General features: G+C 42.0%; 3 protein-coding genes and 1 non-coding gene across 19 annotated transcripts; 3 read left to right on the top strand and 1 right to left on the bottom strand.

Moving 5' to 3' along the window:
* The first annotated feature begins 11,021 nt into the window (after positions 1 to 11,021).
* On the top strand, positions 11,022 to 39,773 carry IL1RL1 (interleukin 1 receptor like 1). 12 transcript variants are annotated; one of them, XM_067007045.1, is made up of 12 exons: positions 11,022 to 11,161; positions 11,213 to 11,371; positions 23,804 to 23,975; positions 24,731 to 24,941; positions 25,923 to 26,097; positions 26,194 to 26,356; positions 27,939 to 28,010; positions 29,546 to 29,687; positions 29,786 to 29,931; positions 33,324 to 33,470; positions 34,481 to 34,648; positions 37,479 to 39,773. In XM_067007045.1, exons 3-12 carry the CDS (start codon positions 23,915 to 23,917, stop codon positions 37,880 to 37,882), a joined length of 1,689 nt encoding a protein of 562 aa, XP_066863146.1. In that variant the 5' UTR covers positions 11,022 to 11,161; positions 11,213 to 11,371; positions 23,804 to 23,914; the 3' UTR covers positions 37,883 to 39,773. The 12 variants fall into 12 exon arrangements, with proteins under 12 accessions (XP_066863146.1, XP_066863148.1, XP_066863144.1 ...); XM_067007047.1 differs by having other exon boundaries at positions 11,041 to 11,110; XM_067007049.1 differs by having other exon boundaries at positions 11,056 to 11,161; positions 11,213 to 11,591.
* Positions 39,774 to 45,195: 5,422 nt separating this feature from the next.
* On the top strand, positions 45,196 to 85,293 carry IL18R1 (interleukin 18 receptor 1). 5 transcript variants are annotated; one of them, XM_067007040.1, is made up of 13 exons: positions 45,246 to 45,963; positions 51,679 to 51,764; positions 55,513 to 55,756; positions 58,923 to 59,088; positions 60,894 to 60,941; positions 61,787 to 61,937; positions 68,181 to 68,243; positions 72,249 to 72,369; positions 75,309 to 75,448; positions 77,519 to 77,680; positions 80,473 to 80,631; positions 82,672 to 82,759; positions 84,283 to 85,159. In XM_067007040.1, the coding sequence occupies exons 2-13, from the start codon at positions 51,707 to 51,709 to the stop codon at positions 84,290 to 84,292; spliced, it is 1,410 nt and encodes a 469-aa protein (XP_066863141.1). In that variant the 5' UTR covers positions 45,246 to 45,963; positions 51,679 to 51,706; the 3' UTR covers positions 84,293 to 85,159. The 5 variants fall into 5 exon arrangements, with proteins under 5 accessions (XP_058935103.1, XP_066863138.1, XP_058935105.1 ...); XM_067007037.1 differs by having other exon boundaries at positions 45,207 to 45,963; positions 82,672 to 85,293; XM_059079122.2 differs by lacking the exon at positions 60,894 to 60,941 and having other exon boundaries at positions 45,220 to 45,963.
* On the bottom strand, positions 64,604 to 64,730 carry LOC131766077 (small nucleolar RNA SNORA61). Its single transcript, XR_009338379.1, has one exon. It is a non-coding gene; the product is annotated as a small nucleolar RNA SNORA61 (small nucleolar RNA).
* On the top strand, positions 84,373 to 135,981 carry IL18RAP (interleukin 18 receptor accessory protein). The gene is made up of 12 exons (XM_059079123.2): positions 84,373 to 84,460; positions 102,699 to 102,830; positions 110,645 to 110,814; positions 111,280 to 111,601; positions 111,698 to 111,881; positions 119,327 to 119,477; positions 124,367 to 124,432; positions 126,005 to 126,128; positions 128,841 to 128,992; positions 130,360 to 130,497; positions 133,329 to 133,502; positions 135,191 to 135,981. Exons 3-12 carry the CDS (start codon positions 110,745 to 110,747, stop codon positions 135,553 to 135,555), a joined length of 1,746 nt encoding a protein of 581 aa, XP_058935106.1. The 5' UTR covers positions 84,373 to 84,460; positions 102,699 to 102,830; positions 110,645 to 110,744; the 3' UTR covers positions 135,556 to 135,981.
* Positions 135,982 to 144,179: the final 8,198 nt, after the last annotated feature.

The raw sequence follows: 144,179 nt of genomic DNA, 5'->3' as shown, positions 1-144,179 counted from the left end.
CCTGCTGTATGAAAAGTAAATAAAATAAAATTCAAAAAAAATTTACACAACACACTTGAGTAGATACTTCATAAAGGAAGATGGATTATCCTCCTCCTCCCCCTCCCCCTCCCCCTCCCCCTCCTCTTCCTTATGACAGACCCTGAGCCAGAGCCACCAAGCTATGCCACTTCAGATTCTTGACCCTCAGGAACCATGTGAAAAAAATCAAACAAAATCTTGTTGTTTTAAGTTGCTAAGTTTTGGGGGTCATCTGTTATTTAGCAAGATATAACATCCAGGTGAGCAGAAGGGAGTTTTCAGGGGTGATAGTAACATCTTGATCAAGGCATTGGCCATCGGGGTTGATGTATTTGTCAAAAATCATAGTACTGAGCACTTGAGGTCTGTGAATTTATGTAAACTGTAACTCAAGACAATATATTCTGTGCATAAAAATAGTTAGGTTTAGGAACCTTCTTCCAGTGAAAGAGTACATGGAGAGGTGAACATTGGAACCAGCAGATGTCTGGTTTCATATTGAGAAGGAAGGTTTCTATTGGGAAAACATACCTTGATTGGGAGCCGTGACGGCAGTTTTTGAGTGAGACTGGAACTTGTAAACATTCCCTGGCAGGCTACACTTAACGTTAGTCACCATCAGCAGCACATAGTCACTCGGTATACAGGATGTCTTCTACATTAGTCAGGGTGGAAGAAAAGAGACCAAAAATAGAGTGGCTCACACAAGACACACATTTATTCCTCTCTCGTGTAGGAGTGCGTGGGTGGAGAAGGTGCCCTGGGGATTGTGGACGGACGGGCTTCCCGAAGCCATTCAGAATCCCGGGATCCTTCTAACTGGCTGCTCCATCATTCTCTGGGGTGTGGTGCTCAGCCTCACGACTGGAACTGGCTCCCTGCTGATTCCACGTTGCAGCCCATCTAGTGGAGAATATATACTTTTTCCACCGAACTTGTGATATAGGTATTATTAATAGGTGCTTCTTACATGGAGGTCAGCCTAGAACCTCAGTATTTCTTTTACAGATAATGTAATGCTTCTCTCTACAGAAATGGTTATTTTAAAATGTTATTCTGCTACTGTTTAAGCATCAGGACAAAGGCTTAGCTTGTAAAAGCAGGAATTATAGTATATTTAGGCAAAGCATGCTACGATTGGAGAGGACACCAAGAAGTGATTTCTTCCTTAAAATAGCCTCTCCATATGAATTTCTACCATTAACTGTGTGTTCAACTTTCTCAATTTTCCTTATTGCTTCTGTGAGGGGAGTACATGCAATTACTAACTTAACTAGTATAATCTATGCTCCAAAGTGGTTAGTCTACAATCATTTGGGAATAATGCCTTTGGGTTGGAAAGGAAAGCACAGTTACTAAAGATCTACTATTGCCAGATACTGTGCTAGCTTTTTTTTTTTCACAATATTATCTTATTTATACCATTCAACAACTTGGTACTATCCCTTTTTTACAGATGGAGTGTCTGTGACTTATATTAGAATTTGGGCGACTTCCTCCAGATTAGACAATTAGAAGATTCCTGGGTGGAGCAGTTGTCCTCTGGAGAAAAGGAGGGTCAAGACATTTGTCACCTACTTTGAGTGAAGGACTCTGGCTCAGCAGTGCCATTGGGTCTGTCCTTGAATTTGCCACCGATTAGCTGTCTTGAACATATCTCATCACATCACCAGGCTTCACTGTAAAATGAGGGAGTCAGGTGTAGACATTCTTCAAATTATCTTTTGTTGGAGATTTCTATTCAGTTTTCTTGATGTTGACTTCTACTGAGTATTTTGAGTGAGTGCTAACTGATACAGTCCATTACCAAGAAGGTTATCTGATGGCACTTTAGGTGAGTTTCTAAAAGTGCAATATTGGCTTTTTGGCAGGCTAAATGAAACAGTATTCAAAAATCTCCTGTTTCATTTTCACAGTTGACCTTTCAGTGTCAGCTGTAAGAGGAGTGGCGTTGAGAAACTCAGATGCTCTTTTACCTAATGTCCCCAGGCTAATGGGGGCTTCCGTGCAGGAAACACATGACTTCCTCTCTGATTAAGCTCTCCAACCAACTGTGGGTTCTGGAAAGTTAATTCTTTTACAACAGAATTGTCCTATTTGCACATTTGTCTCATGGGTCATCTTAGCACTTATTGAGAAACTAGGATTTATGTTCATCCCTGGTCTCGGCCAAAGTGGGCTTAGACACCGGGAATGGCAATCAGGTTAAAATGCATGAGAAAACCTCAGAACAGAGAGTAAAAATGGTTATAATAGATTACAGAAGATACTGGAGTGAGAATTTCCCACGAGAAACAATAGACCACATTTGTCATTACTGATGCATACATTATGTCATAACTTCCTTTGCATGTTCAAAATAGGGAGAGTCTTTGTCTGAATTAGGTTAGTTGTAATTTTGCCTGGAATTACAAGGGTTGAATAACCTCTGGTATTTATCTGGGACACATTCTTCTCTGGACCTTACATGTCTCAGAGTCTAAATTCAGAACCTTGCCAATGCCCCCTTGTGGAGAATATCTTTAAAATATGTGTGTACTTGTGTGCATGTGTATGTGAATTCAGGAAAGAAGAAAACTCCTGAGGTAAATAGGGATATATGAGGGTTAGCTTTTGCTTTTGAGTATTTGTTCTTGAATCACCTTTTAACTCTTGTGGAATCCTTGACCTAGGGCTATATCCTTGACTTTTGAACAGCATAACTTTGGGATTTGTATATGTTCTTGGGTCTCTGCCTTGACAGTAATACAGGTCTGTTTTCCCAGGCTGGAGATAAGCGTGTTCATCATCACCGTCATGTAGGCATAATATATAGAAGTATAAGTGTGATAAAACAAATATTCACAAACTAAAGTCAGAAACGTATTTGTTATAATATGCGTTCATAAACAATACATATCATTGTAGAAAAATAGAAAATCCAGAGGGACAAAAAAAGGAAAACGAAAATCATTTGCACCCCTACTCATGCAGATAACCATTGCCAAGGCTTAGGACGTATTGTTTCCTAGAAATTTTACTCTGTGTGTGTGTGTGTGTGTGTGTGTGTGTGTGTATGTCTTTGTATATGTGTACACCTATGTATTTGCAGGTGTGCATGTTATTATAAATTGAGATCCTAATTTATATTCCATTTGAAACCTCCTTTTTTCCCAGGTTTATTGAGGTATAATTGATGTAATAAATTGCACATATTTAGATTGTACTAGCTGATAAGTTTTGACATATGTATAAACCTATAAAACCATCACTACAATCAAAACAACGAAAATATTCATTACTTCCCAAATGTCCACTCATCCTTTTGAAATTACTGGCTCTTGCCTCTCCTACCCCATCCCCAGGTATCCACTATCTTCTTTCTGTTACCATCAATTTGTTTGCATTTTCTAAAATTTTATATAAATGGAATCATACAGCATGTACTCTCTTCTGCCTAGCTTCTTACATTCAACATAATTATTTTGAAATTCATCAATGTTGTTGCATGTATCAATAGGTCATTTCTTCTTCTTTTTTCTTTTAAAATTATTTTAGTATTTTTACTGTTCATATTATCTTTTTAATATTTGTAGAAACTTAGTGGTGTCAACTCTCTCATGCCTAATACTAGTAATTTGCATGCCCTTTCTTTTTTGCCCCCAATCAGTGTGTGTAGAGATTTATCAACTTTATTTACCTTTTCAACAAATCAGCTTTGAGTTGCATTGATTTTTCTCTATTGCCTTTCTGTGCTCTATTGCATTGTTTTCTGCATTGATTTGCAACCATATGTCAGAGATATTTTTGGTTCAGTTCGAGACCACCGCAGTAAAGCAAATATCGCAATAAAGTGAGCCCCATGATTTTGTTTTTGGTTTACTAATGTGTATAAAAGTTATGTTCACAGTATACCATAATCTATTAAATGTGCAAAAGAATTATGTCTAAAAAAGAACATGCCTTAATTAAAAAATAATGCTGTTGGAAAACGGTGCTGGTAGACTTGCTGACTCCGAGTTACCGTAAAACTTCAATTTGTAAAAAAAGCAATATTCACAGAGCACAATAAAATGAGGCATGCTTATATATTATTTCCTTTCTTCTGCTTACTTTGTGTTTCCTTTGCTCTTTTTTCCTATTATATTAAGGTGGTAGCCAAGAATATTGGTTTGTGTCCTTCATTCTAAATACAGGCATTTAGTGTTGTAAATATTCTGCTATATAAGACTGTAGCTGCACTTCCCAAATTTTGATATATTGTTTTCGCTTTCATTCAGTCAAAATAGTTTTTAATTTCTCATTTGACTTATTTGATCTGTGGGTTATTTAGAAGTGTGTCATTTAATTTCCAAACATTTGAGGATTTTCTACATACCATTCTGTTGCTGATTTCTGATTCAGTTCCATTGTTGTCCATTAACATACTTTCTTTGTATGCCTTGAACCCTTTTAAATTTATTGAGTCTTGTTTTAGGGACCAGAATATGATCTATCATAGCAAATGATTCGTATGTGTTTGAGAAGAGTGAATGTTCTGCTGCTGTTGGGTGGGGTTCTGTAAATGTCAATTAGGTCAAGTAGGTTGATAAATTCTTTCAAGTTTTCTATATCCTTACCAGTATGTTATTTATTCCATAAATTACTGAAATTGGGATATTGACATCTCTGATTCTCATTCAGGATTTCTTTATTTCTCCTTGCAGTTTTATCAGTTTTTCTTCACATATTTTGAGGCTCCATTATCAGAAGCATAAATATCTAGGGCTATTATCTTTTCTTGATGAATTGACTTCTTTATCATGAAATAACATTTTTGATAATTAGTATTCCTGGTAATATGTATATTTTTTGCTCTAAAATCTACTTTGTCTGATATTGATATAGCCATCCTAGCTATGTTTTGATTGGTATTAATATGGTATATCTTTTTTCTTCCTTTTACTTTTAACCTATTTATTGAAAGTTGAATTCCCTTAGGCAGCATAATGTTTGGCTTTCCTGTTTTAATCCAATCTGATAATCTCTGCCTTTGAGTTGGTGTGTTCAGATCATTTACATTTAATGTGATTATTGATATGGTTGGGTTTAAAACTCTCTTCTTGCTTTGTGTGTATTTGTTATTTGAGTCAAATGTTCTTTGTTCCTCTTTTCTCCTTTTTCTGATTTCCTTTGAATACTTGCATATTCTTTGATACCAGTTTCCTCCTTTGTAAACTCATTCACTGTAACTGTTGTGTTGTTTTAGTGGTTTCTTTAGCTTCATACTATACATGTTTAAATAGCACAGGTTACCTTGAAGCGATTATTTTACCAGTTCACTTATAGAACGAGAGATTTACAGTAGTATACTTCCAATTCTCTTCTGACTTTTGTGCTATTGTTGTCATATATTTTACTTCTACTTATAAACTGCACATGCATAGTAATCATTTTTGATTTAAACAATAAATTATCTTTTAAGTGATTTAAATGATAAGAAATAAAAATCTTTATATTGACCTACATAGTTAACTTTTCTGGTGCTCTGCATTCTTTCATGCAGTTTCACATTTCTGTTTGGTATCTTTCTGTTTGAAGGGCTTTCCTCTAAAATTTCTCATAGCACTTTTCTGTTGATGAATTTTTTCAATTGTTATATGTCTGAAAAAGTCTTTATTTCACATTCATTTCTGAAAAATATTTTAACTGGGTAAAGAATTCTGAGGTGACTTTTTTTTGTGTGTGGTACTTTAAAGATCTTGTTCCACTATTTTCTTGCTTGTTTCTGATGAGAAATCTGATATAATCTCTGTCTTTGTTGTTCTGTAGTAACATGATTTTCCCCCCTATGACTTTTAAAAGTTTCTCTTTATCACTTGATTATGGTGTGCCTTTTGGGGTACTTTTCTTCATGCTCTTCATTCTTGAGTTTCACTGAGCTTCCTGGACTTGAGGGTTTTATAATTTTCATCAGATTTGCAACATTGTGGGGCCATTATTTTTTCAAATAACGTTTTTCTGTCCCGTTTCTAGCTCCTCTCCTTCAGAGACTCAAATTACATTTGTATGAGATCCCTTGAAAATTTCCCACACCTCCCTGATGCTCTATTTTTTCTGATTTTTTTTACTTCTGTGTTTCATTTTGTGTAGCCTCGATTAACATACCTTGCATTTTTTTTCATCTGAAATATTTTAGTTTTTAACTGTAGGAGTTCTCTTTGGGTCTTTTTTTGTATCTACCATGTCTCTGCTTAACACTTTCAGTCTTTCATGAAATTCAGATATAATAGCTGATTTAATGTTTTCTACTAATTCTACCTTGTATGTCAATTCTGGGTCAGTTTTAATTGTTTGTCTTTTCATTAAGAGTAGTATTTTTCAGCTCTTTTGTATGCTTGATAATCTTTGGATGTCAGGCAATGTTCATTTTGACTGCTAGATACTGAATATTTTTGTATCCCTATAACTGTTCTTTATCTATGCTCTGAATCAGTGTTAAGTTGCACTGAAACAGTTGGATTTATGGGGTCTTTTAAATTTTTTTAGTAACCAGAGCAGCATTTAGTCTAAGGTTAATTTATACTACTACTGAGACAAAATCTTTCTAAACAGCCTATATGACAACTCATGAATTACATCATTTTCTATTCTGAATAGTGGGACTAGGTACTTACTATTCCTGGCCCTATATGAACTGTGATGATTATTCCCTCTAATCTTTTGGGGTGTTTCTTTCCTTGGCTTCAGATAATTTCCTCATAAGCATGAGCTGATTGGTACTCAGTTGAGAAACTGAAGGGACCTTCTGCAGATCTCTCTATGCAGTGCTCTCCTTGTTGGTACTCTGATTTCTGGACTCTAGTTACCTTGGCTTTCCAGACTGTCAGTTCTGACCCTCAACTCAGAGCCACTGCTGGGCTCCATCTCTCTCTCCCTCCCAGTGCCGTAGCCTAGAAACACTCCAGGCAGTAAACTGGGGCAATCTCAGGCTCTCTCCCATCTCTCAGAGTTCATTACCATTTATTGCCTTACATCAGTATCTTGAGAGCTATTGGTTCATATATCTTGTGCAGTTTTTAATTGTTTTAGAAAAGAGGGTAAATCTAGTCCCTGTTACACCACTTTGGCTGGAAGTGAAAATCAGAAAACCTGTTCTTCAAACACTTAAAATATGTCAAAAACATTTCCTGTTTCTTAAATATGATTAGCCTACATCATTTCTGATGACTGCAAAGTATTTTATTATTCAGAAGTACCATAGATTATTTAATCAGTTGTTCAATTTGTATGTTTAGATTTTTCCCATTATTGTCCACAACACTGCCAATGAGAGGCTAAATATTTTTGAACATCCATGATTTTTTCAAATATATTAATAGAAGACAAACTTCCAAGTTAAAGTATTTTGATATAAATTTCCAAATTATCCTCTGGAAAACTTGTACCAGTTTATACATCCATAATCTCCCCAACACTTTTTGTCAGTATTGGATATTTTAATTTTGTAATGTTTTTACAAATTTGATGAGTGAAAATGGTATTTATTGATTTTAATTTGAATTTCTCAATTACTTTTTGATGCATTATATTCTATTGAAGCTTATTGAAAACTCCTATACCCTCGTTTTTGAACTGCCTGTTCATAATGTTTGCCTATCTTAAAAATTAAGTTGTTTTCTTTCCTGTTAGTGATTTATAAAATATACTTGTATAGAATGTATATATTTGAGTGTGTATATATGTATATATACTATATATATAAGTTATATATAAATTTTCAAATATTTTCCCAGCCTTTTGCTTGCTGTCTATTTGTAATATATTCAGATGTAATGAAATTGATTTGATCTCTGCTGTTATGGTTTCTATATGTATTATTATGCTTAGAAAGCCAATATTACTCTCACTTCATAATCAAATAAATATTATATTCTATTTGTTTACAGCTTTAAATTTTTACTGTGTAATCTCTAATCCAGCTGGAATTTAATTCTTTCATCAGTTGAACTTGATTTTTCTGTTGCTTGTAATATATTTTATAATGCTTATATTAAAACATTTACAATGCTTAAATGAATCTAAAATTGTCTTAACACCATTTATTTAGAATCTATTCTTTTCCCCAGATTTGACATGCTGTGGTTTTTTTTATCATCTTATGATAAATTCTTAGGAATATTTAGATCTGTTTCTAGATTTTCCATTCTGTTCTATTAAACTGTCTCCTCCTGTAGCTGTTCCATATTATTTTATTTTGTTTTGTTTTGAATTTGTTTTTCTTTTTTGTTCCATATTATTCCAATTACTGAAACTTAACTGGACAACAGTAGGCCCAAGAGAAAACATGTGGAAGGATAAATCACCCATTCCCTTAACTTTTTACTGCTTTTTAACATTTCAGTGGCTGCTCTCAAACATTCCTGTTAAGTTGAGAAGCCATGCAGACATCAGGTAGAGAGCAGGCTTCACTTTCATAGCATTCAGGTTCAAATCCCAGGTCCCCAGCTGACTAGCAGGTGGCCCAGCAAATACACTCCCTTCTCTGTGGCACAGTTTCCTTACCTTGAGACTGTGGGTAATAATAGTCCTTACCTTATTAGTTTATTATGATGATTATTATTACGGTGGATGGAACCAGTGCCTAGCACAATGAGCATTGCATAAAAAGTTAGTTTTGCTATTTTTATTTCTTTTCAATTTTAATTTTAGAATTATTTAGTCAAAATCCAAAATAATTATGATTTTTATGATTGAGTCTTCTCTAGAAACATCATAGGATTCTCCTTTTACTTGTTTTGTGTCTCTTTTATATCTTTTTGTTGTATGTGTATATATATATATATAAAATATTTATTCATGATTATATATACCTTGCACAATTGTATTCACATACACATTCTTAGAAATAGGGCCGACAGGAAATATGTGAGCATGTTTAAAATGATTATCCTAAGTATTATGGATAATACTCAGATATACTCAAAATTTCTTCACTGAATATTACTCATAAGAGTCAGAAATACATGATTTTTAAATTAGTCTAGCACCGCAATATTCTATTGCTTTGTGCTTCAGACAAAAATGCAGTACCTGTTACATATTATGTGCTATGTAATGCACAAGTATATTGACAAATTGTTTTTTTAAATGTGTTATCAATTAGGGAAGTTTATTTCATGAGAATTGTATAGGACATTGAGAAAACAATTTTAAGCAGATGATTAAAGTGACGTCCTGAAAATGCATGACTGTGGTTTCTGTGAAGTTACCTTCTTTTTCCTCCATAATCCTAATCCTCTTTCCTTCCTAAATCTAAATTTTCTTGGAATGCTTCAGAATATCTGGACTTGATCTCAGAAGATAATCTGAGAACAAGTATTTACAGGATTGGAGAATTTCAGCAAATGATAAACACATTTAAATTTTTACCAACCCCAGATAGAAGCTTCTAGATTTCTAGGTTTTAGAAGACATAGGGCCATGAAAGAAAATGTCGACATTTATTTTAACAGGAGGAATGAATGAGAACAGGACCTACAGTTGGGCCTTTCCTCTTAGGTTCTTACAGAGTTAGAAGGCAGTGGCTGTAACCAAGACACCAGAGAAGAAAGGCCAGCACACAGGGGAGTATGAGACCATAACCTACCCATCAGATGTCCTCTCACACTCTCACCGTGTTAGAAGCTAAAGCATTTGTGTGAGATTCCAGGGAGCAAAGGCTGCTAGAGGAGACATCACATCAAGATGAGAACATTTCTGATCAAGGCAAAAACTGTCTGCCCAAAGCCATGGACTCCCTGCCGGAGCCACAGACCCTGACCTCTGCTCTTCTGAACCCTTGGCTTCCCTCCTGAGACATCTGCTGCCTGTTTGCTGTGTTACTGATACCCACATGTGGGTCATCTCCCTGCCCACAGAGACCTGTCCTCATGAGTCCTCTCAGATGCCCCTGCTGACCAGTATTTCAAGGGCAGCAGGATGAAATGTTGCTTCCTGTGATAAAACACTGTGTGCTTCCTTCTGATACACAGGCAATGATCTGTTGAACATACAGAGTGAGCCTGTAGCAGAGAAGAAACTTTATCTGATTAGACTAGGGAAGGATTGTTTTTAAGAGCAGCGGAACAATCTCTAACATAGGAAGTTGCCTCTGATAAGGGAAACCCAAGAGATACAGTGGAGCAGCTTCCTGACAACACAGATAGCAAAAGGCCTCTTAAGTAGGACTAGAAGTTGTATTTTTTAATGAAAGCCATTTCATGCTAACAAGGACCCCTGACTTCTACCTCCTGTCAATAGATTCACAAGGAAAGTGGTGATAGACACATTATTATCAACTATTAGTAACCTATTGCCGTACAAAAAATGACTAAAATTTGGTAGCCTAAACTATAAACACTTCTTTTTTTTTTTTTTTTTTTTTTGTGGTACGCGGGCCTCTCACTGTTGTGGCCCCTCCCGTTGCGGAGCACAGGCTCCGGACGCGCAGGCTCAGCGGCCATGGCTCACGGGCCCAGCCACTCCGCGGCATGCGGGATCCTCCGGGACCCGGGCACGAACCCGTGTCCCTTGCATCGGCAGGCGGACTCTCAACCACTGCGTCACCAGGGAAGCCCTATAAACACTTCTTATCTCACACATTTTGTTTGATGGTCAGGGATCTGAGAGTGAATTACCTGGGTGGTTCTACTTCAGGGGGGGAAGGATACGAAGCTGTGAGATACTCCAGGTGATGTACACATCGTTAGCTTGGTGCCCCACATTTGAGAACTGTTGGTATACATGGATTTCTTTTTTTCCTTTTCTTTTTTTTTTTTTTTTTTTTTTTTTTTGCGGTACGCGGCCCTCTCACTGTCGCGGCCTCTCCCGTTGCGGAGCACAGGCTCCGGACGCGCAGGCGCAGCGGCCACGGCTCACGGGCCCAGCCGCTCCGGACGCGCAGGCGCAGCGGCCACGGCTCACGGGCGCAGCCGCTCCGGACGCGCAGGCGCAGCGGCCACGGCTCACGGGCGCAGCCGCTCCGGACGCGCAGGCGCAGCGGCCGCGGCTCACGGGCCCAGCCGCTCCGGACGCGCAGGCGCAGCGGCCGCGGCCGCGGCTCACGGGCCCAGCCGCTCCGGACGCGCAGGCTCAGCGGCCGCGGCCACGGCTCACGGGCCCAGCCGCTCCGGACGCGCAGGCGCAGCGGCCGCGGACACGGCTCACGGGCCCAGCCGCTCCGGACGCGCAGGCTCAGCGGCCATGGCTCACGGGCCCAGCCGCTCCGCGGAATGTGGGATCCTCCCGGACCGGGGCACGAACCCGCGTCCCCTGCATCGGCAGGCTGACTCGCAACGGCTGCGCCACCAGGGAAGCCCGACATGGATTTCTTGTGCAAGTTGGAGAAAGGGTGAGTCCCGGGCTGATGCTGAGCGAAACAGAGACGGGACTCCTGGGCACAGAAGCCTGAGGCAGAGACACCTCGAGATCAGGAACACCCCGGAATTAGTGGACCTCATAGGGAGGACTCTGGATTGTTATATGGTTGTGGAAGTGGAAGTGGGTCTGAACTAATTATTCCTACGTCTCCAAGGCGCAAGGAAGCCCAGCTAACTTTTCTGTTTTGGCAGGTCAGTGAGGTTTTTGACATTTAAAAGATGTCCTCTTTTGTCCTCTCCACATGGACAAAACCCACATGCAAACACAAATAAGCTCTTGTACACGTGCGCGCGCGCACATACACACGGCAAACACGCTTCCTCTCTTCCAGCTGCACTGATCTGTTCTCATTTCAGACAAACAAGTTTGGCCAATTTTGATCTTTCCTTTCATGTCATTGAATGGTGAGTTGTCACAGATGTTCTGTACCCTCGTAGAGAAGTATTGCCTTCCATCGGCTCTGGGTCACTTTTGTTTAGGAGAGTCACCTCCAAGGGTTACAGTCATTTTTAGTGGGTGTGGCCTGAGAGCAATTTATACGTGGGGTGCAATGTCAGATCTTCGGGCCTGGAGAGAGATCCTCAAGGGAGCAGGCTGTGTCCCCTCCCAGGCTCACCCAGCCTCTCCCTGCCAGTTGGATGCATCAGCAAGACGCTCTGGGTTCTACATTTTGCAGAGCCCTTGAAGACAGAAGGATAAAGAGGAACTTCCTGAAGCAGCCCATGGCTACTGAGGCCCTCTGTCTTACATCAGATATTCCCTTCTCTATTACAAAACCTCATAGGCCTTGATAGATGCTGGCCTCCCTGCACTTCACGAAATGTCTTGAACAGTCAGTGGAAACATTGAAGATGCTGTTAGTCATCTTGGTAACAGGCAATTATGTAAGGACCAGTGCTGACAAACTCTTTGAAAGGCAGGTTCCACAGCAGAGTTGGGCCAAGTTTCTAAACACTGCCCTGCTGTCTTAATATGTACATCAAGAGATCTAGGTTTAGGGTAGAACCATAATTCAACCATGCCAGAAAGATTTGAAAAATTCCACTCTTGAACAAAGACTACTTTATAGTTTCTTGATAACCTACTCTACTTTTAAAAAATATTCAGATTGTTGCAGATTTCTAATTTAAACTCAAAATATTCAGATTTGTAAAATGTTACATTCCCCTCCCACCCTTTTTGGGGTAAAGCTTAAGTTCCTTGAGATCAGTAATGAGTCTCAAACTTACTTTACATCTCTCGTAACGCCCAACACAACGTTGGATACATCAATAAATATTGCTTGGTTTATTGTTCAAGTGCATTTTCTTTAATTCTCTAGCTGTGGAGAAGAAGTGATAGATGACCCCATGTAAAAGTAGGCTCCATAAAAAGATCCTGTAGTAAATAATTGGATTGTGCTGTATATTTTCATCTTTTATGTACAGTGACCATAGGTAAGGAGAAAAGGAGATTTGGTTCCCTTGGTGAGACTGGGGTCTGGAAGCAAATATGAAAGAAAATAAATTTTGAAGGTTTTTTTAGCACAATTTTGGTGGATTGAGTATATGATAGGACAGAAAGCCACCGGTGTTCATTAATATGGCTGATCCCTTACACAGATTATTCATTTAATATTGATAACCATACCCTTTGCACAAGAGATTTAGAGAGGATGGAGAATTTGACCCAGGCTACACTGTCAGTGAGAGGAAAACCAGCTGTATCTAAAGCTCCTGCTCTTTCTACTGTATTAGAGAGTTCTTTGGCAGCTGACACATCCTGATCATTTGCAAGTCACCAACAGTCTGAAAAAGAAAATCACATAGATGATTAAAGTTGGTTTATTCAAAATTCTAACAGGTGCAAAATGAGTCCACAAATCTGTATTACAACCATCCAAGACAGGCCATCTGGAGACACATGGAAAGAGTCCAGCTATGGAGGCTTTGGATTCTGGTTTTACCTTGTACTGGCTCGTGCCTTGAGTAAGGTAGTTAATCTGCCTCTGTGAGCCTCCGGTAAGCCTCTGAGGAATGGAAGTGTCAGCGTGTGCAAAAGTGTCTGCACACAGAGCCTGGTGTACACTTAACGCACCCAATCGTATCAGATGTTTTCAAAACATTGACGTTGAAGCATCAACAGTAAAACTTCCTACAGAAAAGTGCACTGCTGTTCTTAGAGCTGCAGCTTTTGGAAAGTTATAGCTGCCAACTCACACTGTAAGGGCACTGAGTGACCTGCCACCAAGGTGGAGTCGGGAGGTTTTGCTGAGGAAGTCACCCACGAGGGAGGTAAAATAGAATTAAGAGGAAATGTGACCATCTATGGAGATAATGTTACAGCTGGAAGTGCAGCTTCATCAGAGACCTTTCGAATAGAGAATGTGATGCAAACTGAAGTTGGTCTTTGTTAACAGCACAGCAAATCAGTTTGAGCTTATCAGTAATCTGGTTCCTGTGTCTTAACTGATAAGGTAAATGGGAGTTTTTAAGAGATAGGTGGCTGTTGTATTTAGCACAGAGCTGTTAGAGAAATTGGTTTTTAGAGCTAACAAACTCCTTTGGTAGGAAGTTGAGGAAGACAGAGCTCATCAGACTGATGGTAAGTGTCTTTCCTTGGGGTGTTTTTCAAAAATGCATTTATCTCAAAGGGAGTGGAATTTTAAAACAAAAATGTGGGTTAAACTTAACCATTGCTCTCAATTTTCTGTTTATGAAAAGGGTAGTATTACCCATGGGAAACCCAAGTTATAGACTGATGAAGTCCCGTGAAGTCTTGTTTGTATGATATGGAACTTTGGCCTCGTGTAATGGAAAATAAATGGGGGGGGGGTGGACTTGGGAGGGGGCCTTGCGGTATAAAGTACATACAAAGTGCTCATATGCCAGAATTATTCTTGCTGGAATACACTAAAGTCCAGAAGTGGAATCTACTCAGACAGTGGAGAAGGGAAAAGTGCTGTGGGGCAAAGGGTATGTGGTATGGGGAAGAGAAGTCAGACCCTCAGGGAGAAGGAGGTACAGGATGAAAAAGGAGAGCGCTGGGTATATGAGGAGCAGGGCTGCCGAGGGCCCATCTTTCTGGGGGAGTGGTGGGTAGGGAGGAATAACTGATTTAAGTTCATGCTTGGCATTGGCACCTCCAGTTGACAGCTCCATTTCTTTCCTCTCAGAAGTCTCCCAACAAAGCGTGTAGGGTCAGATGTGGCAGAGCTGACCCCCAAAGCCATACCCCTGGGCGTCAGGGACAGAGAAGTGGGAGGTGTGCTTCCTCTGGCTGCAACAGTTCTCTCTCTCTCTCTCTCTCTCTCTCTTTTTTTTTTTTTTGGCCACCCCATGTGGCATGCGGGATCTTAGTTTCCCAACCAGGGATCGAACCTGCGACCCCTGCAGTGGAAGCATGGCTTCTTAACCACTGGACCGCCAGGGAAGACCCCTTCTTTTTTCTATTTTTGCAGCAGTTCTTGAGGCCAAAAACATTCATGTGTCATTGCCCCCCCAAATCTCAATACGGACCTTGTTATCCCCTTTTTCTGCTAGTCTATGTACAGTATGTGAGAGAAAGCTCTGACTTACACAGAACTGCATTTAATCCCTGCCGGTGACTTACCGATGACTCTAGGTCACTCATCTGACCTCTTTAATTCGTGTATTCTTTACCTATAAAACCAGCCTCTTAGTACTAATACCAAGCTCAGAGGGGGCTTCTAAAGATCAAATGGATGTAAAGTAACAGCACCGCACCTAGCTGTCAGCAAATGCTTAATAATGTCAGCCATCGCTTAATAATGTCAGCCATCGTCATTATTTTTTTTACCTTTCCTGCTCTGGGAACCTTCGTCTCTGTGCCCTGCTGGCAGCCTGCCGTGGCTGCTGATTTGAATTATAGAATCCCCAGCAGGACGCTGGGTTGTCTCTGCTCTTGAACAGGTTATATAGATCAGGACATTGCTCCCTCTATGTTTGAAGATGTGAACTCATAGCTCCAACAGATCTGGGATGTCTTTGGTTTTCAGATTCCTGCTTTTCCAGCAGGAGAACTCTTCATACATGTCCTTCAAAATGTTTGTCCTGTGATCACGAGGGTCCACAGTTCTCTGCTCGCCCCTCCACGCTTCCCAGTTTTCTGTGAATGCAGAGACAGAAAAGTGCAAAGGAGAGGATCTCCAGAGATTTGGGTAACATTGATATCCAAGGGGTATCCAAGGGATACCAATGCCAGCACTGAGGTAGGGGCAAGCTTGGGGTGTTGGGGGAAGAGGAAGGAGAAAAGTGTGGAATGAGGGTGGGGCACAGAGAAGACCCGAATCAGAGAAGTATGAAGGGCAGCAGACCATCGAGGGCCTTTTAGTCCATTACGGAGACTTTGGTTTTCACTGAATAAAAGGAGGGGTTTGAGGAGAGGAGTGGTTAAAAGGATCGTGCTGGTTTCTGCTTTGAAAATAGATTCTAAGGGGGCAAGGGAAGGCCCAAAGAGACTAATTCAGAGGCTATTGCAGTAATCCAGGCAAGAGATGGTGGCAGCCTGGACCACCAGTGAGCGTCATGAGTGGTGGTCACGTGGTTGAGTTCTGAATATACTTGGAAAGTAGACTCAGTGGGACTTGCCGATGGGTAGGATGAGATGTGTTGGTGACAGAGGCATAAAGAAACCACCATGGATTTTGACCTGAGCAGCTGTAAAGATGGAGCTGTCATCAACCAAGGCGACAAGGGCTGTTGGAAGGGCAGATTTTGGTGTGAAGAACAGGAATAAGTCTTGACAGGTTGACGTTGAGACGTCTAGGATACAGGTAAGTGGAGGGTCAAGTCAGCAGGTGCATATCTGAGTCTGAAGCTCAGGGGGATAGTCTGGACGGCAGGTTTAACTCCGAGAGTATAATCCGCATATAGGTGAAGTCTACGACCAGGAAAGTGGATGACATCACATGAGGAATGAGTGTAGACAGAGAAGGAAAGAGATTCAAGGACTGAGCCAGGCAGTGGTGGGGAAAAGAGATGTGAAGTGGTGGCCAGTGGTGGCCCGAAGAAAGACGGGGAGAAACGGTTCCACTGGGACAGAGACTGCTCAGAGCTCAAAGCACGATGAAGGTTAAGGACGCACAGTGGTTTTAGCAGTTACGTAGAGGTAATTGGTGGCATTGACAACAGCAGGATGCCATTACAATCCTAACTGGTTATTAACAGAATTGAAATTTAAAGAAAGAAGCACTGCAGTGTTTCCAAAGTGGGTTCAGATTCTATAAGGTTATTTGCAAAGCAAGCAAACAAACAAAACAAAATGAGAAACAGAAACGAAGAAAGAAAGGATGCTAATAGAAACTTATTTTAACTTATGCTAAATTCTCAGCACTTCCGCAGTGATTTGCACACAGAGATGCAAATTTATCTGTTTGGGAAAGCTGAATATCTCTCCCCAGGGAAGGTTTCCAGTGAAAATAAGCAGTTGCTCTTTTGTAACCTCAGGATCTATCTATATACTTTCACTCTTGAAGATCTCATCTAGTCTGGTGGGTTTAATTTTATCTATATACACTGACATATTCCAAATTTATATATATCTGGATCATATATCTCTAGCCCAAATGTGTCTCCTGAGCTTCAGAAGCAAACAGCCCACTGGTGACTTGACATCTCCAGTTGTATGTCTAAGAGATATGCCAAGCTGAATATGTCCCCAACTGCTTGACTCTCCTTCCAAAACCTGTTCCACGGCCAGTCCCCCATCTCAGTAAATAGCAACTCCCTATGCCCAGTTGCTCAGGCAAAAGTCTTGAAGTCGTCTTTGCCCACTGTCTTTCTCTCCTACCCTATATCTTGTTCATCAAGAAATTCTGTCAGCAAACCTCAAAGTACAGCCAAAATCCAACCTTGTCTCACAACCTACACTTCCACAGCCCGGTGCAAGCCCCCATCTCTCTCATCCGGGCCATCACAAAGCCTCCTAACTTGCTTTCTTCCTCATCCCTTGCCCTCCTGAAGGCTATTCTCAGCACCCAGAGCCTTCTTGCTGAAGGCCACGTCAGGTCCTGCCATTCCTCGGCTTGTGCCCTGCTGTGGTTCCCGTCTCACTGAGCAAGAACCAAAGTTTGCTTAAGCTGTCTCACGAGGCCCTGTGGGATTTGGTCACCGGACCTCTCCTACCTGCTCTTACTTCCCTGCCGTCTGTCTCCACTCGAGTCACAGGGCTCCTTCGTGCTCCTCAGACGCACCAGGCGTGCTTCTGCCTGGGCTGTACTTGAACTGTTTATCAAATGCCACCTTCCTAGTTGGCCTTCCAGGTCACCCTCCCTAAAACTGCACACTTCTCCAGTCCTCCTGACTTCCCGCCTCTGCTTTCTTTTTCTCCCTGAATGTATCACCATGGAAAACCTTTTATAAATACTTTTACTTATTTATATAAATATTGTCCTCCTTCTCCACTAGGCTGAAAATTCCACATGGGCAGGTATTTCTGTCTTCCTTTGTTCTGCGTGGTATTTGGGGTTATGAGATTGTTTAGAACTAGATAGAGGTGTTGGTTGTACAACAGTCAGTGTACAGAATGTCACTGAATTGTCACTTTAAAATGATTCATTTTTGTTATGTGAATTTAACATCCACACACAAAAATTATTCAGCAGCAAAAAAAGAAAAGAAAATTGAATAGTCAGGCTAAGTCTTATTGAGAAGGTGCTGTAGGAGCAACGACTTGAGGAGGTGAGAAAGTTATCCTGGTAGGTAATTGGAAGGAGGCGTTCAGACAGAAGGAGAGTGAGTACAGAGTACTGGCTGTACATTCAAGGAGCACCCAGGAGCCAGGATTGGAAAGGAGGACCCAGGTGGCCTCCGATAATGTGGGCGCCATAGTTGCTGTAAGGGTGCTGGCATTTCCTCTGGGTGAAGTGGAGGCGCATATGATTTGACTTAGGTTTTTTTTTTTTTTTTTTTTTTTTGCGGTATGCGGGCCTCTCACTGCTGTGGCCTCTCCCGTTGCGGAGCACAGGCTCCGGACGCGCAGGCCCAGCGGCCATGGCTCACGGGCTTAGTTGCTCCGCGGCATGTGGGATCTTCCCGGACCAGGGCACGAACCCGTGTCCCCTGCATCGTCAGGCGGATTCTCAACCACTGCGCCACCAGGGAAGCCCCTTGACTTAGGTTTTAACAGGATCTCTGGAGCCTCTGTATCAGGAATAGTCTGAAAAGGGGCACTTGTGGAAGCAGAGAGAACAGTTCGAAGCTATTTTGAAAATCCAGATGAGAGATAATGGTGGCTCAGATGAGGAGGTGACTGTGGAGGTGGGGCCGGGGGGATGGGGGGATGTCACTGTAGGTAGGATGTACTTTGAAGATGAAACTATTAGGATGTCCTGACACATGAGGAAGAGGAGAGCCAATCATACATGGAGAGTTTTGGCCTGAGCAGCCCTCAAGGGGGAAGATGGAGTTGCCATCACTGAGACAAGGAAGATTGTGGGAGAAGTTTTTCTTAGGGGCGAGGGAGCAGAGGAGGGTTGGAGGGTTATATCTCCAGTTTAGTGCTGGAGATATAAAGTCTCTGTTAATTCCAATTCGTCCTTGAATATATACCAGTTGCTTCTAGTTTTTGAAGGGGAGAATTGGCTGAGGCCAAAAGAAGCATGGAGGGAAGGAGATAAATGCTGAGTGTCCCAAGAGTTTGGAGTGTGGCAAAGAAGCAGCAAAGAGATAAAAGTGTAACCAAAGGAGACACAGTGGGTAGACTGCGCCCAGAGCCTTTTTTGGAGATTCAGGGCAGACCACCTAACACTACACAGGATCTGCCCCCATCTGTCACAGGCTTTATGCACTTTTCATCAGGAAAGACAGAAGGAAAATGGTGTCTAAAATGCTCCCTAATGAAATGAGGGGAAAAAATGCATTTGCTTACCGTCAGAATTATTGAGTCTGAACCTGACGCACTTAAATTCACGAAAGTTTAATAGGGGAAATATTTCCTCGATTTCACATGTTTACAGTAAGACCAGGCTAACGACGACCAAGCTCTGCAGTATATTGACATCAGATCTCCATTTAGCTATGACACCAGCCAAAACAAATGAATAAGCCTCACAGGATATCTTCCAAGTTACGAAATACTTGGGTGCCATGTTGCGAATGCAGCTAGATGTTCCTCTGGCAAATAAAGGTTTTGTTTCTGTTTGTTAGTGGAAATGCCAGAGAATTAGATTATATGTGGGGACATGCAAGATTTCAAAACTGTAACCCCAAAACCAGAAAAAAATTTATGGCCAAATTAGGTTAGATTAATTTTGAAAATGAACAGTAATTTTGAGGAGTCTTAAAACGACGATATCTGCCAATGAAACCAGCAGGCACTGGAAGATTTCTGCTTAACTTGGCAGAATTCGTGGCTGCTCAACATCTTGGATTTAGTTATTTATTAGAAGCCCTTGTCTTGCTAAGTTATTATAAACTATTATACTTTTACACTGGATGGTGTCATAGTGGTTAGAAGCCAGAATTGTCTGGTTCTTTACAGAAAAGAGGCTTAAAGGAAATTAGAGCTGCTTATTTTGTTTAATCTCCCAGTCACAATCATAAGAAGGAAAGCTTTACCACTCTAATCTCTCTCTCTGTTTTTAGTTGATATTAGGGGGGAAAAAAAGCCTTGTCTTTGAGGTTCAGCAAGTCTGGTTTCAAACCCAGCCACAACTGGGTGAGCTTGCTCAAATTATTTAACCAGTCTCGTCCTTGGGTTTTTATCTTAATCTGTAAACTTTGAATGATGCTGATTATAAGTACCATGCAGTATTTTACTTTGAGTGAAGGGACTTCATTGTTGAATAATGGACTGAGTTAAAACAATAGCTTGACTTTATTAAATACTTCTGCAAGATGTCATGAACATGATATTAAAACTCTAACTGAAACCTTATTTAAAACTAAGAAATCGGGCTTCCCTGGTGGCGCAGTGGTTGAGAATCCGCCTGCTGATGCAGGGGACACGGGTTCGTGCCCTGGTCCGGGAAGATCCCACATGCCGCGGAGCGGCTGGGCCCGTGAGCCATGGCCGCTGAGCCTGAGCGTCCGGAGCCTGTGCTCCACAACGGGAGAGGCCACAACAGTGAGGCCCGCATACCACACACACACAAAAAAAAACCTAAGAAATCAAGGTAACTATGGCCTCATCTAAATGAATAAATGTCTAGATTTAATTTAAAAATTTTAAGATGGGGCTTCCCTGGTGGCGCAGTGGTTGAGAGTCCGCCTGCCGATGCAGGGGACACGGGTTCGTGCCCCGGTCTGGGAAGATCCCACGTGCCGTGGAGCGGCTGGGCCCGTGAGCCGTGGCCGCTGAGCCCGCGCGTCTGGAGCCTGTGCTCCGCAACGGGAGAGGCCACAGCAGTGAGAGGCCCGCGTACCGCAAAAAAAAAAAAAAAGATGTTTTAGGTTATAAAATATAAGTTCGTATTCAAGTGTAAGAATGTTCAAGTTGGTATGATTTTATTTAGAAAGAGAAAAACAAATATCATATATTAACGCATATATGTGGAATCTAGAAAAATGGTACAGATGATCTTATTTGCAAAGCAGAAATAGAGACACAGACATAGAGAAAAAAGCACATGGATACCAAAGGGGAAAGGGCCAGGGGGGATGAACTGGGAGATGGGGATTGACGTATAGACACTATTAATACTACGTATTAAATAGGTAACTAACGAGAACCTATTGCATAGCACAGGGAACTTTACTCAATGCTCTGTGGTGACCTAAATGGGAAGGAAATCCAAAACAGAGGGGATATATGTATACGTGTAGCTGGTTCACTTTGCTGTATAGTAGAAATTAACAGAACATTGTAAAGAAACTGTACTCCAAAAAAATTAATTAAAAAATGTTATCTAGAGCTTACAGTGTCCTGGGCACCGTTCCAATCTTGCCTGCTCCTGACTCTCTGGTCCCAGTGCCAAAACTCATGATCTTAACAAATAAGTCAAGAATAGCAATGAACAGATCTAATTCCTTGAAGTGACACCAAACTTGGTGGTGAATCTCCCAGCAGTGACGCGACTCTGCATCTCTTCCTGTGAGAGCGCACGACTGGTGTCCCTGCAGATAGGGATGCCTGTTCACGAACATTGCCAGCCACAGGGGAGTGCAGAGGGGGGGATGGTACGGTCAACTGGTTCCAAAAACCTCCTAGAATTATGCTTTGGCTGTTCCTCCTCTCTTGACCTTCTTCACCTGGTGGCAGGATGATTTAAATAGTGGTTAGGAATCTAGCCTTTGGAGCCAACCTGCTTGGGTTCAAATTCTGGTTCCTCCTCTTAGCGTGACATGACTCGGACGGTTTGCTTACCCTCTCGGTGTCTCTGTGTCCTTGTCTGTAAAACGGCCATAATAAAGGTAGCGCCTGCTTCATTGGGTGGTTATGGGAATGAAGGAGTTAATACATGTCAGTCATTAAGAACTGTATCTGGCATAGAGTGAGTTCCAGAGAAGGCTTAGCTTTTGTTGTTATATTATTGTAAGGGTCTGGAATTAGTCCCTGAATCCTTCTGGGATGTGGTGAGTTTTAAAAGCAAGTAGAATTTACCCATCATTGAGTCATACCAGCTATTCATAGCTAAAAGCAAATCTTGCGGTTAGCATTTGTTTAACATGGAGCCCAGGAGTTGAGGGTTATGATTTTCCTTGTCATTACCCTTAAGGCAGCCTTCGTACTCGAAACTTCCCTCTATTTCTCTGAACTCCTTAGAAAAACTTCTTTTTCCCATCCAAGAGCCCTGTAGGGACTTAAATCTGAGGACCTGGAATCTGTTTTTGGATGAGACAGTGTCAATTCTGGACCCTAAACAGAACAGTTGCAAAATCCCATAAAGTCTTGTTTACTTCTCATTGTTTGACCCCATTTTGCTTTTGAAACTCTCTGCACCAAAGCTGCTGTAACTGGCCGCGCCTTCCTAACTAGTGGCTGCCAAATGAAGTGTCAAGGCGTGACTGGAAGAGCAGTCCCAGCGCCCCAGATTCCCAGATCGTGTGGAACTCGGTGTAATAATATCAGCGCGATAAATAACAAGCATTAGCTTGAGTAACTGATGCTAAAACAGGGAGATGATCTGATCACTTTTTCTAAAGGATTATTCACCGTTGTTCCTTACATTTAAATATTTACGTACCAAGGTCAGAGTTCTTGGTACATGATGCACCAGAACTTTTGAACAAGTCATGAACTTTGGCTAGAAATCAAATTTCAGGGTGGGTGGAGTGGTGAGTTGAAGGATGTCTTTGAGTATCTCCCCTTTAAAATAAAAGAGAGAGTGCATATGTGAGTAGTCTGCAAGGAAGGCGCTACAAGAGCTGCAAACTATTCACAGCTCATTCACTTGAAATTCCTTCTTCCTGCTATTCAGTTTGGGTAAGCATCACTTACTTATCTAAAATTTGTAGTAAAAACTTTTCCAGACAATAGGGAAAGTATCAACAATTCATGTTTAGAGGAAATGTGCTTTCTTAAAATATATTAAGGGTTGTTGTATTCATTCTATATTTGTCAGTTTCTGTATTGGTTCCATCCGGGTACGCGGGCCTCTCACTGCTGGGGCCTCTCCCGTCGCGGAGCGCAGGCTCCGGATGCGCAGGCGCAGCGGCCACGGCTCACGGGCCCAGCCGCTCCGCGGCACGTGGGATCTTCCCGGACCGGGACACGAACCCGCGTGCCCTGCACCGGCAGGCGGACTCCCAACCACTGCGCCACCAGGGAAGCCTCCTCCCTTGACTTTTAAAGACAAAAAAATGATATGGTTAAGTTATCCTTTTGCTGTATGTCATTATTTTTCACAGACCTTCAACTCTTCTTAGAAAGCTTTTGGTGAATCTTGGGGATAAGCAGGAGCAGAGACACATTTCTGAGGGCTTGGTATAGTGTGTAGGGCAACTATTTGATGCCTATTTTTCCCAGCTCTTTCCTATATTCCTTAGTTGCCTTGGGATGACTGTTTGCCTGTATGCTTGAGGGCAGGCAGGGGCCTTGTGTGTGAACACACAGCTGCCAGCCTGTGTGGATGTCTCGGTTTCATATCTGCATTTATAATATTGTATTTAACTAAGGTCTGTTGAATTTTATAACTTTCTTTTTTTTTCAAAAATAGAAACCCATTTTCTTTCCTCTTAATTTAGCGTCGGTACATTCTCACGAGACAGTGATATAGCGCGGCTGTCATAAGCCCTGCGTGGTCCAAAAGTCCAGTAGGAATAAATGTAATGACACGTGTCTGAAGTCTGCTCCTATACATATTTATACATATTAAAGAGCTGTTCATGAATAATTTTCCTGGGGGGTATTGAGCAAGTAAAAAATCATGGCTGTAAATATTTTGCTTGTGATTTTGTATGACTTATTTTTTGGTATCTTTTTGTGAGAGATACTGACAAGTCTTTCCGACTGTAAATCTTAGGGAATACCATCAACCACCCAGAGGGGAGGTTCACCATCGTATGTCACAGATTTGACTTGAATCATCTTGAGACTCTGTTACCAACACTTGCTCTAGATTGAGAAACTGAGGATGAGACTTTGGGTCCTGGTAATTCTAACGATTCTCATACCTTCCACATCAGCTACATTTAGTAAGTATTGCTTTTGAACTGACATTTAACACTTTTTTAATTAAGTAATTCCAAGAACATTTGCCTAGTGTTTTTGTTTGTTTGTTTGTTTTTTTGCGGTACGCGGGCCTCTCACCGTTGTGGCCTCTCCCGTCGTGGAGCACAGGCTCCGGACGCGCAGGCGCAGCGGCCACGGCTCACGGGCCCAGCCGCTGCGCGGCACGTGGGATCCTCCCGGACCGGGGCACGAACCCGCGTCCCCTGCATCGGCAGGCGGACTCTCAACCACTGCGCCACCAGGGAAGCCCCATTTGCCTAGTTTTAAATTGCCTGCTTCCAATTTCTCTAGCTGAATGGTAACCTAGAAAATTCGTTTATGTTCTACAGTCATTCTTCATCACCATTCTATCAGGACAAATTCTTCATAACAAACATAGCATACTTTTAATTTTACATATTCAAATACATCAAAATTTAATACGGCGCCTGCCCGTAGAAGGTATTGACAGCACTTGTTGACTGACAACATGCTTTGTGTAGATGACACAGCTGCTTTCCTTTGGAGCAATGTGAAGGATCTAGCTCCAAATTAAATCACTAATCTGTGTATCCATTAGAATATTTCATAAAAGATCTTAGATCATTTACTTATTCTTTCTCAAGGTGTGACCGGTTTCTAAATTTAATCCTAGAAGGGGATATTTACAATAGAGAAATTGTAATCCTTTTTATATGATCACTTCAGGATGATATTTATACATATTTTTTATTTGCAGGCAAATCATCCTGGGGCCTGGAAAATGAGGCTTTGATTGTGAGATGTCCCAGACAAGAAAAATCTCGATACCCTGTGGTCTGGTATTACTCAAAAACCAACAAACGCATTACCACCCAGAGAAGGAGTCATGTAGTTGCCTCAGGGGAACGCCTTAAATTTCTCCCAGCCAAAGTCGACGATTCTGGATTTTATACTTGCATTATCAGAAGGTATTATGCAGTCCTGCTCCTTTGTCTTTAAGAGTTGATAGTCTGAGCTGCCTCACTTCCCTTCTCTTTCTAGACATCTCTGCAGCAGTTGAATTTATAAAGTGATTGGAATAAAAGAGCACCTGAGGAACACTATCAGGTTGGACTTTAGGTGATGGTGAACTCTCTGGATGTATAATGACAGGGCTTAATTTGTAGCCCAATTAGAAAAAGACCTACCTTTTCTAGTGACCAGGAAAACTGAGAGCAGTCGGTCACGTTGGGCTCCAAATCAGAACAAACCAGCAGCCTAGATGTGGGGTGTCAGGAGGCTTACGATGGTTGAAAAAGGGGGAAATCATCTGTGCCTCCCACGTGAGGGGCAAACCCAAGAAGTTTACCTGAGACTGGGGGCCCACAAGCCCCCTTACTCTACATGTAAATTGCCAACTCTTGTGATTTTGTGCCTGTTTGGTACGTACAAGATGTGAGATGAACTAAGTCAAAAGGCAAGATGGGTACAGTTCGGTGTCTAGGTTCTGAGGTCAGACAGCATTAGTTTCAAAGTCACGGTGTGTCACTAGTTAGCTGTGCATTGCTGGTAAGTTACTTCTTCATCCTTGTTTCCTCATCCTTAAAATACACGTGATAGTAGAACCCACTTCAAAGCGTGACTATGAGAATAAAATGAATGATACACAGTAAACTCTTAATAAATACTAATTATCTTTATTATATCAGGTCTCAGTGTTACAGCACATACAGTGTATATACAGAAATGGTGAGGGAATCATTTTAAAGGCTACTGTAGGGGTTGTGTTTTACCTAAAATGTAACAAAAAGCATTTAAAACTCTAGATTTTAATGATTATTTTAGAAGAAGAACCACTATCTGTCAATTGTTTTAGGAAGAAAAGCAATATTAAGTAAAAGTTGGAGCTGGGTTAAGTTATTTCATAATGCTAAGTGACTTTTTAAAAATTGTTTGATTTATTTTAACAGTCCTACCTCCAATAAGACTGGATATGTGAATGTCACCATTTATAAAAAACAACCAGGCTGTGATATTCCAGACTTTCTGATATATTCAACAACATCTGGATCAGGAAAAAATTCCAAAGTATATTGTCCTACGATTGACCTCTACAATTGGACAGCGCCTGTGGAGTGGTTTAAGGTAAAAGGAAACGTGCAGGAAATAGATGAAAATTACACCATCAAAATAGGTGGAAGTAGAGAATTACTGAAAGTGGACTGGAACTTTTCATTTCAGAATTGTGAAGTTCTTCAAGGATCCAGGTACCGAGCACACAAGTCATTTTTGCTGATTGACAATGCAGACAGCAAGGACACCGGTGATTATACATGTAAATTTATGCACAATGAAAATGGAGTCAATTATACTGTGACGGCAACCAGGTCATTCACAGTTATTGGTAAGCTATTGAATTTAACAAAATGCAAGACCTGAAAAAAGATAATGTGACAGAAATTGTGTCCTTCTTGTTGATTTGCCGGTACTTCATGCCCCACCCCAAACTTCCTCCTGACTCATCTTATCTTTCGTGTATTCTCTAATGTGATGCAAAGAGACTTTCTAAATGCACTATCAAGATTTAAGACATTTTGGAGGGAAATTATGCTGCTAATCCAAAGCCACATCTGTTCTCTCCTCTATGGCTTAATTTTTCAAAGATAATGTGATCTGAATGCTAACCTAACATTTTTTTGAATGTCAATACAACTATTTGGAGAGCAAGATTAACTCTTTTACTCCCAATTTGTTGTCAGAGGTTCTGTAAATAGAGGAAAATCTATTTCATCTCTAACATAACTAGCCGGATTCAAAGTTGAGTGAGAAGCTTTATAAAGAGATACGTAGATATTGTTGGCTGATTTTCAATCTTGATTGGCAATGCTTTCATCATCATCCAGGATCTTAAGTAGGTCATTTAATTCTACTTTTTTTTTCAAAATTACTTTATTTGATTTTTTTTTTTTTTTTGGTGCTAGGCGGGCCTCTCACTGTTGTGGCCTCTCCCACTGCGGAGCACAGGCTCCGGACGCGCAGGCTCAGCGGCCACGGCTCACGGGCCCAGCCGCTCCGCCGCACGTGGGATCCTCCCAGACCGGGGCACGAACCCGCGCCCCCTGCATTGGCAGGCGGACTCCCAACCACCGCGCCACCAGGGAAGCCCCAAAATTACTTTAAATTCTATAAAAGTCCATCAGGAGTGAGACTTCGCAGTCAAGCCTGTTAAATCTACAAAGAGTTGGGGTCTCCTTAGCAGAGCTTGATCTATGGGTGTAGATGAAGCAGGACCTGTATGTCTGGCAGATTTCTCAGGGCAGAGCAGTAGTGGAGAAGAGTTTTTGTTTGTAGTTTTCCAGTGCCCCACTACTGTAAAATAAGCATCGCTGGGCCACATTTGTGTTAGTACCTCTCAGTGTTCAACATCAAAACCTGCAGGGGTCCTTAATCCCACCATCCCGAAATAAATGAGAATCGAGGGGTGCAGGAATGCAGCCGTGCACTCACCGTGTCTAGGCATCAGTGCCACAGGAATTTGAACTTCCTGATAGGGTGGCCCACACTGGTGGAAAGCTGTGAGCAGACGTGTGGACTTAACGTGTTTATCACTTTCAGGAGTCATTTGAACTCTTCCCTGTAGCGTTCGTTATGCTTATCCTATAGAATTGTGGTTTTCCGACAATTGCTACGTCATGCAATTAATTTAATGCTTTGGATGGCATTTGTTTTAATGATAAAAAGAGAATAGAAAATATCAAAAAAACATAGGTAATGAGAGAATGTATTGCTTGAATGTTTTTGTTTCGTGTGCGTGTGTGTGTGTGTGTGTGTGTGTGCATGTGTATTTGTTGCCATGGATCACAATGAGAAAAATCTGAGAAACATCACTTTGAAAAAGGACAGAAATATGAAAAATACAAGCTTTATATTGATGACCACCCAATGCTTGCCTAATATTTATATTCTCTTTTTGTCTTGGATTTCAGATAAGCAAAGCTTTTCTTTGCTTCCAGTAATTATTTCCCCTCTACAGAATGAAACAAAGGAAGTGGAAATTGGTAAGAAAACTTTAAGAATACTGTAAATGTTTCATCTGGAAAATCTTTCCATATGACCCCTGTTCTGAATTCCCCAAGCAGTGGTCAGGCTATTACCGTAGTGGATCTTGAGGATTAAATGAGACGCATAGTTGGAAACACCCACCTTGGGCCATTGCTAATATTAGGAACATGTGGTCACAGCAACGTACAGCACTTACATTTGTGCTGCACTTTGCTCTATTTTATGTATTTATTTTGGTGCTTTCATGTGTGCTACCTCATTTCCCTCTCACTTCTATCCAACTATCCAAGGAGGTAGATATCATCCCTACTTTATGCTTGTGGATGCGTAGGCTTAGAGAGGCTCAATGACATACCCAAGGATGTGGCGTGAATCAATGATGACGGAGGAGAACCCAGATTGTATGCCTCTGTCCGTCTCTGCTTTTCCTGGTTCCCAGAGAGAATGGGGTCAAAATCAAAGTTCTTAGCACGTAAAGCAAAACCACACTGACTGCCTCGGAGGTGCTCTACTGCTTTGCAGGGTTTCCACGTTCTTCCCTGTTTTCGCCCATGCCCTCCTTCCCGTCCCCCGACACGAAGCTCAAGCACCCCTTCCCCTGTGAAACCCCCTGCCCGCCGCCTTACCTGCCAGGGAGCATGATCAGAGCCAGCATCTGATCAAGTCCAGGGCCACCAGCCCCAGCCCTGCTCCCTGCCCTGATGTCTCCCTCTGTATTCCCATGCCACTTGCCTATCTTTCCATTAAAACACTAGAATACCGTGTGTTCTGATCGTTTGCTTATACCGTTGTCACCTCCTTGGAGAATCTAAGCTCCTCATCCCTCTCCACATGCTTAATTCTTGACACGGGGACTAAGAACTCAGTAAAGGTTGGCTGAGTACCCAACCCAATCAGCCCTTCAGCTTTTAGTTCTGAAAGGAGGAAGTCTCATATTAACAGGAGTGGGAGTGGAGAGGCCCTTGTTGGACGATTAAGCGGTGGGATTGCGGCTGATTCAGGTGAAACGGTTCTACCGACAAAGGTAGCTTACAGAGAGATGAAGGGGTTCCACAGGAGAAGAAGGAGGGGAAGACAGCCATTAAATGGGAAGGAAATCCAAGGAAGAGGGGATATACAGATATACATGTGGCTGATTCACTTTGCTGTACAGCAGAAACTAACACAACATTGTAAAGCAACTATACTCCAATTAAAAAAAAAAAAAGGAAAAGAAATGGCAATGCGAAGTAAGGGGAAATCTTAGATTATAACGTGGCGTTGGTGAAGCCTCTATAGTTTCCACTGCAGGGGAGAGGGGAGAGGGGCCCGAGCTTCAGCCTGAGCTGTGAGTGGAGTGAAAATGATGGGAGACAGAGAAGGTGGCAAAGCGAGGGCAGAGAAGGAGGAAGGTGCTGAAGAGGAGGAAAGGAAACGGGAATCAATTCATGACACACACTAGACGTTCAATGACCTTTCTTCACACGCAAGTAAATTAAATCCTCTCTGCAGAACTGGATTTTATTGGTGGATCTCTTTCCTTCTCACCTAGGAAAACCAGCAAACCTAAGTTGCTCTGCTTGCTTTGGGAAAGGCTCTCAGACCATGGCTGACATCCTGTGGCAGGTTAACAGAAGCAGCGTTGAGAACATCGGTGAAGCAAGAATACAAGTGTTGCAAGAGCAAAATCAAAGGTATTTTTCAATCTCAGTTAAAGCATCCCCTCCCCTTCCCTTCCCACACGGTTCGCAACTGCAAAAGAAGCACTGAAAGTAACAGGCTGTCTTCCTAGTTCTCCCAGTGAGCTGACTTGCCTCAACGCCGTGTTAAGAATAGTGGATGTAAAAGAAGAGGATTTATCACTGAAGTACGACTGTCTGGCCATGAACTTCCGTGGCCTGATCATGCACACCGTAAGACTAAGGAGGAAAAATCCAAGTAAGGCTTGATTCTGAGACTTTGGTCACCTGAGTTTGCAGTTAACCACTGTAAGCTGAGTCATGTTCTTAGAGAAGAGTGTATTGCAGTGTGGCTCCAGGGGAATCCATCAGGACAGAGTGACCCATCACATAAATTGGAGGCAGGTGGAGAAAAGATCTGTCTTGGGTGTAGGCAACAGGAGGACACATTGTGCGTAGAGAACTCAAGACAAAAAACGAAGCCACGCCACATTCCCTGTGCTTTCCATCCTCGGCACTTCAGACAGAGTTAAACAAGTCCGTGGGGACGCGCCCTCCCCTCGGGCGCAAACGCATCTTCCGCACACAATGATGGCAGAAAAGTCGTTTTACAAACACTTCCTCCCTGACCACCTGTCAATTTCCTCACTTACTTGTTTGCATGTCCAGATAAAGACACCCCGTTGGTTAGATGTAGCATTTAATCCGGTGTAATAAAGGGTGGGGAGACAATTTTGATATTTTTACTTGTCACTCCACGTACCACTATGTAGAAATGATTTCATGTGTTTGTCACATAGTCACAGGGAGAGGTAAACTCCCAGTTTATACCCCTAAGTGAGGTATAGTCCAGATTAATTTGGATAAACGCACAAAGGCACAACATGATTGGGAGAGATGGGAAAACAGGCCACCAGTCAGATAGGGTCTTTTAGTCTCTGCCCGAGGGGGTGCTTGGGATTTGTCTTGTTTGAATTCACCTTTAACCACCGATTTGCAAGCTTTTATAAAACAAACGGGATCATGACGGCTATAGATGATGTTAAATGCTATCATGTTCCATATGGGTCATCACGATTCTGCCACTTGTAACTGTGTCATCCCAGGACATGTGGACCTGAGGTGTTGCGATGTCATTTTAGGGTGACATTTATGGTTCTGGTGGGCACGGAAGATCCCGCAAGAAAAAGGACGCCACCTCCACCCCTAGCACTGCCGTGGTGTCCTTATCCCCATGCTTTTCTCACGTTGTCCTTATATGAACGTTCTCCGGGTATTTGTGTATTGGAATTGTTTTCATGTTACATGTACTTGGTGATTTTGTTCCTTCTAATTCATCTGTATATGCTACCTTTCACCTGTGTTTCTTCAAAGCAACACAATTTTACTCTGTCTCAACAGCTATGTCAATTAAACAAAAATCGTTACAACTGCTCTCAGTGGTCACAATGAATTCCTTTATTTCTAACCATACAATAAAAGAAATTACACATTGTCCTGAATTTGAAAAACAAAAACTAAAAAGCCTGTGTCCCCATGTTATCAAATATCATTAAACATTTGATACTACTACTATTAATAATAGTACACATTTACTCATTGTTCCCTAGGTACCAGGACCTGTCATTATTTCCCATATAATTTTTCATTTATTTTATCAAAAATCCACGATGAAGAGCCTATTACCATCATCTAGTTTTATAGATGAGGAAACTGAGGCAAAGAGAGGTTGGATAATTGGCCAGGCTACAGTTACAGAGCCAGGATGCAAAGGCAAGCAGTGTTTCCTGCTAATAAGCTCTTACAGAAAGTATTCAGTGTTTAGTCAACACGTACAAGGATTACTTATACATTTATAAAATAACTAACATTTAGGAAGATACTGAACTTCAACTTGCCTTAATGTCTTGGATTAACTTCTTTCTTCTAGTTAGCCAGTCACATGCATAACTACTTCACAAGAAATAGGGATTCCCAGCGTGCATCCAGATAGGATTTTTAGAAAGAGTGACCTGGAAAGGAATCCTGTTGAAATAATTCACTTAGGGAGTATTTATCATTTAAACTGATGACAGTGCAGATGCCAGGCTCACTCACAATTTTCAGTTTTGGATCAGTTCACCTTGGTCATTCTTTTTTTAATTTCAATTTTAATTTTTTTATTTAAAAAAATGTTTTTAACCATGCCATGCAGCACGTGAGATCTTAGTTCCCCGACTAGAAGTCGAACCCGCACCGCCTGCAGTGGAAGCTTGGAGTCCTAACCTCTGGACTGCCAGGAAAGTCCCCACCTGGGTCATTCTTGATTTCATAGTGTGGATACTCAGGGAGCTGATGAACTAATGAAGGAATTTGCAGATACAGACCAGGGATTTTCTAGATTTTCTATGGCAAAACTGGGAGCCTGTGGTTTGAGATCAGATGAAACTGAGAAGGGAGCTATCTAGCCAAATCTCATTTGAGAGCCTTTTCACATTTATCTTTAAGTGGGACTATTTGTAAGATGGGATAGTTAACGATTCTAAGGAGGGAAGTAAACTTGAAACAGCCAAAAATACTATTGATGAGCACAGTTCTTACACTCAATTTGTATATATCTGATTCAATAAATACGGGGACCATCTTGCATATATACATGATGAAGCAATGAGTAAGGATAAAAGTTCAGTGATGGCTAAATAATGCTCATCAGGAGGGAAATACAGGGCATATTTAGGACCTAAAACACAGTCCTTTGACTTCATCAAATGCACATTAGAGACTTAGATAGCTCTTGTTTCTTCCTTGCTTTCCTATGCCACCAACCCCAGGTGCAATAAGTCCCCAAGACCTGTTGATTCTTTCTCCTTAACGCCGCCAGCGCCAGGTTTGTCCCTTCCTTTCGCATGATTACATGAATCTGGCCCCTCCTCATCTCTCGCCCCCCCATACTGCAGAAACCTCTCATCCCATTCTACTCCGAGGACCTGTGGGTCATGGAAACAAAACTTCCACTACCATCCGATTAATCTTGCTTGAAAACCACCTTCACTGTTAACGAACCACTCAGCTCTCTTCAATGGCTCTCATGACCAGAATAGAGACAAACTGCTTTAGCTGGAGCCTCAGATCTGATCAGAGCCTAGCCCTAGACCCACCATTGCAATCATATGTTCCAGTAATTCCCCAAACTGGATCATCCCCCTTCCTCAGAAAACACACTCCCATCTCTGCCCTTGGGCTCACAGCATCCTCTCTTGCCAGGAATACTTTTTTTTTCCAGCTATCTAAATCTTACTCATCCTCCAGGGACCTTATTCTGCAAGAAGCCTTCACTGCCCAATCCAGCATGGAGTGAGCACACCTTCCTAAAACCTCTGCTAGCTGAAACTAATGCTTTCACTTCCAATCTTAGCTAAGTTTACTTGTGTCTGTCTTTCTCTTATGCTTTGAAAATCCCCTACAATGCCTAGCCTGGTGCCTTGCATGGAGGAGGGGCTCGCTAAACATTAATTTACTGATTCTTAAAACAGCCATGAAAATGCCATGTAGGCAACCCTTGTATAAATCTCTCATACTCCCAGTGGAAGCCAGCATCCATGTGTTTGTTTATTTTCTCCTGTTTTAGGCATAATAATGATCATTTTTCTCCTCCCCCTATCTTTTGAATAGTGGATCAACAAGGCACCTACTACATGCTTGCAGGATTTAGCATATTACTCTTGCTAATCAATGTCTTGGTGATAATTCTAAAAACGTTCTGGATTGAGATTATTCTGCTCTGGAGAGACATAGCTAGACCTCACAAAACTAGGAACGGTAAGTGGCAAGTTTCAAGTTTCCTTCAAAAGAAAAGGTTCTATAATGGCTGTTGGTTGTTTATCGAATAACGTCTTAACAGTTATGCTACTTAACTCAGAGACTCCCTTTTGCTTGCTAGCATATTATCAATAAATCGTTTGGAGGCCACTCTCCATCCTGCCTTGTCACTCCTCGTGCTTCTGAGATGAATCTCAACGGCTCCAGTTTTCTCCAATTTTCTCCCCCCTAGAACTGCTGTTCTTACTAAATCCCGAGTAGCGGAATCTGCTCCAAGCCCAGAAAGGGCATTTTGGAAAAATGGGAAAGCTTTATGGAAGTCAAAACATTCACAAAATTGTTCCTGTTTTCCAGATGTGAACAGGTTAGAAAGGTCCATCAGAATGCAGTGTATTTTACCAGAAATCCTGTTCCATAAAGAGTCTTACCTACCTACATATGTATACCCATGAAAGAAGACAGTGCCGCCTGCTAACTATGAACACCGTTCTTTCATTTGGAGGCAGATACAGTTTAGATTTTCCATACGGGTCACTCAACTAGGGCTAATTATTTGATTTGTGGGAAATTCAGATCCCTTAAACACTTGTACTCTTTTGCCACTGTTCATTACCCTTTAGCATTTTCACTTCCCCATGGGGAAAACAAAAGCGAAAATTGAGATCTGCTCAGCACGGCAGAAAGCCCCTTAGCCATGAGTATAAATACTTATTAATAGATTATTGATCAAACTTGACAATATGGTTTGAACTAAACTAGCCAGGCTCTTGCGTGTTTTCTATCATTCAGTCTGAGACAGTAAAAGGGAGAACTTTGGGACTAAGATTGGTTTCCTGATGACATTTTGTGGCCTTAGATTGTTGTCATTGTCTCTGGATTCTGGAGTATTTGGGGGGATGAGACACATTCACCCACAGCCATAAAACTCCCCGAAGAATGTCTCCTAAGAGTCAAATGAGAATTTTTTGAGGACCAAGTAATCACATTGTTTTCCTTGTTTTCATCTTCAGATGGGAAGACCTATGATGCTTATGTGATCTATCCACGGAACTGCAGAAACAGTCCAGAGGGGGCCAGCTCTGTGGAGTGCTTTGTTCACCAGATTCTGCCTGACGTCCTTGAAAATAAATGTGGCTACGACTTATACATTTACGGGAGAGATGTGATCCCTGGAGAAGGTAAAACTAACAACAACCATCAGGGACAGAAATTCACATTCATCAGAAGGATAAGTAATAGGTGGTCTTATCCCTGCCTTCCTCAGGAGCTGCAATCATTATTCCAGGTCATAAGACTAGAGCTTTTAAATATTTCTCCAGAAGAAGGAGGTACTTAGTCTTTGCTTCTCCTGCCCCCATCACCACCCTGATCCCGAGGCCTTCACAGTCGTGTCAGTGATATGAAGACACGATAAGGCATCCTTGCTTGTGGATTTAGCAGGGTCCAGCCCCTACTTCATTCCCATGTCCACCACTAGGATAACTGACATCTCTGAAGTCCCTCTAGAAGATTTGAAGGAGGACTTGAAATCCAAGAAATTTTGCTCTACTATCCAGAGGCACTGGCTAAAATATTTGAAAGGACTCAGAAAGTCTTTATGATTTTCCTTATATTGGTGAAACATTTGCAAATTTATATCCTCACAAGAACAGATAGAATTGTGTCTTCTGTTTCTTAATATTCCTAGTTGATTTCCTGTGATTTTGACAGTTGGGTCACAATTCCAGCATTTCAGTAGTCGTTCTCCTTTCCCTCCATATTTATGTCAAGTATCTAGGAACCCTCCCTCTAGCCCTTCTCAAATTCCTCAGGGACCAGGAAGTGTGTGGAATATGAATAAGGCAGGGACATCATGAGTGTAAGTCCTCTAAAGTCAATGTTGAATGGACTGTGAGTTTAAACTGGCATTCTTACTGCAAAGAGGGATTCGAGTGTCTATGGAATTAAACGTATACACGACAGGTGAATCTGGTTTATCCTGCAATATCTGGATAATGTTAATGGCCTGGCACCAGCTTGGGAGACACGTACAGAGCGCAATTCAGGAAAACGTAACCCACGTCTCTCCCGAGGCTCCCTTCTTCCTTCAGCTCTCCCCACGGGCTACCCCTGCAAGTCGAGAGCCACGTCATGGTATTCAGATGCTCATTGGCTGTTACACGTCTGCTTACGAGGCTGCAGGGACTCCAGTTGTTTGTGATGTCACACCAGGTGCGACACGCTCTCCACCTCTTCTTTCTTGGGTCCGCCAACCTCATTTCTAGTTACGCCTCTCCCCACCCACATGTGAGGGCCAGCTCGCTGGTGCTCAAGCTTCTGTGGCCTTTATCGTGCTGCTTTTCATTTGGAAAAGTTTGTCACCTCCCCCTCTCTCAGTTATGTCCTCTGACCTTACCTCAACCGAAGTAAAACAAAATCCAACAAAACAACACCAAACTTCACTCTTCCCTTAGAGAAAGTTCGTGACTGTCCCACGCAGTGTGTTTCTTCCCAAGACAATTACTCTCCATTTGCTCCTTCAGATTCATTCTGCACCCTCCTCCACCCAGTGGCCTGCTGGCCGGTCCTTATGGAAGCCATCACCCCCTTGCTCTCCGCTCCCCGCTGGGCTTGGCCAATGGGAGGCACTGGCAGGTGCTCGGAGGGCAGGGTGCACCGCTGTGCCCTCTGGGGAGCTGTGCTCCTCCCTGCTGGAGCACTGGCTCCCGTCAGCTGGCCGTCCTCAGACACGAACCTGCTTTGGGCTCCATAACCGCTCCCCTCCCTTCACACACGGAGGGCAGCTGTGGCTCCCTGACATCACCTGCGGTGGGGCTCTGCACCATCTCTCGTTGGTTTCCTTTGGCTCTGCCCACATCTTTTATAAACTGTCCTTTCATTAGACTCTCTTTAGTCAGCGCTTCTGAGAGTGCCGAGCTTTTCGTTAGGATCCCGACGGACACAGGGTCTCCGTCGGGCACTATCCGACATTCATTTCCTGTTTCAGACCATGTGGACCAGCAGTCTTGAGCCTCCACTGCCGAAGAACGTCTCGAGTTGTTTTCTTCATGGCTGTGCTTCCTTAACCATGCTGTTCCCTCCTTGCCAGGAGAGCCGGGTGTCTAACGTGTTCTAAGTACACCCAGAAGTTAAGTGAAATCACCATGGAGCTGATGACCCATAAACACGGACTTGATAAGGGGATCTGATCTTCCTTAAGATTTCCCTAGTCTGCATCAAATCAGCTTCGAAAACAGAGACTATTAGGGGGATGAAGTGGATCCAGGACTCCCTAGAGACTTTGGTCAGTTCAGAGAAGCAAGGGTTCCTGAGTTTGCCCTCTATTGTTTTTTTTCCCACCGTCCCTTTTTATTTTATTTACTTAAGGTTTCTTTTTCTTGAGGTAACATTCGTTTAATGTAAGTTTCATATGTACAACGTATTTCTACTTCTGTACAACCTACAGCGTGCTCAGCACCAAAAATTTAGTTTCCATCCATCACCGTACACTTGGGTCCCTTTACTCAATTTGCCCTCCCTGCACCTCCCCCTCTGGTAACCACCGCTCTGCTCATTGACCCGGTGGGTGTTCATAGCATGCTCTTCACCATATACTTGTAGTTGATTTCTAATTTCATACTATTGTGATTGGAAAAGATGCTTGATGGGATTTCAATCTTAAATTTATTGAGACTTGTTTTGTGTCCCAAACACATAATCTAACCTTGAGAATGTACCACGTGTGTTGAGAACGTGTGTTCTGCTGCATTTGCATGGAACGTTCCGTAATAAGAGAGTTAAAATTCTAAGTCCCTTTACAACACGTTAGCTTATATTCTGAGAAGATAATATGTATCGATAGCTAGTGAACCTGAATTCGAAGTCTCCTGCTACATATCTCTACGTTCCCATCGAACTGAAGGACTCTGGACTGCTCTGCCTGGGCGAAAAGAAGGCTTGGGGCTGATACTCTCACCGTGAAAGGGTTGTGTGTGTTCTTACCCCTTCCACTGTGTCTCTTGTCACTAGATGTAGCCACCACAGTGGAAACCAGCATCCAGAAGAGCAGGCGTCACATCTTCATCCTGACTCCGGAGGTCGTGCACAGCGAGGAGTTTGCCTACGAGTGGGAGATCGCCTTGCACAATACCCTCATCCAGAACGACTGCAAGGCCATCCTTATTGAAATGGAGGCTCTGTGCCCGCCCAGCGGACTGCAGCTTGGGGAGCTTCAGGACTCCCTCAAGCATCTGGTCAAAGTGCAGGGGACCATCAAGTGGAGGGAGGACCTCGTGGTCAACAAACAGTCCCTGAATTCCAAGTTCTGGAAGCACATAAGGTACCACATGCCGGTGCCAAGCAAACGTCCAAGAAAGACTCCCCGCTGGGCATCCTCGAGCGCCAGGGGCAGTAGTGTTTGCTTTGATGGCTAACGCACTGCGTTTGCGCGATCCAAATCCCTCCCAGCTGGGTCACGCTACTGTACCAGACCCTGGGGGAGGCGGCTCCAGAAATGGGAGTGTCGAGGGCATTCAGACCTCAGGTTTCAGGTACTGACTTCACTTCCACGTCCCTGGTTCTGGCTGGATGCAAAATACCCCGAGATTTTCAGCCTCAAGCTCCCTGTCTCCACCTCACATCCCCTCCCCCGTCTCCCGTGGCTGGTCCTTCTCCATCGTGGCCGAGCATCTTCTCACCACTCTTCCTCTCTCTCTCTCGTTCTCCGTCTCCTTATTCTTTGTCAATATTCTACATTTTGAACATCAAACTGAAAGTTTTAGAGTTAAATTTTCATGTGATTTTGAACACTCAGATCCCGTCAAGCAGAACGCTGGTACTAAATCTTGTTCCCAATGCCAGGATGTGTTAGATTTTATTTGATCAAATGCTTAAGTTTTATAATATCAATACTGTCCATTTGGTTGGAGTACCTTACCCAATTACCCAATTATCATCCTATTTTTTTTAATTCTAAACTTTCTTTCATGTATTTTTATTCTCTTTAGAAATATCTTTTCTCACTGTACAAGTTATAAAAGAACACAAAGTGTGAAAGAAAAAACAACAGAAATTATTCATAAATCCATCATCCTAAGATTATGACTTTGAAACGTTTTGGTAAATTTGCATTTTACGAAATTTTAATTCATACTTAAATATACCATTTATATAGCTGAGATTACACAGAATGTAGTTTTTACATTTCTATCTTCTTAAAATCACAATAAAAGCATTTGACAAGTCATTCCAATTTTAACTATTTAAAATATTCAGTGTTGCAGCTCATGGTTGTGCTACAGGTGACATGCCTAATTACTTATTGTTGGATATTTAAGTTGTGCCCAATTTAAATGGTCATCATTATAAGTAATTCTGCAGTGGCCATATCATTATACTTTATATCTTCCAATTAAAACAATTTTTTTTAAATTTGAGAAACCGTAAAATTTTTTTTAATTTGAGAAAAAAATTAAATTTGTTGTAACATTTCCATGAAATAAGTAGGGCATTTTGGCAGAAGTGTTTTAGTAAAACTGAAGTTAATTTGCACAGGCAAGTCCACTCCCATCAGTTCCTTGGAGTTTGCACACCATCAGGGGCCTCAGAGCCCACCAGAGCTAAGGCTGAGGGACCCTCAGACTGGGAGGCCTGTCAGAGCTCCGATTTTGCAAGTGGATGGAGGTCCTATCCTCAACGGAGCTGCTTACTAAAGTGTATGATTTTATATTTAACTGAACAAGAAAGCTGAACTCCAGACCTTTGACAGGGAGTGTAATCTTGAACTCCCTGTTATTTAATACCTTATAGAATCTTGCCTGAAAAGAAATCATATTTCGGTAAGGTTGTCTAAAGGGTCTGTAGTTACCCGTCCCTCTAGGTACACTATAATCTAAATCTCTACAGCCTGGATTAGGGTTGCCAGATAAAATATAAGATATCAGTTAAAGGTGAATTCAGAGAAAGACATTTCATCGGAAAAGGATCTGAAATCCAAATTTAGCTGGGGGTCTTGTATTTTTATATGCTAAGTCTGGTTACCCTACCCTGGTAGTATTGTTGTGCTTTTATGGGGTGGTATCTGATTTTGTCAAATTACTAAAAATGTAGCCAATGAAAAAGAGGCAGTAGAGTCGATTGATTAACGTCATAGAATTCCGAATCAACAGGCATCCTCTGCTAGCTACATGACCATGAGCAAGATACTTAACTTCTCAAAAACTTAGTCACCTTAGGTGAAATGAGAATAAGCATACCAAAATCCTTTATTTCTGTGCTAATCAAATGGGAAATAACATTTAATAAATGGCTACAATTGTTAAGACACTTTCTTGTAATGTGTATTATATTCCATGCCGTCTCTCAGTCTGGGCCTCTAAGGAATAAATTCTCTCCAGATTCACTACCACTTAGAATGACAGAGATGTTTTTGATTTATGAACATGGGACATTTGGGAACTGATTTTATTTCCTTCTTTACATTAGCTACTTGAAAGCATAGAGGCAAATCTGGGCTCTTTCTACGGCTAGTATATGGGATATTATAACAGGGAATTTATAATAATCTTTTCCCTGCCTCCGTAATAACTTTGCTTTCACCTTGCCCCATATTTCTTTTTAAAATATATTTTAATTGTCAATAGTGTTAGCTCCTTTGCAAGTATTCAACAAATACCTACATTTTCTGGATGTGTGCTGAGTATCTCTTTGGGAGGGGTGGGGAGAGGCAGGACTGGGGAGGGAGCTACACAGGTGAGCAAGGCACCTCCTTATTTACCTGCGAGGTTTGGAGCTCACTGTGTGAACTCGGAAGGCAGAGGAAGCCCTTCAGAAAGTGCACACAGGGCTGGCCTCGGGAAGAAGTCTGACATTGCTCAGCTCATTTCCCCCTCACTCCTCGTCCTAAACTTACACTCCACCTCCCAAGCCAGTTGAGCTCCCCGGGCCTCAGTTTCTGCAACTGAAAAAGTGGGAGGATGGAGAAGAAGAGCTGTGAGGGCTTCCTCAGCTCCGACAGCCCAGGGTTCCAAGCCCCATACTGACAGAGAGGTTGGGGAACCTGCCAGAAGACCTGGCTTCTCATACCAGCAGTGCCGCTACCCTCTCTTAGTTTCTTCTTCTTCTTTTCTTTTTAAACAATTGTTGACCTATTTTATTTTTTTATTTTTAAATCTTTTTTAAAATTTTTATTTTATATTGGAGGACAGCTGATTAACAATGTTGTGTTAGTTTCAGGTGTACAGCAAAGCGATTCCGTTATATATATACATGTAGCTATTCGTTTTCAAATTCTTTTCCCATTTAGGTTATGACAGAATATTGAGCAGAGTTCCCTGTGCTATACTGTAGGTCCCTGTTGGTTGTCTATTTAAAATATAGTGCTATGTATATGTCAATCCCAAACTCCCAATTTATCCCCTGCAAACACATAAGTTTGTTTTCTGGGTCCGTCCTTCATCTGTACAGTGAGAGTAATAGATGCTTCACCTTCCACACAAGATCCTGTGAATAAAATGAATTCAGTCAAACTTGTTGAGTGTCTACCATATGATCACGGTGAAAATTCCCGTGAATTATAAAAATCACAAGGAATTATTTTTAATTCAGTCAAACTTGAGTACAAGAAAATGCAGCTCCGAAGTTTGATGAGTTTTGACAGTCATACCTACCTGTGAAGTTATCACCCCAGACAAGATAGAAATATTTCCTTCACCCCAGAAAGATTCCTCCTGCCATCTCTCAGTCAATCCCTCTCCTTCCTCAAAGGCAAATGATATTCTGATTTCTATCTCCGTGGATTGGTTTTGTCTGATCTTGGAATTCCTATCAATAAAGTCAGCCAGCATCACTTCCACACAACACAGCATTCATGTATCATTCAAGGAAGGTAAAACCTTTTGTACATTTTTAAATTGGTGTTGTTTCCCTTCATTGTTGATGTGTGGAAATTATTTCTATATTCTGGATACAGGTTCCTTTTCAGAGAGATGTAAGGTGAGAATTTCCTAGGTTTTTACTTATTCATTTTTCAAGGGTATTACTGATTGGCAGACATTTAAAACTTTGATGACATCCAATTTATCAAATTTTCTTACAAGGTCAGTGCTTTCTGTGTCCTAGAATTTTTTTTTGCTTGTTCCAAGGTCATGCAGATATTCGCCTATGTATTTTTATAAACTGCTTATGGTTCCAGCTTTTATGTTTAAGTCTATGGTCTATTGTGAATTAATATTTGTACATAGAATGAGGTAAAGGTCAAGGCTCTTTTCTTTTTTCCCCATAGAGATACCCAGTTATTTCAGCGACATTTGTGAAAGGCTTTTCATTCCCTATTGAACTGACATGGAACCTTGGTCAAATATCTATAGACTATATATATATATATGGGTCTATTATTCTTCTCTCTTTTATTTTCCACTTATATGCTCGTGCAAATATCACACTGCCAAGATTACTATTGCCTTATTATAAACCAAGTCAGTGTAATTCCTCTAACTTTGTTCTTTGTGTTTCAAGATTGCTCTGACTATTGTAGATCGTTTGCAATTTCATATAAACTTTGGAAACTGTTTCTCAATTTCTTTGAAAATTCCTCCTGTGATTTGGATTGAGACTGTATGAATATATAGACTTTACAACCTACAGAGTCTAAAACTGTATAGACTCTATAAACTCTCCAGTTTGTGGAGAATAGATATCTTAACAATGAGTTTCCCAATTCATGAACAAGGTATAGCCCTCCTTTCACTGAGGTCTTTCATCTCTCCCAGTAATATCTTGTAGATTTCATAGTGGATACCTTGTACATCTTTCAAAAAATTTCTCCTTTGGTATTTGATTTTTTATGCTATTGTAAGTGGGTTTTTTAAACAAAGTTCATTTTTTCATATCTCTATTACTAGTATATGGAACCACAACTGATTTTTGTATATTTACCTTGTATTCCATGGTCTTGCTAAACTCAGTTATTGTTTCCAACACGCTTTATTTGTAGATTTCAAAGGGTGATCTACATAAAATTATGCCCTCTGTCAAAACCAGTAGTTTTATTTCTTCCCTTCCAATATTTATGCCTTGTATTTTTATTTTATTTTTATTTTTATTTTTTCGGTATGCGGGCCTCTCACTGTTGTGGCCTCTTCCGTTGCGGAGCACAGGCTCCGGACGCACAGGCCTAGCGGCCATGGCTCACGGGCTTAGTTGCTCCGCGGCATGTGGGATCTTCCCGGACCAGGGCACGAACCCGTGTCTCCTGCATCGGCAGGCGGATTCTCAACCACTGCGCAACCAGGGAAGCCCTGTATTTTTATTTTGAAACGATTTCAATTACAAACATCCTCATCTTGTTCCCCATCCTAGGAAAATGCCAAGTGTTTCACTATTTATTATGAAGTTACTTGTAGCTTTCTTATAGGTACTCATCATCAGATTAAGAATGGTCCCTTCTAAACACAAAAGACCCCAAATAGCCAAAGCAATCTTGAGAAAGAAAAACGGAGCTGGAGGAATCAGGCTCCCTGGCTTCACACTATACTACAAAGCTACAGTAATCAAGACAGTATGGTACTGGCACAAAAACAGAAACATAGATCAATGGAACAGGATAGAAAGCCCAGAGATAAACCCACACACATATGGTCACCTTATCTTTGATAAAGGAGGCAAGAATATACAATGGAGAAAAGACAGCCTCTTCAATAAGTGGTGCTGGGAAAACTGCACAGCTACATGTAAAAGAATGAAATTAGAACACTCCCTAACACCATAGACAAAAATAAACTCAAAATGGATTAGAGACCTAAATGTAAGGTCAAACACTATCAAATTCTTAGAGGAAAACATAGGCAGAACACTCTATGACATAACTCACAGCAAGGTCCTTTTTGACCCACCTCCTAGAGTAATGGAAATAAAAACAAAAATAAACAAATGGGACCTAATGAAACTTAAAAGCTTTTGCACAGCAAAGAAAACCATAAACAAGACGAAAAGACAACCCTCAGAATGGGAGAAAATATTTGCAAATGAAGCAACTGACAAAGGATTAATCTCCAAAATATACAAGCAGCTCATGCAGCTCAATAGCAAAAAAACAAACAACCCAATCCAAAAACGGGCAGAAGACCTAAATAGACATTTCTCCAAAGGAGATATACAGATTGCCAACAAACATATGAAAGGATGCTCAACATCACTGATCATTAGAGAAATGCAAATCAAAACTACAGTGAGGTATCACCTCACACCAGTCAGAATGGCCATCATCAAAAACTCTAGAAACAATAAATGCTGGAGAGGGTGTGGAGAAAAGGGAATCCTCTTGCACTGTTGATGGGAATGTAAATTGATACAGCCACTATGGAGAACAGTACGGAGGTTCCTTCAAAAGCTAAAAATAGAACTACCATACCACCCAGCAATCCCACTACTGGGCATATACCCTGAGAAAACCATAATTTAAAAACAGTCATGTACTACAATGTTCATTGCAGCTCTATTTACAATAGCCAGGACATGGAAGCAACCTAAGTGTCCACTGACAGATGAATGGATAAAGAAGATGTGCCACATATATACAATGGAATATTACTCAGCCATAAAAAGAAACGAAATTGAGTTATTTGTAGTGAGATGGATGGACCTAGAGTCTGTCATACAGAGTGAAGTAAGTCAGAAAGAGAAAAACAAATACTGTATATTAACACATATATATGGAATCTAAAAAAAAAAAAAGGTCATGAAGAACCTGGGGTAGGAGAGGAATAAAGATGCAGACCTACTAGAGAATGGACTTGAGGACACGGGGAGGGGGAGGGGTAAGCTGGGACGAAGTGAGAGAGTGGCATGGACACATATACACTACCAAACGTAAAATTGATAGCTAGTGGGAAGCAGCCGCATAGCACAGGGAGATCAGCTCGGTGCTTTGTGACCACCTAGAGGGGTGGGATAGGGAGGGTGGGAGGGAGACGCAAGAAGGAAGAGATATAGGGATATATGTATATGTATATCTGATTCACTTTGTTATAAAGCAGAAACTAACACACAATTGTAAAGCAATTATACTCCAATAAAGATGTTAACAAAAAGAATGGTCCCTTCTTTTCTCAGTTTCTCAGGTGTTATTAATCAAGAAAGGGTGTTGACGAGTGCAAGATGCTTTTTAATTGCATTTATTGAGATACTTATACGATTTTTCTCTTTTATTATGTGGTGAATGACTTTGCCTGGATAAAAAGAATGAAATTCACTCTCATGAAACCTTTTCGCTGTCTGCTGTGGGTTTCATTTTTCATTTTTGTTTGAAAGGTCCAATCACAGACCAGTCTAAAAATGTATCCTGAGTTCCACCACACCATAAAGACTTAGAAGCACGTTTTCTCCACTGGCCTCCTTTTCTTCTAACCAATTTAAAATCTCAATTTAACACCTCTGCGCCCCTCTTCTACTTCCCAATGGCGAACCACCCACCCCTCAGGCTAAGCAGAAGGCCTTAGGACGGAGCCAGGACCCCAGGGATGGAACCACAAGTCCTCCGCACCTTTGGTTGGCCTCGGGGGGCCGCCCGGTGGCGTTGGTACGACCCCCCGGCCTCCGTCGTGTCCCCAGCAGGCCCCAGCCCCTTCCTCTAAGCGCAGATGCTGTCCCTCCGCCAGGCCGGGGCTGACAACCTCCTCCCTCTGGCTCTGGTCCCGGCTGCCCCGCCGCCCGGAGGGTGCGTAGGAGCCGCCCAGGCGCGCCCCCTCCTGGCCCCGCGGGTCGCCCGGCCACCGCCCACGGCCCGCCAGCTCCCGGGACCCAGGCGCGCCGCCCCCGGCCGCAGCCTCCTCGGCCCGCGTCAAGGTGCCGGATTTTCCAGCTGCGCGCCTTCGCCCCGCGAGCGAGCCGCTCCCGGAACCCACGGGCGGCGCGCCCAGCCAGAGAAACCAGTACCCCGAGCGCCGCGAGGAGCGCGCACGCCGACCCGGAGCGCCCCCATTGACGAGCATCCCGGGCCTGGGAGGAGCCCGCCCCGGGGCGCCCGGGACCCGAAACACCCCGGACCAGGAACGCCCCCGCGGAGGAGCATCCTTAGACTGGGAGCGGCGCGGCCCCGCGGCACCTCCAGACCGGAAGTACTGCGGACCCAGAGCGCCCCCGCGGACCCAGAGCGCCCCCGCGGACCCAGAGCGCCCCCGTGAAGGAGCCGGAGTGGGAGGACCCCGACCGAGAGCAAACCCAGTCAAGGAGCGTCCCAGACCCGGGCCACAGCCCAGGCCGCGGGGCCTGGAGCAGCGCCGCACCCGCGGCCTCGGCCAGCCGAGTTTTGCCAGACGCTTTTTCTTTCTTCAGACTTTCTGTTCCTTTTTCATTTTCAGCTTTCTCTGGTTACCTTATCTGTTGTATTACGCTTGAGGCTCCTCTCCTTTCTGGTTTCACGGTGGTAGGAAGGCAGCTGTTGCTTTCTCACCTGCCTCCCCGTCGGGTGTCAAGGGGGACACCCGCCCCCTCCCCAGCCTCGGGACGCCTTCTGAAGGTAAGGACAGACCTGCCTCTGCCACCTGCGGCCCCTCCCACTGCCGTCTGCTGCCAGTTGGGGACAAGGGGCGACCCAGCCTCAGGGGCAGGGGTTCTGAAAGATCCGTTAAATATGCATGCATATACGTATAGCTATTATATATGATATATATTATTTTAAATAATTAGCATATATGCATACATATGTGTGTATCCACACGAATAACTGGTGATTCAGCATCATCAACTTTCCCTAATAGTGTAGTTTTTTTTTTTTTTTTTCCTTTTTTTTTTTGTGGTACGCGGGCCTCTCACTGTTGTGGCCTCTCCAGTTGCGGAGCACAGGCTCCGGACGCGCAGGCGCAGCGGCCACGGCTCACGGGCCCAGCCGCTCCGCGGCACGTGGGATCCTCCCGGACCGGGGCACGAACCCGCGTCCCCTGCATCGGCAGGCGGACTCTCAACCACTGCGCCACCAGGGAAGCCCAATAGTGTAGTTTTAGTGGTTAAACCAGTCCCAGTTTTTTTCTAGAAAGGTGAGAACAGCTAAAAGAAGTGATAGTTTTCATTTATTAAGCAGTTACTTGTGTCTGACACTTTTAGATGCATGATTTTCGCTTAAGCCTCCTACAGGCCGAATGCAGTATGCTTCTTAAGAGGAGGGGAACCGAGCCCAGAGAGGTTCAGTAGTTTACCCAAGGGCATCCAGCTACTAAGTTACAGATCCCAGATTCACAGCCAGATTTTCCTGAGTTCAAAACCTTCGTGTCCATCCGAGGTCCTCCAGGAGTTAGAAGCCCGGCAGCTATACTGCGGTCAGCAGGCCAACAGTTGACTGGGCAGCCCTTCAGGTACAGGCACCTGAGCTCACTGTATTACATCACACCCATTTGGTGCTGTGCAGTGCTGGGCTCTGGGGCCCACTTTCCAATCTGAGGGTCTTGGATGGGCCAGGAGGGGGTAAATTTGGAGGAAACTGGGTTTGTGCAGGTTCTGGGCTAGTTGCCAGCACAGCTGTGGGTGGAGGCTGGGGAAGCGGAAGCGGAAGGGTAGCAAGAGCAGACATTTGTGTGACCAGGACTGCGGGACGGGAATGATTCTCCTGGCCTCCCCAAGAGAAACCTCTTTCGACATAAATTCTTCCTCAGAGTGGAAGTGTGTGCACGCGTGTACACGCTTGTACGTGTGCGTGACGTCCAAGGTCATTTTCTCCGCTTGGCATTTGATTGTTTTTTCATCTCAAAAGATGAATGAACGAACAAACACTGTTTGATCATTTCACCTGGCCTAGTTTCAGGTTCCTTGAGAGAAAGAGCTCTGAAGTGGTCTGGCAGCTCTGAGTTTCTGAGCATTATTTTTTCTAGAGAACCGTCACTTTGCTCAGAATGGGGTCTATAAACGGGGCAGTTGGGCAGAACGAGGGGCTCAGGCGATGGCCTTTCGGATGCTCTGGAGGCGTCTTTGACTGCGTAGCCTTTGGGGCAGACAGAGTGGTCAGCTTGTATCTGACCCTCACCCAGAGTCACACAAGTTTTGGAAGAGAGCCTTTTTCATTTAGAGAAAACTCCATGCCACGGGGTGATTTAGGGAACGTTTGTGAGGTTTCTTGGTGTTGTGTGTGTGAGCGTGCACATACGTACCTACATGTGCACACATACACGTATTCATACATATACATGCACATATATTTATATCTTAATTATTAGGTATTCTTATTAAATATATGTTTAGGATATTTTAAATTTACTTTTAAGTATAGAAGTAAGTCCCCTGGATCAGTGTCTGCCTACCTTGGCTACATATTAGAATCATCTGGAGGATTTTTACAAATCAGTATGCCCAGACTGTATTCCAGACATCTAGGTGGAACCCATGCATCAATTTTTTTTTTTCAAGCGCCAAGCAAGGATGATTGCCCTAGTCTTAACATCAGTCGTTAAAACGTACTTTGCAAGATGTTATGATTTAAGAAGCATGTCACGGGTAGAAGATTATCTTAATCTTTTAACAGTGGATCAGATAATCACGTAAGACTCCCAACTGTACATATTTTATGAATTTGATGCATTCATTAATTCAGCAAATAACAAACAAGCAAACAAACGTAAGATGATAGTAGGTCGGCTGGTGATAAGTGCTAGGAATAAAAGAACAAAAAGTGGGAGAGCAAAGACAGAGAGGTGTGTGTGTGCGCGCGCGCACGTGCTTGCGTGTGTGCCCTCGGTCACATGCTTGTGTGTATTCGCTCTCAAGCAGATGTTAGATTTTCTATGTTAGATTTTCCATAGATTGCTCGGGGAGGCCCTGTACAATATAACTACAGTATCAACCAACGCTAAAGGAAAGACAGGATTTTTAACTAATGATAGAGTAGTAATTAGTAGCCGTTTGGGAAAAATAAATTAAGTCAGACCCTATCTTCGTACCAAACAACAAAGTTAATTGTTAAAGTGTAAACAATTAAATGCAAAAAAACCCCATTAAGCCATAAAAATGAAGAAAATACAGGTGGGTATCTATCTGACTACTGAGGGCAAAGGAATGTTCTAAATGTAAAAGTTATGGAAAAGTCACAAAAGAATGATGGGTTTGACTGCATAAATATAAAATTGTCCATATGTTAAGACATCAGAAGAGGAACTGGAAAGGAAAACTATGCAAGAATGAAAAAAAACACTAAAAATTTAAGAACTGGACAAAAAAAGCATAAAACATGGAAATAAAATAGCTAAAAAATACATGATTAATATTTTGCCTTATTTATACCAATAGAAATGCAGATTAATAAGCCATGAGATACGATTTTACCAATTTAAATACCTACTTAGATTTAAAGAATGAGAGTGCTCAAACGCTTCTGTGGGTATAGGGGAGGGATATTGTCTTTCACTGTTGAGGGGTATGAATGATTACATTTCTGGGTGCGGTTTGGTTGTATGCATTTATCATGTTTAAAATGTACTCTTTGGGCTTCCCTGGTGGCGCAGTGGTTGAGAGTCCGCCTGCCGATGCAGGGGTCACGGGTTCGTGCCCCGGTCCGGGAAGATCCCACGTGCCGCGGAGCGGCTGGGCCCGTGAGCCGTGGCCGCTGCGCCTGCGCGTCCAGTGCCTGTGCTCCGCAACGGGAGAGGCCACAACAGTGAGAGGCCCGCGTACCGCAAAAAAAAAAATAATAATAATAATAAAAAAAATAAAATGTACTCTTTGACTCATAGACTATCCTGCCATGAAGTAGCACCAAGAAAGCAATAAGAAATGTAGATAAGTAATAATAGCTTAGTGGTATTTATTATTCACCATTTACTATTTGCCATAGTAACTCATGTAACCTTCACGCCAGCCCTGGGAGATAGTGTCGTTATTCCCTTTTACAGATGCAGTGATAGAGGAACAGAGATGGTAAGTGACCAGCCCAATGTTATTCAGCTGGTAAAGAGCAGGATGAGGATTCAACCAGCCAGCCTGGTGCCAGAGGTCATGCTCCAAAATCTGATCTGTACTGCCTTACACGAGAAGATGGTCCTGGGGTTATTTTATAGTAAAATACATCTTGTAAATTATAATATATCCTCAAGAAGGAATATTGTGTGGCGATTAAAATGAGAGTATTTTTTGACACAGGAAAATGCTGTTTTATTAAGTAGGAACAGCAGGATATGAGATTATTTAAAATCTTAATTATTTGAAAATATATAGAAAAAGTATAAGACAATGCTAAAGTATTATGCATGTTGAGATTATTTTCTTCTTTTCTATTTTCATGTTATAAGTGTCCTATAATGGGAATATGTTACTTTAGAAATCAGAAAATTTTTTTCAGAGAAAGGAAGAACAAAAGAAAGAGAAGAAGAAATTTAAAAATTATGAAAAGGCCAAAAAATGGCACCATCATCAAATATAACACTAAAAATACCCCAAAAATTCCCATATGCAAGAAATGTAATATTTATATCCTCCTACATATATTTTATTAATACTTACTAGGGTATCTATGACAGATTTTTCTTTTGGAAATGAGTTCCATTATTTAATATCTTAATCGTTTAAATCCATGATATGTACATTAAAAATTTTATATATACACATACAGAGAGCAGGGCAAATATCAGCTAATTTGCATACTGGGATCTTAACATGTTTCATATTGAAACCCAGAGTTAACTCATCAGAATGCTGAATAATCTCATAATAACTTTATCTCGTACTAAACCTTGATAATTTTAAAAAATCAAACAAAAAATCCCAGCAGGGCCTTTTGCAAGGCTGTGTCGACCTAAACCAGAGGAAACAACACTTTTCATTCTACCTGAGATCAGAGGATGGAGAGAGTTAATAATGAAGTGTGTGGGGGGGGGCTGGAGGACTGATTTCAAACCATAGCCATATTCTAATTTGGTTATGAATAGTTGGCACTTTCCATACATACCATCCCTCTGTCTTTACATTGTTGATTATTACCTCTCGGAAATTACATCCAAGGCTTGGCGATGTTATTCATAAGGCTTGATGTGAATGGTTTGGCAGTTTAGCCATTAAACTTCACCAAGGATTTGGGCATTAACAGTACTCTTTTTCAGTATGGCGGGGGCGGTGAGTGACAGTTGGTGAAAGAATTATTTGGGGTTGAGCGGTTACCATGCACCCGGGAAGGCTTCATAAATACTTACTTCAGTCCTTTTGGCAGATAGGCCTTCTTATCAACCCCATTTTGGTAATGAGCAAACAGGCTCTGTGACTTCCAAGTAACTTGCCCAATGTTGCACAGCTTGTCAAGACTCAAGCAGGAATGCCCGTCTAGTCGTGTGTGCCCCAAATCCAAGCTCTTTCCATCGTGCTGTGCCTCCTCTGCCCAGTGGGGCTAGGTGTGTGGTATGCAAGGAGCATGTGTTTGTTTATGAAATAGTCAGACTTGGTGTAGGAGCCCCAACGCACCCTTCCTCTACTCTCTCAACTTGTAATTAGTAGAACCAAAGATAGGTTGCAGTAGGGTCAAAATTCAACACAGATTTGCATTCTTTGAGTGGATGTGGATTAGGCATCTGGATTGTAGGAAACTCCCAGACTTGTATCTTCATTTCCTAAAGTAAAAACTAGGGGCATGTGAGTGTAGACACATGCACACACCTTTTCCTCTTAACAAGAATTAATCAGTGCTTACTTTGCGGGAGGCGTTGATTTTAGTGATACAGTGATGAACAAAACAGACTTAGTTCCTAACTTAGTTCTGAAGAAAGATCAATATTTAAAAATTCAGCCCTTAAGTGAAGATTGTGATGAACATTTTGGTGGTGTGAGAGGGGAAAAAAGCGGCTGTAACACACACACACACACACACACACACACACACACACACACACACACACACACCCCTACATGGGCAGACTGTCCATTCATAGGATGGTAGATTTTCTGGAAATACTGTTGTCCTCAACTTTGACTTCGGAGGTAAGATTTAGTAGACCAGACCTAAAATACGGCAGGCTCTCTTGTCTTAGAAATTTGCATTATTAGGGATTTCCCCTGGGTGTCCAAATTTATGCCTTGAAATTTTATTAATTCTACATGGCTGGAAGTTCTGAGGAAAAGTGGTGACTCTATGAAGGGATATGAAAATTTGCTGGGCTGATTTTTTTTTAAAGTCTGTATGCCAGAAGACATTTTAAAACCTCCTGCATGAGACAGGTATGCTTTTGTTTGAAAGTCTTGGCTGAATCTGTCTTATTCTGTTTTCCAGAGAAACCATTTGAAGCAGAATCATAAACATGCATCGTAGAGAAATACCCCTGACACTTTTGGTGTTTATGTTTATAAGCACCTCAGGTAAGTAATTATAATCAATCACAAACATACTTCATTGGTCGTCTAGAGGGAATATCAAAGTTTGGCTTATTTATGGGGAGGTGGTTTCTGAAGGTGTTGCATTTATTAAAATTTGTGGTTTAAGATTTTACTTTAGAAAGTTGCCCACCATTTGGTATGCCTGGAATAGAGAATAAAAGACTCATAGGACTGAGATCAAGTAAAGACTCATGTGTAGTTACCAACAAAGAAAGGATTCAGCCCTGTGAGTTTATGTAGAGAGAGCAGGAAGTGAAAACTTTGATCCTGAAATACATTTGTCTGAGATGAAAATTTGCTTAGCTTCACGTTATTTGAAACTGAAGTGATCACAGCCATCCTTGTTACTGATTTTTACAAAGTTTTAACACATTGTTTCCTCCCCGAAAGGAAGGCAAAAATTCATCTCATTATCTAGGTAGTGAGGAAAGTGAGTGAGAATGCCTTACAGATCTTAAAGAAAATATTAGAGTTAGAAGGAATACGTAAGAAAGAGCCTACTTGGACCAGGAAGGCAGGTAGGCTTTGTGTCCGGTGTCAGGTACCGATTTTAATTTATTAGCGGTCACTGCTTGGAGACTTTCGCTGCGAAGGTTCTGAGACGTCAGCAGCGTTCTCTGAAGAAGAGTTCCATGATTGATTAACAAGGTTCTCCAAAGGCTCTGGAGAAGAAAGAAGGGGCACAATTGTGGATTTGCCTTGATCCAGTATCTGGAGGAGGGGACACATGAGCGCATGTCCCCTACTTTGAGAATTACTAATGAAGAGATTACAGTTTGGTTATTGATACTTACAAATAATTCAGGTACAATATCTGGGTATATTTACTTAAGAGGATCTATGTATCATTGAGATCCATACGATGCAACACTACCCAGGTGTTAAAGGAAGGAGACAGACCTCTTCTTGTTGATATGGAAGGACCTGTCGGGACAGGTGAGAGAGACCAAGGTGTAGGAAAGTGTGCATCATACGAAAAGGCCCCTTGCTCTAAAGGTCCTTATAGACGTAGGCTAATAACCTTCCTCCCAGGTTGTAATGAAAACATGCTGCGGGCTCCAAACAGCCATGCAGCCTTTGCTGCAAGGATGCTAAGGTCCCAGCTCTCTGTCCTTTAGCTGAAGAGCGCCTTTTGTGAAGGGGTCTCTCTAGGCAGACATGACAGTATTTTACGTGTCAGATTCATTTAGCTGAAGTTAGGTGACATCCTATTATCGCCCAAACTCAAGACAATTCCAAACCCAGACATCGTTGCAGAGGCTACAGTCTCTTGACCTTACTGCATCCTGGTGCTCCATTCGTGGAAGATGGGGAGGGTGTTCTGGGCCATCCATATACCTTGAACTCCACTCACTTCTCCAATCCAAAGCCATTTCAAATCAACAAAGCCTGCAATGTTAAATGTAAGATTAGATCTCTGAAGCCATTAGCTGCCTGGGGAATATGAACTTTCAACTGCCGACCATGCAGCCTGGAGAGTATGAATTCCAGGCTAGGTTTCTTTAAGTAATAACTGCCCCCAAAGAGGAATAAGTGCCTATGTCTGTACAAACACAGGCACAGGGGTTCATAGAAGCTTTTATTTTTCATTGATTTTTATTGGAGTAGAGTTGATTTACAATGTTGTGTTAGTTTCTGCTGTACAGCAAAGTGAATTGGTTATACATATATCCACTGACTTTTAGATTCTATTCCCATATAGGTCTTTAGAGTACTGAGTAGACTTCACTGTGCTATACAGTAGGTTCTTATTAGTTATCATTTTATATATAGTAGTGTTTGTCTGTCAGACACAGTCTCCCAATTTATCCCTCCCCCCACCTTTCCCCTTTGGTAATCATGTTTGTTTTCTACACCTGTGACTCTATTTCTATTTTTTTTTTAATAAGTTCATTTGTACCATTTTTTTTAGATTCCACATATAAGCTATATCATCTGATATTTTTCTTTCTGTTTCTGACTTATTTCACTCAGTATGACAATCTCTAGGCCCATCCATGTCTCTGCAAATGGCATTATTTTGTTCTTTTTTTATGGCTGAGTAATATTCCACTGTATATATGTACCACATCTTCTTTATCCATTCCTCCATTGATGGACATTTAGGTTGCTTCCATTATCCTGGCCATTGTAAATAGCACTGCAGTGAACATTGGGGTACATGTACCTTTTCGACTTATGGTTTTCTCCAGATATATGCCCAGGAGTGGGATTGCTGGATCATATGGTAGCTCTCATAGAAGCTTTTTCATGATTGACCAAAACCTCGAAATCACCCAAATGTTCAACACCAATAGAATGGATGAATAAATTGTCAACTACTAACACAATTAGATACTACATAACTATGAAAAAAAGAACAAATCACCACTACATGCAGCAATATGTTTGCCCATCATAGACATAATGGTGTACAAAAAGTCCGGACACAATAGAGCACATAATGTATGATTTTTGCACTTTGTTATATGTAGATTATATCTCTAAAACGAGAAAATAAATCAAGCTGTTGATGACCTAACATCCTTTTAGGATGTCAATTAAAACCAACACCCACATTTACACATGCATCACACCTTCTAAGCTGAAGTCCTGAATTGTCAGATAAAGATTTAATAACAACCACCGGATGCAAGGTTGATGTTCATTAAATGTTGTGCTTCCAGGTAGGTTTGACAGCCGTGTTTGCAAAGAGTGTTTTTGCCATTAGAGCCACCTTCCTCTTTACCTTGTAGTGAGCAACGTTGTGGTTAAAACCGGACAGTTGCTTTGAGAAATAAACCCTGACTACAGACAAAACATGTTCTCTGTGGCCTCAGAGAACTGCTCGGTTCAGTTTAAGAGTTCTCTCATTCTCAAAATACAGTCAAAGGTTGCTGCCGGGAGACAGGATCCAGGGAAGGTCCATTCACACTGACTTGGAACTGTTGGAAGTGAAGAAGGAGGGCGATGAGGACCCTTTACAGCACAAAGGATCAGATAAATTTCTAAAGCCAGAGTATCCGGTTAGTTGAGAAAGAAGGAAGCAGAGAGAGAGAGAGAGAGAGATCTTAGAACGAGGAAGTGACAGATACCCAGATTTGGAGTGAGTCAGTATGAATTAATTATCAGTATGGATTGTATGCATCATGTATTGAGTATCCACATGGTAACCTAGAGAGGTAATGGATTTATACACACATAGGCGCGCCTTTAACCATCCCCACGTCTGCCCGGGGAATGCTTAGGTAGAGTGGTTGAGAACGAGACCCATGAGACTTCTGACGATACAAGTGGCAAACTCTGAGGTCTCTAGGTTTCTCTTGTCATTTTCCTTGGAGACGCCTCAGCTAGGGATGTATGGGGGCAGGTGTGGCAACACTGTGACTTTAGTGGCAGTTCCTTAGGAGGAAGTTGTAATGTGTAACATTTCTTTTAAAAGGTTACAGTGCATTTATGTGTCTTCTAGCTTTGCTAGGTTAAGTTCCGGTACCTTCCTGTTTGGGAGAAGCTGTTGCAAGGTTTTTCTGTCTTCATTTATATAGTGAAAGTGCCTTAGTGTTAGAAAGATGGACCTCCTGTTTTTTAGTGTTGGAAAGATTGACCCTCAAATGAAGGAATCCACAGAGATGAGTCATTGAGATTTTTCAGGATGTTACTAACCCAGCCTCTTCACCTAATGCATTAGGGGAAAAAAATGTTCCTTTGTCATTCTGTTTTTATATTTTTCTTTTACTTTGCTAATCTTTAGAAGAAACGTGTACCTCACGTCTTCACATTACTGCAGTTGAAGGGGAACCTTTCTATCTGAAGTATTGCTTGTCTTCGTCTGAGCCTGAGAATAAAACAAGCATCATAAAATGGTACAGAAACGAATCGCATGGACCCCTTGAGCTGAGCTCGAGTAGCTCACCCAGAATTATGTTGCTCGATTATGTTTTGGAGTTCTGGCCAGTTCACTTGAATGACAGCGGATCTTACTCTATCCGAATGGGGTGAGTATACCTTCTCTTTGCGTTGGCGTATTTCATAGCACTCTTGGACTTTGTTTAGCAAATCAAATGTACAGTAATTGGGAAGGTCCGATAATCCATCCGTTTTCTCCTCCCTGCTCTTCCTACAGCACGAAATAAATACTTCATTCTTGAAAAATTAAATTAAATACTGCCCTGTTTTTATTTTCTTAGTAATCATAATGAAAGGAGATGACCTTAGTAGGAGTTACTTTTAGGTGATCCTTGCCAAAGGTAAGTGAGGATTGAATGAAATTCATTTTTAAATTCCGCTGCTTCTGTTACCTAGAGCTGCCGGTCAAAGGAGATAAATGGCGAAGGCTTCGTAATGTTATGAGCAGGTAGTGAAGGAGGGCAGTGTCAGCTTCCTGGCTGGTAACCTCAAGCTGGGGTGCTGGGTTGGAATCGCTGTAGACGCATCCTGGTCCAGCTTTCAGGGGTTCATCGAGAGCCAGGTGGCGGTACTCGTGAAAGACGTGTGTGTCAGCCAGTCACAAATTTATAGCCGGGGACAGTGAGAGGGGAGCAGCGAAAGGGCTTTGCGCACCTTCTCAGGCTAACCCTAGAGTCTTCCAGGATATTCGTAGTCGAGAATCCTAAACTCTGTGAAATGACGGCAACCCACTGAATGTGTCCATGCTTATTACTGAACTTGGTTCTCTTTATACTTTATTTTGTGAGATGGGGAAGGAGTAACTGGGGCAAGAAAACTTCTATGTGATGAACCGTTAGTGAGAACATTGACGGCATAGTGTTCATCCAGTACATTTGTGATGTTGTGTCTGTACTTATGTATGTGTGTATTTTTGTAGAGATTTGAGACCGACCTGTAGAAACTCGCTCAGGGCCAGGTGAGGGGGGAGGGTGTGCTGCCAGAGGTAGCAGATTTCTTTCACGAGTGCCTCTGGAGTGAGTCCTGATCGTTATCAACAGTGCCTTTGAGGGCAGAGTGAGATGTCACAGTGAAATCTTGATAGCACTCCTGTGGTTTCGCACAAAAAGGGGTCATTTTGGTTTGTTTTTATATATAGGAACTCCCAGGAGTTAGAAAGAAGTTCAGAAACTCTTTTTAACCAATGAATTTTATGTGACCTTTTAAGAGGGACGATTCCAGAAGTGGGTCACCACTGGGTCTTTTCAAACTAAGGTAGAAGGTGTATACTCACAATCGGGGTAGAGGAAGAAGAACATCTCCCTAATCCTGATGGAAGAAAGATGTGATTTAAATGCACAAAGTATTCTGGACAAGGCAGAAAGGACAAACTGATGGGGAGAGTAAGTCATCTACGAATGTCACTTGGAGACAGGGAGGGACGGGGGCATCAAGTGTCTTTCTGATGTGAAAGGTGGAGAACACAGCCTGTGGTAGGAAGAGAAAGTGGACTCATCGGGTGGAAGCAGGATGTCAGAGAGGCATATGGAGGGACCAGGAAGAGGACAGGGAGGGTGGCGGGCTCAGAGTGCTGTGTGATAAGCTTTGAAGCTGTTGGAGGCTGATGAACAACACGAGACTAAAGCAATGGTGGCGGCAGCAGCCTTGACAGTGGTTTTGAAAATAAATGGGACCCTACACAGGAGAAGGTGGTTTTGAACACCTGGGAGCATTGAAGATAGAAACTTTTTCAAATATAGTGCAACTGGTGAACAGTATTCTGTTTTTGCACAGAGGGGTGTGTGTGCGTGTGTGTACGTGTGCATGTATGTGTGTGTACATCATTTGGGTGAGTGAGTCTTCGTAGTTTTGTGTGGGAGTCATCAGTGACCAGACCCTACTCCTGGAACCCTCTTTTAATTTTTCAGGAGTCCTCTACTAATAATCAAATGTCTCTGGAGACTGATAGTTTAATCCTACAGCGAAAATCGCATTGTCTGATCAAAGTTTTGTGAGAGTGTAGTGTTGTACAAAGCACTCCTGGCCTTGAGGGCCAAACTGATGTGCATTTGCGTCTTGGCCCTATTGTGTACCAGGTGTGTGACCTTGGGCAAGTTATTTAACCTTGCCTGAAGGTTAGGTTTCCCATCTAACCTAAGGAAAAGGGTCGTCTCAGTGCACACACGTGGTACAATACCTGGAACTCTGTGAGTGCCAGTTTTCTGTCCGTCTGATTGTAGACTCGAAGGAGAGCTGGAAGAGCCTCGGGGGGGCGAGTACGAATGTGTCAGGCACACAGGACAACGTAACCTCGTGTAGTATTTAGTATATGGATCTCTACATAACGTGCAGTTCAAGCAAACATGAGATTGCAAACATTTTCTTTTTTCAAAGATCATTTCCACTTCTATATTTAAAATGGATAACCAACAAAGACCGACTGTAGAGCACAGGGAACTCCGCTCAATATTATGTAACAACCTAAACCCCCCAAAATTCAAAAAGAATTTGAAAAAAATAGATACACGTATATGTGTAACTGAATCACTTTTCTGTACACCTGAAACTCACACAACATCGTTAAGCAACTCTACTCCAATATAAAATAAAAAGTTAAAAAAGTGATCATTTCCAAAAATGCTGTGAAAATTTTTTCCTCCTCTACATTCCTAACTTCTAACCAGAAGGAACAACAATGACATCTGTTCAAACTAATTTTTGCTTAGTAAGGTACTTAAAGTGCTAATATAACTACCTGGAGAGCAGCCACTCCAGACATGGTTTACTCAACAGAAAGAGAAGAGGATGGGAACAAAGTGCCCTGAGAAATATAAAACTCAGTGCATATATACAGACCTTCAGAAAGCATTATAGTCCTCATGAAACCACCTCCACTCTGCCATCCTGCGTTAAGAATCTTTGAACCTGTCCATCTCAAAAGATCATTGACGTTTTAAACATTTCTGTCCTGACATCCATAATACATATGGTCTGATGTAGGTTTGTGTGTGTGAGTGTGTGTGTGTGTGTGTGTGTGTGTGTGTCTGTGTGTGTTTAGGACATCTCGGGTTTTTCTCATTTACTACCCTCCCCATGGCAGTTATTAAATATCTTGCTGCACTGAACCAAAAAGAGACAGAGCAGGATCTGGGCATCAGTGAACGAGTCTCTTTATACAAAAATAAGGGAAATTTTTCACTGGATTGGTTACTAGAAGGTGGTATTTACAAAGTCTCTGTACTAATGATAAAATATGTCTAACCCTTTATTTCCTAGAAATGATACTCATGACTGGAAATTAAATGTCATCAGAAGACCTACACACAGCTGCTTTACTGAGAAACAAGTAATGAGTAAATCTGTGGAAGTTAAAAAATCTTTGCAGGTAGCCTGTGAACACAGTTACTATCAAAAACTGGTCAACAGAACGTTATTTTATAAGGTAACTCTTTTAAAATATTTTAACTTAAAACTTGACAGAAAAGACAAAATTCCAAAGTGAGGGTCTGGTAGCTGTGAAGCATTTTGGTCTTGTTAACATTCAAACTGTGAGTCCACACAGCTCAGGTGGCCTGTCTGAGCTCCTACATGTAACGCAAGTGTCAATGTTCCTGCCCCATTTTAGGCATTCAATAAATGATAACAGCTTCCTCTCCCTTCCTTAATTTTCCTTTTCTTTCAAAAAATTTAATTTTTAGGCATGCTAGCTCATTTTCTTCTGCTGCATATACTTAAAATTTTAAATTCTGTTGTATATGTTTGTTCTGAATATATGCGTTTACAAAATTGGAAGATGGAAAAAATGAATGATGAAGATAGCAGAGATCATTCATAATCCCACCGGCCAGAGAATGGGGTTTTTCTCCATGTACTTTTAAAAAGTGGTATTTTCCTTATCCACTAAAAATTATATTGTGATGATTTCCCCACATCTTTAAACATTTTCCCAAACATGGATTCCATTGTGTATACACTTGTATCCAAGCCCCTGTTATTGGACATTTGTTCATTTCCTACTTTTCACTATTACTTATAAGGCTAAAATAAATATCATTCCCGTAACTCAGAAGGTGTATTATGATTTTATTCTTTAACTAAATCCCTAAAAGTAGAATAACTGGATCAAAGGCTATGAGCATGTTTATGGCTTTTGATTTAAATTATCAAGCTGCTCTCTAGGGAGCTACACCAGTTTAAAACCCTCTTTTTCTCATACCACTGCCACATGGGAAAGAATACTTTAAGAACATTTAAAAATCTAACGTGCGAAACTTCTATAACTCTTAGTATCTTTCCCCCATTTCTTTCCTTAATAACAAGTTAAACATTTTTATGTGTTTATTGCATCTCAATATTACTTCTCTTGTGAACTGTTTACTTCAGTTGATGTACCTTTTACCTGTTGAGTTGTAAGAGCTCCTTTAGACAATACTATGGAAATTGTATATACACGAGTATATATGCAGGCACATGTACATACATAATATGCATACACATACATGCACACACACAACACAAATTATATTATTTCTATAGAGGAACAAACCTGAAAAGTGTAACTCTGTCATGGAAACTTGGAAGAGCTGTGAGAGAGGGTGGTCTGAAGAGACGACCTTGAGAAAGTTCAAGGTGAACGGTTGATGATGCCTTAGAAATGTTTGTTTGTACCTTTTGCTTCAAGACTGTTTGCTTGTGATTTTTCAAGGGAAGCTCTTACCCAAAATGTTTTCCAAATATCTGTATCAGCCCTGAGTTGACTTGACTCTATTTCCTGTCACATGTACAAATGTTTTTACAGTATGTATAAATCTGTGGGGATCAGTGTGCCGGGTTTTAAGAAATCCCTCTATGCAGGTATTTGAATTTAGAAAATAGACATATTGAGAATGCTTTTAGCTAGAAAATTGAGGGGAGGGGAACAAGGAAGCTAAATCGGTAAACGATTGGAAAAAAAAATATATTTTTATATGCCTTGGAATTGATATTTTAATATGCCTTAGAAAAAATAAGTTTGGGTTTATACAAATTTGGTATATGCAGAAACAATTCACTGATATGAGATACACACGTGGGTGCTTCACAAGCCCATTCTAAGCACCCTCTGGGTCTAGCTCCGCTTGCTACCAGCTTTGGCAGCTTTGAGAGGAGTCTGTGGGCAGTAGCTGCTCCTTGGTTGGTATTTACAGGAACAGGGTCACGTAGTAAAGGTTAGCAATTTAGTTTCCATTTTCTCCATCTCATTCTTAGATTGCTTCAGAACCTATTTATTGGTACCTGATGGCTGGATTGAAAAAGGTAGCTGTTTTGTTATTATTAATTCCTACAGCATACAGAAATTTGTGATAGAGAGACATGTTTGTGTGTGCCTATACATTGGAATCTTTTTCATGCTTTTCTAATCAGTCCACTGTCTTCTGGTGGAGGACATCAATGGGTGTGGGTAGTCTGCTAGGTACCTGGTTCTCTGAGTAATTCTGCTCCCACCTCTACTACCTATCCCAGGATGGGTAGTCCTGAATACATGGAATTCAGCTAAAAGCATTAAGAAATAGAATTGCGTGGGAAGTTTTGACCCAAGCAGGGATTTTTTTTGTTGTAGTGTTTTTTTTTCCTTTCTCCTCTTCCCTCTCTTTGTGTGTAAAGAGAGAGATTAAAGGAAAATGAGGAAAGCAGCTACAGTGCCCCCTATACTCTATTTCCCAGCATGTATTAATAATAATGATAGGGCTTCCCTGGTGGCGCAGTGGTCGAGAGTCCGCCTGCCGATGCAGGGGACACGGGTTCGTGCCCCGGTCCGGGAGGATCCCACATGCCATGGAGCGGCTGGGCCCGTGAGCCATGGCCGCTGAGCCTGCGCGTCCGGAGCCTGTGCTCCGCAACGGGAGAGGCCACAACAGTGAGAGGCCCACGTACCACAATAATAATAATAATAATAATAATGATGATAATACCAGGAATGGGACTCTATTTCATTGTTCCAGTAGAGGCAGTGCCAGATCACTGAGACATTTGCTCAGAAATTGCTAGCTTTTATTCTATTTCCCTCTTTCTCTAAAGATCCTTAACTTTAAAATTTTGAATTCTTGTCATATGATACCACTCTTACTTAAAATATTTTAACTTGCTTTTTTTAATAACAGAACTGTGAAAAGATAGAGAACAATCAAAACCCATTTTTAAAGAAGAATGCAGAGTTTAAAGATCAGGGATATTATACCTGCATGTTTTTCCTTCTTCATAATGGCAAACTATTTAACGTCACCAAAACCTTCAATATAACAATAGTTGGAGGTAAGAGAAATCTTAGAATCGGGAAAAAACAAATGTATCTTAGATTTTAAAATGGAATATTTTCTTTTTTTCTAAAGCCGCACGGGAAGCCAGAGGCAAACTTAGTAGGAGTTGTGACCACATCACTAGTTCAAATATAATGGTGAAAATCATTTTGGCATCACCTGCCATGCTGAAAAATTTGGGGGGGGGATAGTAATGAAAGTTTATATAGGTGAACCTCTGATGTGTCAGTTCTCTTATTTGGTATTTGACTAAATTGTGGAATCTTTTGTTATTAAGCATCTGCTTGCACTCAGTAAATATTTATTGTTGGGTGTCTATATTCAATAAACTGTACTGAGTATTGGGAGGTAAGGGAAGCATGGAAATACAAAATGAAGTGAATAATGTATGATTCTCAGGAATTTGATTATAGTCAGGAAAGGTTGAAGCCAAACCCGGCCTCTGTATCCCGATGCCGAATTAAATCTCTGAGACAGAGTTGTGGGTGAAGTAGAAAAGAATAGCTTTATGGCTTTGCCAGGCAAAGGGGGCCACAGCGGGCTCATGCCCTCAAGGCTGTGTGTCCCACCCTGCAGGGAGTCGTAAGGAGTTTTATAGTAATGGTTCAAAGAGGGCGTGGTCAGCTCCTGGACACTCTCCTGATTGGCTGGTGGTGAGGTCATCGGGAGTCGGCATCATCAACCTTCTGGTTCCAACCGGTCTGGGGTCTCCGGGCTTGTGAGCAGCAGACAGTTAACTTCTCCCACCTGGAGGGAGTTTCAGTGTCTGCAAAACAGCTCAAAGATATTGTCGTGTGCATCCCTTGAGGGGGAACCAGGACCCTGCCCCAAGGCTGCGCTATTGTTTCCTGACTGCCCCTCCCTTGTCTCTGCATCCCCTCCCTTACCTGATTAGCAACTGTTTGAACCTGTCAGTGGAAGCAGGGAAGGTCCTGGAGGCTGAATGAAGCCTATTTCCTGTAATCCAGAAATGGATGGGGGACGCGGAAAGGCTTTCGTGCCCAGGAGCCCCACAGGGTCCTGCTCGGTATCGAGGTGATAAGCCACATAGAAGCACCGTAGAATATGAAATTGGAGTCATCTGTGAGGTGTTAATGGTGCAGAGAGTCCAGAGGTAGACTAGATGCCAGAGGCTCTGTTTGAGCTGGTTCTCAGAGGCTGCGCACGATAAGAACATAAGAACGTGTAAGGAGCCCAGGCGTGGCTGTAGAAAAGGGCTGTATATTTGGGGATGATGGCTACTAGTCTGGTTTATCATGAACCCAGACCATATATCATGGAAAAACTGAAGCCTGGAATTTTAGGGTGACAGAGACCCTAGAAGTAATTTAATTAAACCCTATCCAGTGAAGAAATCCTTCATATGACTCAGCCAATAATAGATCATTCAGGAACTACCTTGGAAATTACCAAATCACACAGCAGCTGGGTCCAGATGTTTTTTAAAATTAATTAATTAATTCACTTTTGGCCACGTTGGGTCTTCGCTGCTGTGTGCGCGCTTTCTCTAGTTGCGGCGAGCGGGGGCTACTCTTCATCGCGGTGCGCGGGCTTCTCATTGCGGTGGCTTCTCATTGCGGGGCACGGGCTCTAGGCACGCGGACTTCAGTAGATGCAGCACGTGGGCTCGGTAGTTGTGGCTCGTAGGCTCTAGAGCGCAGGCTCAGTAGTTGTGGTGCACGGGCTTAGTTGCTCCACAGCATGTGGGATCTTCCCGGACCAGGGCTTGAACCCGTGTCCCCTGCAGTGGCAGGCGGTTCTTAACCACTGCACCACCAGGGAAGCCCTGCGTCCAGATTTTAATCATTGATTGTAGAGAAGTCTTTTTTTCTCATTGAGTCCAATTACTCCTTCTTGTAGCTTCCACTCACTGTTTGTGTTTGCCTTGAGTAACCCCACAGATTGTCTGGTCCCTTCTGAAAATGACAGCTCCTTCGAGTGTCTGAAGACAGGTGGTTTATCCACCCTTCACGTTCTTTCCCATCATCCAGGAAGCTGTAAACTCCTGGGATGACTCATTCAGCAACGTTGTGGGTTCACAGTTACTAGAGCTCGTTGACTTTAGCAGCGTTTTTCCCTCTTCTCTACAGCCATCCACTTATATAGCTGTACTCCACGCATTGCGAATGGACAAAGTACCACGAACTTCCTGTCTTCAAACTGCACAAACGTGTTGTCTTACAGTTCTGGAGGTCAGAAATCTGAAACGGGTTCACTGAGCTAAAATCAAGGTTTCGGTAGGATTGCATTCCTTCTGGAGGTTCTGGAGGAGAATCGATTCCTTGCCTTTTGCAGCTTCTAGAGGTGCCTTGCATCCTTGGTGCAAGCCACCTCCATCTTCAGAGCCCACAGTGCAGCATCTTCAGATCTCTCTCTCACCTCTTCCTTCATCTCATCATCTCCTTTACTGACTCTGACCATCTGCTTCCTGCTTATGAGGACGCTTGTGATTACACTGGGCCCACCTGGCTAATCCAGAACACCCTCTGTATCTGAAAATCCTAAATTAAATCATATCGCAAAGTCCCTTTTGCCGTGTAAGGCATAATATTCAGCATCTGGGGATTAGGATGTGAACACCTTTGGTGGGGGACATTATCCTGCTTGTCACGCCCCATAACCCGGGTATCCCATAACTAAATTCTTTTTTTTTTTTTTTTACCTTGTTTGAAACTAGCCCATATGCTATATAAGCAGACACCATGAGCACAGCTTCAGTACTACTATTCCTCCTCTTACGACCACCAAGACCAGGGTTCAGATCTGATGGGAAAGGGAACCGGAGGATGCCATAACTAAATTCTTAAACTCAATACGTTCTATTTATCTACCTTAAATTCTTCAGTTTGACTTTCTTTAATATCATATAAATCCTACGTCTCTGGTCCCTTGACACTTCCACCACCAACTCCCTCCCTTTGTCCATCTCTGCTTTCTGCTCGTGAGCTCCTCTTTCCTTCCTTCTTGGGAGGAACAGTAAGAATATCCATTATCAAGAGAGCATGCACGAGACCAGGAATTGTGCCAGATACTTTCATTGAACCCTGTGAGCTTGTGACGTTGGGTGAGTTGAATGACTAAGGTTTTCTCCACCTCTCATCCCTCACTAGTGTCATATGGGACAGTAATGAGTTGAGTCACCCCTCATAGGGTTTGCCTTGAGGACTGAGTGAGTGAGGGTGTAGGGCCTTATGATAGTGGTGCAGGGTTTGGGGAAGCTCTGTTATTACCATCTTAGCGTTACCGTCTCCCGTCTCCTCCCCCCCCTACATCCCACACTGCCCCACGTGCTATTCTGCTGCCTTAACCACCCATCTTGTTTTCCTCATCTTCTTGGAGAGCGCCACCTGCGTCTTTCAGGACTCAGCTAAATGTCCGCCCTCCTCCGTGCCCCCATGGCCTCTTGTTCTTATTTCTGGTTGCTGCCAGAATCGGATGACACGTCTGTTTCTGTCACTAGAATGAGAAGCTTCTGGAAAGAAGGGATTAACCTGTGTTCTATTCCTCATGTTGGTCTCTCCTATACTTATGGCCCTTTGTACATGTGCTCATTACACGTCTGTTGAGTGGATTACAGGCATACCTCATTTTATTACGTTTTGCAGATGCTGTTGGTTTTTTGTTTTTTTTTTTACAAATTGAAGGTTTGTGGAAACCCAGCATTGAGCAAGTGTATCAGCGCCATTTTTCCAACAGCATTATTTTTAAATTAAAATATGTACATTGCTTTTTAGACATAATGCTATTGCACACTTAATAGACTATAGTATAGTGTAAACATAACTTTTATATGTGCTGGGAAACCAAAAGAGTTGTGTGACTCGCTTTATCGTCATATTCATTTTATTGTGGTGGTCCGGACAGACCCCGCCATACCTCCAAGGTCGTTCTGTACTGAGACAGGAACGGTTTCTTCAGTCTTGCCTCGTTCAACAGGAAGTCAGGACTCTTCACCATCCCGGCCATTTTCCTTTGGAGTCGGTGAAGTTTGCCACCATTCTTTTAAAATGTAGAGAGCTGCGAGTTGAAGTGGGTGATCAGGAGGTATCATGGCCTCTGCTGAGGACAGCGGGACCGAGCGCCTACCTTGTCTGTGCTCACGGATGTAGATCTCTGAGCTGTCACGGGGGGAGCGTCACTGCTCTGGACCACAGCCCACTCAACCCACCTGGCCTCTGTATTTTGTCTTCATCTCACACTCTGGCGGATCTGCTGTTGTCTCTCCTCCTGCAGCTGACAATCTCTGTGCCATTTTTTTTTTTTTTTTTTTTTTTTGCGGTACGCGGGCCTCTCACTGCCGTGGCCTCTCCCGTTGCGGAGCGCAGGCTCCGGACGCGCAGGCGCAGCGGCCACGGCTCACGGGCCCAGCCGCTCCGCTGCACGTGGGATCTTCCCGGCCCGGGGCGCGAACCCGCGTCCCCTGCTTCGGCAGGCGGACTCTCAACCACTGCGCCACCGGGGAAGCCCATCTGTGCCATTTTGATGCAGGGATAGTAAATGCATAGGTAGACTAGACATGCCAGGGGCACACACTGAAGTGTGTTCTTCCTTCTGTTACCTTCAGTAGGATTGCACCCTTCACTTTACACCAGTTTTACAAACCCAGTGCTGCTCTGGGTTCTTCGTGATATACTTCCAGTTCTAGTAGATGGCATCCTTTCTCAAAGATGTCCTTCCATAAAGATGTCCTTTACACCTCCTCTTCCCAGGACTCCCACCAAATTCCTGAGAAAAGAAGATCAATGAAGAGAAAAATAATCAGTAGCAATTTTCTCCAATACTCAAAACCACCTCCTGCCCCTGTGTGCTTGAAGCAGCCTATGTTCCTCCGTGCTCTCAAAGCTGAGGGTTAGCTCCTCGCCGGGCAGCAGTTCCTCCTGCCGACGTGAATTCTAGTCTTGCCCAGAGTCTGAGTCCCAGAAGAGATTCTTACCCTGGGTTTTTTTTTTTTTTTTTTAAATTATCTATGATCTACCTCTCAGCTTATTATGAAGGTAGTTAAAGATCTCTGTATTTTAACTCTTTTATTTTAAATTTTTATTTATCTACTTATTTTTGGCTGCACTGCACAGCTTGTGGAATCTTACTTCCCCGACCGGGCATCGAACCCATGCCCCCTGCAGTGGAAGCACGGAGTCTTAACCACTGGACCTCCAGGGAAGTCCTTTACCCTGGGGTTCTGCTACACTAGTTTCTTTCTGGAGCCTTGCCCACATAACTCCTTCTTTCCCTTCTTTGCTCTTTACTCTGTAGCGCTTGCTTCCTGGGAGAGCCTAGGAGGGCGTGGGTGCTGCAGGAGAGCACCTGAGTCCCCTTTAGTCCTCATGAGCAAGCACGTCTGCTGGGCGCCTGGGAGCCCCCATCAGGGATGCACTGGACATTACTTGTAAATGCCCCAGAAGCACCGGAAGTACTTAGAAGGGAGAGTCCAGGTCATGAAGAAAGTTGCCAATGCTGATAATAGGAGCAGCAAGGACTGGACTACATAGCCATGTGAATGCGGGACCACAGGGCTGTCCATGTCCTGCAGTTATTAGCATCCTAGGCTGTGGGATAGTCCTCAGTGGGAGGTCGCTGGGGGAATTGCTTCCTTCCTAAGTGTTACTCAATGGGGCTGCGGTGGAGAATATCTGTGTACCTCCAGTCTGGGTCAGAGGTCACTAAGGAACAGAAGTAGAACTGAGTTTACAGGAGTGGACACCCCAGCAGGGCCGGGACTGAGGTGAGGCAAGTGAGGCATCCAGGGGCACTCCTCTCACTGTCCTGCCAGGGGAGGGTCTCGGGAGGCTGCTGAGAGTAAGTGCCTTGCCTAGCCTACCTGAGTCTTGACCTTGCACTCAATAAATCTAACTTGAGTTGAGAGCAGATGGAAAGAAGAAAGGCAGAGTAGAAAGGCGTATCCCAGTGACTTTGCATCTTCTAAGTCCTAAAGTTCATTGTCTCCCCGGATGAGCATCTTCTTCTGGCTTTTATCTGCAGTGGCCGAAGCCAGAGGCTGGAATTGAGGGGAGATCAAATTCAGTGTGCTTTCTCCGGCGAGGTGAGCTTTGAGTTGATGGAAAGTGAAACGACCAGTATTCCCTGCAACCCTTATTTAATGAAAATACATTAAATAGTAAATGTAAAGTGATAACTGTTAGAATCTTGGTTACCTGGAATAATAAGTGTATTACAACAAATGTCTTAGCAAAACTCCTTGTAACACTAATGCATTTTTCTTTTCTTCTCTCACTTTCAGACAACAGTAATATAATTCCAGCTCTTCTTGGACCAAAGCTTACACATGTTAAAGTGGAATTAGGTATATTTTGACATACATATATTTTGGATGTGTGAATGGGGCTCATAATAATCTTCCAAGGCTAAATCTGGTTCCTGATTGGTCAACGTTGTGTTCATAACACATACCATGTTTACTGAAGAATATTGAAAAAGCAGGAAAACCTTGTCTTGTTTGATGTTGCCCTTTTTAGTAATAATTACAGTTAACAGTGTGTTCAAAAGATTATGGAAGCGCCTGTGGTTTGCAGACCTGTGGTTTTCGTCACTTTGTATGTGGCTTTTCTCTAATAGTATCTCTGATCATTTTTAAATATGAAAACTCAATGAGAATACTCTGGAGAAACGATTCAAACGTATTGTGTGGTTTGAATATTTGATTAATGGGTTCACTTTGAATCAATGGACTCGACTCTACATTTAGGGTTTGTTTAAACAGGTCTTGATGAATCAGTATGTCCAGTTGAGTAATTTCTTTCGAAAGAGAAAGGAAGGAAGGAGAAGAATAAATTCACATATGCTAAACTGAGTATTGTATTAGGTAACTGAAATATGTTATTGTATTAAATCCTCAAAGCAACTCTGAGGGTTATTGTTCGCATTTAAGCTTCGGATTAAATGACCAAAGCACAGAAAGCTTAAGTAATTTGTCTGAAGTTAAACCCCAGGAAAGGGGGAGAGCTGGGATTCAAGTTTCTTACATTGTTTGTTTGTTGTTGATTGTCATTTGATCCTGTTGATTGTCTCCAAAGCACACACCTTTTGACTACAGATGGCTACAGTCATGTATATGACCACATATGCCCAATGTAGCTCGGATACTTTGCCATTTGTGTTTGTGGCTTGCCTGGTTTCTAGTTTTATTGATTTCTGAACTTTATTATTTTTTCTTCTCATTTTAGGCTTAATTTGCACCTCATTTTTCTTTTGTACACATGGAGAGTTAGAGAATTAATTTAAATTCTCCTCTCCTGTAGTATGTGTATTTTAAGTTCTAAATTTCCCTCTAATCACTGTTTAGCTGTTTCCAACAATTTTGATATGCCATATTTTTATAACTATTCAGTTCAAAGTTTTAACTATTTTTAAAATTTTTCCTTGTGATATTTCTTTCATCTATGGATTACTTATGTTTCTTAATTTCCAAATATGTGGAGGATTTTCTAGTTATTTTTCTGTTATTGATGTCCAGTTTAGTTCCATTATGGTCCAAGGGTATACATTGTATCATTTAAATCTTAAAATTTGTAGTAACTTACTTGGACCAGAATGTTCTAAGTGCATTTGAAACAAATGTGTATTCTGCAGATTTTGGTTTAGTCCTTCTATAAATATCAATTAGATGAAGTTGGTTAATGGTACTCTTCAAATCATCAATATCCTTACTAATTGTGAGCTTTCTCTATCTGTTGCCAAGAGAGATGTTAATATCTCCAGCTATGATGGTCAAGTTGTCTATATATCCTTTAGTTCTGTCTATTTTTGCTTTATGTATGTTGAGATTATCTTATGGGCGCATACAAATTGATGCCTCTTGAATTGACACTTTAACAGTATGAAATTTCTCTCTTTATTTTATCATACTACATCTTTTCCCAATCCCTACTCTCTCTCATGTTAGATAGACACACCAGTTTTCTTTTGTTTGGGACTGACATGTTTTATCTTTTTTCACATCCTTTTACTTTTAAGATTTCATTGTCTTTATACACAAAATATGTCTCACATAAACTGCATATATTTGGATCTTTGTTGAAATCCAGTCTGTATGCTGTTTAGTACATTTACATTTAATGACTTACTAATACAGAGACCTCTCATCTTTCTGTTTTCCAGTTGTCCTATGTCTTATTTCTTCCTTTTATTCTCCTTTCCTTTCAGATTAATATGTTTTTATTTAATCTGTTTTGTTTTCCTCTTAGTTATACCATTTTGTATTCTTCATTAGTAGTTCTGCTAGAGATTACAATATATATCCTCTTACTACAGTAAGACAAATGCACATATTAGTACGTTGACAATTTCACAGGCACGTGAGAACCTTACAACAGTTAATTTCATTCATCCTCCTATCTCACTTTAAGCTACTATTTTATGTATTTCTCTCCTGCATACGTTATAAAACTCACAAGAATTTGGCATTATTATTGCTTTAAACACAAAAATTATTTTGTATTTACCCAAATGTTTGTCCTTTATTGCACTGTTGATTTCTTAATGTATGTCCTTACTTTCATCTGGGATAATTTTTCTTTGAGAGTGAAAAATCTCCTTTGGCATTTCTTATAGTGTGGTTATGCTGGCGATAAATTCTTTTGGCTATTATTTACTTGAAAATATCTCTATTTACCTCCAATTTTGAAGATTTTTTTTCAATAATTCTAGGTTGGCAGTTTTTTCTTGCACTTTAAAGATGCCCTTCTGTTGTTCACTGGTTTCCATAGTTTCTGCTGAAAGACTGGCCTTTAGTCTTATTGTTGGTACTTTGATGTGTCTTCTTCTTCTGGCTGCTTTCAAAATTTTCTCTTTCTCTTTGATTTTGATGCGTCCGGGTGTGGTGTTCTTTGCATTTATCCTGCTTTGGGTTCCTCTGAGCTTCTTGAGTCTGAAAAGGATGTATTTAATTAATTTGGGAGAAATCCTCTGCCATTATGTCTGAATATTTCTTCTGCCCCCTTCTTCTCTCCTCTCCTTCTGGATCTCCAATTACAGGTATTATGCTCTTGTTTCTTATGCTCTTGTTCTGTTATTTTTTATTTTTTTCCCTTCTGTACTTTAGTTTTGATCTTGGCCTGTATTCAGCTTTAGCAATCCTGACTTCTTTTATGCTCAGTCTCTGTTAAAACCATTGAGTTCTTAAATTCATGTTTTTTTCATTATCAATTGCTCATTTGATTCTTTTAAAATAGGTTACTCTTCTTTGTTGAAAACATCCATCTTTTCATCTACCTGTCCATCTTTTCCTCTGTTTTCTTTAACCTATTTATATTAGTTATTTCATACTCTTTATCTGCCAAGTCAGGCATTTGGATCATCTTTGGGTCAACTTCTATTACCTATTTTTTCTATTGATTATTATCCCCTTTTCTTGCCCTTTTGATGTCTCTCTTTGTTGTTGTTGTTTGTTGTTGTTGATCTTTCTGTATCTAAAACAACCAAGGTGAATGAAGTTTGTATTACTTTTCCCTAAGAGTGTTTGCCTTTTCTTTGTTAGGCAGGTAATGTGAGGGTCTGATCATCTCAGTCCAGTCAGGAATTGAGCTGAGCAGTAGCTAGGATGCAGGTTTGTTGGATTTAACCTGCTTTGCATCTCTTATGGCTGGGGGGAGACTCCAGTCACGTGTGTGTTGTCCTCCAGTGGGACTTACTCTGCTAAGTACCATGAGACTGCAGGAGAAATCATTAGGCCTTTCCAGCCTCCTATGCTGCCCAAGCCCTTAGCAATAATTCTGTGAGCCCATGTGGCTGTCGGCATCTCCACTGGACTCTCTTTTCTCCATGAGATTCCCTCTATTTTGTACAAACCAAAGCAAATTCCTTCAAGGAATAAAATGGTGGCTATCTCAGCTCACCCTGGAAGAACTTTATTCTTGACTGTAGTTTCAGTTCATCTGTTTCTCTTTGTTTTCCCTGCACTTTGATGTCTTTAATTTTTAGCTAATTTAATTTTTATTTTGCTTTGTATCCATTTTGTTTTTCCAGAACTTGCACTGGGTATGTAGGCCTGACACTACCTATTAGACTATAGGTTGAAAAGAAAGTCCACTGGCCATCCTAAGTTTTAATAATTGATTTACACATAAACATTTGAAGAGAAGCCAATTCATAGTTTGGTGATGACTTGTAATTGCAACCTCATTTCTCTGATTTATAATTTTTTTAAATTGCAAAACAAGGCATTTTTTTCTTAGATGCAGCTCTATATTATCATTGTATATTAGGTTAATATACATTGGCTGTATTAATTTCAACCTTTGAGAAACCTGAGTTTCTAAAATCTGAACATCGGTTGTCAACTTTTACCTAGGAAAAGATGTACAGCTCAACTGCTCTGCTTTGCTGAATGAAAAGGATGTGATTTACTGGAACATCTGGAAAAAAAATGGAAAGGATCTGAATGTACATGAAGAGGAAGGGACAAGAATTAGGTATGAATATGTGATATATATAATATATATCATGATATACAAAAATCATATAGTATCATATATAAAAACACCAGACTCCTGAATGGCTGATAGGATGCTTGAGATGAGTTTAACTTATAATTATAACTTACATATTTTATAATTCGCATACTCTAGGCTGACGCATTATGCAGAAATTTATTGCTGAGACCTAAATTAGAAAAAGAAGGTCAATGAGGCTTTTTAGCATCGCCTTACAGAAGTAACTTTTGGTCAGTGAGGATCTGATCGGGATGGGGACTTGACCTAAGCATCTTATCAAAGAGTGATTACCTAGACCACTGTCATCTGAATTTTGAAAATTGTGTTAAATGCTTTGTTTTTACTAGTGTACCAGAGAAAAGACCAGGTCAGGAGCCTGGGACGTGTACAAGTTATTCTGGGCCCCTTGTGTGCAGTAGGCGTGCCTACTTATGTTGCCCACGTGTCACCGTGGGGCCCGCTGGGTAGCCATAGGTGACAAAGCACGTCATCAGTACCTTTCCCTGAGGACTCTGGGGGCAGCCCTGGACACAGGCAGGCCATCCATCTATGGCTACCTGTCCAGATCTATGCCCTGTACTTGGCTTACACACACAGCTTTCTTTGTTCTGATCGTTGAAAATAATTCATTATGAGATACTTGAGAACAACCAGAAATCACAAAGAGAGAAATAGCCCTCTGAAGACAGCTTTGTGTGTGTGGCAGGGGGAGTGGGGTGGGTGGATTTCTTTGCTGGGCGTGAGACATGCTGACACAGACACTGCTTCCTGCTCTTTAGAGATAGTTCAGCGCTTCTTTTTAGAACATTCCCTACAGGGATAATCTTTCTTAAAGGTGAGAAGTGAGCAATTTTCTCAAGTCCAGAAGGGTCCCCAAAGATTGTCAGATGTAAGTGATGACCCAAGAAAATACTAATTTAAATGACCAGTCTCCTGCCCTATGACCTCGTTGTTGGTCCATTGACACTGATCGTAATTATGGCAGCACTTTCCTGTCAGAGTCCGTTAACGGACATTAGAAACACACTGAGAACAGCTATAAAAAGCAAACAGGGCAATGGTGAGATATAAATATCTAGGAGGCAGAGTTGGTGCAAAAACTTCCAAATGCCATCTAGTTTAAATAGCCTATATTAAGGAATGCTTATACTTATTAAAACAAAACATGCTAAGCCTACGGCCACTAGGCCATGTTTCTGAATGGCTTTGGGTCACTACTGTCATTATTAAGGTAACTATACACTCAGGTCCTAGTGAGCAGTGGTCCTAAGGTGTCTGTCACCTTAGCTGCACTTGGGAGGTTTTTTTTATACCCTCGCCCAGAACCGGCTGCGTGATTAGCGCTCATGGAGTGTTGGCTCAGCTAGATTGCGTGGCTATCCTGCCACTTTATCTTGTCCTCAGCGTCTGTCCCCCTCTGGATTCCTGCATTTCCTTCCTCTCATGATCCATTGTTAATCTCTGGAGGCACAGAAGGCCAGTTCACCAAACTTATTTGAAATGGAGCTTCAGCTAAACTAAGGGCTTAAGCGAGGCTAAATCTTTCTTTATACCGGGTACATGAACTTACGTCATCTATTCTGGCTTCTCAGTGGGTTTTTCTGGTGCTTTCTTGGTGGGTTTTACATTGATGTTAGATGGTTGATATTTCTGGGTTGGTGACTTCTGTACAGAATTATGACTTCTAAAATGCATTTGAGATGGTTAGAGGCTACGGTGGGCACCACATCCCAGCTGCGAGGGGCCTGGCAGGCGAGCGACCACACCCGGGAGTGCTGGCTCACCGCACACCTTCTGAGCCTGCCACTAGCCGGAGGCAGATGTCAAGAGCATTTGCCCTGCATCAGGGACAGGGCGGCTTGAGCCCTTTTGGTAGAGAAAGAGAGCTGTGGCTGTTCCTGGTGGCCTCCGGTCATTTTCTGACCCTCGCTGAGCAGCTTAATTGGCATTTCTCATGCACTTGGGGGTGTCTGAGAATAGAGTGGTTTTAATTTATTTTAAATGCTGAACCAAAGAAGAGTGATCATTAGGACTGCAAGGACAAACTTGATAGAACCTGCGTCTGTATTAACGATCCGCAGCATTGTCACAGCTGGTGGAGACTTCACAGAGGGGGGAATGCTGCGTAGTCAGGACAGGAGGAACAGGGGGAAACGCAGACACACCTGGGAGATACTGAGGGTTCAGTTCCAGACCACCACAATAAAGCAAATATCACAGTAAAGCAAGTCACATGAACGTTTTGATTTCCCAATGCATATAAAAGTTATGTTTACACTATACTGTAGTCTATTAAGTGTGCAATAGCATTGCACCTTAAAAAATGATGTACATACCTTAATTAAAAACACTTTATTGTTAAAGTAAATGCCCAAACCATTATGATAGTAACATCAAAGATCACTGATCACAGATCCCCTTAACAAATATCGTGATAATGAAAAAATGTGAAAGTTTGAGAATTACCAAAATGTGACACAGAAACATAAAGGGAGCAAATGCTGTTGGGAAAAATGGCACCAAAAGACTTGCTTGATACCCTGTTGCCACGAACATTCAATTTTTAAGAAGTGCAGTGTCTGCGAAGCATAATAAAGCAAAACCCAGTAAAATGAAGTGTGCCTGTAATTGAGAGAGAGAATATTTTCTTGTGTTTTCAACTGAGCATCGTTACCTCCCAGGCATTTTAATTCTAGGCAGTTTACAGCGCCGTCCCCAGATGGTCTCAGGAGGGCTGAGACCCCCGGGGAGCAGGGGGCTCACACTTGAAGAGAACCCACCAGAAGGGGATTATTGCCTGGAGTCCACAGAGCCGTGTCTTTGTGCAGATGTATTTGCACATAGAAATTCCTCTTTCATGGGTAACGTTGTTGGCAGTGACACAAAGCCTGTTGCTAAACCATTTTCCTCTCTTACAGGACTTCAGAAGGCAAATGGCTTGCTTCAAAAATACTGAGAATTGAGAAGGTTAATGAAAACAATCTAAACTTTTCATATAATTGCACTGCAGCCAGCGAGGGAGGCATAGACACCAAAAGCTTCATCTTACTGAAGAAAGGTGTGAGAAATTTTATCTTTGGCAGTTTGTGGAAACCTAGAATGTTGCAGCTGAGAGACCTGTCGTAGCTCATCACTTCCTCATCTCACGCACCAGGAACCAAGCTCCTGAGAGGTGAAGGGTCTGCCCTGTGTCACAGGCGCTCGGTGGCAGAGCTGGTGCCCATCCCTTGCTGCAATCCCCTGTGCCCTGATTCCAAGCAGAGAATGAAAACCTCAAGTGTACTCTTTTGCTCTCAATCATATTCCAATCCTGTGTAGCAACCAGGGGCCCAGAGAGGGGAGGTAGGTAGAGCTCAGGGTTGGAGATGCTGGTGGGTGAGAGTCACAGGGGAAGTGGTCCGGGCAGCTCTGGCACACTCTGAACAACAGGAGGAAAGTTTTCAGCTTGGTGCAGGATGAGGCCAGTGGTCCAGGAGTAGCTGCCGCCTCCACCCTACCTTAGCTGGGCCCTGGGCACAGGGGCCCTTGGGTGTGGTCTTTCGTTCAACAAAGACTAACTTAGGCTTCCCTCTCTTGGGTTAGTCCCTGGACTTGGCAAGTGGACAGTTAGTTGATGGCCCTCATCACTGGACTCAGAGTTTTTCAGTGCCTACCTGATGGAGGGCATCCTCCACCAAAACGGTCCAACTTCCGTCCTCCACCAAAACAGTCCAACCGAGGGCCACAGACTCAGGAGCTGCTCAGAAGTAGTTCTGTAAACTGTCCTAGATCAATGCATGGCTGTGCTATCTCTGCCATAGATGTTTCTACCCTGATCATTTTTTCCTTCTGCTGGGCTCACAAATGTTGTGTGGGGAATAGGGTCTTTGACTCCACCATTATCCCTGGAGGAGTGTGTGGGCCAACGTGAGAGAGTGTGTGTATTTGTGCAGCACAGCCATAGATATGCAAGCCTTTCGGAGATGCAGGAACCCCAGGGGCTGCCTTTATTCAGAGTTCGCTTACTAAGCAACGATCATTGCTTACTTGCATCCTAATAACTAATTTTACTGGAAAGATAATCCCTAAAATTGTGTCAAGATGGCAAGAGTTTTATGTATGCTTCCTCTTTTTGACCTAGAAATCCCACCTCCATTAGAATCTACTCTAGGAAAATAATCAGAAACATAGATAAGGGTTTATGCCTCTGTTCATTGCATCGTTATGTATATTTATGAAAAATTTCAGTCGATCTAAATACTGAGATAGTATGAATTATAATTTTAAAGACCTAGAGAAATGCTCATAATATAATGTCAACAAATAAAGAGTGAGCACCGGAGGGTTCCAACTAAGTAAATGTTTTCAGGGAAAAAAACAAAACCTGGAAGGAAATGTACTAGCGTGTTGGCGGTGGCCGTTGCCACACTGTGGGATGGTTATTAAACAATTATTCTATCCTTTATACTCCTCTGTGTTATGTTGTCCATAATGAGCACAAACTGAATCAATCTAGGAAATGTGATTTTTTTTCTCAAAGGACACTTTCATATAAAAATATACAAAAATTCTCAGAGCTGAGTGCCCGGCACTGTGTCAACTACTTATGAGTAATATTTAACCCTCCTCCAAAACAGCAACCCTATAAGTGAAGGAGAAAATCTTACTAGCTTGATAGCTGTGTTATGTGTACAGATAAAATACTAAGAGTTAGGGAGTCAGTGACTCTCCCTAGGATACAAAGTAGATGATGGAGCCAGGCTGGAGCCCACACAGACTCAGCTCGGTGCTTGCTCTCTCAAGGTTCTGTGCCTCCATATATGTCCCCAAGCCGCTGGCTGAGGTTTAGGTGTGGGTCCCTCCGAATTTCATCCTAGTGTCTTATCATCCTAGAGATCCAGCTTCCAAAAGTGTGGACAGACTACCTTGGAATGCTTTCTGTTCACGTCTCTGAATACCCTTGTACACATTTTTATGGAGCAGAGAGGTCACCACTGGAGACTAAAGGCAGGACTGTAGAGTAACTCAACGGAATGTGTTGGGTAGACGAGTAGATTTGTGCTAAAGGTAAAAGCTGACCACCTCAGAGTGATGGCGAAAGATGCTGGTGAGATTTCTCTAACTTTTCCCATTCTCTTCTTCTTTCTAGAAGACCCAGTTGACATCCCCCGCCACATCTTCACTAGAGGAATGATCGTAGCTGTTTTGATCTCAGTGGTCATCGTGTGCCTAGTGACCGTGGGTGCCATTTATAGAGTTGACTTGGTTCTATTTTATAGACATTTCTTGGGAAGAGATGAAACCTTAACAGGTAACGAATGTCGTCATGCTGGGATTTCTTATTTTACAGTTTTATTAAGAAGCTATATAAATAAACATTAACCTTCACCTCATTTTGATTATATTGTAGGCATATTGGCGGTAGAAGTTTTCCACAAGAAAAATTGATCTGAAAGAATGGTCTGTTATGAATGTTGTCTGGGCCACTTTTTCTTGTGCTTACTTATCTGTTGCCAAAAACTGTTCTCTAATTGTTTCATGCATGTGTGTTGTGTCCTTCTAAATGCCCTGTGAGATGGTTAGGCCCAGGGACTGCGTGTCTGAATGTCATCGCTCACACGCCATCTCATGCCTTTACAAAGTTCACACTCAATAAAGGTCATTTAAGTTGAATTGAATTGGGAATCCCCTGGCCGTCCAGTGGTTAAGACTCTTGTGCTTCCAATGCAGGGGCAAGGGTTCAATCCCTGGTCAGGGAACAAAGATCCCATGTGCCACGCGGCAAAGCCAAAAAAAAAAGAATTGTATTTTGGTTCATTATCTTAACCTGGCAAAGGAGGCTGCATGATGTACTTGTAAGAACCTTGAAGTGCACACCAAATGACCTGAGTTCCAGTCCCCTAGATCTGCCACTTTTCATCTACTCCAACTTCTACCTGGTGACTGTCTCAGTATCTCTATTTTTGCAGGTGACTAGAAGTCCTCAAGATTCAAAATAGCTACCAGATTTTAAAAAATCAATCTAATCCATTGCACTTGCTTTTGTTTCCGTGTGTGTGTGTGTGTGTGTGTGTGTGTGTGTGTGTGTGTGTGTGTGTAGGACATACATAGTTCAAACACTAGAAGTCTTAGAAATTATACATGTATACTTGTCCCATGCCTGTTTCCCACCCCATCCCACGTTGATAGTATATCCAAACAAATATGAGTAGAGAATCGTCTTTCACTCCTGTTTAAAAGACAAATCTTGGCACGCTATGTGCCCTATTCTGAACTTTGCTGCACTATACCTTGGATACCCTTCCATATGAGTTTATAAAATCTCTCCTTTTTTAGGGTTGCACAGAGTTTTATTTCTGTGGATGTATTATTGTTTATTTAGTCACCATGCGATGGACATTTGGGTTGCTTAAGACCTTTTGTTATTGCAGAAATGGTGTAGTGGATAACTTTTGTACAGTTATTGTTTCATATGTGTGCAGTGTAACTGAAGGAAAAATTCCCTACAGTGGAATTACTAGAAGTGCAGAGGTGGATACAGTTGTTATTTTGATGGATATTACCAATTTGCACGCCATAGTTCTCTACTGCTACCACCTTCAAAGGACAGGAGTACATTTTTTTCTCATAGCCTTACCCACAACCTTTTTGGATATTTGCCAATCGGATAGATAAAATCTGAGGGGTATCGAAGTGTAGTTTTCACTTGCATTTTGCTTACTGTGCAAAAGTATGAGCAACTTCTCATGTGTTTAAGACTCATTTGTGTTTCCTTTCTCAAAGTACCCATTCATATTCTTTGCCCATGCTTCTACTGGGTTGTTGACTTTTTTTTTTTGCTTGCTCATTTTTAGCAGCTATTTACGTTTTAGGGAGGTTAGCCTATTGTCTATAATATAAAAGGCAAATATGATTCCCAGTTTGATGATAGTGGTGTGCTTTTGACTTTCTTGATAGTGGTGTGCTACATGGAAGACTTCTTAATGTGCAGGGATACCTTGTAGATACTGTGGGTTCAGTTTCAGACCACTGCATAAAGCTAATATCGCAATAAAGTTAGTAACATGAATTTTTTGGTTTCCCAGTGCATATAAAAAAATATGTTTACACCATAGGGTAGTGTATCAAGTGTAAAATAGGATTATGCTTAAAAAACAATGTATATACCATAACTTAAAAATACTTTGATGCTAAAAAATGCTAGACATTATTTGAACCTTCAGCAAGTCATAATCTTTTTGTTGGGTCTTTTTTCGAGGGTCTGGCCTCGATGTTGATGGCTGCTGACTGATCAGGGTGGTGGCCTCTGAAGGTTGGAGTGGCTGTGGGAATTTTTAAAAGTAAGACAACAGTGAAATTTGCTGCATTGATTGACTTCCTTTCACAAATGATTTCCCTGTAGCATGGGATGCTGTTTGATAGCATTTTTCCCATGGTAGACCTTCTTCCAAAACTGGAGTCAATCCTCTGAAACCCTGCTGCTGCTTTATCAACTAACTTTATGTAATATTCTAAGTCCTTTGTTGTCATGTCAACAATCTTCGCAGTCACTTCACCAGGAGTAGATTCCATCTCAGGAAAACATTTTTCTTTGCTCATCCATTGAAAGTTTCATCGTGCAATTAAGTCACATCTTCAGGCTCCACTTCTAATTCTAGTTCTCTTGCTGTTTCCATCATAGCTACAGTTACTTCTCCCATGAAGTCTTGAACCCCTCAAAGTCATAAAATAATTTTCATATTTTTCCTTTGAGTTTTTTATAGATTCATTATTCACATTTACAACTTCTAATTTACTAATATAAAAATAACGAAGTAAATTCACTTTGCTTTGAGCTAAATTTGTCATTAAGTTATAGAATTATTTGTTTTCTAGGAAAAATATTTTATTCTTTTATTTAAGAGCTTCATTGAGGTATGATCAATATACAAAGAACTGCACATATTTAATGCGCACTGTTTGATGCATTTAGAGGTGAGGATGCTATATTTAACTTTTCTTTTTCAATGATTCTTTTCCCATTTTTCAGAACTTTCGCTCAGATTTGTACTTAAATAAACCCTTATTTTCACACTAATTAAAAGAGTCAACCTTATCTCCTAGATGGGAAAACATACGATGCTTTTGTGTCTTACCTAAAAGAATGTCGGCCCGAGAACGGAGAGGAGCACACCTTTGCCGTGGAGATTTTACCCAGGGTGTTGGAGAAACATTTTGGGTATAAGTTATGCATATTTGAACGGGATGTGGTGCCTGGAAGAGGTAAGAAAGGAAATATCAGATAGAAAACTAGTGGAGTTTTCATCTTTAACGTCATCTTTACTTTTAGAAGATGAAGAGCTTAGCCTTACAGAAGGCTATTCTGCTTGCTTAAAAACAAACAAATGAAGTAGTGCTCTAAACCAGAAATAACCAGCTAAATCAATACAAGCAGTAGTGAGAAGATGAGAAAATTGCACTGTTTCCAAAAATGGCCTCCTGGGGACCTGGTCTCTTCACTTGGCTTCACAGTTCTCTGAGTCTTTGGAGAAAGGAAGTGGGCATTCCATTCTCAGAAGCAGATCCATTATCATTATCATGAGGCATTTATCTAGAAATACCCCACAGTAAGAATGCCTCTTTGGATGATATTTTGTACAGCAGAACCAGTTCTTAATTTAATATGTGATCCTTTGGACTATAAAACAGGTTAATTCTTACCAGAAAATGTTTCTTCTTTATCACGTTAACATTGGTGAGAAAATTGAAGTAGAAATTAGGACTGATGGCAAAGGATAAATAAAAGGAGATTGGTGGTTCCTAGAATAATTTAGTTGTGAAATTTTATTTTTTAATTAATATGTGAATACAAATGACTATAACACTTATATTGAAGTATATTACAGTTAAAATCAAAGAAATTTAGTAACATTTCCATGTTTTTACCGAAAGTCTTCCAGACCTTTGAAGTCTTCCAGAGATTTGGAATCTGATGTCAAATTATTTTGGATGCTGGCACATCACAAATGGTGCAATACAAATGTCTTCATAGTTACCATCACTCATTCATTCATCCAACATTTAGTGAGCACCGTCCTTGTGCCAAATTCTAAGCTGGGCATTTAGGACAGAGTAGGAAATAAGAAACAGTTGTGGTTTTTTTTTTTTTCCCCCTCCTGGGTTACAAATTAAGAAGGGAAAATATTACAAATCAGAAATAGAGAATACTTTTTAATAATAGATAACTTCTCAAAAGGAATAATATGCCACATTGTCAGATGCATTCAACACTGTGATATTTTTGTGCATCACTCTTTGTATCTAAGAAGACATTCTGTCATGTACAAAGTATTTCTGCTTGACTCTACATCAGTTTTATTTTACTGGGGTTGGCCCAAAAGTTCGTTTGGGTTTTTCCATAAGATGTTACAGAAAAAGCCAAAAGAACTTTTGGGCCAACCCAATATTTCCATTATTTTTCTAGGAGTCATTTTAAGAACAGATTTCTTCTTAGTTCTTAAATAAAAATAAAGAATGTTTGTATATTCGATTGTGATTAGTTTGGGCTAAGAACTCTGTCTGAGGAGGGCTAGAGGTCTAGAACAGAGGTTGGCAGTCTTCCATCCACAGGTCAAGTCCAGCCTGCCAGTCTTACTGAAACAGTTGCACACATATGTTCATGTGTGGTCTGTGGCTGCTTTTGAGTTACAACAGCAGAGTTGAGTAGCTGTGACAAAGACTGTATGACCCGCAAAGGCTAAAATATTTACCACCTGGCCCCTTTACAGGAAAAAAAATTATCAACCTGCGGTCTAGAATAATGGCAGGATTTTTAAAAAAATCTTTTATTTCAAATTTTAGCATGTTCCACCATCCATGTAAAGAGGCAAGATAATGGAATGGTTAGGAACATACACTCCAGAACCAGACCACTTGGGTTCAGATTCTGGTTCTGCCATTTACTAGCCCTGTGACTCTGGGCAAGTTACTTAACCACTCTGCTTTGGCTTCTTCATCTGTAAAATGGGGGTGATCACAATACTTTCTTCATAGGGTCATTATGATGATTAAATGAGTTAATATACATAAAATAGTTAGAAGAAGGTATGGCACAGAGAAAGTGCCACGTTAGGTGTTCATTATATATCATTGTGTAGATGATTCCTTTTTGAATAGGCATATAAAGTTGAGAATTGATGGTTTATCTCAAAGAAGGACTTACTAGTGAATTTGAGTCAATACAAAATAGGACGGTGCAAAATGATTTTAATCGCATGCCCACCCTTTCAGTTTTCTTAATCTGCCACCTCTTGTATTTTTCAGCTGTGGTTGATGAAGTCCATTCATTGATAGAGAAAAGCCGAAGACTGATCATCGTCCTGAGTAAAAGTTATATGGCTAATGAAGTCAGGTATGAACTTGAAAGTGGACTCCATGAAGCACTAGTGGAAAGGAAAATTAAAATCATCTTAATTGAATTTACCCCAGTCGGGGACTTCACATTCTTGCCTCAATCACTGAAGCTTTTGAAATCCCACAGAGTTCTCAAGTGGCAGGCCGATAAATCTCTGTCTTATAACTCAAGGTTCTGGAAGAATCTTCTTTATCTGATGCCCGCAAAAGCAGTCAAGCCATATAGAGACGAAGCAGAAGTCTTGCCCGTTTTTGCGCAGCCCTGATCTTCAGGAAAGCTGAACGGCAGACAGAACCCTTGGCACTCTGGAGACTGAGTGTATGAGCCTGTTGATAATTAAGGGCATTATTCGAATACTTAACTCTACTCTGTGAACGTCCTAGTCACAGTCTGAAGATGAAACGTGTCATGAGGTTGCCGGGGATAAGGCTAAACATTGAGCTATAGTCGTGGGCTCTCAGAAGACCCTGCAATTCAACAGAAATGGGTCTCCTGTTTCTTCCTCTTCCATAACTGGATGCAGGCGTTCTGCTCAATCCCATATTCAGCAACTGTGAGACGGCACACGGTGCAGAATAACTTATGCCTTAAACTAAGGATATGTCTTTAAGAGATTTTTAGTGCTACCAGTTGAACGGAAGGATTTTAAGTTCACAAAGTGCCATTCCTCTATAAGCCAGTAGGTGACACAGGAACTGGAATGGTGCCTTCACGACCCCACAGCAGCTCCCTACCTCTTAACCACCTCTGACAGTGCCTGGGAGGCTGGGTGCAGGGCAGGGGTCTGGGAGAACCGACAGGGCTGCAAGCAGAGCAGGGAGTGAGGTGTGAGCTGCTGTGACAGGGCCTCAGCCTCAGAGCACGTGCACTAATGTATCCTGGCTACAGCTGCAGGCCTACAGTTCTTGAAACCCCACTAGGATGCTGCAGAGGGCTTGCTTAATTGGACCTATTTGTGGGAACTTCTTAAAAGGAACTCAAAACAACTTTTTAATCTTTCATGCCAGACACGAATTTTAATTCAAATAATTTTCTGGGTCTCTCCAAAAAATGGTCTAAAACATTTGTTGATTTTGCATAAATGTTTAGACGCAGGATGGGTACCAGATCAGATGAGTTATTCAACAGCCAAATAAGGACGGTTACTTGCTTGATTTTTAAAAGATGACAGATTTTAAATGTCCTTTGGGTGGAGGCAGCATGGCAGCCAAGACACTTGAGCTCAAATCCCGGGTTTACCGCTTCCTCTGTGATCTCCGGAAACTCTTCTAACTCATCTGTGATGCGGTCTCCTCATCTGTAACATTAGAATTATAAGAACTGTACAGGGGGACTAAATGAATAAATACAAATGAAGTTCTTACAACAGTTCTTGACACAAACTTAACATTCAATAAGTGTTGGTATTGCTACTTTTGTTATTGTTATTAATTATCACCTAGGTCAGTTATTTAGCAGTGTAAAGAGAACCAGACCTGGAAAGGAAGGCAGTATTGACTTGAGGCGATTCATTCTTACAGAGAAGCATAGAGGAGCAACACATCAGCATATCTGCATTGGACGTCTGCAACTTTTCACATTGGAAGACATATATCTGTCTCCTTAGTACTGGGCCTTCTTGACGGCCTCCGAGGTCTGTTCATGAAAATCACTGAGTGAGTGATAAATAGCAGCCTTACAGAGAAAGGAAAGAGCTGGGTAAGTTTGGAAAGCTGGTTAGAAGATATGGGTGTGGCATGAATGTTCCAGAAAAATTTAAAGCAGAGACTGTTTAAAACAGCTGTGGTACTACTATATATAAAGTAGATAATCAACAAGGACCTACCGTATAGCACAGGGAACTCTACTGAATGTTCTGTAATTACCTATATGGGAAAAGAGTCTAAAAAAGAAGGGATCAGGTGAATCACTTTGCTGTACACCTGAAACTAACACAACATTGTAAATCAACTATACTCCAATATAAAATAAAAAATAAAAAAATAAAATCAGGCAACTTAAATAATAAAATAGCTGTGGTAGATACTACTGAAAGTCAAAGAAAAATGAGAGGGGCTTCCCTGGTGGCGCAGTGGTTGAGAGTCCGCCTGCCAATGCAGGGGACACGGGTTTGTGCCCCGGTCCGGGAGGATCCCACGTGCCGCGGAGCGGCTGGGCCCGTGAGCCATGGCCGCTGAGCCTGCGCGTCCGGAGCCTGTGCTCCGCAACGGGAGAGGCCACAACAGTGAGAGGTCCGCGTACTGCAAAAAAAGAAAAAAAAAAAAAGAAAAATGAGATTTTCATCAGAGTTTCAGTATAAGAAAGTCATCTAATTTTTGTAGCACTTACAATTTTGCATGCTAGTTGGATGGCTAAAAAAAATAAAGGAATTTAATTACTAAGAAGATTTATATGTGAAAATATATGGTCGTGAGAAATTTTATTGCTATCATCATAGTCTCTAATACATAGAATGATTTGCTTTTCTTTTTTATTATGTATGCTTTAAATACATTAAATGTATTTTGTATGAAATGTATACGGTAAATATATGCTTTAAAATACATTAATGAACCATTGGTCTTGTGCCTTTATTTTTGAAAAATCTTGACACCTTTTTCACTTACTTTAAAATTTCAATCCCTCAGTCTCAACATGGATTCCCACCTTTTTAATGAGATACGAGTCATTCAAAATGAATGCTTAGATCTATCTTTTTTGTGTGTTGTGTGTGGTACGCGGACCTCTCACTGTTGTGGCCTCTCCCGTTGCAGAGCACAGGCTCCAGAAGCACAGGCTTAGCGGCCATGGCTCACAGGCCTAGCTGCTCTATGGCACATGGGATCTTCCCGGACTGGGGCACGAGCCCGTGTCCCCTGCATCGGCAGGCGGACTCTCAACCACTGCGCCACCAGGGAAGCCCAGATCTATCTTTTTTAATGTCAAATTATTTTGTACCTACCTTCTTTAAAATCCATCCAGGAGCAAAAGAAGAATTCCATTCCCTCTCACAAGGCCACCCAATGTCCAGCACAAATATTAGGTCTTCACGTGCCAGTTAACTCATGTGCATATTTTAAAATTTAAGTGCCAAGCATTTCCAATCAGGACCAGTACCTAACTTTTATTGATAGAATAATGTCATTCTCTTCTATGACTTCAAATGTCCTTACACTGTGGAGTCCATTTCAGAGAATCAATGAACAGCCAGCTGTCTAAGATGTATAAAGAAACAACCCATGTGTGTCTATTATATGCTGGAAACATTTATTAAATTCGAGTTATACTCTCGTAAAGCAGAGAGAGACCTTATTACCCACATATTGTAAACCCAGGAACCTGAGACACGGTCAGTCCAGGGACTTGACCTGGGTATGCAATTAGCTAGTGTGACCAGGCTGGGGCAGAGAGGGGTGCCGTCTCCTCTCTGGAATTGCCTGTTGCAGGGAGACGAGGTAACTTTTGGGAGGCTGTAGACGCTTTCCTGGGGAGGCACCTTGTACTAGGAGGGTCTAGAACGGTCTTGCAGAGAGGAAGCAGGGCTGCTTAGGACTGGCTCGGGGGAGGTTAAAAGAGTACGAGGGCTCTTCTAGGCTACTCGGGTAAGGATGGAGGGGGAATAGCACTCAAATCCTCCACAGGATGGAAGTGTACACGTGACTGTGGCATCTGCTGAGCTAAGAGGACTTAAGACTCCTGAGAGGTACCAGGAGCTCATCCTGAGTTGATGCTGAGTGGTTGACCAGCTGGCTGTGGAGGACTGTCAGCAAGGCACAGAGTGGGTGCATCTCTTTGCAGCCATCAACATGCTTGTCTGAACCGGGGACACTGGCAAAACCGAGTTGAATCATAGCTTTAACTACTCAGAGGAAACAGCTCATCAACCTGGCACGAGTGCACCTCTGAGCGGGGAGAGCCGGGGTTGGGGGGAAGCCATCTTTCTGAGCAGCAGCTACTCTGAGAAGCGGCATCAGGAGCCAAGAAGTTGTGGCCAGGCCACAACTCTAGCAGGAAACGGGCTGTGGGCGCTGTGGGCAGGACACTGAGTGCTTCAGCCCCACCTGTGGGCCGCACCGATAGCGATCACAGTCCAGGCTGGGAGTGCCGAGACCAGCACCTACTTTTCTGTGAGAGGCTTGTGAAAACCAGCTTTCATCTCTTTACAGCCTACCTTGTGGTTGCACATACCATCCGGGGAACGTGAGACCCCATTTAAACAATTGCTACAACTCGACGTACAGGTTTAATAATTCATGGTGGGCATGTTGAAATCGACTTTCAAATTGGGTTTCAGGAGTCCCCGGTCTCTTCAGGGGTGCCTCAGCGACCATCCCGGGCGGTGGTCGCGTGTGTGCCTGGCCCCTGCCCTCTCGCCACCTCCCATTCCTTCCAAATATCAGTCCTTCAACAGGAGTAGTGCTGCTTTTACCCATTTTTATGTTGAGATTCCACATGACAATTGTATTTGGCAAAATCAAACACCTCTGAAGAGGCCATGGTTTAGATGTAATGAATGTAATCCTCCCTGGCTAGTTTAAACAGAAATGGTTATAGAATTGTTTAGAAAGGGGAAGAAATAGACTCTAGGCTATTCTTCCATGGATATGGTCCGAAGTCACCCACAAAAACATTGGGCTTCCAAGAGCTGTTGATCCTGCCACAGACAGGAAGAAATCTCTGAAATCATGAAGATTCTGCTACAGATGCCAGCTCAGACCATCCTGCGGGCTATAACTGTGGAGCTGCTGAGAGCTAGGAAAACCAACTGCTCCCAGCTGCTTCTGTTCACCCAATTGAGTCCACGAGGGGTGACTTAGTTATCAATTTACTTTAGCCCACAATATACACAATAGCCTCAGCATGATGATAATACTATCAACGCCATCAATATTCTGTTGACGAAAAACAGTTCAAGATTTTGGGGGCACTGTTTTATCCCTTGAGAACCTCCCATTAGAATGTTAAGTCAAGTCGGTGTGTTCTAAGGTCATTTGAAATGATTCCTCTTGATGTAGTTTTGTTGACTCAGTATAGAGTTAGATTTATTTCTTTTATTGTGATTTTTTAGGAATTGCTGCTTAAATTGTATTTCTAATAATGCAAAATATTTACATCCTTCTAAGAGCAAATCTGCAAAGTAAGGTATATGCAGAGAGGTCCGTCTTCTACCCTTCTTGTTCGCCCCTTCCCCACAGGTAAACCTTTCTAAAAGTGATGTTGATTTACCCTTCTGTTTTGTAATATAATTAAATAGGCATACATATTTAATCCCCCCACATCTTACAGATTAATCGTAGTGTATTAACTACAATTTTTCCACCTTGCTTTTCCCACTCAATATATTCCAGAGATCACTCCCTAACTGTATATGGAGCTATTTCTCATTCATACAGGTACATGGTACACCATTGTGTGGCTTGATTATTACCATAGTTTATTCAGCCAATCTCAGATGTTTCCAGTCTTTTGCTATTACAAATTATGTTGTAAAGAATTGTCTTATGCATGCATCTTTCTTTCTTTCTTTCTTTCTTTCTTTCTTTCTTTCTTTCTTTCTTTCTTTCTTTCTTTCTTTCTTTCTTTCTTTCTTTCTTTCTTTCTTTCTTCTTTTTTGGCCACGCCGCAGGCATGTGGAATCTTACTTCCCTGACTAGTGATCAAACCTGTGCTCCCTGCAATGGAAGTGCAGACTCTTAACCACTGGAGCGCCAGGGAAGTCCCCTTATGCATGCATCTTTTCACATTTTTCAAGATTATTTTTGGGATAGATTCCAAATGTAGAATACATGGGTCGGAGGGCAAGGTATATGTAATTTTGCTGGATATTGCCATATTCCTTTTCATAGGGGTAATATTTTCCGTTCCCATCAGCAATGTAAGGAGCACTAGCCCCTTAGCTTTTGTGAATTTTACTGTAGCGATGTTGATCTTTTTCATCCCTGTTGTTGAAAGGTCTTTACATATTAGAACTCAGACATTGTGATGTAAGTTGCAAATACTTTTCTTTCCCACTTTGTCCTTTGTGTTTTTAACTTTGCTTTTGGTATTTACCCATTCCCTGATTATACAGGAATTCACCCATACTTCCAATACTCATATAGATTAATTTTTAAAATTTAAATCTTCAGTCCATTTGGAATTTGTACTGGTGTGCAGTGCAAGGAATTAATCCATTGAATCATTTTTCAGGTGACAGTCCAGTTACCACAATACTACATTTTTACTCTTATCCACTGATTTGGGATGCCCCTTCTAACTTATACTCAATTCCCATTTCTTATTAGATCTATTTCTGGACTATCTAGTCTATTCTATTGGTCAACTTGCTATTCATGTGGTAATACTGTACTGTTTCAATTGCAGAGATTTTTAAACATATTTTAATATCTTGTAAGGGCTATGTCCCTAATCTCACCCTAAAGCTCTTATTTTTCAGTGATTTCCTGACTTTTCGTGCATGTTTTTTTCTTCCAAATGAACTTTATAATTAGTATACTTAACTCCAGGAAAAAAAAAAAAAACTGATGACATTTTATTGAGTTCACATTAAATTTTTAAATTAATGTAGGGAGGATCAACTTATTTTTGAGATTACTTCTTCCTAGCCAAGAACATAGGATGTTTCTCCACTTGTTCAAATATGCATTTGGTTCATTCAGGATTGTTTTATAGTTTTACTCATAGAGGTTTTGGATAGTTCATGTTAAGTTTGGGCTATTTTGCTATTAAAATGGTGTCTTCTCTTTGGTGATCTTCTAATTTGTTTTTATATATGTACACTAAGGCAATTGATTTTTCTGTTAATTTTATCATCTGCTACTTTATTATATTCTTATTGCTTGTAGCAGTTCTTTAATTGATTCATATCACCTGCAAAAAGAGATAGGGGATTTTTCACTCTTCTCTTCCAATTCCAATGCTTCTAATTGCTTTTTCTTGCTTAATTGTATTAGTAATTAAGCCTCCAGCATAATGTTAATAGTAGTGGATGTAGATATTCTTGTCTCTCTCTGACTTCAGTGGGAAGCCCCTAGTGTCTCCCCACTGAGTATGACACTATTTTACATACCTACACCGTATGTATACTATATAGTTAATTAAATTAAGCACAGCTCTGTTAGTTCCAATTTTATCCTGATTTTTTTTTAACATAAATGGGTATTGACTTTTGTCCAATGCCTTTTTATGCAACTATTATACAAAAGTCATTATATGATTTTTCTCCTTAGAGAATATTAATGTTTTCATCATATCGTACCATTCTTGCATTTTGGAGTAAATTTCACTTCATCTTAAGATTTTTTTAAAACAAGCTATGTATTTTGTTCACTAATACTTTATTTAGGAATTTGCATATTTGTTTCTAAGCAAGATTGAGCTGTAGTTGTGTGTGGGTGTGGGTGTGTTTAAGTATTCAATCTTAAAGAAGTATACAATCTTTAAGTATTCTTAAATATTAGCAAACAGTGAAAAATCATTAAATATTTGAGAAAGTTTTTTACTATGAAAGGTCAAGGTTAACAACAAAACAGAGCTTGGAGATAAGCCAAGGAAAAATATATTTACAAACAAACTTTAATATTCTCAGAGAAACAAAGAAAGATGTTACATCAGAGCACAACAAAATGGAGTTGGAAATTAAAAATGAGATAACTGAAGTGGGAAACACAATATCCAGGTTAGAGGGTGGTGAGGTGCCACCCAGAATGTAAAAAAAAAGCTAATTAAATTGAAAATAGAGGAGAAAAAAGAATTAGAATATGGGCCTAAATTAATGTAATAGAATATCTATAAAATGAGAATAAGCAAACGCCCTATACCATGAGAATAGAGAAATAAAAGGAATTTTTTTACAAATAAGTAAAGAAAATATCTCAAAATTGAAGGACATGAGTTTCTAGATTGAAAGGGCTACCAATTTCCCAGCAAAACAAATAGAGAATCACTTCCAAACTTGGAAGGAAAAGTGATGTGTTCCCTACAGTCTTATACTCAAACAATTCTTCTCCAATATGAGGACAAAATAGAGATTTTCAAACATATAAGCCCTCAAGATATTTACTTCCCATGTACCCTGTGTCTGAGGTCTACTGGAAGAGGTGCTTCTCCCAAAGAGAGAACATCCTCTAAGAAGGCTCAGAAATAAGGGATCCAACTTAGGAGAGTGGTAAAAAGTGTCTCCAGGCTGACGGTAAATGGAAATCCCAGGATGGCCATTGAGAGCAAGTTCCAGATAGACCGTTTTCAGGAAGAAGACAGATTTCCCAGTGTGGTTAATACACTGAGAGGTCATTTACATTTCTAGTGGAAAGTTGAGGAATGAGTTAATGATAAATATAGAAAAATTTAATCAAATGAAGAAAAATAATTATTAGCTTCTAGTGAAACCAAAGTTGGTATATGAAAAGAGATGTAGTCAAATAGCATTATATGGCTCAGCCATAAATAGTATTTACCTGTAACAATGGTGTAAATATCCAACATTTATTTAACTAAAATTATGGTATAACTATATTTGGAGGGAAAATGTGTTTTTGGTAGTGGTGGTGTTGGGGGGTAAATCACACATTTCATTGTCAGGAAGTCAACAGATTATATCTAAAACTTTGTTCAAAGTCAAGGTTCTTAGAAAGGCAGGCTATGCTTTGCTTTCTCATTAATCCCTGGTCCATTTGCTGCAATATCTCCCATACTCTGCAGTCCAGGACGTCTGCAGGCTCTGGATCCCCAGTTCTAATGGAAACTCTTCAACCCCCCTTGACTTCTCTGTTGCAGTCAACACTAGTCACCCCAGTTTTCTTCTGAAACCTCCCTGGATTTGTGAAAAGATTCCCTCCTGGTTTTCATAGCCCCATTTTCATATTCCCTTTTCATACTGTTTGGTGGTTTCTCTTTCTCTGTTCCATGCCACCCCTCCCTTTAAATTTTCCAGGGTCCCTTTCTGGAATCTTCTTTCCTTCTCATGCTGCATATTATCCTTGCCCATTGATTTAGCAAACCTAAAGAGGAAAAATATCCTTCTTTCCATCTGTGGTCTGTTTTCTGAGCTCTAGAATCACACATTCAGCTCTACCTTGGTTATCTAGAAATGTATATAACATCTAAAACTCAACTATTTATACTGAATTGATTCTAGTTTCCCAAAGCCTGTACCTCTGTTTTGGTTTTACGAACCCATTTTCTACCTGATGAAAATGGTAGAACCATTTTCTTCCAAGCAGGAAACTGAGGGTCACCTCTATTGGTTCTCTTTCTCCCATGTTTCATATTCAGTCAGGAAGTTCTACCCTGGACCTGTGTTCTCTCTAATAGCTCCTTAGCAGCTGCCTTACATATGTCCCTTACTAACGCCTGCAAAAATAGGTGAGTAGATGCTTCTGACGGAGCTTAAAGAGGTTCTTTTCTGTTTGCTGTTCTGTTTACTGCAAGTTTCTCAGTCATCAGCTGAGAATGAGGATGAGGGAGGAAACTTTAGAAGAAAGGAAGAAATATGAAGTTGTTTTCTAGGAAAATTAGATAGTGAGTGAAGTAGAGAAATATAGCATGGCTGCTAACAAGTATTAAAGTCTCCCTCAGGTTATGGAGACCAGTCAGCATGCCTGCGTGTTTCCTCCAGCCATGTTCAGTTGTGTATGTTCAACTAAGGAAGAGAGTTGGTAATTTTTAAGCTAATGAGATAAAATAAGAGAGTGTCAGGTGAACTAAAGGTATAGTTAAGTTACTGATAATAATGCATGACAATAAAACTTAAGTTGGAAAATGCATGTATAGAGGGTGTCATTGAAGATTTGGTAAGAGCAATATGAGTTTCTTCTGTGACCACATGATTGACACAAATGAATTGATATCGGAGTGTTTCAGGGAGTAAGATGATAGAATGCTTGAAACGGAGGTTATTGAGGCATGTCAAATACTAGTAATGGCAGCTGTAGGAATAAATGCCTGAGGTAGGCGTGGAAGTCAAGACATTTGGAAGAGAGGAAGTTAAAGAATAGAGAGACCAGGGTGTTCCGTGGATCATCTGTGTGAATACTAAAATTACCAAGAATCAAAACAGGGAGGGTTCTGGTGAGCATAAGAATAAGTGAGGGGCTAAACTCTTCAGAGAATGTGAAACTGAGAGGAACCCTGAGGGGCTTTCCCAGGAACAGACTCCCGTGTCCTCCGCCTCTTGTTGGTAGAGCTTTAGCTTCCCAGGCTTTCCCTGAGTTCCAAAGAGCAAATTTAATCAGAGAAGCAAGAAAATGCAAAAACAATGGAAAGCAGTCAAGCAAGACAAAATAATAATAGGTTAGCCATAAAATCAGGTCAAGGACTTTTAGTTCTTCCTCCAGGGCTAGTTATTTTGCAGATACTAAAGCCCCCACCAGGTGGAGAAAGTTAACTGAAAGCTGACCACCAGCATGTGGACCTCAGACACTTTGGAACCAGAAGGTTGATGATTGAGATTTCCAAAACATGACCCTGTTACCTCACCGTCAGCCAATCAGAGAATTGTACACGAGCTGGTCTTATACCCTGAGACTCTCTCCCTTCACTTTGTCCTTAAAAACCCTTCCCTGATAGCCACCAGGGAATTCAGGTCTTTGGAGCACAAGCTGCCTGTTCTCCTTGCTTGGTACCCTGCAGTGAATGCTGTTCTCGCCTTCACCACAACCTGGTATAAGTAGACTGGCTTTGCTGCATGTAGACCCAAGTTCTGTTTAGTAACAAATACAGTAGTGTGACCAGGGGTTTGGGGACAACCTCAACAAGGTGAGTAATGGGTGGTATTACAGGGTGAGGACATGCTATTCAAAGCTAGGGATTTTTAGGGAGGAGGGAGTATAATGGCTGGAAATCAGTGGCTCAAGGGGTCTGGGAGGGAAAACAACCACAATTTAACTGGACTGTTAGGGAAACAATGTCCCCGGGAGAGAGTCAAATAGCAATGGTGAGAAAGGGATAAGAAAGTCCAGGGAAGAGTTTGAAGATATGACAAATGAGCAATTTAACCATCTACAAATGAGGTTAGAAAAAAATTAATTAAAATTCAGAGAAATTCCTCTGGGAGACATCCCCAAGTCTGCGGTTTGGCTAAGAGCCCATCTCCTATGGTCCACTGTGCATACCTCTATTTAGCATTTACCGTCTAAGAAATGATCTTCAGAGATCCAGTCCCTCTTTGGCCAGCCTAACTGTTCACAGTTACTAGCAAAAGATCTTGCTTATAGTAGATGGTTAGCAAATGTTTGTTAGATTGGACTTATTACTGTGCACTGTTAATTATTAACTTTCCCCCCAAATATGAGCTCTTTGAGGATAGAGCGTGTGTATTTTATTTATCCTTGTATCATGTTTCTGATACGATAATAGACACAAATAAAATGCTTGGAACCATGAATGCACAGAATAGATTCATTTTTATTTCTCCCAGAAATTTACTCCAAGTGAAATAGAATTCATTTATCCAAAGGTAATATTATATGTTTCAGTTATTTATTGCTATCTAACAAATCACCCCAAAACTTAGTTGCTTAAACATTGACAGTTTGTTATTTCTCACAACGCTGCAATCTAGCTTGGACTCCATTGGACCAGTTTTCTGCTCCATGTGGTGTCTGCTGGGTCTGGAACATCTAATATATTCTTCACTCACATGTGTAGACTAAGATGGTTGGAGCAACTGGAGTATGACTAGACAGCTCACTCTCTCTCTCTCCTCGGGTTTTTACAACTAGCTTTTATAGCTACTTGAGCTTCCTTACAGCAAGATGATCTCAGAACATTTGGACAAGAAATATTGTATCTGGCCTCCAAGAGAAAGCTGAAGACCTTTAAAAACCTAGATCCAGATGGGCACTTCCACTGCATTTTGTTGGTCAAAGCAAGTCACAGTCATCCTAGATTCAAGAACAGGAACAATAGACTCCACTTCTCGACAAGCACAAGAATGCACATGAACGACCAGGGGAACTGATGGCAGCCATTTTGGGAGACTAGCCCCACAATGCCTGTAGGAGGGTATTCTGTCTCCCGCAAACCCTATGCAAACTCCATTAAAGGGATCAAACTGGCTTTAGGAATCACTTCTCTAAACAACTTTAGACTCAACTTCAAGGTCTGCATCAGGATCTCTGAAGCTTCAGAAGGATAGCTCCCACACCCCAACTCACTTGAATCCAGTTCAATTCAATAGGTATTGAATACCGGTCATAGACAACCACTTACGTTTAGCCTTTTCCTCCCATCTTAGCTACATCTCTTCCCAGGTCTCTTGCCTTTACTCTTTTTTTTTTATCATTCATCTTCCATGGATTTTATTTATTTATTTTTTAAACATCTTTATGGAGTATAGTTGCTTTACAATGTTGTGTTAGTTTCTGCTATATAACAAAATGAATCAGCTATATGCATATGTATAACCCCATATGCACCCCACTTGCATCTCCCTCCCACCCTCCGTATCCCACCCCTCTAGGTGCTCACAAAGCACCGAACTGATTTCCCTGTGCTATGCAGCTGCTTCCCACTAGCTATCTATTTTACATTTGGTAGTGTATATATGTCAGTGCTACTCCCTCACTTCCTCCCAGCTTACACTTCTCCCTCCCCATGTCCTCAAGTCCATTCTCTACGTCTGCGTCTTTATTCCTGTCCTATCCCTAGGCATAAGACCATTTTCTTTTTAGATTCCATATGTACACTTTAGCATACAATTTCATTTCATTTCATTTTATGGCTGAGTAATATCCCATTGTATATATGTGCCACATCTTCTTTATCCATTCATTTGTCGATGGACACTTAGGTTGCTTCCATGTCCTGGCTATCGTAAATAGTGCTGCAGTGAACATTATGGTACATGGCTCTTCTTGAATTATGGCTTTCTCAGGGTGTATGCACAGTAGTGGGATTGCTGGGTCCTACGGTAGTTCTAGTTTTAGTTTTTTAAGGAAACTCCCTACTGTTCTCCATAATAGCTGTATCAATTTACATTCCCACCAACAGTGCAAGAGGGTTCCCTTTTCTCCACATCCTCTCCAGCATTTATTGTTTGTAGATTTTTTTGATGATGGCCATTCTGACTGGTGTGAGGTGATACCTCATTGTGGTTTTGATTTGCTTTTCTCTGCTGATTATTGATATTGAGCATTCTTTCATGTGTTTGTTGGCAATCTGTATATCTTCTTTGGAGAAATGTCTGTTTGGGTCTTCCACCCATTTTTGGATTGGGTTGTTTGTTTTTTTTCATATTGAGCTGCATGACCTGCTTGGATATTTTGGAGATTAATCCTTTGTCAGTTGCTTCATTGGCAAATATTTTCTCCCATTCTGAGGTTTGTCTTTTCATCTTGTTTATGGTTCCCTTTCCTGTGCAAAACCTTTTAAGTTTCATTAGGTCCCATTTGTTCATTTTTTAAAAAATTTCCATTTCTCTAGGAGGTGGGTCAAAAAGGATCTTGCTGTGATTTGTCATCAAGTGTTCTGCCTATGTTTTCCTCTAAGAGCTTTATTTTTTTAAGATTTTTATTGAGTATAATTGCTTTACAATGGTGTGTTAGTTTCTGCTTTATAACAAAGTGAATCAGCTATACATATACATATATCCTCATATCTCCTTGTCTTGTGTCTCCCTCCTACCCTCTGTATCCCACCCCTCTAGGTGGTAACAAAGCACAGAGCTGATCTACCTGTGCTGTGTGGCTGCTTCCCACTAGGTATCTGTTTTACATTTGGTAGTGTATATATGTCAGTGCTACTCCCTCACTTCATCCCAGCTTACCTTTTCCTCTCTCCATGTCCTCAAATCCATTCTCTACATCTGAGTCTTTATTCCTGTCCTCCCCTAGGTTCTTCATGACCTTTTTTTTTTTTTTTTAGATTGCATATATATGTGTTAGCATACGGTATTTGTTTTTCTATTTCTGACTTACTTTACTCTGTATGACAGACTCTAGGTCCACTCACCTCACTACAAATAACTTAATTTTATTTCTTTTTATGGCTGAGTAATATTCCATTGTATATATGTACCACATCTTCTTTATCCATTCATCTGTTGATGGACACTTAGTTTGCTTCCATATCCTGGTTATTGTAAATAGAGCTTCAGTGAACATTGCAGTACACTACTCTTTTTAAATTATGTTTTTCTCAGGGTATATGCCCAGTAGTGGGATTGTTGCATCGTATGGTAGTTCTATTTTTAGATTTTTAAGGAATCTCCATACTGTTCTCCATAGTAGCTGTATCAATTTACATTCCCACCAATACTGCAAGAAGGTTCCCTTTTCTCCACACCCTCTCCAGCATTTGTTGTTTGTATAGATTTGTTGATGATGGCCATTCTGACTGGTGTGAGATGATATCTCATTGCAGTTTTGATTTTCATTTCTCTAATGATTAGTGACGTTGAGCATCCTTTCATGTGTTTGTTGGCAATCTGTATATCTTCTTTGGAGAAATGTCTATTTAGGTCTTCTGCCCATTTTTGGATTGGGTTGTTTGTTTTTTTGATATTGAGCTGCATGAGCTGCTTATAAATTTTGGAGATTAATCCTTTGTCAGTTGCTTCATTTGCAAATATTTTCTCCCATTCTGAGGGCTGTCTTTTTGTTTTGTTTATGTTTTCCTTTGCTGTGCAAAAGCTTTTAAGTTTCATTAGGTTCCATTTGTTTATTTTTGTTTTTATTTCCATTTCTCTAGGAGGTGGGTTAAAAAGGATCTTGTTGTAATTTATGTCATGGAGTGTTCTGCCTATGTTTTCCTCTAAGAGTTTGACAGTGTCTGGTCTTACATTTCGGTCTTTAATCCATTATGAGTTTATTGTTGTGTATGGTGTTAGGGAGTGTTCTAATTTCATTCTTTTACATGTAGCTGTGCAGTTTTCCCAGCACCACTTATTGAAGAGGATATCTTTTCTCCATTGTATAGTCTTGCCTCCTTTATCAAAGATAAGGTGACCATATGTGCATGGGTTTATCTCTGGGCTTTCTATCCTATTCCATTGATCTATGTTTCTGTTTTTGTGCTAGTACCATACTGTCTTGATTACTGTAGTTTTGTAGTATAGTCTGAAGTCAAGGAGTCTGATTTCTCCAGCTCTGTTTTTCTTACCCAAGATTGCTTTGGCTATTCGGGGTTTTTTGTGTTTCCATACAAATTGTGAAATTTTTTGTTCTAGTTCTGTGAAAAATGCCATTGGTAGTTTGATAGGGATTGCACTGAATCTGTAGATTGCTTTGGGTAGTATCGTCATTTTCACAATGTTGATTCTTCCAATCCAAGAACATGGTATATCTCTCGATCTGTATCATCTTTTCTTTCATCAGTGTCTTACAGTTTTCTTCATGTAGATCTTTTGCCTCCTTAGGTAGGTTTATTCCTAGGTATTTTATTCTTTTTGTTGCAATGGTAAATGGGAGTGTTTCCTTAATTTCTCTTTCAGATTTTTCATCGTTTGTGTATAGAAATGCAAGAGATTTCTGTGCATTAATTTTGCATCCTGCTACTTTACCAAATTCATTGATTAGCTCTAGTAGTTTTCTGGTAGCATCTTTAGGATTATCTATGTATAGTATCATGTCATCTACAAACAAAGACAGTTTTACTTCTTCTTTTATGATTTGGATTCCTTTTATTTCTTTTTCTTCTCTGATTTCCATGGCCGAAACTATGTTGAATAATAGTGGTGAGACTGGGCACCCTTGTCTTGTTCCTGATCATACAGGAAATGTTTTCAGTTTTTCACCATTGAGAACGATGTTGGCTGTGGGCTTCTCATATATGACCTTTAATATGTTGAGGTAGGTTCCCTCTATGCCCACTTACTGGAAAGTTTTTATCATAAATGGATGTTGAATTTTGTTGAAAGCTTTTCTGCATCTACTGAGATTATCATATGGTTTTTATCCTTCAGTTTGTTAACATGGTGTATCACATTGATTGATTTATATATATTGAAGAATCCTTGCATTCCTGGGATAAACCCCACTTGATCATGGTGTATGATCCTTCTAGTGTGCTGTTGGATTCTGTTTGCTAGTATTTTGTTAGGATTTTTGCATCTATGTTCATCAGTGATATTGGCCTGTAGTTTTCTTTTTTGTGACATCTTTGTCTGGTTTTGATATCATTGTGATGGTGGCCTCATAGAATGAGTTTGGGAGTGTTCCTCCCTCTGCTATCTTTTGGAAGAGTTTGAGAAGGATAGGTGTTAGCTGTTCTCTAAATATTTGATAGAATTCACCTGTGAAGCCATCTGGTCTTGGGCTTTTGTTTGTTGGAAGATGTTTAATCACAGTTTCAATTCCAGCGCTTGTGATTGGTCTGTTTATATTTTCTGTTTCTTCCTGGTTCAGTCTCAGTAGGTCATGCTTTTCTAAGAATTTGTCCATTTCTTCCAGGTTGTCCATTTTATCAGCATATAGTTGCTTGTAGTAATCTCTCATGATCCTTTGTATATCTGCAGTGTCAGTTGTTACTTCTTTTTCATTTCTAATTCTGTTGATTTGAGTCTTCTCCCTTTTCTTCTTGATGTGTCTGGCTAATGGTTTCTCAACTTTATCTTCTCAAAGAACCAGCTTTTAGTTTTATTGATCTTTGCTATTGTTTCCTTCATTTCTTGTTCATTTATTTCTGACCTGATCTTTATGATTTCTTTCCTTCTGCTAACATTGGGTATTTTTTGTTCTTCTTTCTCTAATTGCTTTAGGTGTAAGGTTAGGTTGTTTATTTGAGACTTTTCTTGTTTCTTGAGGTAGGATTGTATTGCTATAAACTTCCCTCTTAGAACTGCTTTTGCTGCATTCCACAGGTTTTGGGTCGTCGTGTTTTCATTGTCATTTGTTTCTAGGTATTTTTTGATTTCCTCTTTGATTTCTTCAGTGATCTCTTGGTTATTTAGTAGCATATTGTTTAGCCTCCATGTGTTTGTATTTTTTACATTTTTTTCCCTGTAATTGATATCTAGTCTCATAGTGTTATGGTCAGAAAAGATACTTGATATGATTTCAATTTTCTTAAATTTACCACAGCTTGATTTGTGACCCAAGATATGATCTATCCTGGAGAATGTTCCATGAGCACTTGAGAAGAAAGTGTATTCTGTTGTTTTTGGATGAAATATCCTATAAATACCAATTAAGTTCATCTGGTCTAATGTGTCATTTAAAGCCGTGTTTCCTTATTTATTTTCATTTTGGATTATCTGTCCTCTGGTGAAAGTGAGGTGGTGAAAGTGGGGTGGTAAAGTTCCCGACTATTGTGTTACTGTCGATTTCCCCTTTTATGGTTGTTAGCATTTGCCTTATGTATTGAGGTGCTCCTATGTTGGGTGCATAAATATTTACAATTGTTTTATCTTCTTCTTGGATTGATCCCTTTATCATTATGTAGTGTCCTTCTTTGTCTCTTGTAATAGTCTTTATTTTGAAGTCTATTTTGTCTGATATGAGTATTGCTACTTCATCTTTCTTTTGATTTCCATTTGCATGGAATATCTTTTTCCATTCCCTCACTTTCAGTCTGTATGTGCCCCTAGGTCTGAAGTGGGTCTCCTGTAGACAGCATATATACAGGTCTTGTTTTTGTATCCATTCAACCAGTCTGTGTCTTTTTGTTGGAACATTTAATCCATTTACATTTAAGGTAAGTATCAATATGTATGTTCCTATTATCATTTTTTAAATTGTTTTGGGTTTGTTTTTCTAGGTCTTTTCCTTTTCTTCTGTTTCTTGCCTAGAGAAGTTCCTTTAGCATTTGTTGTAAAACTGGGTTGGTGGTGCTGAATTCTCTTAACTTTTGCTTATCTATAAAGCTTTTAATTTCTCTGTTGAATCTGAATGAGATCCTTGCTGGGTCGAGTAATCTTTGTTGTAGGTTTTTCCCTTTCATCACTTTAAATATATCCTGCCACTGCCTTCTCGCTTGCAGAGTTGCTGCTGAAAGATCAGCTGTTAACTTTATGGGGATTCCCTTATATTTTATTTGTTGCTTTTCCCTTGCTGTTTTTAGTATTTTTTCTTTGTATTTCATTTTTGACAGTTTGATTAATATGTGATTTGTTATGTTTCTCCTTGGATTTATCCTGCATGGGACTCTCTGCACTTCCTGGACTTGATTGACTATTTCCTTTCCCATGTTAGGGAAATTTTTGACTATAATCTTTTCAAATATTTTCTCAGACCCTTTCTTTTTCTCTTCTTCTTCTGGGACCCCTATAATTTGAATGTTGGTGTGTTTAATGTTGTCCCAGAGGTTTCTGAGAAGGTCCTCAATTCTTTTCATTCTTTTTTCTTTATTCTGGTCTGTGGCAGTTATTTCCACTATTTTATTTTCCAGGTCACTTATCTGTTCTTCTGCCTCAATTATTCTGCTATTGATTCCTTCTAGAGAATTTTTCATTTCATTTATTGTGTTCTTCACCATTGTTTTCTCTTTAGTTCTTCTAGGTCCTTGTTAAATGTTTCTTGTATTTTCTCCATTCTATTTCTGAGATTTTGGATCATCTTTACAGTCATTACTCTGAATTCTTTTCCAGGTAGACTGCCTATTACCTCGTCATTTGTTTGGTCTGGTGGGTTTTTACCTTGCTCCTTCATCTGCTGCATGTTTATCTGTCTTCTCATTTTGTTTAATTTACTGTGTTTGGGGTCTCCTTTTCCCAGGCTTCAGGTTTAGAGTTCGCATTATTTTAAGTGTCTGCCCCTGTCACAGACAGCCAGTGGGTGAGGATGGTTCAGTAGCTTTTGTAGGCTTCCTGGTGGAGGGGACTGGTGCCTGTGTTCTGGGGGGTAGGGCTGGATCTTGTCCTTCTGGTGTGCAGGACGCAGCTGGTGGTGTGTTTTGGGGTGTCTGTGAACTTAGTATGACTTTATCCTGCCTTTATTCTTATCACCGTGTTGCTCTCACATGACTGTGTAAGCCTGGAGCTTCATGTGCCTGGAATATCATTCAGCTGCTCCCTATGACCTGTGTTGAAACAGGCCTGTAAAAACCTCATATCCTCTTGGAATCCTAGGCAGATTCGTGACCTGGGCAGGGCAGATATGCTTTTTTGGTTCATTCTTATTTATAAATGCTAATTCCCTCTTCTCTCTTCCACCTCAGGGAAACACTCATTTTGCCTTCATCCCAAAGCAAATGTAGTCTTCTTTTATACTTTATGTTATCCTCTAGTTATGTGTAAAAGCAGCCCTGGAGCATCCATATGCTCAGATGAATCAGCCTTATCTTTGTTAGAATATCAGCCTCTTGAGGATGGGTGATATCTAAGCTTAACCAAGTTGCTTTCTAGATAAAGCTCTTTCTGACCAGTGTGGTCTCAGAGTGTCCTAGGGTTCTTATTAAGTGATTTTATTTGTTCTATCAAAGGAACAGTGGGGTTCTTAATTATATGTTATATTTTGAATCTTTGTTTTAATAAAGAGGTACCAAAAAATCTTGGTGACTTCAGAGTTTAAATTTATTTCCCTGTCTGTATCAATAAATTATTGCTTCAAATAAATGGTGTTAGAGAGATGGTTTTTTTCTTTTTCAGAATTAAAAAAAAAGTTAATCACAAGAAAAGCTTTAGGCTATACCATAAAGGTTACATTTTGGGGAGTTAGTTTTACAAAACGAAAAAAAAACCCAAAACCCACAGTTGAGAAACTGTTGAGTGCTAGTAATCTTTACAGGAAATTCCTGTAAAGGAAGTAGGATTACTCACTCTTTCAACTAAACCTAACCACAAACCTTATCTAGTCAAGGAGGTTGGTCTGGGGAGAGTTTTAGATGCTTCATCTTCAGGTCATTTCCTTCTACTTATAGAGGTCATTAATTTGATTTTCCTCTGTATGACCATGAATTTGACAATGTCAATGGTCATTTACAAAATATAAAGGTTTTCCTTTTTTTTTTTTTCTCCAGGTTTAGCTCATTATTTACAAACTTGTGAGTTACATATACTTTCTCCATTTATCTCTCTGGCTAGGAAGAGATATTGTAGACCTCTGAAAATGGATATTCTCACATGCTCATCTTCAGATAGAAAAGCTGGCAGTGACTGAAAGAAAGACTTGAAGTTCCTTTCTCTTTTTCAATGTCTTAAGGACAGGAAATACAGGTAAGACAATGTTTTGTTTTGTTTTGTTTTCCACTAGGTTTCCTAACCAGCAAATATAAGTTGAGAAAAGAACTTAAATCATTTTTAAAATGGATTGCTAACACAATTCTTTTTCGTAAACTACTTTGTACTAATAAATTTGCTACCTAATTAGCAAACTTTACATCTCCACCCATATGGAGACTTTATAAAAAAAACAAAAACTGGTGGTTATGAAATAAACCTATCTACAATGCTTTGAGCATTTTGTGGGAAAGGTGGAGAGCAGAGGGGTTCAAAAGGTTTGCCAACTCAGCCATAGAAAGAAACAAAATTGGGTCATTTGTAGAGATGCAGATGGACATAGAGGCTGTAATACAGAGTGAAGTAAGTCAAAAAGAGAAAAACAAATATCGTATATTAATGCATATATGTGGAATATGAAAAAAATGGTATAGACGACCTTATTTACAAAGCAGGAATAGAGACACAGACATAGAGAACAAACATGTGGATATCAAGGGGAAAAGGTGGGGTGATGGGGTGAATTGGGAGATTGGGATTGACATATATACTCTATTGATACTATGTATAAAATAGATAACTAATGAGAACCTGCTGTATAGCACAGGGAACTCTACTCAGTGCTCTGTGGAGACCTAAATGAGAAGGAAATCCAAAAAAGAGGGGATATATGTATACATATAACTGATTCACTTTGCTGTACAGTAGACACTAACACAATATTGTAAAGAAACTATACTCCAATAAAAATTTTTTAAAAAAGCAAACAAAAAAAGCGCATAGATACTACCTATAATATTTAGCATAGAGTTTGCCACATAACAAGAATTCAGCAAGTAGTTGTTGTACAAATGTGCATGACCAAGATTTGCAGTTTAGTTTAGATTGGGTTGTGTTAAGCTATTTGTATCAGTATTCCAGCGTCATAATTTTTTAAATGCATGACTTTGGACAATTTACTTCACACACACAAAAAAAGTTTTTGCCAAATTTAAATGCTTGTCTTGACTGTAAAATCTCTGACAGCAGGAGCTACACTCCTGGTTTTCTGTAATTCCTAAACAATGGGATATATAGCTACCATGGATCATGTGAGAACCATAATAATATTAGTTGAATTGAATAGTTACTGTTACACCAGACCCAATGCGTACATGTACATGTTTTCCCTGGGTATAGTCATTACTGATCCCATGGGAAATTGTCTTTAACTGTGGGATTCTCCTACCTGAGCCTCAGATTCCCTGTTGACACCTGCCTTCTCCACCTGCCTTTCCTCTTTTTCTCCTCCCACCTTTGGTCAGAAAAAATTTTAGTTCATCATCAACCAAAGATAGTTGAAGGTGTAGTCTTGACCAACTGCTTGGGGGAATCTTCAATCTCTACCCCCAAAAAATATGGCTCTCAAAAAGCAGGTATGGATGCTGTTTTGGAGAGGAGACACTTCAGCTACTTGAAGTCACCCTTTTGAGCTCTTATCTCCTTTTGTGAGGTGACGGCATATGCTGATAGGAAAATCAGAGTCTCTGATACCCTCTTCATATGGACATGAATTCCTCTTCTAATATTTATAAGATGTGCAATTTTCATTAATAGTGGGGACCACTCTTCAAGCAATGTGAGCCTTGGTGGTCCATCAGTGAAACAAGAAGGACAACAACCATCTTCCCGAGTGAGACAGAAAGTATGTAAGAGAGCAGGACACCATTATATTCAGTGCCACCTGTCCATTGATTTACTGCCAAGAACAGACCTGCAACCTGGTTTGGTTAAGTTGCCCAATGCTGGAAAAAGGCTCGATAAATGCACCTTGTGTGATTCCTTATGATTCTTGGAAGTGTTTTGGTGACGGTGGAATGAAAGGCATCACACAGACATCAAATATCTTAAAGAGGTAGATGTTGACAAACAGTATCAGTTGTGTTATCCCACATCGATGGGGTTTCCAGAGTGGGCTTTCTCTTGTGTTGCTCAGTTGCCAACAGTATTGGTAATAACTGCTATAACTTAGCACAGACCCAGCTCCGCAAGGTCTATCCTTGTCTCTGAGCAGGGCTTCCCAGGGATGATCCCTGAATCACAGTGATTTTCCTGACACTTGTTTATAATATAGAGTCCAGTGTTCTTCTCCTTGAGAATCTGATTTCATATGATTTGGAGAGCCCAGATATCTGAATTTATAGAAAGCATTCCGGGTGATTCTTGTAATGGAGATAATTCGAGAACCAATCCCAGAGACAAAGCTGTAGCCTAGAAACAGCCCCGGGCAGCCTGAGGTCCTACACCAGTAGGTGAGGGTATCATGGACAGAAAATCTGACCACTCAAGGTTGGGACAGGAATTCCTGAGGGCTGGAGACTTCTGGGTGTCACGGTAAAGAAATTTCTATAGGCTTGGTAATTCAAACGTGGAATCACAGAATGTTAGAGCTGAGATCATCTTAGAAATAATGAAGTCCCATGATTCTCAAGGAGCGCAGGGATCTCCTCGGGGAGCTTTAAAAAAATGCAGATTTTCCAGTTTAATCCCCAGAAGTTAGGACCCCCTAGCCCTAAGGTGGAGGAAAAACTGATACAGTCCAAATAATTTATTTTGCAAACAAAAAACTGAAGTGCAGAGAGAGGCTAACTAGAGTCACACAGCAAGTTAATGGTTAAACTTAGGTCGATATGCATTTATTTTGACTTCTCCTGAATTCTTTTGCATTTATTTGGACAACAGAATCGATTACAATTTATGCATGAAGCTTTTCCTAGGATTTGGAGATAAGATTTCTGAAACAGGATCCCTGTTCTTAAGGGGCTCCCAACCTAGTGAGAGGACATGGTATATGGAATAACAGTTTCACTATGGTGTGGATAAATTCTGAACAAGGACTTACTGAACTCCTGTGTGAGTCACGCCCTATTCCTTGAGAGAGTGTTCTGGCTGCAAGACAGGCTCAGTTCTGCTGGCATGGAGCTTTGGTTCTAGTTAGGGGAGAAGTTTATAAAACAAGATATTTTCCAGACCGTAGTGTGTGCTAAGACAAAGTGATATAACATGAGTAATAAGAGAGATAGCTGCTGGCTGGTGCAGTGGTGAATAGAGAGGAGGAATGTCATTATGCACATGGTCAGTGGAGGTCTCTCTGGGGATGAAACACAAGATAAATCATGAGAGAGCCATATCGAGTCGCTCGGGGTTTTGCATCCGATGCTTTGGAATGGACTCTTTATCTAGCGGGCGGTGGGGCTGGTGAGGTTATCAGCACAGAAATGGCATCCTCAGGCTTGATTTTTAGGAAGACGCTTCTGGTGGCCGGAGATGGGGAGATTGTCCCTTCAGGGGCTTTGTGGGCAAAGGAGGGGGAAGCAGGGGGTGGGGGGAGGTAGACCACATCTGAAAGGCAGTTGCTTATCCTAGGTCCCTTGTTCCTAGACCACAGTCTTGGAAAGAAGCGCTACCCATTGTCACCAATGGGGATAAGTGATGCAGTGACTCTGGTCCCCGTCCGTGGCACCCTAGGTCCTCCACCATCTCCTGAAGCCCTTTCTTGGCTGAGCACACCCTCCTCTCAGCGGGTCAGCAGCCAAGTGGAAACATCCTGTACTTCTGGCCCCCCCTGGGTACAGCGGTCTGGAGAGACCTCGCAGAGTGTATGACTCTGTCCGCCTCCGTCCAAGACAATGTCTCTGTGGTTTTCGGGGTTTGTCTTTTCCCGCCTCCCCAGAGAATTTGGTCCACACACGCTCTTCTCACTCTCACTTGCATTGGGCCTGCTACCCTGCCAGCTCATTGCTCACGGTGGAATCAAGTCAGCCCAGGAGGAAACACCTCCCCGTCTTGTCTTCCGTGTGCAGTGTAGCCCGGGGAGGGCGTGGCTCGTCCCCACTCCCCACCTTCCTTCCCGAATTCCTCGTCTCCATCACCTTAAACCCGCTGCACGAGCTGATCTGATCTATCAGTGGCCAGACCTGATGGAAACGAAGTCCTTCTTGTGCCCGGCTTCTCTGCTTAGTGTCAGCGTGGTCTCTCTGTTCTGTTTCTTCTCTTCCCTTTGGGTTTATCCTTTTAAATCTTCCCTTGGCCCTGACTCCGGGAAGTCTATGTGCTCTCTCCTCGCAGCCTCCTGACTTCTCTCGCTGGAACTCTCCCCTGTGGGTCCCCAAAGGCACCTCAAGCTCAATGTTTCTGGTAGAGAAACATAATTGTTGATCATTTATAAATATTAAAATTACTCCTTTCTGCATGTGAAGATGTTGGAGACATGGGGTTCTGTGTGTGTGTGTAAAAATGTTTGGAAATGAAGAATTTTATAAGCGGAGGAAAGTAAAGTATTTATTTATGATAAAAGATGGAGGTTCCTGAAGAGAATGGTCCTGGGAAAGGCTGGGTGGAAGGAGTGGTTGCAGGAATGGCCAGTGAGCACAGGAGGCAGTGAAGAGAGGAATGTGCGTGATGGCCATTGAGAGAGAGACAGGCAGACAGAGACAGAGAGACAGAGGTTGAGAGAGAGAGAGGGAGAGATAGAGAGAGAGAGATTGATTTTTGTCAGCTGCCCAAGAAACAGAGATGTTCTGGGAAGCAGACTTTTAAGGAGAACATTCAGAGGGACCATATGATACTTAGTAAATGTCTTTCTTTCTTTCTTTCTTTTTTCTTTCTTTCTTTCTTTCTTTCTTTCTTTCTTTCTTTCTCTCTTTCTTTCTCTCTTTCTTTTTCTTTCTTTCTTTCTTTCTCTCTTTCTCTCTTTCTTTTTCTTTCTTTCTCTCTCTTTCTTTCTTTTTTCTTTCTTTCTTTCATTCTTTCTTTCTTTCTTTTTCTTTCTTTCTTTCTTTTTTCTTTCTTTCTTTCTTTTGTTCTTTCTTTCTTTCTTTCTTTCTTTCTTTCTTTCTCTCTTTCTTTCTCTCTTTCTTTTTCTTTCTTTCTTTCTTTCTCTCTTTCTCTCTTTCTTTTTCTTTCTTTCTCTCTCTTTCCTTCTTTTTTCTTTCTTTCTTTCATTCTTTCTTTCTTTCTTTTTCTTTCTTTCTTTCTTTTTTCTTTCTTTCTTTCTTTTGTTCTTTCTTTCTTTCTTTCTTTCTTTCTTTCTTTCTTTCTTTCTTTCTTTCTTTCTTTCTTTCTTTCTTTCTTTCATTCTCTTTCTTCCCCTTCCTTTCCTTCTCCCTCCCTCCCTCCCTCTCTTTCTCTTTTTTCCTTACTTTCCCTCTTTATTTTTTTTCTTTTCTGTTATCACTGCATTTGGTTCTTTGTCATATTTCCCTGTCACTGTTTATTTGCATGTTTCTGTTGGCAAAGACTTTTTACTTCACCAAATTTTACTCAGGCTCCTTGAGACCTCCTCTCAAATGGGCCTCAACCTTGGTCCCCATCCTGTCATCAGCCTGCCCAGCTCAGTCTTAGCAAAGAATTCTGCTAAGTCATCCTCCCATCCTTGATATCTGGTTAAGTTCTTCATCTCCCAGGTTTGATATCTAAGCCCTTAATCCACCTTTAGCAAGAATCTTGTTAGTCATTTTGGTAAGAATTCCCCTCCCCTTGATGGCTTCTCTTAGTAAATTTCCACCCCCTGATCCCTCAGCCTCCTCCTTAGCTTTAAATCCTCACCTGTCCTTGCTGTATTCTGAGTTAAGCTTGATCTTTCTCCCCTGTTGCAATAGTCTTGAACAAAATATTTCTTACTGTTTTAACAGATGTTAGAATAGTTTTTTTCTTTAACATTGTTCTCCACACTGTGTCAGACCCTTGAGGACAGAGACTATACCATTTATTTTGTCCCCTGCACACCCATCCCACTTAAAGGGCTTAAGACAGTATGGGGGTGTTTTAGGAGAAATTTTTTTTTAAGTTCAGGGGTTAAATTACTTTATTTCTGGGCTTCCCTGGTGGCGCAGTGGTTGAGGGTCCGCCTGCCGATGCAGGGGACACGGGTTCGTGCCCCGGTCGGGATGGATCCCACGTGCCGCGGAGCGGCTGGGCCCGTGAGCCGTGGCCACTGAGCCTGCGCGTCCGGAGCCTGTGCTCCGCAACGGGAGAGGCCACGCCAGGGAGAGGCCCACGTACTGCAAAAAAAAAAAAAAAAAAAAAAAATTACTTTATTTCTACAACCCCAAGAATAATACCGAGGCTATTTTTATGATAGTGATAATAGTTTAGAACTCTAAGAGGCACAGATAAAGCTGTTCTATAGTGAAATTATTTGTATTTTCTGCTCAAAACAAAATTATATAATAATTAAATATCACCCACTGCTATGGCTTGAATGTTTGTGTTTTCCCCAGATTTTTTTTTTACCGTCTAGAAATTTTATTTAATTCCATTTGAAATAGTTCAGATTTCTAAACTTTACCCCACAGCTGCTTCCCCTCCAGCTATTCACAATGGCATTTGAGCAAAATAAAATACTTTGGACATTCATAGTTTGTGACAAAACTTACCTATGTTAACAACAAATGATGGTAATTACAGGCCTCAGATTATATTAAATTGCTGTAGTACTATAACCAACAGCAATAAATTTGTATTTTAAAACATGTTTATAAGTTGTCTTTTCAAACAAAAGAAAATATTCCAAGACACTGAAAAACTGCAGAAATAGCCTTCCTATCTTTGCAATCCAAGATTCTGATTTTAGAAGTTAGAGTTTAAAATTTTTAAACACAGTCAGAAGAGTCTAGCTGTGTTTAAAGCTTCTGGTAAAAACCAATATGCTTTGTAGAGTCCACACCCAGCTCTAGACTTTTTTTTTCTTTAACTCACTAATGATCACGTTTTTCCACACAGCATTGAGTAAAAAGTTAAACTCTCATGCACGTCAAATTGCACGACAAAGTGTAAGTCAGTCTGGTGATGTCATATTTTACCAAAGGACTCTCTCCGCAGATTTATATGCTGAGAATCTAACCCCAAAGAGAATGGCATTGAGAGGTGGGACATTTAGGGGCTGCGCAGGTCTCGAGGGAAGAGCCCTCACGAATGGGATTTAGGGCCTTATAAAACAGCCCCCAGTGAGACGGGTAGCCCATTCCCCCAGGTGAGGACACAGTGAGAAGGTGCCAGTTATGAGCCAGGAAAAGAGCCCTCACCAGAAGGCGACCATGCTGGTGCCTTTCTCTTGGGCTTCCTAGACCCCAGAATTTCAAGAAATACATTTCTGTTGGCTATAAACCATCCAGTCTTTGATTTTCTAGGACACCCACCCAGCAACCTTCTCCCTCCTCTTTTAAGTGGTTTGAAAGTTCCAACAGCCACCCTGTCAACAAGAGGGACAGAACTACCTTCTGTCCTTCCCTCCCTTTTACACCTCAGAGAATTGGTAGAAACACCATCCAGTGACAGCTTATCCCGTCTTATTTGGGCCACAAAGAGTCAAGCGTCCTCTATTCTCGAACAGTTACTACAAATTAGCAATGTGCAGACATTCTCAAGTTTACACACGAGCTTCCGCACTAGTTTCCCTAACCGGGGAGAACCTGACATTTTCATTCAACTTGGATGATCGTTTCAGGAAAACTCACTTTTCACCATGAAAATATACGTACTAGGTCAGAAACTGAGGAAAAGAAAAAAAGGATTCCATAAAGAAATGGCATCAAAAGATCACACCGTACGGACTGTAGGTGCAGGTAGTACCGTGAGTCTGAGATGTCCTACCTCCTGTAGTTGTGTAAGAAGTGACATATGCAGGACCTGCCACATGCTGTTGAAAATACCACTCAAGTGTGGGCATGTGAAGACTTGTTGGGTAGGACCTCCCCTCTCAAAGCTTCCTGTGTGACTTGCGTTTTGATCACTGGTTCCGATTTCTTCATTTCCCATTTCTTGATTTACAGAAATGAAGATGATTCTCAGGGTGGAGCCCTGAATTACAGTACCCTCCACTCTGGCAACAGAACAAATGTCCTGAAGCAATGAGAAGACGCAGAGAGAACAATGCTTTATTTGAGCTGGGTATTTCTTTGGCTTATCGCAGGAGGGAAAATTAAAGGAGTTAATACTTCAGGTAGGGGTTTTTCACTTTTCATGCTAAGCTTATGAGTTTTATGGTCCAAGTTTAAAGTGACAGGTATTCTGTGATACATCAGCAGCATGGCATAATAATATAGAACATTTCCTTTCTACTTCTAAGATGGGGGTAGGAGGAGAAATTATTGGGGTGAACAGCTTTCAGTTGATACCAAGCATCGATGTGGAACCCAGTTGCTATATCTGGGTGTTCAGTGGGAGCAGCTGAAGAGGAATTAAAGGTGGGTTGGCATGTTTACAGGAAACCTCCGTTGTTACGGGTGATGCGGAAGACCAGTGGGAGGGAATTAGAACATGAACTTCCTTTGCCCACAGAATGGGAATGGTGAAGGAGGAAGACACCCAAGGGAGCTTAATCCCTTGTGAAACCAAGTGCTCTTTGTAAATATGTTAGAATTCATCTAATGTGTTTCTGTGTTCCTTTGTTTATTGTGGTTTTCAGATTGCTCCACTGGAAAGCTACTTAGGACATACTCTGCAAGGTGTGGGGAGGAGTTTGTCTTATTTTGTGATTTTCCAGAGCCACAGAAATCCCGTTTCTACCACAGAAGTCAACTCTCACCAACCCAAGCCTCTGAACACCTGCCCTGCAGTGGTAGTAAGAACCTATCTGATGTCCAATGGTACCTACAACCTCAAAACGGAGATCCACTAGTAGAAATCACTCAAAACTATCCTCACGTCATCCAGGACAAGAGTACCCTTCATTTTTTGACCACAGAGATGTATAATGCTGGGTCCTATATTTGTAGACCTAGGATTAGGTAAGTCCCAAGTACATTTGTATCTGAAAACATCACCAAATCCTTTACTAGCTGGATAGAACATCTGTGTTCACAGGACCTTGTTAACTTCCCTAGGAGCCTCCAGGATGAGGCCTGTTGTGTCAAGATGATCTTAGAAGTTAAGCCCAAGACAAATACATCCTGTGGGAGCTCCATATCACACGAACAACTGCTTCTTCTTGGTAGCCTGGGCTCCATTTATTGCCCCGGTCTCAGCCCCCAGAGTGATACACAAAGTCCAGAGGTGACCTGGTACCAGGTAAGAATGACTTCACTGAAACTGATGCCAGAGTTTAGTTTTTACGGTAGCATCTCCTTATGTAATTTATAGAAATGTGAGTCTGAATCTGAGCTCTAGAGCTTCCCAAAGCCTGGCCTCACACCTACAGAGAAGACCTGACGTTCTAAAGTAGTTTTCCCCTAGGTAGCCACAGAGTCTGATGTTCCAATTATTAGAACCATCCTTTTGATCAGTGCCAGAAAAATTTCTAAAATTCAAGTACATTACATGTGAGGTTAAGACATAAACTTATGAACACCCACTCATGCAGAAGACCAGATTTGTTTAATTTTACCACCTTTGGAAAGCAAAGGGCATTGCTAGGGTGAAAGGAACACCCAACAAGCATTTCTTGAAGGGTTTCTGAGAGAAGTGGGAGACTGGAATACTTTCCAAAGAGGACACCTCTGGGAAGACAGGTAAGGCAAGCACCTGGTGGCCTGGGTGACACGTGTCTTGCACCGGTGAGTCAGTGGGGAGGGAGGGCAGTGCTAAGAGAAAAAGGGAACAGGAATCAGGAAAAGACAAGTTTCATAATGATTCTGAGTTATGAACCACATGTGAGTAAACTTCATAACAAAAACATTTCACATTTCCATTGTATTTTACAGTTTTTCTAAGTCCTAACAGATATATAAATGCTGCGTAAGCATCTCTTCCAAAGTCTGGGAATGTCAGTTGACCCAGGGTGGTGGAATCTGGGAATAGAATTTAAATCGCCTCCTATATTTGTAATAATTGGCTTTTTAAATATTTATTTATTTATTTGGTAGTGTCGGGTCTTAGTTGAGGCAGGCGGGCTCCTTAGGTGGGCTCACGGGCTCCTCAGTTGTGGCTCACCCCCTCCTTAGTTGTGGCATGTGAACTCTTAGTTGCGACATGCATGTAGGATCTAGTTCCTGGACCAGGGATCGAATCCAGGCCCCCTGTATCGGGAGCATGGAGCTTTAACCACTGCACCACCAGGGAAGTCCCTATGATAATTGTTTGAAGTTCAATACTTGGCTTTAAGAAATCATGCAAAACTTTAAATTTGACTTCCAAAGATATCTGTTTGTTAACATAAAAATATCATTTTAAATTACCCCTGATCAAAGCCCAGAAAGTGGCCCATGTTTATCTGTTGGCTTTTTGTACCCCAAAACTTAGCAATCAGAGTCTCCTGGAGGTAAAATTACCAATGGGTGAGGCAATATTTCCTCACTTGATTCTCTTGAGATTCAGTGACAACTGGTGTTACTGTGTCCCTTGTAGAAAGAAGTGTACAGGGAGGGTGAGTGTGTGCTCAAGTCTCAATTTTATATTTTAAAATGACACTGAAAATGTGCTGCCCTCAATAAAATCCTAACTTAAGAAGCACCTTACTAATTATTAGAGAAGTGCAATCAAAACTACAATGAGGTACCACCTCACACCGGTCAGAAATGGCCATCATCAGAAAAATCTACAAACAACAAATGCTGGAGAGGGTGTGGAGAAAAGGGAACCCTCCACCCTGTGGATGGGAATGTAAATTGGTGCAGCCACTCTGGAGAACAGTATGGAGGTTCCTTAAAAAACTAAAAATAGAGTTGCCATATGATCCAGCAATCCCACTCTTGGGAAAGTTGGAAAAACCTCTAATTTGAAAAGACACCTGCACCCCAATGTTCACTGCAGCACTATTTACAATAGCCAAGATATGGAAGCAACCTAAATGCCCATCAACAGATGAATGGATAAAGAAGGTGTGGTATATGTATACACAATGGAATATTACCGAGCCATAAAAAGAATGAAATATTGCCATTTTCAGCAACATGGATGGACCTAGAGATTATCATACTAAGTGAAGTAAGTCAGACAAAGACAAATACCGTATGATATCACTTATATGTGGAAGCTAAAATATGACAAAAATGAACTTTTTTACAAAAAAGAAACAGACTCGCAGACATAGAAAACAAACTAATGACTACCGAAGGGGAAAAGAGGGGAGGGATAAATTAGCAGTTTGGGATTAGTAGATACAAACTACTATATATAAAAGAGATAAACAACAAAATCCTACTGTATAGCATAGGGAACTATATTCAATATCCTGTAATAAACTATGATGGGAAAGAATATGAAAAAAAAATATGTAAAGTGAATCATTGTGCTGTATAGTAGAAACTAACACAACATAGTAAGTCAACATACTTCAATTAAAAAAAAAAGAAACACGTTACTTTCATAACCTCTAAAATGAGGTTGGTAAGAATAGCCGATGGTTCTGTTCATTATTTTCAGTTCACTCTTTTTGTTGTTGTTGTTTTTGGTTTTTTTTTTGCGGTACGCGGGCCTCTCACTGCTGTGGCCTCTCCCGTTGCAGAGCACAGGCTCCGGACATGCAGGCCCAGCGGCCACAGCTCACGGGCCCAGCCGCTCCGCGGCACGTGGGATCCTCCCGGACCGGGGCACGAACCCGTGTCCCCTGCATCGGCAGGCGGATTCTCAACCACTGCGCCACCAGGGAAGCCCCCCAGTTCACTCTTAAGAACAAAACTTTCCATGGTTCAAAAGTATTTGTACTCTGGGATGACAGATGTCTTACTAGGTAGGCTGTTCCCAAACCAGGCTTGCCCCGTTATTTAAAATGAAAATGCACTTGAATTTTCAATGATTGTATCCCTGAAATGCAAGCTATTTTCACTTTCTGGTAAAGCACAAGCCACATGGTCGTTGCCAGCTTTCTGCATATACTGCTCTTATGAGCTAAACCCTCGTGTTGTATGACATTCACAAAAGGAAGCTTTATTCCTCTTCTCTGGGGCCGTGACTGCAAATGTCAGGATGTGTTTAACGGTGACTAGGCATCTGTCTTAAAAGTAGGCAAACGATAGCTGTTGTTAAAATTGTATCTTCTGACGGAGATTTGGACAGGTCACTATTTAGGTTATGTTTCATGAATTGCATGAAATTCATGAATTGCAAGTGTGTGTACATGTGATTACACACACACATGCACACACACACAGACAGTATCCTAGAAAGTCGCAGACCTCATGGAAGTAGCACATCACTAAAAGTGATGACACTAGGCAGGAAATAATACCCAACGTTCCTTTGCTTCATGCTAAACCACAGGTACTCAGGTGGAGGGTGGCTCACACCTAAGATTATCTCAAAACCAACAATACTAGCACTGGCTGAGAGGGTGAGAACACGGAGGTACTGAATTCACACGAAACTGCTGACCAGGGATGAACCTGCCAGTTGTGTAGAACGACCAAGCGAAAGAAATCCATGTGCTGTAGTTTCTGGGGGGTGGGGGGGGTCCAAAATATTTTTAATAGACACCTCAAAAAATTTAGACTTGGAGATTCTTAACTGAAATATTGAATGACGAAGAAGTCAGAATAAAGGGAATTATCTGTTCTTCATTCTAATAATATTTTCCTAATTCATAAAAATATAATGGGACTTCCCTGGAGGTCCAGTGGTTAGGACTCCGCGCTTCCACTGCAGGGGGCACGGGTTCGATCCCTGGTCGGGGAACTAAGATCCCGCAGCGTGGCCAAAAATAAATACATAAATTAATTAATTAAAATAAAAATATATTGGGCTTCCCTGGTGGCGCAGTGGTTGAGAGTCCGCCTGCCGATGCAGGGGACACGGGTTCGTGCCCCGGTCTGGGAGGATCCCACATGCCGCGGAGCGGCAGGGCCCGTGAGCCATGGCCGCTGAGCCTGCGCGTCCGGAGCCTGCGCTCCGCAACGGGAGAGGCCACAGCAGTGAGAGGCCCACGTACCGCAAAAAAAAAAAAAAAAAAAAAAAAAAAAAAGAAAGAAAAATAGCTTTGGCATAAGCAGACTTCGTCTTAGATGATATTACATTAATGGGAGGGCGTTTTGGGTTCTTTAGCTAAACGAATCTCTGACACCAGGCAGAAGTATAACACACGGCAGTGGGAGAGGCTCTTCTGCAAAGGGCCTGGGGCACCGAGACATGGGTGCCGGTGACACGGCTGTGACGTCCCGGCAGTAAGACTGTGCCTGAGTGACTTTTCCATTGGTGGTTTAAGTCAACCTCATTCACACACCACAGTGCTGACGGGGCTGCTGGGTCATCTCTGAACCCTGAGTTCCATGGAATTTTTGCACATAGACCTGTCACTTCTTCTCATTTCCTTTGGCCTCGTTCTCCTTTGTCCCTGGCACCTGGTGGCATCCTGCGAGCCCAGGGACATGGAGAGCTGGTAAGTATGGTGAGCCTTGCCAGACCAAAGGTTGATGCAATTCCTGGTAGGGAAGAGGTACAGGTCATTTAGATTCGATTTTTGGAAGCTGTTTCCAAGGTCCGTACATTGGCCCATTCGATCGTTCTCACTGTGAAATTTCAGGGTCCTGGGCAACTTCCTACGGTGTGTACAATGCTACAGTCCGCAGGGTGTCACGTGTGTCAGTTCCCTCTGGGACTCACCGATGCTTTGATACAGGATCACACTGACTGATGCGCCTCCTTCTGTATTTTGCTCTTGACTGTTTCACATCGGAGCAAAACAAAGAATTTCCTGGGTGGCCTCACTGGTACTTCTCTTTCCTACTAGGATCACTTGCGATTATGCTATTAGAGCAGCTTTCCATCATTCCTGACACACATTTCTTGCCCCTTATCTCTTTGCTGTTTTGTTTGAGTTCCATCCCATAAAGTCTTGATGATACACACTAAGCCATACTTACCTTTTAATTTAAAAAAGTCAGGCCCGGGCTTCCCTGGTGGCGCAGCGGTGGAGAGTCCGCCTGCCGATGCAGGGGGCGCAGGTTCGTGCCCCGGTCCGGGAGGATCCCACGTGCCGCGGAGCGGCTGGGCCCGTGAGCCGTGGCCGCTGAGCCTGCGCGTCCGGAGCCTGTGCTCCGCAGCGGGAGAGGCCGCGATAGTGAGAGGCCCGCGCACCGCGATGAAGAGTGGCCCCTGCTCGCCGCAACTAGAGACAGCCCGCGCACAGCAACGAAGACCCAACACAGCCAAAAGTAATAAATAAATTTAAAAAAATAAAAAGTCAGGCCCACTTTGTAATTACTCATCCTCCCTGTGGCCCAGCTGCAGTCTGGTTCCAACTCTGCACCCCCTCCTCTGCGTTAATTTCTCATGTGATTCGCGACACACCTCCACTCCAATTTCTGTTCTTTGTATGTTATTACCATGGTCTCCAGAAGTTTCATCGCTGAATTTTACCCCGTGGCCTGAAGCTTCCTTTTAAAATGTTCTTGATAGATGTTTAATCTCGCCAGTCCCACCTGTTGACCTTGTTTTACTTCCTACCTGCAGCTGCCCAGCTCTGACCAGTTCTGACCCTCTTCTCAGCTCCTTGCCAACCTACTGGAAATTCTTTCTTGGGCCACAGGAACCACACCAGAGACTTGGGGGAGGGGAATTTCTGCTTCTACGAGTCATCAGGCAAAGGAGAAGGGAAATTCCTCAATCAGAACATGAAACTCAGAATCAGAAAAACGTAGATAGATTCTCAGGCCTCTCACGAGCTCTATGGTATAGAACAAAACACAAACTTCAGAACCTCGGTTTTCTCATCTATAAAATGGAAGACATAGAATCTGTGCAAACCAAGTCAGAGAATCCTTTGAATGTTCATACGAGATACACATGAGAAATGACTTTGTAGTCTACATAGGTAATGAGTTCTTACTATTGATATTTTGTTATGTTTGCTGTTTATCTCTTTTCTTTTGACTGCAGTGGTGAAAGGTATATCGCTGGTACTCTTAGTAGGAAATTGGAAATCCAGGTGCTATAAGGAGGTTAGAGGATTAATGATTATAAGATTAATGATACACTGATACCCCATCATTCAATAAATACTACTGTGCCCCTACCACTTCCTAGCCCCTAAAGATACAAGGGTGATTATGATAGTCTTTGCTTAAATTTACAAGAGTTTCCAAAAAAGGAGCTGCCAGTTATTTTTCTAAACATGTCTGATCATGTGACTCTTATGCTTCCAAACCTTTCTTCCAACTGACTTGCATTTATTCACCCCTTATTTACAAAGACCTTACCCTTGCTGGCCTGCTTGCTGTATCCTGGAGAGACAAAGATCAAACACATCTACTTACCTCAGCCCTTTCACCTTGGCCTTGTTTCCTACCTACAGGCTTTGCTTCAAGTGTTCCTAAAATGTCAATTACTTTCTTCTTTTTTTTTTTTTTCTTTTTCAAATTCTTTTCCCATTTAGGCTACCACACAGTATTCAGCAGAGGTCCCTGTGCTATGCAGTAGGTCCTTGTTGGTACTGACTGATTCCTGCATATCCTTCAAGTCTCGGATTAGACTGGGGGAAGAGTGCCTACTTCTCCTAGGAGGCAGAGCCACCTGAGTGTGCCAGACTCTGGCTTACCGCTCAGACGTGCATCCTAAGGCTGAGAGCTCACTCAGAGAAGGGATGTGCGTTTATTCCTCCCAGCGTGTCCAGGACCAGCTAGATGTCTTGGCACAAAGGCTGCCGTCGACAGCTCACGGGAGGAGACACCCGAATGCATCATTACTATAAAAGGGCTATCGTAATGATGAAACAGAAGTCACTGACCCTGCTTGGGGAGACTTCGTAAATTCTCTCCGTGAGAGCCACCCCTTGAGTTTTGGATTTGAAAACTGAGCAACAGCCTTCCCGGTGGGGAAAGGTGGTGGGAGACACGTTGATTGAGAAAGAATGTGGTTGTGTAGGGAATGACAGGTGGGTAGAGGGGCCAAAGCAGGCAATGAGTCGGGGAAGGAATGGCAAGGTGAGGCTGTGAAGAATTTTAGACTTTACCCTCAAGGCAAAGGAATGTCAATGAGACGTTCTAAGTAGGAGAGAGAAATGTCCATAATTGAATTTTCGTTCTCACTCAACTTTGAGTCCACTAGGAGCTGAATAATTGTTCCTGAATCCCAGTCCTTCTTTGTCAGATTTAGATACATCTGTTTAGTTCTTTACTTAATGTTCTCAATTTAACATTTTTTCTTTTATTCAAGTGAAATGTATTTAAAGAGCTTTATGTAAGCCCAATACACAGAAAATCTATATCAATTTCCAGAAATATAAATATACGTGTTTTTAAAGGATCCATTTAGGTATCGACCACTTAGACCACTATGAGTTTTCTAGAGTCTAGGGGCCTGAATCACGCTTTGGGCTTTACCAGGTTAAACAGCTCTTGCTGGGCTGTCTTGATCTCCACATGTAATTGTCTTTGAAAACGCTTCTCGTTTCAAGTAAGAATCTTACGAATATAGTTTTGAGCAGAACCTTTTAGAGCTTGGGGGTATTCTGTTCTGCAACGTCCTTATATCAGACTGACCTTCTCCTTCCTCGGTTCAAATTTGTGAAGTTTCGCTATAGGTGAGCTTAATATTAATAGTAATTCTCTGGTTAAATTATTTAATTTTCTTGTCTCTTGGATTAGAATGGAAAACTACTCTCTGAAAAAAGGAGCAACCCCATTGAAGTGGAGGAAGTTTTTGACTATCACCAAGGCACATACGTGTGTGATTACACTCCGTCAGATAATTCAAGCTTATGGACAGTCCGAGCTGTTGTTCAAGTGAAAACCATCGGTAAGTGAGGTTTTTGGTTTCAGGATTTGAGATTTCAACCCCCATTACCCAGTTAAAGTGATCTTCTTTGGCTTAGTGCTCTTTTTCCGTTCTCTGTGGTGAGGAAGGAGACAGGCATAGCCTACAGTCATGTAAAGCCTGGAATACTGGTGAACATCAATTTTCCATTAACCTAGATTCCATCCTCCAAGGAAGGCCTCGTTCTGGGTCGCATTCAAGTTGTCACAAGTTGGGTTTTCTATGCATTGATTCTGGTTTGGTTTGTGATAAATTTAAAAACAATATTAAAGGTTCATGTAAAGAAGTAAACAAGATTAAAGATTTCACACATAAAAGACAATAAATTTAAAAACACTGTTAAATATCTCACACCCAGAAATAAATGACACTCACGTACCTATCACCGGCTTTAATAATGGTTTTTCCATCTCACGGTTTCTTTGTCGAAACAAAACAATACAAACAATACTTGAGGCCTTTCCACTTCCTCTCTTTGCAGATGTAGCCCACTCTGAGCTTATAATCCTTTCCATTTACGTTTTATGCTTTTTCTACATATGTATGTATCCATTAACAAACCAGAATATTGTTTTATGTTATAAAATGTGTTTTGTGTTATAAACACATGGTATTGTTCACAGACATTGTTTTAATCATTTATCCCCATATCAGCAATGAACAGATTCCATTATTCCCAAGTAATATTTGGTGGTTTCAGACTTTGGTGTCAAGTGGACTCTCTTTTTTTCATGCCAGTTTACGTTTCCCTGACTACTAATGAAGTTGAATATCTTGCCATTGGTTTATTGGTGCGTTGAGCTTATTCTTCTGTGACTTGTCTGGTTTGGGCCCAGGTTTTCCCTTGGGTCATTCTTATTAGAGTTACAAGTGTAAAGCATGGAAACACTGTATGATGTAACCAATTTAAGCCTGGCCTGTATCAAAACATAACCATACAGAATGGTTGGCTTTGCTCTTAGTAAATATAGTAATCAATTCTACTTCCTCTTCTTTCACTTCAAGATACAAGCCCCATGGAGCTTCCTGAGACCAAGTCAAACTCCCCTGCTTACCTCCTGGCCCCTGCGCTCTGCAATACTTTAGAGCCCATCGATTTAAATCTATCTTAGATTGTTGCTTGGATGACGGGTTAGAAGGCAAATACCCAGCTTGGACCACTTGCCCCTCCAAGTGGTTGCTCTTTCCCTCGGGCACGGTAACTCACCCATCAAATTTTCAGTGGCAGAATCTGCTTTTCTCTCTCCCAGAGGATGCTTTGCGACCTCTGTCACATATTTTTAAGTCTTCTCTGTCATCATTCCTGTCTTCCTCATTCACTCATTCGTTCTTTCATTTATTCATTCTTACACCAGGAACACGTGATATGTGTCAGGCACTGGGCTTGGTGCTAAGGTTGTAAGAATGTGCGCCCGGACACTTTCTCTGGCCTCCCAGAACTTACCGGCTCGTGGGGCAGACAGAGAGGAAACAGGCTACTACAGTTCAGTGTGATGAGTGGAGAGAAAGGGAAGCAGCGGGGCATGTGGGGGACACACCACCCAGACCTGGGTACCCCGAGGCTGGGTGAGAACTCAGGGCTGAGGACAAACTGGCCCAGTGAAGGTGGAAAAGATGCCGTTCCAGGCAGAGAGAGCAGCATAGGTAACATCCAGGAGATGAGAGACAGCATGGTGCTTTCCAGGGAGAAAGAGAAGGTCAGTGAGGGTATCTGGAAGCAGAACAGACATCACACTGTTTTGGTAAGTTTGGACTTTTTCCAAGGAGAAATGGGGAGCCATTGAGGGTTCTATGTGGGAGAGTGTCATGAATAGATCTGGATTTGAGATAAATCGCTCTGCTTACTATGTAGAACATGGGTCGGGGGCAGGGGCAACAAGGGAGACAGAGAGAAGAATTAGGAGGCTGCTGTGGGTCAAGCAGGCAACTGCTGATGGTGGCCTGAACTGGGAGGGGCAGTAGCGATGGAGAAAAGAGAGCCAAGTCCAGAAATACTTAGGAAGTTACCCGTGAAAGGGTTTGGGAATTGGGAGTGAAAAGAGGGAAAAGGAGGGGTCCAGTATGAGAGCCAGGTTTTACGCTGGGCAACGAGGTGGACTTTCTGTAACATATTGAGAGAAGATGGGATGGGGTTGGATGGGGTGGGATAGGATGGGATGGGATGGAAGTGGAAGGGGTAGGACGGGATACATGAGGGCTGGTGTGAGGCACGGGTGAGGGGGGCAGCAGGTTTGAATCATGTTCTAAAAAGATGTCTCTGGTCACTCTTTGAGTAGACTTAGCAGAGGTGGTTCGAAATGGCTTTATGTGTATGTCAACAGAACATGTTGATGGAGTTTATGTGCGAGATGAAAGAGGGAAATCAGTGACCGATTACGTTTCTGGCATGAGGAGTTGGAAAACAGTGCCACCATGTAATGAGACAGAAAAAATGCTGAGAGAGAAGCAGGTCTGAGGAAGAAATTCAGCGTTAGGCTTGAAAGGACTTTGATTCATCAAGTCACCATGACAAGTGGGTATTTGGATAAACCGGTCTGGGATACAGGCTGCTACCTCAGGAGATGTGAATGTGAGGGTGGCCGCTGACACGATACCTAAAGCCGAGGGAGAATGGGGTCACGTGGGGATCGAGTATAGAGAGGAGAGAGCCTAGAACGTCCAGCACGGGAGGCACGGGGGACGAGAAGCATCCCCACAGGAGATGGAGAAGTGGCGTGAGAACAGAGAATAACTATCCCAGGGCTCAGCGATCAAGTGTCCCAAGAAAGAGGGAGTGATGCATGGCCTCATGTGGTGAAGCCTGGAAACTGACCCTTGGATTTGGGACGAGGAGGTCATTATTTACATCAGCAAGTGGGTCTCGGTGGAAAGGTGGGGAGGAAGCAGTAAAGGAAGTGAAATTGATGACGTCGGTGAGAGAGCATTTTGAGGGCCAAGAACTTTCATAGGGAAGAGGTCTGAAGCGTGAGCTGCCCCACAAGGAGAGACCGGGCAGAAGTGATACCCACAAGAGGCACAGAGGAGGAGGAGCCCATAACGCTCAGGGGAGGCAGTAGAGAGGCGGAAGGCGAGCACCGGAGCCCAGAAACGTGCAGCCCGAAGAGGAGAGGAGAGCATGCCCAATAGCATCCAGTGCCACTGAGCGGGAAAGCAGATGAAAGCCTCTCGCACTGCTGGTGGGAAGGTAAACTGATACAGCCACTACGGAGAACAGTATGGAGGTTCCTTAAAAAACTACAAACAGAGCTACCACACGACCCAGCAGTCCCACTCCTGGGCATATACCCTGAGAAAACCATAGTTCAAAAAGAGTCATGTACCACAATATTCATTGCAGCTCTATTTACAATAGCCAGGATATGGAAGCAACCTAAATGTCCATTGACAGATGAATGGATAAAGAAGATGTGGCACGTATATGCAGTGGAATATTACTCAGCCATAAAAAGGAATGAAACTGAGTTATTTGTAGTGAGGTGGATGGACCTGGAGTCTGTCATACAGAGTGAAGTAAGTCAGAAGGAGAAAAACAAATACCGTATGCTAACACATATATACGGAATCTAAGAAAAGAAAAGTCATGAAGAACCTAGGGGTAAGATGGGAATAAAACACAGACCTACTAGAGCATGGCCTTGAGGATATGGGGAGGGGGAAGGGTAAGCTGGGACGAAGTGAGAGAGTGGCATGGACGTATATCCACTACCAAACGTAGGGTGGATAGCTAGTGGGAAGCTGCCGCATAGCACAGGGAGATCAGCTCAGTGCTTTGTGACCCCCTAGAGGGGTGGGATAGGGAGGGTGGGAGGGAGGGAGATGCAAGAGGGAAGAGATATGGGGACATATGTATATGTCTAACTGATTCACTTTGTTGTAGAGCAGAAACTAACACACCACTGTAAAACAGTTATACTCCAATAAAGATGTTAAAAAAAAAAAACAAACAAACCTCAGCCATGCCCCGTGGATTTAGGTGCAAGGAGGTCACTGGTGACTTTGGCCAAAGAGGTTTCAGTGGATGGATGGGGGCAGAAATCAGACCGCATGGGAGGGGGAGGGAGGGAGGAAAGGAGCACACGGCGCTCTTTCAACAACTTGGCTGGGAACAAGGAGAATGAATGGGGCGGAGGTGTAAGGTGAAGGGTTTTTTCTCTTTTTTTTAAGATGGAGAGACTGAGAGTGGATAAATGCTGATAGGAAGGAGAGAGAGAGGGGGAGTCAAAGATACAGGAGGAAGGTGACGTAATTGAGGGAAGGAGGTCCCTGAGAATTAAGAGAGGACAATTCCAGAAGAGAGGTGATGAAGTTGCCTTTCTTAGGAGATGGGACGTCTTCAGGAGGGAGTTTGACAGTGGAGGCATATGTGAAAGTCTGTGGCGGGAAGTTGAGGGATAAAACGATTCATGAAGGGCTGAGCTCACCTTTATTTTGAAACCAACCATGAATTTGAGGATGGAAGGAGGGGTGGGCTGCAATCTGGCTAACCTGTACATTCTCTCAGGTGCGTCCTCCTTACTGCTGGATTACTCAGCTGGATGCACCAGAAGACAATCTTGGAGGAGAAGATGGGGTGGGGTTTCACGTCTGCAATGGGCCCGTGGGGCTGGCCTGGAAGAAGGTTCCCCCCCGGGCGGGTACGGATTTATCAAGGACTCACGTTTCGCTAGTACCTGCAAGCTGACATCACAGTCATTTCTGGAGGCGTGATTTTCACTTGGAAACTTGAGTCTCTAGCCTCGTACATTATGGATGAAATTTGAAAAGGAAGTTCCAAAACATTTAGATCAAAGTGTGACCGTGCGTTCAAATCTTCAGGAAGCAGGCCTTCAGATTTCCCAGTGCAAATAATAATTTTTATTTTCATCTTGTAGTGAAAAACACAAATCTCAGACCAGATATTCTGGATCCCATCAAGGACACCTTGGAAGTAGAACTTGGTAAGGTGGGTGGTGTCATCACCCTTGAATGATATTTTGCTTCTGGGAGCAGGTCTAAAGTGTGTTACAAGGAATCGGGATTTCAAATTAAGCAGAATTGGGGGTGAATCTAGACTCGGCCACTTACTAGGCTTGTGATCTTATACAGTTATTTAATCTTTTGAAGCCTCAGGTTATAAATCTGTAACTAGACAAAATAAAACTGACCTCAGAAGGTTGCATTGAGAAATACAGGATGATGTATTGATATAGTAGGTGACTTGTACGTTAAGCATGATCAATCGTTTTGGTTTTTTTTTTTAAGATTCTTCCTTACTCCACCCAGGAACAGTGGGTTACACAGATGGGTTAGGTTCATTGATTAAAACTATAAATTTAATCAGTTTACCAACTTAGGTAGCATTAACCTTTACAAATATAGTGTTTGGTCTAGCCTTTAAGATAAATTGTAGGAGAATACTACAACCCTTGCTCAAAGAAGTTGTATTCCAAATTAGTGTCTTCTTTGGGGTAGAGGGGGAAAGTGACTTCCTGTGGTCCCCTTTGATTTTGTCAGCTTCAGTGACACCTCCATCTTCCCACACAGCCACGTAAGAACTGTTCTCTTCAAAATCAAGTGCTGATTGTTTCAATAAAATATGTGTTCTTTTAAGTGCTAATAAGATATTTATCGTTGGAGAAAGAAAGGTAAAAGTAGATATTATGGTAAAAGACCACTGGGTGGCGGTTTCTCTTAAATGCTAATAAGATGTTTATCACTATAGAAAGAAATGTAAAAATAGATGTTATGGTAAATCACCACTAGGTGGCGGTAGCAGTGTATCCTGATGATGAAATAGAACTAACAGTACGGGCAAAATCACAAGAATGAAAGGAAGGAGGAAAGCAGCAGGGAAAACATTAATTAATTCAAAAATAGCCAAGTTACACAAGGTACCAATGAATTTTTAAGTATTACCGTGGGGATAGCATTATTAAGGTGCAAAGGTGAGTTTTCAAATGGAGTCCCTAAACATTTCATGGTTAAAATATTGAGTTTGAGGCAGAGCATATCTGGATACCCCTTACAGAGAAAATGGGCGGAAAGAGGCTAGCGTAGTAACATGCATGTCCGTCCACAGTGTATCGTTCAAAATATTCAGCTGAATATCTAAATACTTTCTTCTTTAAACTACATACCGCCAAAACCTCAGGATTTTCATTTGATACGCAAATACTAGTTAGTATTTCTTTACTGGCACCCTTGTACTACTTCAACAGCAGCGTCGGAAGACAGAGCTTGTCCCTGAAACTGTTCATTTTCGTGGTGTTTATCCTTAAACCACATCAGAACCCGTAGTGCTGTGACCATGCCAATTTGAGATCTAAGAGTTGCCCAGTAGAGACAAACATCCCTGGTTTTACCTGTTTCCGAATGAGAGGCAGGTAGACGTTTGGCTTTGTCTGGCACACCTGTCTTACCTGCGAACCTGACTGCCTCAGGGAACAGTTTCCAGATGGTGTCTTCCTCCTGCACAGGACAAAGTGTTCTCACAGCCTTCCTTCCTGTGTTCTGTGGTCCCTTTTTTGCAGGAAAGCCTTTAACTCTTAACTGCACGGCCCGATTTGGCTTCGAAATAAACTTTAAGCCTGTGATAAGATGGTACGTCAAAGATTCTGACCAGGAGTGGGAAGTCCCAACACCCGAGGGGAGAAGGTAAGAAGGAAATTAGCGAACTTATTCTTTGCAACTCACACTAAAAGCTTTCACCTTTAGAACCCCCTGAAATGTACACACAGAGCTGAAGAAACAGATGGAGTTGGTGTGGCCACTAGCGCCAACTAGTGGTGCAAATGAAAGTATGGAAATGCAAAGTGTGAGTTAATTTTAAACTTGGGGGCCAAATGCAGTTTCAGAGAGGGCCATAGAATGAAATATTTCCATTGTGTTTTTTTATTGTTTTTTTTTAAATTTTTTATTTTTGGCCACACAGCTTGTGGGATCTTACTTTCCCAAACAGGGATTGAACCCAGGTTCTAGGTAGTAAAAGTGCTGAGTCTTAACCACTGGACCACCCGGAAACTTCCCCCACCTTTTTCTAAAATAATCTTTTTATTTTATTTTTCACATTTTTTATCCGTTGTTTTAAAGTTCAATTTGTAGTAACAATTGGATGTGGCTGCTTTGCCCACCAAACTAACAAGCAGGCATAACAACCCATGCTGCTTGAATAGGCTTGGCTCGTGGAACAAACGGGAAAGGATTCTGCACCCTAGCCAGCCATTCTCCACTCCCCCTGTGCCGTCCGTCCAGAGGGGGCTGAGTCAGGGCCCCAGTGTTGGGGTCCTTAGCCGTCCGGAGCGTGTGCAGAGAAAATGGCACAGTAATAAGCGATCTGACTGAAAATATGAGAAATGAGGAATAGTTGATGCAATCCAACCTGGAAAAGGAGACCCAGAGGTGAGATAGCAGTCTTTTTCTTTTCTTCTTTTTTGTTTTTTTTTAGGCATATCTACAGCAGCTTTATTTACAATAGTCAAAAATTAAAACACTACATTCATTCATACAATGGATTATTATTCAGCAATAAAAAGAACAAACTAACTAGGGAAGGAAAAACTAATCTAAGGTGAAAAAAATCAGAACTGTTATTCCTCCTGGTAGGCTAGGCATTGGCTGGAAAGGGACACAAGAGAACTTTCTGGGAAGTTGGAAATGTTCTATACCCTAATACCCATTTGTCAAAAGGATACAGCTAGGGACTTCTCTGGTGGCCCAGTGGTTAAGACTCCACCTTCCACTGCAGGGGCAGTGGTCAGGGAACTAAGATCGGGGAACTAAGATCCCTCATGCATGGCATGAGGGAAAAAAAAAAAGTATACACCTAGACATTGGGCCCTTCAATGTAGGTAAATATTACCAAAAAGAACCATATAATGACAACGGAGTAGGTGTAGGGAATTAGTGAAGGCTTAAATGATACAAAAATGGCAGGATATTGATAACTGAGGTATCATTTTAGTGTTGTCTGCATATGTTAAACTATAACTTTTAAAGAAATTAAAGAAAGAAAAAATAGTCTTATGTTTATCCAGACATTTGCCAATTACAGTCACCCTCGTTCTTTCCCGCAGATCCAATTACTGTTGTAATGTGGGATCTCTGTCTTGAAGTACTTCAAAGCTATTAAGTTTTATGAGAAACTAGACTTAGTTTGCAACCCAGATTAGTGGGAAGAATTCACTGGGAAGACAGTTTGGCTCAACGGAAAGTAAAACTCTAGACATTCGGAGCTAGAGCCCCTCCTTTTTCCAACGTCTGTTCCAAAGTAATAGCCTCTGTATTAAGCACTTCCTCCTGGTCTTTAAAACATTTCAACACACTAATGTAATATCACTGTGAAGAGTATACATCATTTAAAAAACAAAGGATGGGTTTTGGTAACAGTAATCAAATTTAGAAAGAACTTGTAAGACAAGGGAACTCACTGGGTCTCATATTAAGCTGATACCGCATCAAACTTGAAGGTAGTCAAGCATGGTAAAGGGAGTATGCAATGACTTTATACGCTCTTGGGTTTGAATCTCTGTTTCCCACCTATTTAGCAATGTGAACCTTAACTCACTCTGTGAGCCTCCACCACGCCATCTATCACCTATGGATACCAAACTTCACTTTGCAAGGGCCCTGTAAGGAGCAAATACGGTAGAGGTGATATGCTCATCACAGTCTCTGGCAGGTATTGTAGGCTCCCAACAAAACAGCCTAAAACATCGTCCTCAGAGACAATATTCTTTAATGTGAAGACAGACTGCAGACGGGCAGCTTTAGAGAATCCAAACCGTGAATCGGTGCCGAGATTCACACTTCCTGGACAGGGCGGAATGACACAGGCCCAGGAATCACGCTGCCACATCCCAGCGGTGGGTGACACCTTGCATGGTCACCCCTTCTGGCCTGTTCTGAGCTGCTCACGTCAGGATGATCACACCATTAGCTGGTGGGGCTCCTGTGAGGTGAGCCATGGAGGAGATTTGATCCTCTCCTCCACATTTAGCGCTCAGGGGCCCAGAGGACCGTCTGATACACACAGCCCTCAGCAGAAGCTAGTCGTTTCTAACATTATTCTTAAATTGTTGTATCTGTTCTCAAGGGGGAATTCTTAGAGTAAGGAGGATCAGATGAGCCTCGCAAGTAATTACAGCCTAGTGTAAGTGCTTAGAATGACGCTTAGCTGATTCAATCATTTAATAGAAAACGAGGCACCTCTGAGCATCCTCTGTCTTTCCATCATCGCCTCGTACTATGTGATCCCACAGCTCTTCTGAAAGCCAGACGGTCACCTACTTAACACGTGTTCCAAAAACTGCCAATGGGTGTGTCCATCTGTGTTACTAAAGGGGTGTGGTATTTTCCCTCCTTTCCTAGCATTAAATCCACCTTAAAGGATGAAGTAATCAAGCGTGTTGCCTTCCTGAAAGAAGTTACACAGAGTGATCTCCGCAGGAAGTTCATTTGCTTTGCCCGGAACTCCATTGGGAACACTACCCAGTCCATCCAACTGAAAGAAAAGAAAGGAGGTGAGCCTGCAGGTGGCTGCAGAAAGCATGCAACTGCTTTCACCTGGGAGGAGAGGAACTTTCCTAAGGAAGTAGCCACAGTGAAGGTAGCCACGAGCATGCCCTAGATGCCAGACGACATTCTAAGTGAGCAGTGTGCGTGTGCTGATTCACTCAGTACCTTGACCGAGGCCACACGACTAGTAAGTTTCACACTGGTGACCCAGAGCTGGTCCTCTTACTGATAATATTCCGCATACGGGGTCTGTGTTGGAAAAGCCTGTCATTCATTCATTCATTCACTCCTTAGTTCATTCACTTACTCATTCATTCATTCTACAAAGACCTACAGAGCATGCCCTACGTGGCAGGCGTCGTACTAGGACCTAGCTCCCTTTCCTATTTTCCTCCCCTGGCTTCCAAATCCAGAGAATGTGATGGTCTGGTATCGGAGACCAAAGGAGAAAAAGAGGGGAGAAAGAGTATTCTTGTTCAGTTTAGGAGCGATATGTGTACATCACAGATCATAGCCTTTTAAAGCTTGAGAGGAAATTCCTGGAAAGGAATAGCTTTCAAATTTCTTTAAGAAGCTGCTCAGAGATGGAGGTGATATCATTCATTCATTCAATTAGTAGAGATGAGAGAACGAGCAGGTTTTGAACGCTCGTGAGGCTTAAATAAGACACATTTGGTGCTCCTGGTGGATGCTCTGCAGAGGTGGGTCAAAGGTGTCACGTGTTAGGTACGGTGGAGGTGAGAAAGTAAGTCAGAGGTGGCTCTGGGCTTCAGGGAGTTTAGACTTCAGTAGGGTCGATAACACGTGACAATAATTTACAGTACGCAATGAGAGGGACACAAATGGGTTGTGTGGAAGCTTATAGGAGAAAAAAAACTTTTTTAAGTAGTTTTTGTCAGTTTCCCAGCCACCCCGATCAGAAACTACCCATTACCCTGGGTTTTCTTGAGTTCATTTTATGGTAGTTCCCTCAAGATGTGATTTAAGATGTGTCCAGATTCAAGAGAAATGTTTCCAATAGATTTTGATTTAAAAAATAATAGGGCCGGGCTTCCCCGGTGGCGCAGTGGTTGGGAGTCCGCCTGCCGATGCAGGGGACACAGGTTCGTGCCCCGGTCCGGGAAGATCCCACGTGCCGCGGAGCGGCTGGGCCCGTGAGCCATGGCCGCTGGGCCTGCACGTCCGGAGCCTGTGCTCCGCAGCGGGGGAGGCCACAACAGTGAGAGGCCCACGTACCGCGAAAAAAAAAAAATAATAATAATAATAGGGCTGGAAAAGGTGCTGGGCAGGCCCGAACGTGGCCTTAGAGGGGAGGCGGGTGTCGGAGGGGACGCAGCCCCTGTACCTGCTCACGGCCGCCGCGTCTCCGCAGTGCTGTTCCTCTACATCCTCCTCGGCACCGTCATGGCCCTGGCAGGTGTGCTGACCGCAGGTGTGCTCTTCTACATGTACTGGATTGAGATAGTGCTGCTGTACCGAACCTACCAAAACAAGGATGAGACCCTCGGGGGTAAGATGACCCAACTCGCCCCACAACTGACTTAGAGGGAGGGGCTTGAGAAAGTCATGACCCTCAGACTCTGAGACCCTCCCGCAGGTCTGGTGGCTTCACACCGGGGAAGGGCTGGGAGCCCAGGGGAGAAACAAGTTCTCTTCATCCCAGTTACTCGGAGTCTTGCCAACGATGTTATTGTAGGGCACATGGGACTTGAAAGTTTCAACTCTCCACTCACCAACCGGAAGCAAGATGGCGGAGGACTTGCCGTCGCCATGCCTTGGTTTTCTCTTCTGTAAAGTAGGGTTGTAATCACGCTCACAATGAACGCAATGTGGGCTCTCTGAGTTAAGACGCTTTGGGCATTTAGAACAGCAGGTAGCACAGAGTAAGTGCTCAGTGATGCCCGCTCCAGCTCTCATTACCTCTTGAGGACTGAGTGCGCACCAGGCTTACGTATCAGCTGCTGTAATCGTCACCGAAATCCTACAAGCCAGGCAGAGGCGTGAAGTCTGTGCCCCCAGTGGAAGTGCTAGGGGCTGTTAGAGGTTGGGATGGAATCCAGGCAGTTTGGTTTCGAGCCCCCATTAGCTATTGCCTCAGTTAACGTCTTCTGTAAAGTGAGGGGCTTGGAGATGTGGCAATGTCCCTACAAGAGTGAAGGTCTGTAAAATACTAGCACGAGCACGATCCATGAAGTATCTGTCAGTTTTCCCATGAGACAGGTTAATAGCGTTTGTTAACGTTTGCTTCTTTAGATCAGAAGAGCTGCTGGTGTGTTTTTCTAGTCCCGGAAGGCTCAAAGGTTAGGACGCTGGCAGTTTTAGTGAATGATTCTATTGCTTGGAAAGAGCAGAATCCCTTCTGCTGGATTCCAGGGACAATTAAATACTTACCTGATCGGGATGCCCCTTTACACACACACCAGTGGTTTCCCCAAACTAGGAACTCAGTGAAGAGCTGTCAGATCACTGGGAAAAGGGGAAGCAAAGAAATGCATCGATCACACTTTTCTTTAGACCAATGATTGAGAATACACACTAGAAGTCCTTACGCCAAGCGTATTTTGAGGTTATTTTTTAAATAGCTTTCTAGAATTGAACAAATTATCGAATCACTGTCTTAATTGTTCTCCTAGACAACTTCATACTTCTTTTACTAAAATGCTATTTTTCTTAAGATTCTAGAGCTTGTACAGAAGACTCAATCTACTGTGAAATATCTAATTTTTTGGAGGGATTTTTTTACCTTAATTTATTTTTTAATTGAAGTAGAGTTGATTTACAATGTTGTGTTAGTTTCAGGTGTACAGCAAAGTGATTCAATTTTATATATATATATATATATATATATATATATATATATGGATTCTTTTCCATTATAAGTTATTACAGAATACTGAGTAGAGGTCCCTGTGCTATAAGCAGGTCCTCGTTGGTTGTCTGTTTTATATATAGCAGTGTGTATATGTTAATCCCAAACTGTGAAGTATTTTGAATGTGTCCTCTCTTGTTTGCGCAGGCAACGGCTTTAGTAATCTGACAGGGAGACAGAACCCAGTTTTCAAGCACAGTGATTCATTAAACTCTGTGGCCAATCTAATGTCTTTCAACAAAAAAGACTGTTTCCTGTGAAAATCCCCAACTTTAGAGAGACATAGGATGTCAGAATTGTGGGGCTCGTCTAATTCTCCCACTCTCTACTATTATTACAAAAGAACTTTAACATTGTCGGGTTATAGAAAAATCCTGGTTTGCTGGAGTGTCACAGGGATATGGAAGAAATCAGGGCGACTCTGGTGTGTCACACAGGAACTGCACAGCAGGTACCTGCTGGCCACGCCCCCTGAGCCGCCGCCTCCCCACCTGGGCCATGAGAAGCACCTTAGATGCGCCTCCAGGACCTCGCTCTTTGGCATCCTCCTCTCTTGACGCCAGACCACCTCTGTTTCCCTCATCCTTTTCTGTTGCTGACACTTCCGTCAGCTAAGTTGCACAAACTGCCAAACTGCATCAGTAACAGCACTGCTGTTTACTACTTTGTAAAATGCTACTTGTCGGGCATTGTGCGAAGTGCTGGAAGACGAGGCAGCTGTGTCCAGCTCCAGAGCCCGCGGGTTAACTTTTGAGATTCTCTATGGCTTCCAGTTACTTCTTTAGGACATCCCAGAGTCTATGTGCATTTATACTAGTTGAGTCAACGGAGCCACATGAGACCTTAAAAGTACCCTAAAACAAGTTCCAAAATATCGTTTTCCTTCTAAAAGGGAAAGGAATGAATATTATCTTGTGCCTGCTCTAAGTCAGTCACCAAATCCTTCATATACATTATCCCAGGCAACCCTGACAGAAGCATGCCGGGGAGTTATTATTATCTCATTTTACGTATGGGGATTCGAACACAGACACATGTGCTGTCGGCTCGCTGATGCACTGGGTCTCTGCAGTGCTTGGCTCACCGGGTATTATCACGCTTTGATGGAGCGGACTCCACTTTGATGTGTGACTAATGAGACAGCAACGCTGCAGATGCCAAAAAAAGCTCCGAGGAACTCCTGAGAACATGTGAGTTCATCAGAGAAGACCCCAGCTGTTTGATCTGACGTCAGTGAAGGTGCAGGAGTGCCTCATCGATTAGCATCTGATTCCGGGTAGACAATCAGTACCCCTCAGCCGTGTGATTCTGAAATGAACACAGATGCTGCTTTTCATTTAATAAATCAGTGCAGTAAGGATCCCAAATCTCAACTCTTTTCCATTTACCATATGGTTCGAGTGTATGTAGGTAGGCCACGAGAGTAAAAAATACGTCAAAGGCTTGCATTCTTTAATGTGCTTCTTCCTCAGATAAAAAGGAGTTCGATGCTTTCATATCCTATGGGAAATGGAGCTCTCTTGAGAGTGAGGCCACTTCATCTCTGAGTGAGGGAAACTTGGCTCTGAGTCTATTCCCTGAAGTTTTGGAAAACAAATACGGATACACCTTATGTTTGCTTGAACGAGACGTGGCTCCAGGAGGAGGTAAGTCCTGCACGCCAACAGAAAACGTAGCACGAGAAGGAGAGTTACGCGCAAGCGCTCTCTACGTCGTCTTGTCATTCTTTCTGTCGGGCTGTTTATCTCCTGGAAGGTGTCTTGAGCTTAGAACTTCTGGGGCAACAACACAGAAAAATGTGTGCTGCAGAGACACGCTCCATCATCAAAAAAATCCATCTTCAGTGGATATACGTATATGTCTAACTGAACCACTTTGCTGTACACAACAGCAAACTGACACTAACACAACACTGTAAATCAACTCTACCCCAATATAAAATTAAAATTTAAAAATTTAAAAAAAATTGCCACAGGGGGAAAATAATCCATCCTCAGGAAAAAAAAAAAAAAATGATTGGAGCACAGGGAGCCTTCCAGAATGAAGATGTCTTTTCTGGCTCCTCAGCAGGAAGTTCTCTCTGTCCTCCCAAAGGGTGGCCCCCCTGCTTTCTGGGACTGTGCCTGCCACAGACTCAGGACTGGGTCTAGCAGGGTCTCCAGGCCCAGGCCCAGTCCTGGGCACGATCAGCTGTGCAGACCTCATCCTGTCCCGCTGAGCTCCTCTGCCTGAGATGTCCCACCCAGGAGCCTGGGACATTCCCTGGCCCTCTCTTACCGCAGCCAAGCTTGCTCCAACGAGCTTTGCTCCTAGAGAAATTGGCAATTTGAGGAGACAGAACACAGGGAGGAATGTGAAACTGACAGTCACTGGACCCTGGAACATATCTTCAACTGTCCGCAGAGTTGATTTAGTAGACGTGATAAAGAAAGCCAGGCTTCCTTTCCTCTTGGCCTCAGAACGCCCATTGCAAGGAACCCGCTGGGTGGATCTGGGAGATTCAGGGTTATTGTGACTCAAGGTTTAACAATAACAATGTCGTGTGTACACTGATGTGTATATAATTGATGACTAATAAGAACCTGCTGTATAAACAAACAAACAAACTAAAACAACTAATACTAAACTTTTGGGGGGTCATTTGTATGGAAATATGCTAATATAAATGTTTCAGACAGTACATGAAATTTCTAAACATCTTATATGTTCTGGTATAATGTAATAAGTCATAATTCTAGTTCTTACTTTAAAAATTTTTTTTTATTTATTTATTTTTGCGGTATGCGGGCCTCTCACTGTTGTGGCCTCTCCCGTTGCGGAGCACAGGCTCCGGACACGCAGGCCTAGCGGCCATGGCTCACGGGCTTAGTTGCTCCGCGGCATGTGGGATCTTCCCGGACCAGGGCACGAACCCGTGTCTCCTGCATCGGCAGGCGGATTCTCAACCACTGCGCCACCAGGGAAGCCCTAGTTCTTACTTTAAATGTATATCTCAGACATAACTAAATTTCCTTGTCAGTTGCATTATTATGAACTTTTATCAAATCTTTAACCGTAGTCATTAAAAAATAATAATAGGGCTTCTCTGGTGGCGCAGTGGTTGAGAGTCTGCCTGCCGATGCAGGGGACGCGGGTTCGTGCCCCGGTCTGGGAGGATCCCACGTGCCGCGGAGCGGCTGGTCCCGTGAGCCACAACTACTGAACCTGTGCGTCCGGAGCCTGTGCTCCGTCGCAACGGGAGAGGCCACAACAGTGAGAGGCCCGCGTACCGCAAAAAATAAATAAATAAATAATAATAATAACAATGTCGAATAATTAAATCTTTTATGTCCAGTGTATGCGGAAGACATTGTGAGCATTATTAAGAAAAGTAGAAGAGGAATATTTATCTTGAGCCCCAGCTACGTCAGCGGACCCAGTGTCTTTGAGCTACAAGCAGCCGTGAACATTGCCTTGGAGGATCAAACACTGAAATTGATTTTAATTAAGTTCTCTTCCTTCCAAGAGCCGGAGTCTCTACCTCATCTAGTGAAAAAAGCTCTCAGGGTTTTGCCCACTGTCACTTGGAGAGGCTTCAAATCAGTTCCTCCCAATTCCAGATTCTGGACCCAAATACGCTACCACATGCCTGTGAAAAGCTCTAAAGGATTCACGTCGAATCAGCTCAGAATGAATTATCCCAGGGATTTTTTTCTCTAGAAAAGAGTCAGGAAAACAGAAACCACTGGGAGGCGCTCCCAGCCTAAAGGACGGTGAAATGGGCCCTGAGCTGCCTCCTCCTACAGCCCTCCCGTCCTGCCCCTGGCGAGTAGAGAGAGACCCTGATGGACAGGACACACGCGTGGAGGCGTGGATCAGGCTGATATAAAATGGGAAGCGTTCTGCCATCCCTGAGCAAGCGTGGCAGGCGCTGGAATGGTGCCAATGGTGGGAGCCTCTGATTTCCCGGGCTGGATAGAGAGAGAGTGAATTCAGCCCACACGGCCCCTAAGATTTTCCTAGCGATCTCAGCGGAATCAGCAGATAACAGCCACTTGACTTGGTGGCCATGGACTGTCATGTCTTCTATGTATTGTTCACATCACTTCATATATCTTTGCAGTCAAATAAATATTATTTTATTAGAAACAAGTGATTTAAACTTTGCCTCAACTGTCTCTGTGAAGAAGACAATTCTTATTCCGTGTTCACCCATTCACTGGAGCACAGAAAGCAGGTAGGAAAGGCAGAGACCAGGGGCCAAGGAGCAGACAGGGCCACGGTCCCTCGGGACCCGTGGAGCCCTGAGCCAGGACACGGGGCTCGGGGAGAAGAGTGGGGCTAGTTTCAGCTCATGCTTGTCACCTTGGCCTTTGCGCAGGGCATGAAGTACACGACCTTACTCTGGGCCACAGGAAGTAGGAACCAGTTAGGCCAAAATGATTTGGAGAAGACAAGGAACAGACCAGCAGTGATGTGCAAAGCAGAAAGGCAGTGACAGGAGTCAGAAGCCAGGGCAAGAGTGTGGGAAATAAATGTCTACACGGGTTAAAAGACAGCAGGACTGGGGCTTGAAGAGCACTTAAGTCTGAGCCTTTGCCTCTCGAGGCTGGTGGTCCCCGTGTGCTTCCTGACTCTCTGGTCTCGTTGAGTTCCTCCCAAGTGATGGGCCTTCGGCTAGAGGACCAAGTAGCTGTTCCACGTAGACGAGGCTCCTTTCGTTCTCACCAGTGTGGTTTCCTGAGGAGAGTTCAATGTGCAGTTAAAATGGTGTTCTAAGTCTCACATGAAGGTACAACACTCACGCTTCATCTTCCCCGATAGAAGGGCGCGATTTATTTGAGCAATAAAGAAAAGCAATTTCTGGACTCATTCACATTGAATGTGTCCCATCCGCTTGTATGAACGTGAGCCAGGTTTGGAGGGTCTCAGAGTCATTGCTGTCTGGCCACTGCTCGGTGCCTATGTGAAAGGCTTTTGAGGTCTTCTTGCACAGAGACACCCACATCACAAAGACCACTGTGGTTTTGGCACCAAGCAACATCCTGGTTGGGAATTTCCGTGATAAAGTTAAAGAGGAGTTAAAGGGTATAAATTATTCCTGGAGGAATTTCCTTGTGGGAAAGCTCATTGCAGGGTCCCCGAAGGGAAGGACCCACGCTCATTGTGCCGTTGTGTTCCGGTGAGGACGAGAATCCCTGGTTTTCCTCCCAGCCACTCTCAGAGATCTAAGACTCAGAAACCCCTTTTGGCCAGTTTGTCCAGGTTTATTTTATTCTAAAAGAAGGATGGCTGTAACGGATATATCCAGAGGTCCAGAGTGTTGTTCTTAGCTTAACCAGAACTCAAATTTATGCATACTCACAAAAAAGAAACTGTCTGGGTCTATCACGTACAGAATACACTCTTCCAGGGGAGTGGGTACGCTGAGGATGACAAATTAACATTTAGGATAAGGGTTTATTTACATTTCTGACATGTAAATCAGTCAAAACAAAGTGGACAACCAAACCAAGTTTTCTATGTACAGAAGAGTGATGGTAATTAAACAATTGATCGCAGTAGAATACAATGAGAAGGAATAATGGATTCCCACCACACCTTCGAAACAAGGTGTCCATAAATTCTGGTTCCGGTCTTACACTTGTTGTCCTGGACAACAGCATGTGTTGTCCGGGTATGATTTTCATAAACAAAGTATAATTTCTTACTCTGAAAATGTATCCTGCTTTGGATGGTGGTCATCTTCCTTCTAGTGCACGTTGTAGAATAGTCCTTACTAACCCTGGATGATGTCTCAGGCGATCTCACAGCTTCCCTGGTCTCTTTGGGGTTTTAGTCCCCACATTTACTATCTATATCACTTCCAGATTGCAGCTCCAGGTAAGATGGAGTAAGCACACAGCCTCCTACCTTTCCCACTCATTGTAGCTATGGAACCTGAATAAAGTGCATATAAAAATCATTTTGAGGATTTTGAAAAGTACATTAAAGCGGGAAGATGGGAGAAGACAAGAATTCAAAGTTCCACCATTTTATTTTCCTCCAATATCTCTTGGTCTAGACTCAGCACAGTCCAAAACCCAGAAGTGGACCTTAGTGTTAACACTAGTTCCAGAAGACTGGGCAAGGGGTTTCCTAACACTCCCGTATAGTTTCCTTTCTATGTTCTCTTACTTCCTAGCCCCTGTGCAGTCCTGTGTTGGCATCAGTGACACCAACGAAAGCAGAGACAAGAGGGGTCCTCAAGAGCCTATATCTCTGTAGGAGGGAGAATTGTCCATTTTGGTACAAGGAGCTGTGGTCTTGAGGTATGGCAAATCTCTGTTGATTTTTTTGTTGTTTTCTCTCTTAACACTTGGCTGGGGGAGGTAGAAGCAGTGGGAGGAAGGGCGCTGCAGGGTGGAGTTACTTAAAGCACCAGCCCTCTTGCCGGAGAACCACAGAGAGGAGGACAAGAGACCCGCAGAACCTGAAAGTACTGTACAGAGTGCTGACAGAGAGGGGCTCAGGAAAGCAAACCCACGGAGCTGCTTACAAACTCCAAGCTGCATATGCATGAGTCTGACCCTAAATAGAATACCAGAAACTCGGAGACTTGAACTGTAGGATAGACTGCTTCCTGAGTTCCAGGGACAAGTCTAAATGGAACTGAAGGACAGTGAAATAGAACTGACATTGAAACCACAAGGCTGGTTAGAATTTGGGGCTTGAATCCAACTAGGTCAGTTGCCTGCTTAAACAAAAATAGCATTCTACGTAGGATTTCAACAAGATCCAGAGTTGCATGACATAATATTTTAAATATTCGGGATACAATCCATTGAAAGCAAAATGTTATAACCTTTTCTGATGGAATTTTCGATGTAGGTAGGTGTAATATATAAGTCAACTACGACATAAAAGGGACAGAATAGGGGAACTTGTGTGGTGGTTAGGTAACTACATCCTACTTGAAATGGTAAAATATTGATTCTCAGAAGAAAGTGAAAGCATACTTTAATCCCTTGAGCAACAACGAAAACAAACAAATGAAAAACAAGTATTGTTAAAACATAATAGATGAATTTAAATGGACTAATAAAAGTGTTTAAATAACCCAAAAGAAGAAAGGAAAAGGAAAATAGAGGAACAAATAACTGAGGAAATAAATAGAAATCAAACAATAAAATGGTAGGCATAAATCCAAACATATTAATAATTATATCAAATGTCAAATGTATAAACATAGTAAAAGACCAAGATTATTAGAACACACATTTTTTTTTTTTTTGGTGGTACGCAGGTCTCTCACTGTGTGGCCTCTCCTGTTGCGGAGCACATGCTCTGGACTCTGGACGCGCAGGCTCAGCGGTCATGGCTCATGGGCCCAGCCGCTCCGCGGCACGTGGGATCTTCCCGGACCCGGGCACGAACCCGTGTCCCCTGCATCGGCAGGTGGATTCTCAACCACTGTGCCACCAGGGAAACCCAGAACACACTTTTTTAAATGACTGTATTTAAACTATATCCCTCTGCAATAAACACGTTTCAAATATAATGATATAAGCAGGTTGAAAGTAAAAGGTCAGATATAAACATATTATAAACAATAATTAAAGGAATGTTGGAGTGCTTATATTAACATCAGCTTAAGGAGACTTCAGAGAAAAGGAAATTAGCAGGGATAAAGATGATAAAAAGATGAATTTGCCAAGAAAACATAACAGTCTTCAACGTGTATGCACCTAACATCAGAGCTTCAAAATACATGCAACAAAAACTGACAGAACTAAATGAAGAAATAGACAAATCCACAATATATTCTCAAATAAATTCTCCCCAAATGGATTTAGAAGTTTAACATAATTTCCTTCAGTATCCAAGAAGAATTTTTTGTAGATCCAGGCAAACTGATTCTAAAATTTTAATGGAAAAGTAAATAACCTAAAATAATCAAAGCAGGGACTTCCCTGGTGGTGCAGTGGTTAAGAATCTGTCTGCCAGTGCAGGGGACATGGGTTCGAGCCCTGGTCTGGGAAGATCCCACATGCCACGGAGCAAGTAAGCCTACGTGCCACAACTACTGGGCCTGCATTCTAGAGCCTGCGAGCCACAACTACTGAGCCCATGTGCCACAACAACTGAAGCCCTCATGCCACAACTACTGAAGCCCACGCTCCTAGAGCCCATGCTCCACAACAAGAGAAGCCACCGCAGTGAGAAGCCCGTGCACTGCAACAAAGAGTAGCCCCTGCTCGCCGCAACTAGAGGAAGCCCACACGCAGCAATGAAGACCCAATGCAGCCAAAAATAAAAACAAATAAATAAATTTTTAAAAAATTATCAAAGCAATTTGCAAAAGAAAATAAAGTTGGAGGAATTACACTACTCAACTTTATAAATCAATATAAAGTTACAGCAATCAAGACAATGCTATATTGGCTAAGTAATAGATCAATAAAACAAAATCAAGAGTGCAAAAATACACCCATGCAGATATGGCCTGTTGAGTCTTGATAAAGTGTGAAAGGTAATTCAATGAAGAAAGGACAGAGTTTTAAACAAAGGGTGTTAAATAATTGGCCATCATATGCAATAAGATTGGCCATCATATGCAATAAGATGAACTTGAAACCTTACACAAACATTAACTCAAAATGGACCATAGATCTAGATGTAAAACTAAATCAATAAAAATTTTAGAAGAAAATATGACCTGAGATTATGCAGAGTTCTTAGATATGACATCAAAAGCATGACCTATAAGAAAAAAGATTAGTAAATTGGATTTCAAAAAATTAAAAATATTTGTTATGAGAAAAATACTGTCAAAATAATGAAAAAAGAAGCCTTAAACATGTAGAAAATATTTGAAAATCACATATCCAATGAAGGATTTGTATCTAGAATATGTAAAGATCTCTCTAAATTCAATAATAAAAAGCAAACTACCCAATTTTAAAAAAAGGAGCAAAAAATTTGAATAGACAATTCACTAAAAAGGATATATAGATGGCAAATAAGCCCATAAAAAGGTGTGCAACATCATTATCTATTAGGAAAACGTAAATTAAAATAGCCCCCCAAAAAAGGAAAGAAAAAAACTGACAATACCAGATGCAGATGATGACATGGACACCTGGAGCTCTGATATACTTCTCATGGAGAGCAAATGGTCCAGCCATTCTACAAAACAGCTTAACAACTCCTTGCAAAGTGAAACATCCACTTACTATATATTCCAGAAATCCCATTCCTAGATCTCAGTCCCAGAGAAATGAAAGTTATGTTCACATACATATGCATCCTCTGTACGTGAATGTTTATAGCAGCTCCGGTCAAAATCATCACTATCTGGAAACAACTCAACGACCTTTGACTAGTGTGTATCAGTTTGCATCCAATCAGGAGACAGAAACCGCACAGTCATTTTTAAAGGGAATCTTTAATATAAACAATTATTTGGCTATAAGAGAGTGAGTATAGAGATGTCAGTAGAACTCCCGAGTGTCTTGGGGCTGAAGGAGAGTAGGGAGACAAACTTGGAAGGAGTCCCCTCCCCAAGCCTGGGGTTCAGACATTGTTAGAGAAGGTGAGATATTGCCCACTGAACGGCAAAGGTCTCTTAGTTGCCTGGGTCAGAGCTAGTCCACAGTTGCTGGAAAGCAGCCAGCAGCCTCCCAGGACAGGGCAAACCATGGCTGGTGGATGGATTCACGGCATGAATGGGGGCATGGCTGTGGGCATGAGGCCTGGAGCCCCCGGGTCCGCATTGTGGGAGCTTCAGGGACCAAAGTCTTGGTGTGCAGGTGAGCCAAAGCCGCGGCGGGGGTGCAGGGGGGATGCGGAGGGCCACGTGGGCCGGAGGCTTGGGCTGAACGGTGTCCATGAGAGGCCAGGACTTCAAGGTGCCTGAGAGGTAATTTCCTCTGTGTGCACAGCTTGGGCAGGGCACCAACAGATGTCACACACCCATGCTGCTGCCCGATGGTGCAGCCACAGGAAGAATAACACGAGACACAGCAGCTGGAACCAGGAAGGCCCCCCTGCAAGGCCCCTCCAACTCCCTCCACCGATGGAGCTCAACGTCGTACTCACCAGAAGGGATAAATGCTTCAAAAATCCAGTCTAGGGCTTCCCTGGTGGCGCAGCGGTTGAGAATCCGCCTGCCGATGCAGGAGACACGGGTTTGTGCCCTGGTCCGGGAAGATCCCACATGCCGCGGAGCAACTAAGCCCGTGAGCCATGGCCGCTGGGCCTGCGCGTCTGGAGCCTGTGCTCCGCAACGGGAGAGGCCACAGCGGTGAGAGGCCCGCGTACCACAAAAAAAAAAAAAAAAATCCAGTCTATTCCATGGAGCAGATACTGAATGGTGAATCCGGGGCTCAGAGGTAATCAAGTGATACCTGGCATAGGGTGCATCAGTCAATCAATAGTTGTACACGCAAAAATTAAGCACTTCATAGAAATAAAAAAGAATGTACTACTGAGACATACAACAGCTTGGCTGGATCTCAAAGCATAAGAGGCTGAGTGAAAAAAATCCAATTTCAAAAGGTTACATTTTTCCATTTATATGACATTTGCAGGAAGCCAAAATCGTGGCAGAGAAGAGGTCTGTGGTTTCCAGGGGTTAGGGGTGGAGGAAGGTGTGAAAAGGAGACACACAAAAGGAGAGTGCAAGAAAGTAACCTGCCTCTCTTGGTGATGATGTGAATCTATATGTGTTAAAATTCATACAGTTTTACGCCAAAAAGGCCGATTTTGTTATATGTTCATTTTAAGATAAAAATTTTAAAAGGCTAGCTTAATCTAATATCAAAACTTTAATCTCGAGTCCAGTTCAAACTTCTCCTTTTAGCCCAGCTTAGGTCCAACCAGCAATGGGACAGAGAGTGTGGTCTATTTTTCTCTCCTGTTCTGCTTCCTCCTGTCTGCTTCTGCCTTTTTCTTCACTGTGTTTAGAGGGAGGAGAAAGTAAAGGAGAAGGAGGAAAGTTTTTCTTTAACTCAGATGGTGCTCTTTGAAATTCTCTCTTACTGGGGGAATGCCCTTTCTTCTACGAGATGCCGAATGTCTGGTTCCTTCTGTTTGAGGCATTCTTGTGGGTTCCTTGGACACCCTCCCTCAACCCCCAAATCCCACCAGGACCTCCACTGCTCCTGGTGCACCTGACACGGGTCATGCCTTCTCTGGATACCCCTCACCTCCTGCTCCATGCAGTGAAGCCCCCTCGTGGTCAGTTTCTCCACCGTGACTCACCCACCTCATGAGGAAGCAGATGCCCACTTTCCCACCGCTGCACCTGCTGTTTCTCCTCTGCTCCAGCTGGTCTCCTACTTTCAGAGATATCCTGCTGAGGGTCAGGCACCAGTCTGATCTTTGAATTCCAAAGGAAAAAGGAATTCTCAAGAATTTTGGGGGGGAGGTAGGATGAATTGGGAGGTTAGGATTGATATACATACACTATTATGTATAAAATAGATAGCTGGGCTTCCCTGGTGGCGCAGTGGTTGAGAGTCCGCCTGCCAGTGCAGGGGACACGGGTTCGTGCCCCGGTCCGGGAGGATCCCACGTGCCGCGGAGCGGCTGGGCCCGTGAGCCATGGCTGCTGAGCCTGAGCGTCCGGAGTCTGTGCTCCGCAACGGGAGAGGCCACAACAGTGACAGGCCCGCGTACCACAAAAAAAAAAAAAAAAAAAAAAAAAAAAGATAGCTAATGAGAACCTGCTGTATAGCACAAGGAACTCTACTCAGTGCTCTGTGGTGACCTAAATGGAAGGAGATCCAAAAAAGAGGGGATATATGTATACGTAGAGCTGATTCACTTTGCTGTACAGCAGAAACTAACACAACATTGTAAAGCAACTATACTCCAATAAAAAAATTTTTTTAATTAAAGTTACTTTTTAAAATTTTTGGCCGCATTGGGTATTTGTTGCTGCACATGGGCTTTCTCTAGTTGCAGCGAGCGGGGGCTTCTCTTCGTTGCGGTGCGCAGGCTTCTCACTGTGGTGACTTCTCTTGTTGCGGAGCGCGGGCTCTAGGCGCGTGGGCTTCAGTAGCTGTGGTTCGCGGGCTCCGTAGTTGTGGCTCAAGGGCTTAACTGCTCCACAGCGTGTGGGATCTTCCCAGACCAGGGCTCGAACCTGTGTCCCCTGCATTGGCAGGTGGATTCTTAACCACTGTGCCACCAGGGAAGCCCCTAAACTCCAATAAAAATTAATTTAAAAACAAGAATATTTTTTTACTCCTCTACATCCCAGTCCCACAGATGCTGCTGGGATGACACATCTTCAGCTCTGAGAACCTTCAGTCTTCTCAGCCAGCAGACGAGCCCCATCTCTATGAGTTCTTCTCTTG

The sequence above is a fragment of the Kogia breviceps genome, chromosome 11 (genome assembly GCF_026419965.1).
Source record: "Kogia breviceps isolate mKogBre1 chromosome 11, mKogBre1 haplotype 1, whole genome shotgun sequence".
Lineage (NCBI taxonomy): Eukaryota > Metazoa > Chordata > Mammalia > Artiodactyla > Physeteridae > Kogia > Kogia breviceps.
This window is presented reverse-complemented; position numbering and strand designations above follow the sequence as displayed.

Excerpts from the sequence above, each read along its gene's own strand:
- IL1RL1 (XM_067007042.1), top strand. The coding sequence starts at position 23,915 with ATGAGACTTTGGGTCCTGGTAATTCTAACGATTCTCATACCTTCCACA. Across the intron at positions 29,688-29,785 it reads TTGCAAGAGCAAAATCAAAG|TTCTCCCAGTGAGCTGACTT; the intron begins GTATTTTTCAAT and ends CTGTCTTCCTAG. Across the intron at positions 29,932-33,323 it reads ACTAAGGAGGAAAAATCCAA|TGGATCAACAAGGCACCTAC; the intron begins GTAAGGCTTGAT and ends TCTTTTGAATAG.
- IL18R1 (XM_067007037.1), top strand. The coding sequence starts at position 51,707 with ATGCATCGTAGAGAAATACCCCTGACACTTTTGGTGTTTATGTTTATA. Across the intron at positions 51,765-55,512 it reads TATGTTTATAAGCACCTCAG|AAGAAACGTGTACCTCACGT; the intron begins GTAAGTAATTAT and ends GCTAATCTTTAG. Across the intron at positions 60,942-61,786 it reads TGATGGCTGGATTGAAAAAG|AACTGTGAAAAGATAGAGAA; the intron begins GTAGCTGTTTTG and ends TTTTAATAACAG.
- IL18RAP (XM_059079123.2), top strand. The coding sequence starts at position 110,745 with ATGCTTTATTTGAGCTGGGTATTTCTTTGGCTTATCGCAGGAGGGAAA. Across the intron at positions 111,882-119,326 it reads CAGAGGTGACCTGGTACCAG|AATGGAAAACTACTCTCTGA; the intron begins GTAAGAATGACT and ends CTCTTGGATTAG. Across the intron at positions 119,478-124,366 it reads TGTTCAAGTGAAAACCATCG|TGAAAAACACAAATCTCAGA; the intron begins GTAAGTGAGGTT and ends TTCATCTTGTAG.